Source organism: Heterocephalus glaber, unplaced genomic scaffold, assembly GCF_053883595.1.
Source record: "Heterocephalus glaber isolate CG9 unplaced genomic scaffold, H.glaber_assembly_v1.0 deba00001586, whole genome shotgun sequence".
NCBI lineage: Eukaryota > Metazoa > Chordata > Mammalia > Rodentia > Bathyergidae > Heterocephalus > Heterocephalus glaber.
This window is the reverse complement of record NW_028258364.1, coordinates 18,310,880-18,455,058: the sequence shown is the minus strand read 5'-3', so window position 1 is coordinate 18,455,058 and position 144,179 is coordinate 18,310,880. Positions and strand designations below refer to the sequence as shown.

The 144,179-nt window shown below is 36.2% G+C and overlaps 1 protein-coding gene across 1 annotated transcript; it reads left to right on the top strand.

Annotated features, from left to right (window-relative positions):
• Positions 1-56,794: 56,794 nt before the first annotated feature.
• On the top strand, positions 56,795-129,881 carry Slc7a11 (solute carrier family 7 member 11). The gene is made up of 12 exons (XM_021236499.2): positions 56,795-57,360; positions 64,491-64,617; positions 68,204-68,319; positions 76,338-76,463; positions 80,523-80,622; positions 87,585-87,629; positions 117,105-117,228; positions 119,051-119,154; positions 119,958-120,054; positions 121,560-121,709; positions 122,917-123,094; positions 128,914-129,881. Exons 1-12 carry the CDS (start codon positions 57,081-57,083, stop codon positions 128,979-128,981), a joined length of 1,515 nt encoding a protein of 504 aa, XP_021092158.1. The 5' UTR covers positions 56,795-57,080; the 3' UTR covers positions 128,982-129,881.
• Positions 129,882-144,179: the final 14,298 nt, after the last annotated feature.

The window sequence follows — 144,179 nt, the reverse complement described above, 5'->3', positions numbered from 1 at the left end:
ATTTAGCCTTCAGTCATCTCAAAACTGCCTCTTACAGCGAAACAAAGATCATTGCCTCCTGCTGCTTTTGAAATCCTTTTTCTCTTTAATTTTATGAGCCCCTATTCTATCATGTACCATGCTTGGCACAGAGAGATTGTAAAGATAAATATGGTGTTTTTACATTCCACAGAAGGAGGTTTGTATCATCTAAAGAACTATAATAGGAACCAAAAATTAGACTCATGATAATAAGCTGAAACTTTCCAATTTCTCAATGTTCCTTTTTTTGTCCAAATAAAACAACTCAGGACCCCCACCCCACAGTGGAAGGAGTTCAGTGTTGTTTCTAATGTTTCTGCTAATTCTGGCCTGGTGCTGCTTCCAACCTCCTTGTGCCTGCGTCTTCTACTCCAAACTCAATGTGGACCACATGTCGTCACTCCTCCCTCTTCCTGATTTTCAGGACTTTGTTTCAACCATGAGTTTTCCTTTTTTTTTTTTTTTAAAGAACTATTTATATAAGACTGTTGTGTTGGGCAACTGAAGCTTTAGAGACAGTGGAAGTTCATGATAGCACAGAGAATCACTAGCCCAGAGTAGTATATGTTATTCTGAAAGTCTTCATTTACTTCATCCCTGAACATGGAAGCCACTCATTCAGTGTGTTTCATTTGGTTCCAGACCCTCAGTATGTTACCTGAGTGTTCCCTCATGGTAACTGAAATCCACCTTCCATCTCTGTTTCCTGAATTTTAAGGAGAACATCTCAAGTCATCGGATGGAATCTAACATTAATGATAATTATGAAGAATAAGTTTGCTCTTTTTAATTTCAACCATACAATCCTGGGGTCAGGTCAGGGTACAATCAAATACTTTCACAAACCAAATAATGTTTAGTTTTTGGGATTAATCATAAAACACAAGGGAGGAAAAAAGAGAGAGAAGGGGACATTTTTGAAGTCAGGACTATCTTTCTTTTCTATATTCCTAGATGTTAACATCATTTCTGGCACAGAATTGTCTTTCGTTATATGCTTATAGAATGAGTAGATAATTGAAAGTTAAAAATATAACTAGCCATTAGAAGTAGGAATACAAATTGGTTAGAACATCTGTGTGGGCCCAGAAAGCTATGTGGTGGGGTGTGGCCATCCACTTAAGAAGCCAGTTAATTTTTCAAGATAATTATTTAATTGACCAGTCACCTGGTGTGAATGCATTTGAATTTGTAATCGATCTCTATTTTATTTAAAGAACTTTATACTTATACCTCCAATTCTAACAGCAGTGAGTGGCCTTGGCTTGCTAAAGGAATTTACCACTAACCACACACATGCTCACACACACACACATGCGCGCGCACACACACACACACACACACACAGAACTGGGGAAATTAAAAGACATCAAGTCAGCTACATTGGTGTTTCAGTCCCTACTGCTCAGTACATGAATTAATGAACACTGCTAATAGCTATATTTACAGAAATAGGCAGTGGGAGAATTGGCTCTGTGGGTTGTAGTTTGCCAACTTCTAGATCCCTTTATATGATTTAGATTAATGTCTTAGCAAGTCAAGAAGTCTTCTGCTTTTTGCTTTTTAGTCCTCCATAAACAACTCATTTCTCTCCTCTTCTGTCTCTAAATATATATGGTCTTTCAGTCTCAAAAAAATTGTGGTTAAAAAATACTGTTCTAACTTAAGCATCATGATTCCTACCTTCTTTCCTCCACCATCTTCTTCTCTTGTCATCTGTTAGTCCCTAATTGTTTTAGGGATTAGATGCCCAGAATCTTTTAAAGCAAAAACCCAGGCTCTATATTTGTCTTGTACCTAACACGTTAAAAATTCTTATAGTTATTTTTAATACTTAGTTTTCTATTATATAGGTAGATTGTATTCATTAACACAAAAATTAGAAATATAAAAAGTAGAAAAAAAGAAAATATTCAAGACTAAAATATTTACCAAATATTTCTTACATATTGGGTTGTAGAAATTCACAGAAAAAAATGACTCAAAAACCCCATTATTAGCTTGTAATATTCCATCACTGCTTTCCTCTGTATGCAGGTTTTAAGTATTTGTGTTCACACCACACAGGACCACTTTTTCTTGCCTTTTCAATTCAATTATATAATGAAAACATTTTCCCTGTTATTCCATACTTTTTAGAAACATACTTAATGATTGCCATCATATCTTTTATATATGTATATATATAGTGCCTTATTAAAACCATCATAATTATTGTGATAACAGCTTTTTGTGTAAAGTTAAAAAGATTATTTGAAAATAGTTAGGATGCTTTCCAGGTATGAAATTACTGAGTCAAATGGCACACGTAGTTTCGAGGCAAATGAGGCACATTGCCAAACTGCCGTTAGGAAAGATTTATCTAGTTTCTGTTTTCATAAACAGCGCTCACGATCAGAGATGGTCCAGAGTTTATTCAGACTGGCTCAAGAGGGTCTCGAATTAGTGTCTCTTCCCACCCCAGTGGTCAGTGGCATTGAATTCCTAGGACGAAATCAGCCATGGCAAGAATATTTATACCATGGACTTCAGAAAATGCTGCAAATAAGTGGCTTCCCTCTATCCCCACTGCAGAGAGCAAGTTATTAACCATTTTCCAGCCCACTGCTGCAATACAGCTTTCATATAACATTGGATAGCATAATTAAACATTTTTAATAATTAAAAAATTAAATTATACAAATAAAGGTGTTTTCCTTTTGACTGATTGCAAATATGTGAAATATTTTTATATTAACCAGCTGCTTTTTTTTTTCTTTGTTTTTAAATGATTTATATGTTTATGCCTATTTCTCATCAAAGAAGCCTGTGTTTCGTGTGTAACTATTTTTTTTCTTTCAAATCATTTTTATTTTCTTTTCTGGATGAGAATACATCTACATATGATTCTCTAGAAATGACATACTTGACTGACAGCCATGTTTTGTTGTTTAGTACTCAGTCCTATGCCCCAAAATACAGAAAGGAGTCAAAAGAGGGGAGGGCAGGGGAGAATACTTCCCTTCACAGTGCAGTACTTCCTGTAAATTACACTATATCAAAATCACAAAGTATAATCCTTTTTTATTCTTCTTTTCCAAAAGTTTTAAATATTCTAATTTCTTTACATAGCCATCTAAATTTTGATGTCAGATTCCCTGTGCCCATATACTGCTAGAGTTTTTATTGGAACAGTATTAAATCTATACATCAAATTGGGAAGGACTGACAGTTTTTATATGAACATAGTATACTTCTACATTTAGGTCTGTTTTGATTTCCTTCAGTACTATTTACATTTCAGCATACAGATCAAGTGTACATGTATGTTATATTTATACCTAAGTATCTGTTCCTTTGGAACTACTGTAAATAGTACTTATTATTCCATGAATGTTCCTATTGTACATTGCTAGACAGTGGTCTTTCAGTATCCACAAGAGAGTGGTTCCAGGAAACTCCACAAATACCAAAATCCACAGATACTCAAGTTCCTTTGAAAATGGCACAGTATTTGTATACAACCTATATACATCCTCTTGTGTATTTTAAATCATCTCCATTTTAGTTATAATACCTAAGACAATATAAACGCTATATAAATAATGGTTATATTTTATTCCCTAGGGAATATGACAACAAAGGGCTTAGTTCAGACACATGCTTAGCTCAGCCACAATTTCTTTCATATACTTTTAATCCATGGTTGGTCGAATCTGCAGACAATGAACCAGAAGAAATGGAGGGCCAAATGTATAGAGAATTAAGGCTGGGATGAGGATGGGGGTGTGTGTGTGTATCTTATATCCTGTGACCTTGCTAAACTCTAGGTTTTTGAAGATTCTTTGGGACAATCATGTTGTCCGTCAATGGAAACAGTTTTATTTCTTCTTTCCCAATCTCCTCCTCTTTTACTTCCTTTTGTTCCCATATTAATGCTGACCAGGATTTTCTAGTAAAACACTGAACTGGAGAGAGGTTAAAAGTAGACATTCTTGCTTTGTTCTTGTTCATGGAAGAAAACTTTCATTCCTTCATTAAGAATGATGTTAGCTGTAGTTTGTTTTGATTATGAGTTTCCTTTTATGAACAGTGGAATTTAATTTGCTTTTTTGTTTTTTGAGGATTTGCGCAATATGTTCCTGAGGTAAATCGGTCCATAGTTTCCTTTGTCCTTCCTTTATGGTTTACTGTTTGTCTGGTTTACATAATCAGGTTAATTCTGGCTTCATAAGGCAAGGTGGAAAGTGTTTCATCACCTTCTAAGTCCTGGTCCACTGAACCGACTGCTTCCCAGTGTCGTTGGTCTGGTTTTCCCACTATTAGCAGGTGGGGAAAACCTCGCACTGCAGTCCAGCAGACCGCGGCCGTGCGCTGTTGTTGGGGGTTCATCTTCGGCCGCTTCTCACAGGTCCAGCCTCGGGCTGCGCGCGGGCGGGCTCAGCGGCCGCCTTCCTCCGGGCGGGCTGGGGTCCCCCCACAGAACTTGTGGGTCCCCTCAGGCGGACATTTTTTTCCCTGAGGGGCCTCAGCACCGCGCTTCCTTATGTGTAACTATTACAATTCATTTTTTCCTATCCTTTGGTGTAGTTATTTCTACAAGTTTATGATCTACTACATTTATAAAACTAGACACATTATCATGTACATCTTTGGATCGTCCATATGCCTGCTATCATACTTTACATATAATAAACACTCAATAACTACTTTTAATTGATAATATATTAAATCTTAGATAATTTTTGCTTCTACTTGTTTACCCTAACATTTCTCTTATCATGAGAATATTTTTAGAAAATAGTAGCAAGTAAGTACCTTTTGTTATACAGTTAAATGGGCTGAAAAGCAAAATTGATTCCACAGAGGCAGGTCCAAATATTAGTTTTATGAGAAATTATTTCTTAAAGGGTGAACAATTTCACAAAAGATATTGTATCGGTGTCTGTGTTAAATCCTGAAGTTTGATTTATTAAAATGTAATGATGTTCAACTTCTTAAGTAGAGAGAGAACACAGACATATCTGAAGCAAAAAAAAAAAAAAAACAAACAACATAACACAAGACAAAAAAACTCACTTTGTATTTCTCATTATCTTTTCAAATCAAGACAAAATATATAGCAAATGTAATCGTGTATGTGCACATTAGAGGTAGGACTGAGGGTGAGGTGCTGGAGAAGAATGTGGATTGGGAAGAAATGATCAAAAGGTAAGTTATTGGGCATGTCTAGAATGTGAAGTTCCCATCTGACCTCATTATGGTGCGTTTGGACTCCACGTACCTTCTAAGTATAAGTTCATGGAGCCAATGCCCCATTTAGCAACTTAACCAGGTTATGTAAGTGGCAAAACTGGCTACACTAGAGTCTCCCTAGACATGTGGAATTGGTGAAATGCTCATTGTGTGTACTTAGAGGTTCATCCTTACAATAGTTTCTTTTGCAAGCCCTGCTTAGGGTAAACTCAGGACACTAATACTTGAAAATAGAGTACCAGAGAGAAGGTCTGTGAATGTTGGATCAAGTAAAGATGGAAGATAGGAAAATGAATAAGTTTAGAGAAGAAATAAACCACTGAGTTTCCAATGGAGTATCTAGAAAAAGAATCACTTGAAAGTCTAGGAGCATCTGCTACGCTGCCACCAATCACTGATAATAATTCAACATGCCTCCCTATATCATGCCCTCAGTAGGGGAGTTTTCCTTTGCTTTGCTGCTTTCTCAGGTTCGGATGACATTTAACTTTAAACTTCCGAGTACTTAGTAATTTTTTCCTCTCTGGTTTCCATTTCTGTAGACAAGACATACTCACTCTCCTCTTCAAGATCTGATCCTGCCTTGTTGGGTTTTTGGGTCTCTTTCCTGTCTAGTCAATACACACATGTGATTTCCCTTTTCAATTTTACTTTATTTTTATAAATTCTCAAAACATACATAATTATTTAACCTGCTGAACTCCAATCTGTGTCTGTACCTGGCAAAAGTTCTTTTCTGTATCTGTTCTAAGAGCCGTAACTTTTACCATTCTACAGCACTTAAGACTGCATTTTAAGTAAAATGCAGCACCTGCCAGCAGATATTGTGTAGCTCTGGTCTTCTATTGTTAGCTTAATTTAATGAGATATAAGGCAAAGGGCTTAATTATCAAATAAATGTGAACAAAGGAAAAAATACTTTGTTACTGGGGAAATAGGGTAGAAATGAGGCTTGGGGGATCTGATGGGTCCAATTATACACAGTTGGCACACTCTCTCGGCTATTTCCCAGTCTTTCTGCAAAGCAGAGTGTGTCCCCTATGTTGTGGGCCCATGTTCTAGGAATGTTCTGTTAAGAAATACTGATACAGTTTCAGGAACATATATGTTGTTTCTGAAGGAGAAAATTACAGCTGTGCAGATGCAATGGTGATAGATTTTATGTGGTGAGTGGATCCAGTGGGATTGATTTACTCTTGTCTTAATTCAGTTATACTAGGTAAGCAAACTCCTCTTACTGGGTATTACAGCAGCAATGACTTCATGAAGATACATGTTCAGCCATGCATTTTATTTATGATGTACATGATGCACTGTTTTCCTTCTTCTGTACCTTATATAGTTGGGATTAAGGTCAGCTAATATAACAGAAATGAGACAAAACAAAGCAGTAGAAGCCTCTACAAGATAGATATTTAGGTCTTTCTTGTAAACTAATAGTGGAGATATTTGCTGTATGGAAATACTATATGTGTAGAGGCTACATGATAGCACAAAGGACGGGAGCTTCTAGCTTCCTGCTCTACAAATTCATTGTGTGGTTTCTTCCATGACCAACATGGCAGCTAGAGCTCCAGGCATTTGGCTCACATTCTATGTTAATAGCGAGAGACACTCAAGGAAGACAGACATCATTTGTCGATTTTTCTTCTTCTTTTGAAGGAACTCATTGATACCATAGCCTTGCTAATGTGGCTGTACTAGGCTCATGGGAGGGAGGGGAGGAAGGAAATGTAGTGGCCAGTGCATGACTAAAATTTCTGTTAATAAGGAAGATGAGAGAATGGATTTGTGGAGATCAGAAGACTTTGTACAATCTTTATTCCACTGCTTTCCATTTTAAGTAACATATCCAGGGAGCTGTGTTAGTATGTCTTGTTATACTTTAATTTAGGAGAGGGGTACAGGAATAAGATTTTTTTTGTCTGCATTTTTAAGTTTCTTTCTTATTAGTGCATGTTTGCAATGCATAATCCTGACATTCAACTTGGGGAATTGTTACATATGCATTTCACATTAAGCTTATTTTTAAAAGCTCAGTTTAATTCAACAAGTGTCATTGAGTACCATAGTGTATAGGCCATGAGCATATAAATAAGATATTGTTCCTGCATATGGAATACTTATGGTTAAAGGTAAAACAAAGAAATACAGTAAATAGTCTTAAGATAATTAAAATATACCTAATAATAGAAGTATAAATGTATATCTAAGTACTTTCTTATTCATGGATTTACTTATATGAAAAAATCTTTCAGTAATACACATTTAAGTTTGGTTATTTTCTTGTAATTTGCACTTTGTTAGGGATAAAATTAAAAAGAATGCAGAGACATCTAGATCAGTTCTTATAACTTTACTGTTGGCATTTTCAACATTCACTTTCATTGAAGATGACAGGTATTGTTTTTCTTACACTTGGTTAAAGAATGGCTTTTCAGACCTCCCTTGGCAAGTCTTAGAGTAATGCATGCCTTAGATTACTAATTTATTTACCACCTCAATTATAAATGGTTAGGTTTCCTGACCCCAGAATTTGTTAATGAGATGCCCCTTTAGTTTTAGGGTTCATACCAATTGAGAAGAAAATTTCACACATTTGCTTTATGTTTAGCATGTTGATTTTTCTAAATTGCTAAACAGCTTCAACTATTTATTATCATGTATTTTCTTCATCTCATTAAAAATGATTTAATGTAGATATCATCAAAAAGGTGATTGTACTACAGTGATTCATCAAGCAAATAATCAAGATTGAACCTAATGAAATAATTGTTACTTTCTGTCTTAGATCCAAACCAAAATGCATATCGTGACTAGCAGTTTTCTCCTACATTTATTCATATTTAGAAGTAAGCCATGATTTTGAAAAAGTTAAAACACTCATGGGTATTTTTCATTACACAAATAATATATTGATTTTATAAATCAGAAAAATTGAAAATGAGAGAAAAAATTTGTACAAGTCACAAAGCTGTCACAAAGTTTTCATTTTTCTAAAGTAAAATACACTAATTAGACCATTGTTTAAATGATTAAAGGCTAAAATTACAGAAAATATAAAAGAGGACAGAACATTGGGTAGCTTATTTTCTTATTAGTAATAGTTGTATATTTAAAACATAAATCTTAAAATATGATTCTTAAAGAACTATATTCCAACCATAATTTTTGGTATTAATATTTTATCTCCCATAAAACGTAATTATTTACATATGTGTGTCCTATTCTAAATAGTTTCTCTGGTGTGAGAAACTTAAAGTGTAAATAAGGACCAAATGGTATAATAGATAACGTGAAATAGGAAGAAAAGGGGCAAAGGGGAAGTGGGAGGGCTAGGGGAAAGGAAAGAAGGGAATGGAATTAATATGAGAAAATAGAAAAATGTAAACAAAGTCTTTGTAAATAGGGAGGGTTGGAGGGGTTGAAGGGAGGGCAGGGGAAGGGGGAAAAATAAGAACCAAGAGAGATTATGTAAAGGTGCAAATTTCCAATGATGAATGTCATTATATTGTATACCTAAAATGTAGCAATAAAATTAATTTTTTTTGGTACTGGGGATCGAACTTGGGTACTTGTGCTTGTGAAGCAGGCAGTAGAACCACTGAGCTAAATCCCTGGCCCCAATAAAATTAATTTTTAAAAATGTAATTCTTCTTTATCTTTTGTTTTAGTGACTCTGTAAAGTGTAAAAGCATATACAAAATTAAAGAAAACATATATGCATTATTACAAAGTAAATATGCCTGGACAAGCAGCATGAGGTCAAGAAATAGAAAGTTACTAGCAACAAGAGGCCTCCTTTGTGAACCTCCAAATCAGTATCTTTTCCCTCTGTTCAAAGGGTAAGCACTATTTGATTTCTCAAATTGGAATATAATTTGTATGTCTTTGAACTTTATATTAATACAATCATATAGTGTGCACTTTTTTTTTGGTACTGGGGATTGAGCTCGGGAACTTGTGCTTGTGAGGCAGGCACCAGAACCACTGAGCTAAATCCCTAGCCCAAATGTACACTTTTGTGTTTGGCTTCCTTGAATGCCCAAGACAGAGCAAACACATAAGAACAGCTAAGCAGATAGAAGACACTTGAAGTGGTAGGTTCTTGGGACAGCTGGGCATTTTAAGGTGATGAGAGCCAAGACATTTATAGGAGCTTGGGTTGGGGTTTGAGAACACATTTATTGAAGAGGCAGTAATAAAGGAGCTGCTTGTCAAGGATCTTCTTAGAGAAGATTAAAAGTCTTCCTCTAAGGGGGAGTGTGTGCCCCTGGCCTCCTCCATTGTTCTTTCTGGACCCTGTTCCCTGTTCTCAGTGCCCTGGAGACCAGCCAGGCCCCTTGTGCTTGTGGCCCCCATCTGGGGGTCTGAGTGGCTGAATGTGGGTGTTGCAGAGAGGCAAAGAGGCCGGATCATGGCACTGGGACCTCTGAACTTCCTCAGGAGTGCAGCATGACAGGAAGCATCCTCATTGCTGGACATGAGGTCCTTAAGTGTGTCTAGGACCGAAGAGGGAGAGGGTGTGTGTCCTGCTGTCCTTTAGGGCTTGCTCAACATCCTGTTGTGGGAGGTAAATGATGAAGGGAGCCCATTGCCTGCCACAGGAGGGACCTAGAAGGAGTCCAACATATTGGAGACAAAGTGACCCTTGTCCTTTAAATTGCTCTGTAAATTGTAGCAAAGTCCCTACAATTTCCCAAGTAGTATAGCAGGGAGCACAGGAGATATACAATAATGACAGAAGTGCCAGAAAGTAGGGGAGATATGGATTCATGTACTATATATTTCGGTTATATTCCAAGTGGCATGCAGTAGAGTCTACCTGTAATCACAGCTAATTGGGAGACTGAGTCAGGAAGATCACGAGTTTGAGGCCAGCCTGAGCAACATAGTGAGAACCCATCTCATTAAAAATAAATAATTAGGGGCCAGGGATTTGGCTCAGTGGTTCCACCACCTGCCTCGCAAGTGCAAGGACCTGAGTTCGATCCCTGGTACCAAAAAAATTAAATAAAATTAAAAATCACTGCATACGCTCAATGAAGGAGCTGTTAAGCCTCTCACAATTTCCATTTGGCAAGAAATAAACAGACGGGAACTTTCTCCCTGTTCTATTTATTTCATTCATGAAATGAAAGATTGTGCTTAGATATCTATACTCTCAGAGCTCTTGGGAGTTCATTTGTATTAAACTTGGGGACAAAAGGAAGAACAAAAGGAAAGCTCTCTAAAGTGGTAGGCATTCATTGTGCTATAGGTGTCCTTATATCGCTTGCTTTGTCTTTGCTTCACTTGCCTAATTCTCCGGGGCAGAGATAGAAAAGAAATGTTCTTTTGCATCTCTGCCAATCTCTAAGCATCTCCATGTCCTATTCTAACCAGGGCTCAAAAGTTTCTTCCCTTGGAACAAGTCCAGAATTTTTTGTGCACCTTCTCGGTTTCCAAATAGGCAAACATATGTTGTCTGTGTCTTCCACTAGAGGAACCTGTTTTACTCTTCATGGAGAGACAACAAATAATAAGACTTGGGCCACTCTTATGGTGCACTTATTCTTTCTTTCTTTAAGATGCAGTTCAGTTTTTTTTAAAAAAATCAATGTCTGAGTTGGAATTTAAGCATCACTTTCTAGACATTCTTCTTTCACAAAAGTTCCCTGGAAACGATGGAGGAATCAGCATCCCCAACAAACGCTACCAAGGCTGTAGTCATGAGATTTCCACTTGAACATCTAGCCAAGCACTTTATGTCTATATAGGAGCTTTGAAAAAGAGTCTGGAGAGTCCTCATTTCCAGCAAAATCGCAGCTCCGGTGTTTCCCAAACCTGCACTGGTCTGTAAGAGCCCATGTCAAAGCTCTTGTGTCTGTCCTCGCACTGTGTCATGGTTGTTATTCATTGCATCTATTTTGAGGGATGGGTGTCAATTAGTATGTGTGTAGCAAGATACCTCCCACAGTAGAATTAATGACCATCTATGCTTGGGTTTGGGTATTGTGCTTTTAGCATTTCATTTCTTCATTGAGAAAACCTAAAATGGGGGGGGGCACAAATCATAAAATTGTTTCAATTTTCCTCTCTGTCACTACCCTTTAATGAGATTTACGATGGACTTAGAATTTCCTGTCACTTTTTCATGACAAAATGTCCAATCTGTTCTAAACTACTTTAGAAGTTCACTCCTCTTTGTGACACAGAATTCATCTCCTCTCCTTCCCTCATTGATCAGCCTGGAATTATATGTGGGGCTAAGGATCAGGGTAGAGGCAAAGTTGAGATCTTGAGACACTCCAATTTAGATGGAGCCAAAAGACAAAACAAAAATGAAAGAGCAAAAATTGACCAGCTAATTTGAATTTCAGATAAATAGCAAATTTTTAAGTATCAGTATATTCCAAATGACATACTTGGACTATTTTTTTCCTGTTTATTTGACATTCAAATGTCAATAGGGCATCTTGTATCTTATGTGACAATCCTACTTTTCTAGCCTCTGGATACTCCGGGATGTTGGAAATGAAAAAAAGGAAAAGAAAGGAGGTGAATATCTCTTGTGTAACTGAGGAGATGATTGTAAGCCATTATCTCTCAGTTGTTTTTCAGGGTTCTGAGTAGCTGTCCTAACTGTAGCAGCTCAGTAGGGCTTTCTGGGGTTGGGTTCCCTTTCTCTCGGAATGTATGACCTCTTTTGCATTGCCTCAGCTTTTTTCCTGGTGGGAAACCCCCACAGTTAGAAGGCTGTTCTGCAAATCCAATAAGCAGAAGTATAAGTACATTAAAAAGCCTTCTTTCCCATTTTGATTGGCAGCAATCTTTCTGAGTAGTTTCATTGATGACCCTCTACTCTCTTCCACCATCCCCCCATATATTATTTCATTCTTGAAGTATTGGGGCTTGAACCTAGGGATGTTCTAATCTAGAGCTATACCCCCAGTCCTTCTAATTTTTATTTTGAGACAGGGTCTCCCTAAGTGGCCCAGGCCGGCCTGGAACTCTCCCACCTTAGCCTTCATATGTCACAGGGTTTTGAAGGGTGCATTAGCCTGGGTGAAAATGAAAAACTGATATCATATTCAGAGTGAGTCAAAATGAACAGAGATTTCAAAAGTTTTAAAAGAGGACTTTCTAAAAACACATGGAAAAGATACAGCAAAATGCAAAGGGATATTGTAATATCCAGGAACACTTCTGGGCAGAGTACAGTTACTACCCTACCTTGCAGACTGAGACACTAGGAGAGGAAGTGGTCACTGGAGGTAGAGAAAGAGCTGCATGTAGAACGCAAGAGCTGTGTTCTTTATCCGGCAGGCACAGCCATCTCTTGGGAACACCAGAGCTCTCCCTTCTCCCTCCCAACCCCGACTTGTTCCCCTCAGACTGGTGCCCAGTGGAATTCAGAGGGCAAGAAAACCCACTCATGCAGCACATAGAAGCAGCCTCTCTGGGGGTGAAGAGCACATAACATTTTCTCAATAATGACATCTTCCTTCTTACATTCGCCTTGAACGTTCTACTTTGTTTTTATATAAGGCTGGAAAGTTGGGGTAGGGTATAAGGTGTTTAGGGTCTTGTGGAGATGAATTTGTTGGCATTCTCTAGAGCAGTGGTGGCAAACCTGTGGCCCATGTGCCTCAGTGGGCACATAGAGCCCTTGGCAGGTACGTAGGCCAAGTCGCCCCAGCAGCCAAGCATCAGATATTCAGGTTTAATTGCAGTGCTGGTACTTTGTGATGGACAAGTAGATTGGGGGTGGCAGTTTGGGGACTCAGTCTCTAAAAGGTTCACCATCACTGCTCTATAGTGTGGTTATACAAAATGCCCATCCCATGCAACTTTGGGAGTTTAGCAGTAATCTGGAGCTACCGGAAGAGTTCTAGTTCACATCTTCATTCAAGCATAAATGGGAGAAAATTATTACAACACCACAGAGAGGCAGATATAGATTTTTGTGGATCATGAAATTTGTACAATTTTGTAAAATTTCTTTGAGGAAAAGGGTATAAAGATATGAGTGAAAGTTTAGGTATAGAAGAGACCAGTATTATAGAAGTAGAAAAATCACAACAGATCTTAAAGCATTAACTAATACAAAGGACATCACAAAACCTCCCTAACATGAAGGTACTTTTTTCCTCCCTTTTTTGATACACATTTTTTGAACATCTCTTCCTATGGGGAAGATTTTATGATTTTCCATAAATTATAGAAAAATATTTCAGTTCTGCCCCTAAGATGGCTGACTGATATTTGTCATTATGGATATTTTCACCACTTATTAATAACATTCTATCAATTTTTAGAATTGTTATAAAATTTAGGAAATCTCTATAGTGCATTTATAATTGTATATGCACTTATCTATTAAGAATATTCTTTACCAGAGTCAGCTAGCTATTCTTTTGAACAGGTATAAATATAAATCAAATTCTCAGATTACAGTGTAATTTATCTAACAATTGGAAGTTTTCCACAATGTAGCTTTTGCTTCTGTCCATTTCATAATTTGCTTTTTTTCTACCCATTTTCTTCTGGTTTCAGGTGCTACAAAAATCATTTGCATTGTGATCTTACCATTGGACCTGTTGTGTCATGATGCTGGGGATGTCCATGTAGTAGCATGTTCCTGGAGGCCTATTCTAGCTGGGAATAATGTAATTACACAGAGAAAGAATTGGAAACCACAGAAACAAATGTTACTGAACCCAATAGAGATGTACCTCTATTCTACTTAGACTTTTCCTAACCTGCCCACTTCAGCACCAGAGCACAGATTGGTAAGAAGAATTCAATATTCTTTAGTGATTGGAGTTAAACTATCTTATGTTTGCTAATTTCTCAAAACTTCATGAACACACAAACACTACTTACCACACCAAGTGACATGAAGCTTAAGCTTCTTTGCTTCATGATAAAAGAATGTTTGTCACCCAATACTTTATCCTGGAACACACTAAGTCCTTCCTCTGTGACTGAGTACGGACAGCTTCTCCAATGCTGAGGTCTTTTGGTGAACCTCAGGGTCTTCACCTCTGACTATTGAGTTCTTTGGCTTTCCCTCTCCAATACCAGAGGCTTTAGGAATATTTAAAAAGACAGTTATGCATTTGATTTTTCTTCCAGAATACCTCTCCTCCCCAGGTAAATCAACATGCATAACCAGATCTTTGGAAGTAGGGTCACTGATACACCACAGATATTTGAGCTCCAGCCTTCTGTTTGTCAGGAGAGCCAGAGATATGATGAGCCAGAGGAAATTTCAGAGTGACTGGGACCAGGATTCCTGGACAGGCTCTCTGCTCACTTTAAAACTTTCAGAAATGTGTTAGAATAATATTGGCTGAAATTGTTCAGAAAACTATGCCTATACACGCTAATATGCATTTCATTTTTAATCATCTAGATGAAGAATTAAATCTTGAAATTACTTTTGAACTCCTGACAATTTTATTGTCAAGGCACTTGAAAGAGCTGATAGTGCTTGTAATTTTAAATGAACCCAGCGTCGGATGAACTTCAGATTAAAATTCTTGTTTTTTCATTCTGCCAAGTTATGAGTAGAATACTAAAGTCAAAAAGACTTCTTTTTGTGTATAGGAATAAAATATTCCTCATCACATTGAATTCTGTTGCTGCTTGTTTTCTACTTTTGAATTTATAATTTAAATAATGATCACATCTCTACATATATAGATGTGCAATATATGTAATGTGTACATAAAGTATTCTTATTTTTCAGGCATTTTAACAAAAATAATATCCTGTATCTGCCAGCAGTAAATGGTTTTCCTCTATAACTGACATACTAGTGTTCAGATATTTAAATTTCAGATATTTAAAATGATCAATGTTATATTGCTAATACTTCAGCTATGATTTGAGAGCCAGATGCATACAAATTAATTCTTTCTGATCTGCCTGCCAGGTTAAACTCCAGTGCTTTTTGTGGTTGTTGTTATCATGGGGAAATTGCAAAAACAATGCAAAGTTGAAAGCAGGGAGAGAGATTGGTATGCAGGGAATGCTTAAAGTGGATTATGATAACTAAGTAACCTACGCTATAGGTTTGCTGTGACAACAAAGGAAGGCAGGGTGCATTAAAACTTTTCAGAGTATGTCAAATGATGGAACCAAGTATAATTATATTGTGTTTTATAATTCCATTTATACTAAGTATAAATAGTAACCCAATAATTTGTGCATAGCAGGGGTTCCTAATTTAAAAAGTCACAAAAATTTGAGGAAAATGTCTAAAAATCATGGGAACTTTATAGTTCTAATTATGTCCATTGACTAGAATATAGTTTTCTAAAAATTACTTTCTTTGGAGTAATGCAGATTTTAGCAAGTGTATGTTTGAAGACCCATTATTTACTGGAAAAATACAAAGGAAATAAAGATACATTCCTTGTCGGCCTTGAATAAATCCAGTAAGAAGAAATGCAAGACAAACATCTACCAAACTCAGTGTTAGCGCCTGCTTTACCTTTCTTCTCCCTATTCTTTTCTTCTTGAGTGTTATAATATTGACAAGGATCACAGATGTTAGTCGTTACCACTTCTCTTTTCTCTCTAAACTCTACTTTGATGTTCTGAATCAATTCCACAGAATTAACATTGGAAAAAAAAGGGGAAGAAAGATGTCCATTTCTGGTTCTTGTATATGCCAGCTGGTCATTTGTAATCTCATAATAGGCAAACTTTATACTCATTTTACAGGCTTTGAATAAAATTTTTTAGTTGTGTGACATAGCACATGTTTAATTTTAGTAGATATATAAGTATGTAATAAATAAATCCATGCACTGTACATGAATATATTTTTTAAATATGGCCATAAAATATTACATTTTCATTTTATTTTATAATGTGATATCCCAGTGGTAGTGGGTTATAGAGTAAGTATTTAATGTATTAGTTTATTTGAAATGTGAATAATCACCCAGAGTTGTGGTCTTACTCCTGTAAATACTTTTTCAACCATAAAAAACACTCAAAGTTGCTCTGACAGTTGAAGATCAAGGGTGCACATCAAAGTAAAAAAACACACATAACATCTGATTTTTCATTCTAGCAAGTCATAGCCCATATTTCAGTTGACGTCTTTTCTAATTGATTCAGCAGACCTGACATTAAACAGCACATAACTAGTTTGATGAAGTGTGACCTGTCCTGAGCTCACTGGATAACTTTTAAAAACTTACACATGTTTTCCTAAGTCTAGGGCTTCAAAATTGAGGCAAATATATATTTTTTAAAAGTATTAAAATGCTATTCCTTGCATATCAATTTTAAGGTTTACTTTGCTGAAAAGGCTGTTTTTGAAATGAAAAGTGATATTAGCAAAAGGATCCAGGCACATTCATGGTAGGAAATACTGTGATACTCTGGTGCAGCAATGATTTTTGCAACTTTGTTAATGAAACAAAAATTCCTTTACTTTGAAATAGGGAGATGAGCTAGAGAATTGTGTAATTTCCTGTCTAGCTCTGAGGGTCTATAAGTAAAGAATAGAGAAAGATCAATATCTTAAGGAGAAAAGCAATAGAGCTAAATGTTTTTTTTTTTTTTCTTATGCACTCCATAACTTGGATCTTTGTTCTGGCTTTCCCTTTCAAATGAAGTTTTACTTCACTTGAAGTTATCAAGCTTATGCTAAGCAAAAACTTAGTGATAGGATAAACCAGGTCAAATCAAGAAAGGCTGTCGATGTGTTTATAGGAATACCATTCTTATTCATTTTCTCTGGAAAATGGAGTTATTTGTATGTTGCTAGCCAATTCTTTAGCAAGACAACCTCTGCATCTATTTTAAAGTGCTTACAAGGGAGGAGTGAAAAATAATTTTATTTGCACTCTCCCTGATATTTTCCTTTCCATTACAAAAGCCATCTCAACAAAAAATATTTAAAAGCTCTAATTGGTGACAGCCACTATAGAAACATATACCCTTTTCTACACCTACCACAGCTGTCAGGCATCAAAACCCAGGAGCATCTAATAGAATAAATCTCCATTATTACTCAAAATAAATTATTTGAAATAAGTCATTATTTTTCCTGGCATCTTGGTCTTTAGTGTTAAATGTTTCCTCTGTCTGAATATGCTTTCTACAACCATTGGTAATAAGAGTTGATGCAGACAGAGCTCATTATAAAGAAATATACCCTTCACAACTGTGGTAATGTCAGGGCTGGAAAAATGGGTGCGACTTACTAGGATGCTAAGTTTGTATTTATTTTGTGATATTTCTCTGAGTCCACTTAGCATTTCTAAACTGAAAGTAGAAAAGCAGAAGTTCAGAAGCAAAAGGAGAAGAAGAATTTGGCAGGAATATTTGCCTTTAATAAAGGAATAAAATATCCTAAAATAACATCATCCTTACTGCTGCCTTCTTGAAAATTTATTTACTTTGCACAATTACCTTAAAGAACTAGTTAATTTATTAAAAGTATTAATGGAAAAGTTATATGCAATATTTGCATGTTATCAGGTTTTGTTCTAAAGCTTCCTCATTGGAGATTTTATTTATATACAGGTTAAGAAGGTATTTATAATAAGGACATTGTGAGTGGGATAAATTGTAAAACTGTTCAGAATAGTATAGTTTATAATTCATTCACCATTATTTTTCAGTGATGAAGTATGAATGATATAGGTATTCAATATAAAATGTGTTGGCTAGATTAAATCATCCTTATAAAACCTTTAAAAACTTCATAGAATGTTTAGGATTTTTTGATAGAATTTTAAATCAAGTCAGGATTGTGTCAACCCATCCATTTTGCAGATAAGAACATGGACGCCTAGGCAAGATGAAGTATTTGCCTAACCATTTCCCAGTTGATACAGAATGAACACAGTGTACTATTCTTACCTGCCACTCACTATTGTGTAGGAATCTTTCTAGAATGTAGCATTGTCATATTAATATACATCTAATGAAAATCTAGTACCATAAAAATGGTATATGATTTCATACTGAAAACCTGTGAAACATTTCATGGTCACTCTGAGATCATAGTCAGCTGGTTCCAAGGCAGGGCAGCATGGCAGAGAGGAATTATTCATGGCATGGAGACAGGAAGCAGAGAGAGATCAAGAGAGGAGGGAAGAAGATAGACCCTCCCAGGCCTCGCCCCCAGTGACCACCTCCTCCTTTGACCAGGCTTTACCTTCCAACATCACATTTATCTATAAACTCATCAGTGGATCAGTGGACTAATCAATGCACTGATGAGAATCAAGCCCCTGTGATCCAATCACCTCCCCAAAGCCCCACCTATAAACTATAACTGAAAAATTTTACATAATTCCATACTGAAAGACCATGGAATATTTCATCATGACTCTGATGTAACATAGAATATCTTTTGATTTTAATAAATGCTTTGATTCATGGCACAATATTTTTAAAACCCAAGGTGATTTATTATTTGAAAAATGTGAACTTGTTGTATATTTGTACACTCTAGTTGTTAGACACACAAGGTATAATTAATTAATTGATACAAGTTATGTTTTTACTTTTGAACTTCAAACATGTTAAATGGAGGAAAAAGAGAATTCTGAAACTTGGAATATGCTTTGCAATTTCCAATAATTGGTATACTTAGGAATTAGAATTCTGTAATCAAATTGTTTCTATAATTTTGTTTGATAATGCCATTATTCTTTGGTACTTTTGGCACAAAGATGCAGTTTCCTTAATAAAGCAACATTAAGAGCTTAAAATTTATAATAAATAGGAACATTGTGCAGTACAACAACTGACTTCAGATAAGGTTGCTACTTCCCAAGAATCCAATAGAGATAATAGCCAATGTGTTCCTAAGCTTACTTCTCAATAAAAGGACAAAAATGAAGAATATTAAAAGGTCAGGGATTTTATAGGTAGGTTAGAGATTGAAAATAAATAAAATAAAGCCAAGACAGCTTCAGAAAGTAGGTAGACCTTGAAATAAACAACTGGACATTACATGCAATATGCTTTCTTGGAAGTTGTTCCTGAAGTTAGAAATAGCTTGCACTGATGCTCAGTGGTCCCTCTGCAGCAGGGGACCACAGTGTCAAAGAGGACGTGAAGTTTAGGTTAGTGAGAAATGAGATCAAGGAAATATGACTGACGGGAAGAGAATCAGACATTAAGCATGTGTACCCTTGCTCTTATGCACATGATTTCTAATGTCATATGTTCTAAACTAAACACAGAATTGTGGACAAGAACATGATCATGGGACCTCTAACATTTAAAGATTCTGGCTGGGCATAGTGGTGAGTGCCTGTAATCCCAGCACTTGGGAGGCTGAGGCACAAGGATTGCTGTGAGTTCCAGGCCAGGCTGGGCTACATAGTGAGTTCAAGGCCAGCTTCAACTGCATAGCAAGACTTTGTCTCAAAACACCAATAAATAAATAAATAAATAAATAACAAAATAAAATTTAAAGAGTCTACCTGCAACATGTGGGTGATTTTATTTGCCAAATGTTTAGCATTTATTAAATGCATTTTGTGTGCCAGGAACTGAGCATTTTACATATACAAACTCAGTAGACATCATCAAGCTAATCCATTGGGGGGACGTTCTAATGCTCTTGTTGTGAGGATTGCATGGACCAACAAATGTCAAGCTTTCAGGTGAACATAGCAATCATGTCAGAAATTAGCAATTAGGATTGTCTTAATGAGACGCTTTTCAAATTAAAGTGAGCATAAGTGTAATCAAGATCTAGGTATACCAAGTTGGTAACGATACCATCATTATCAAGAGAACAAATGAAAAATAGATGTTGGGGTTATTCATGAATTCAAGCCTTATTTTTAAACTGAAGATCAGAATAAAACATCATGCGATGATTTACATTTTTAAGTCAACATTTTTATTCAAGAGGTGCCTATATTTACTGCTCCCAGAAATATGGTATCGTTTAGAGGGTTCCCTAAATCCTCATTGGTGCCTAGTGGGCCACATTAGATAACCGGGCATGCGCTCTCAAAAGGATGTGTGGAATCTGGCCCCTTCTCTCTCTCTCTCTTTCTGGCCATGAGGTGACTGGGACTTAATATCACCATACACTCCTGCCACCATGTACTGCGCCACCACAGGCACAAAGCAATAGAGTCACTCAGTCATGGACTGAAACCTCCAGAATTGTAAGCCAAAACAAACTCTTCTCTTTTTAAATTGGTTTATCTCAAGTATTTGCTATTGTAATGGGAAGCTGGCTAACACAATGTGTCTTGAAAATGGGTTTTCTGATGAATATATTTTTGGTTTTGGCCATTTGGTTCTGTTAAATAAATGGAATATTAAAAAAATCCATTGATAGTCATAGCTCTCAAATTCTGGTTGAATTTAGTTGATCCTTTAAGAACTCCTATCTCTTGTCCACAGTAATTTTGAATGCTTTTGTTGTTGCATGAAAGGCTACCAAAAATGTCATCCTTATTAACAGAGCTTTGCAGACATAGGTTCTCTACATGTCGGAGCAGGTGAAGATTTTAAACTGGAAGTTAATGACTAGTAAAAACTGAAAATGTACCTCAATGTTTCCCTGGTCTGTGATATAGAGCTATTATTAAATTTAGGAAGGATTCCTATATTGACTATAGTATAACAGGCATATACTGGTCCTTGTGTCAGTTGCAGCTGCAGAAAAGAGAAAAAGATTAATGCATTCTGAATAATTATCCTAGGAATGAGAAATAGAATCATATTTTTATTAGATTTTATGGGTTTTGATTAAAGTATAACTGTTACCTTAAAATATTTACCTAATATTTAACTAAGAAAAGTTTATAAATCTTACATTTCTATATTGCAATTTAGTCAAAGGAGTTGTTAATCAACAAGAGCAATGATACATGATAAAATAATTTGCCAAATAAGCACATGATTGCCACTCTCAGGAACCTATAGGTAATTGGGGACACACTTTAAATGTATTTTTTAAAGTAGGAGACTGACACTAGTCTCCAACTACAAAATATCCCTAGAGGTCACTGGAAGTTATTTACAAAAAACATTCAACTCGACATTATTGTATTTTTTTGTTACAATTAGATGGCAAATTTTTTATGCATAATTATTAAAGATGCCTGCTAACCTGGAAAGCATATTGTAAAAGTAGAAGAGTTGAGCTCTGTTACTTTGAGAATAAATAAAAAAATAAATAGGTAGGAATAGATTTTGAAAAATATACATGAGGCTAAAATAATGATCTCAATAAAACGCAGCAATAAAATATAAGTTGTGCTCCTATAAACTGTTAAATCACCCTGGCTGGGCTCCAAGTAATGCTCTTTCTATGTGTACATTTTTTGCTTAGGAAGATGCAATATGCAAACGGATATGTCAGGAAAATGAGCCCTTCTAGGATTCACCGACAGCAATTCAACTCTAACTCTGAGAGCATTATATGCCATCTGACATTACTCTTCCAGATGACTTTTTTTTTCACTTGCACACAATATTTTCTCCATTTTTACTTTATTTTCTTTCTCAGCACAGAGAACTTATATTGAGTTAAATGTTTTGGGATTTTTTTCCCCTCTTCCTTTCGTTTTCAGTGGTTACATACTTTTGAAAGTGGTTGATTTTTCTATTACGTAGTATGCTTTATAGATCAGTTTCTTGTTGGGTCCAGTGTAAGTCTTCAATGAATATCCTGATGATTTTTAAGCCATCCTTCTATCAACAGAAGTGGTGATGGCCTTCTGCAAGTGCACAGAGGGTGTTTCACTGCAAAGCTATATTTGGAGTTTGCACACATTATAAGAAATATAAATCAAAAGCATTTGTCTATATTGGAATCTATACTGAGTAGAAATATTTTCATGTGTACTTCAACTACTAACTTTTCTCCAGGGATCCAAGAAAAGAATGTGGCTTTTAGATTTCAAGATTCTTTGAAATTGATGCCAGATCTTCCACAACTGAAGAGGCAATGTAGCTGAGTGCTGGAAACCTAGATTTTAGAAAGAAACATCTTTAAGTTCAAATCACTCCTCATGGGATTTACTTATCATATGTCATTTTCCTTAAACTTTGTGAGATTCTGTTTCTTCATCTGTAAAATAGGGATTGTAGTACATACCACATAGTGTTATCATGAGCACAAAATGGTATAACGTGTTATTAGCAGAGTAAAACATTAATAGTAGAAGATGGCTATAGTAAGGGGGAAGATGATATTATCAAATTATGATGGGGACTTCAGAGCTGTTCCCATTATAGTTATTTTCCTGTAGCATTTGCTCTTTCCCTGTGAAAATTGAGAAGTAAAGTATGAGTCAGGGATGGGTAAAAATTATTAGAAAGGAAACCTCATAAATTACATGTTTCAAACAATGGAGAAAAATAGAGGGAAGCATGCTGTTTGCAGGATGGTAGAAAAGGTTTGCAGTGAATGATGGTCCCTGGTCTGGAACTCCCTCAACAGAAATAAAGTGAAAGCATCAATTTAAACAAGGGCATCGGAATATTTTATATCTCCATGGCACTGTTCTAGGCAAAGGGAATAGGGCAATGAATAAAAGAGACAAAATGTCCGGATTTCTTAGAGTTTATATATGTGTAGGAAAGACAGATGATAGATACAATAAATAGATAATTTATAACATATAATAGAAAAGGAATAAGCATTTTGAAGAAAAATAAAGCAGAAAGTGATTGCGAATGCTCCATGGGGTAAAGAACTAATTTATCCAAGACGGTCAGTGACACTTTGTTGCTCGTGACTTAAAGAGATAGAGAGACAGCAGATGTCTGAGCTAAGGTATTGTAGACAGAGAAGAGCAGAAAGGCAGATGACATCCCCTAAGACAGCATAAAAGGCAACATGAGGAGTAGAAAAAGACAGGCAGGAGGAGCAAATGCTGTCAAGGAAGGACTGAGGAACTTTCTTGGCTTCTGTAAGGGCTTCTGCTTCTACTTAGCTGGAGGTGGTAAACCAGTGGAGAGACCCAAGAGAGCTTAGAGTTTTAAAGCAAGACACCCTCAGGCTTCCGGGTTGTGAGTTCTCAGTGATCTGCGAAGAAGACAAGAAAGATGGTTTGTTCACAATCTTCAAATGTGAAATTGAAGAGTACATGATAAGAATAGTATCTCAGTCTATTCTGCGATGTTATAACAGAATACCCGAGACTGGATAATATATAAAGAGACTTATTTCTTGAAGTTCTGAAGGTTGAGAAGTCTCAGGTTTAGGGAGTTGTAACTGGGAAGTGTTCTTGCTGAGCTGACTAACGGGAGAAGGCAGAAAGGCAAGGGTAGAAACATTCCACATAGAATATGATCAAAACATAGCCGCTTGCCTGTTATAATTGTCCTTAATCCATTCATGAGGATGGAGCTTTTATGACCTTAACTCTCCCATTAAGCCCTACCTCCCAGCACTGTTGCATTTGTAACATATGCTTTCTGGCGTGGGGTGGGGGTGCACATTCCAACCATAGCCTTCGGTCTGGGCCCCCCAAACTAAAGTCCTTATATACAAAAAGTACATGTATCATATTCCAAACAGCCCCCAAATCTTAACTCATTCCAGCACCAGTTCCACAGTCCAAGGTCTAAAGTTCATTCCAAATTAGATAATGGTGGAGACACAAGGCATGATTCGGTTTGAGCCTAACTCCTTCCATGTGTGACCTGTGAACAAAACAAGTTATCTACTTCTAAACTACAATGGTAAGACAGACATAAAATTGACATTCCCATTCCAAAAGGAAGAAATATGCAAAACAGAGTGGTAACTTTCCCCAGGTAACTTATCCTAACAGAAAACAAAATTCAGTTTTAAAGCTCCAGTACAGCCTTTTAAAAAAATTAACTTTATTGGTACATTTTAGGTATACAATATAATACATTCATCACTGGAGATTTGTACCTTTACATGATGTGTCTCGATTCTTATTTTTTCCCCATTCCCCTGCCCTCCCTTCAACCCCTCCACCCCTCTCTATTTACAAAGACTTTGTTTCCATTTTTTCATTTTCTCATATTAATTCCATTTCCTTCTTTCCTTTCCCATACTCCTCCCACTTCCCCATTGCATCTTTTCTTCCTATTTCACATTATCTATTATACATTTTGATCCTTATTTACACTTTCAGTTTCTCACACCAGGGAAACAATTCGGTATTTACACATGTGTCCTATTTATTTCACTTAAGTGTATGGCCTCAATGTGCATCCATTTAGCTATAAATGTCTCTAATTTCTCATTGTTTATGACTGAGTAGTACTCCATTTTATTTAAAAAAAACACATTTTCTTTATTCAGTCTCCAGTTGATGGGCAGTTGCGCTGTTTCCAAGTTTTAACTATTACAAACTGTGCCGCTATGAACATGGGTGCACATATATTGCTGTGGTATGATTCTTTTAATTTTTTTGGTAAGATACCCGGCAGGGGAATAGCTGGGTCAAATGGGACCTTATGGTATGTTGCTGATCTGGGAACAGAAGTTTATTTCATACCTTTACTTTTAAAAACACAAAAAGAGCAATTTAATTGGAAAAACTCAGGGTAAATGTGAACGGCTGATGTAAGCCTTAACCTCAAAAGAGTATTTTCTAATGAAAAACAATTGATAGTATGTGTAGGAAGGTTGTTTGTTCATTTCCTTGTTTTAATTAGTTGGGTTTGGCAAGAAAACATTCGGAATCCACTTAGTCTGATCGAGTAGGCAACAAAAATTGCAGGTATGGCTTCTACTATTTGTATACGATTTCACACAATCATAAAGTCAAAAACTCCTAAGTCTAACTATCATAAGTTGGGCACAATCTATATTTACAGATGTGGTTCAGAGAAAGGTCTTAAAACTGGAAGATTAACTTTGATTATTGTGGTATGTCTGCTGTATCCACAGGGAGGCACAGGATCAGACAGAGGGGAATAGGAGATACATTCTTCCATGAGTCCTCTTGCAGCAGTAGTCAGACTAGAAAAGAATGTGTGGAGAAACTGAGGTAGAAGCTTGTTCTGGTGGATTTGGCCAGGGTGCTGTGGGTTTGGAAGAGTGGTAGCAGGCTGGACGTATGAGTGATCGGGGCTTGTCTCAGATCCTGACCATAGGAGAAAGGACAAGTCTTTCTAACCTTAATTCCTGATTGACCAAGGCTGATAAATCCCTACCTATCCTCAACAGTACTCTGGCTGAGGAAATGCGAGACAACAGAGAATTGAGAGATACAGGGAAAGAAGCGCTATGGAGAAATCTAGAAATGGGGAGGAGCTCTGAGGAGTCGGGGAGAAACCACCATGGTACTATCAGAGTGATAATTTTTCAGTTTTTAGCAAGGGTTGGAAACACCAGAACATCTATTGTCGATGAATTGTGCGTAATTATTGAAAAAGTGAATGAAATAAAAGGTTCCTCTATCAGAGTAGGCAAGGTGGATTTTATATACTTTCTTATCAAAACAAGCAAACAAAAAACCTTGCTATGTATACCATCAACTGATATTCATTAGAAAATATTTCTTTGAGTTTAAGATTTACATTAGCCATTTACACTTACTGTGCATTTTTTCCAATTAAATTGGTCTTTTGTTGTTGTTAGAAATAAAGGTAAGGATGTTTTCATTGGAGAAGGAATTGCTTTGTATTACGGATACTTAGTGGATTCAGCTGGGGAAGTTGAATAGTCCAAAACATAACAAAATATTCAACTTAAAGGTGGGGGGAGGTGGCTGATGATAAAATGATGCCCAAAATACATTTTTCTGAATTTTCCATTTTCCTAAGTGGGCCATGGAAAAAATTTGTCTTTGGAAGGCTTTGCATACCGCAGATTGCCTGTATTTTATCTTTTAAAACAGCAAAAATGTTTTAGTTCTGTCAAATCCATAAAAATGAATTTTTATGGTTGGCTTTGAATTTCTTCCTCTCATGTTTAAAATGCATAATATAAACATGAGTTATTGTAATTGGATGCTTTTCTGATGGCACTCAGTTTTAGTCTGTTAAAGCTGCTGTAACAAAACACCATAGATCCAGAGACTTATGTAGCAGAAATTTATTTCTCATTCCTCTGGCAGCAGGGAATTCAAGCAAAGGAACAAGCAGATGTGGAATCTGGTGAGGGCAGCTATTGGTTCAAGAGCTTTAAGTGCTTTTTTCAGAAGGACAATAATCCCTTTCATGAGGGCTCTGCCTCCCAAAGCCCCATCTTCTAACACTGACGGTTAGGTTTTCAATCTATGAATTTTAAAGAGACACAAACATTCAGATTGTGAATTCACAATGTAAATTCAAAGGGCCATAGAACCCCTAACCAACTACATATTTTTATTTATTTATTTATTTTTGTTCTTTTTTTTAATTTTTTATTTTTTATTTATATATTAATTGGTACATTTTAGGTATACAATACATTTACATATATCATTGGGTGTTTGTACCTGAACGTAATGTATCTTAGTTCTTATTTTTTTACCCATTACCTATGAGCCCTTCACCCCCACCACCCTTCCCTATTTTACATAGACTTTGTTTCCATTTTTTTTTCTTTCTCATAAATTTTCCTTTCCTTTCTTCCCTTTCCCCTTTCCCTCCTGCCACCCCTCCATCTTTGGACCTTTTCCTATTTCAAATTATCAATAATTTGTTTTAATCATTTTCATCCTTATTTACACTTTCAGTTTCTCACACTAGAGATACTATTTGGTATTTACATATGTGTGTCCTATTTATTTCACTTAAGAGGATGGCCTCAACATGCATCCATTTAGCTATAAATGACCCTAGTTTCTCATTCTTCATGGCTGAATAGTACTCCATTTTATAAAAAACCCACATCTTCTTTATCTAGTTTCCAGTTGATGGGCACTTGGGCTGTTTCCAAACCTTAGCTCTTACAAACTGTGCCTCTATAAACATAGGTGCACATATATTGCTGTGGTATGATTCTTTTAATTCTTTTGGGAAGATATCCAGCAGGGGAATAGCTGGGTCAAATGGGACCTCTAGTCCTAGTTCTTTGAGGTATCTCCATATGGACTACCACGGTGGTTGCACCAGTTTGCACTCCCACCAAAAATGGAGAAGGGTTCCTTTCTCCCCACACCCCTGCCAGCATTTGTTATTGGTTGATTTCTTGATAGCAGCCATTCTTTGTGAGGTGAGGTGGAATCTCAGTGTTGTTTTCATCTTCATCTCTCGAATGACCAGTGATGTTGAACATTTTTTCATATATTTATTTGCTGTTTTTACTTCTTTGTCTGAGAAATATCTGTTCATTTTGGATGCCCATTTTTGAATTGGGTCTTTGAATTTGGGGGGGTCTGATTTTTTTCAATTCTTTATATATTCTAGATAGTAGACCTCTGTCTGAGGTACAGCTGCTAAAAATTTCTTCCCATATTGTAGGTTGTCTGTTAGCTCTGTTGGTAGTTTCTCTTGCAGTGCAGAAGCTTTTTAATATGATGACATTCCAGTTGTTGATTCTTTGTGTTAGTTCCTGTGCTACTGAAGTTTTGTTTATAAAGTCTTTTCCTATGCCAATGTCATTGAGAGTTCTACCTAACTTATCTTCCAGCAAGTTTACTGTTTCTGCCTTGATATTTAGCTCTTTAATCCACTTCAATCTTAGCTTACTACACGGTGATAGGTATGGGTCTAGTTTTAATCTTTGGCAGGTTGAAATACAGTTTTTCCAATACCATTTATTGAACAGGTTATCTTTTCTCCAATGAGGGCAATTGGTTCCTTTGTCAAAGATGAGGTGGCTGAGTATGTCTGGAGTTGTTTCTGCATCTTCTAATCTATTCCACTGATCTTCAGGTCTGTTTCTTTGGCAGTACCATGCTGTTTTTATCACAGTAGCTTTGTAGTATAGTTTCAAGTTGGGGATTGTGATACCCCAACCATGTCTCTGTTGCCTAGAAATGCTTTTGCTATTCTAGATTTCTTCTGCTTCCAAATGAATTTTTGGATTGTTTTCTCTAGTTCTGTGAAGTATATTGTTGGAATTTCAATTGGTATTGCATTAAATCTATATAGTAGTTTTGGAAGTATGGCCATTTTCACTATATTGATTCTTCCTACCCAGGAACAAGAGATATCTTTCCATTTTCTTATATCCTCTTCAATCTCCTTCTTCAGAGTGCTGTAGTATTCAGTGTAGAGGTCTTTTGCTTCCTTTGTTAGGATGATTCCTAGATATTTCATTTTTTTAGATGCCATTGTAAAAGGAATTATTTCCCGAATTTCTCTCTCAATGGGTCTGCTATTTGCATATAAGAAGGCTATTGTTTTTTGAGCGTTGACCTTATATCCAGCTACTCTACTGAATCTGTCAATTAGGTCTAGAAGGCTTTTGACCGAGTTTTTTGGGTCTTCTGTGTAAGGTATCATATCATCAGCAAATAATGACAGTTTCACTTCTTCCTTTCCTATCTTTATTCCTTTTATTTCTTTCTCTTGTCTAATTGCTATGGCTAATGTTTCCAGAACAATATTGAACAGGAGTGGTGATAGTGGGCATCCTTGTGTTTTTCCTCATTTTAGCGTGAAAGTTTTCAGTTTTTGACCATTTAGTATGACATTGACTGTTGGTTTTTCATAGATAGCCCTAATCAGTTTGAGATAAAGACCTTCTATTCCAATTTTCTGTAGGGTTTTTATCATGAATGGATGCTGGATTTTATCAAGTGCCTTTTCTGCATCTATTGAGATGATCACATGGTTTTTGTCTTTGACTCTGTTAATATAGTGTATTACATTTATTGATTTACATATGTTGAACCATCCTTGCATCCCTGGGATAAATATGACTTAGTCAGGGTGTATGATCTTCTTGATGACATTCTGTATTCTGTTTGCCAGTATCTTGTTGAGGATTTTTGCATCTATGTTCATTAGGGAGATTGGTCTGTAGTTCTCTTTTTGGGTTGGTCTTTCCCTGGTTTTGGAATCAAAGTCATACTTGCTTCCAGGAAGGAGTTTGGAAGCCTTGCTTCCTTTTCAATTTCCTTGATGAGTTTAAAGAGTAATGGTGATAGTTCTTCTTCAAATGTATTGTAGAATTCAGCAGTGAGCCCATCAGGACCTGGGCTTTTCTTTGTTGGTAAATTTTTTATTACATTTTCAATTTCACTCATTGTTATTGGGGTGTTTAGAATTTCTATATCTTCTTCATTTAACTTTGGCAATTTGAATGTATCTAGGAATCTGTCCATTTCTTCTGTGTTTTCCATTTTATTAGAGCACAGGTTCTCAAAGTAAGTATTGATGATCCTCTGAATTTCTGCTGGATCTGTTGTGGCTTCATCTTTCTCATTCTTAATAGCATGGATTTGAGCCTTTTCTTTCCATTTTTTTTTAGATAAGGTTGGCTAAAGGTTTCTCAATTTTATTTATTCTTTCAAAAAACCAGCTCTTCGATTCATTCATTTTTTTTTGTATCCTTCTCTTAGTCTCCATTGCACTGATTTCTGCTCCAATCTTTATAATTTCCTCTCTTGTAAGAGCTTTGTGTTTGTTATGCTCTTCTTTTTCTAGGAGATTGAGGTTCTGCATTAGGTTATTTAACTGAGTTCTCTCTGTTATCCTAATATGGGCATTCACTGCTATGAATTTCCCATGTAGAACTGCTTTCATTGTGTCCCACAGATTCCTGTATGTTGTACTGGCATTTTCATTTACTTGTAGAAACTGTCTAATTTCTTCTTTAATTTCCTCTGTGACCCATTGGTTATTCAGGAGAGTGTTATTCAATTTCCATGTGTTTGTGGGTGTTTTGCAGTTTCTTATGTTACTGATCTCCAATTTTATTGCACTATGGTCTGATAATATACAGGGATAACTTGAATTCTTTTACATTTACTTAGATTTACCCTATGAGCTAGCATGTGATCTATTTTGGAGAATGACCCGTGTGCAGCTGAAAAGAATGTGTATTCTGATTTTGTGTGGTGGAACATTATATAAACATCTATTAAGTCCATTTGTTCAATAGCTTGGTTCAGATCTAGAATTTCCTTGTTAATTTTTTTCCTAGATGATCTTTCTATTTGTGATAGAGGGGTGTTGAGTTCGCCCACTACAATTGTGCTATTTTTATTTGGTTTTTTCATGTCCATTAATATTGGTTTTATATAGTTGTGGGCATGCGTATTTGGTGCATAAGTATTTAGGATTGTCATCTCTTCCTCTTGGATTGTTCCCTTCACAAGGATGTAGTGACCATCTTTGTCTCTCTTAATTAGTTTTGGTTTGAAATCTACTTTGTCTGCAAATAAGATTGCTACCCTTGCTTTTTTCTGGGATCCTGTGGCATGGAGAACTGTTTTCCATCCTTTTACTTTCAGTCTATGAATTTCCTTTTGAGTTAAGCGTGTTTCTTGTATATAGCATATTGCTGGGTTTTGCTTCTTAATCCATTCTCTCAGTTTGTTTCTTTTGATTGGTGAATTGAGGCCATTAACATTGATAGTTATAATTGAGAGATATTGGCTCATTCTTGGCATGATGTTTTATTGTTGTTGGCTCTTTTCTTATTTTTCCCCCTTTCCTTTTAGTGCCTTACCTTGCATGATGTCTTCTCTCAGTTGGCCCTCATGGAGTTGTGACCTTCATTGTCTTTTTCTAGGATATTGCATAAAATTGTTTGGAGTGCTGGTTTGGTGTTCATGAAATTTCTCAGGTGTTCTTTGTCGTGAAAGTATCTAATTTCCCCATCAATTTTGAAAGATAATTTTGCAGAATATAACAGTCTAGGTTGGAAGTTATTTTCTTTTAGGGCTTGAAATACTTCACTCCAGGCTCTCCTTGATTTGTAGGTTTCTATTGAGAAATCTGCCATGATTCTGATGGGCTTTCCTTTGTAGGTGATTAGTTTCTTTTCTCTAACTGCCTGTAGAATTTTGTTCTTCTGTTGGGTTTCTGGGATCTTGACTATTATATGTCTAGGCGTAGATTTTTTTTTATCGTGGCTGGGTGGAGTTCTATATGCCTCACTTATCTGTGTGTCCACTTCTCTACCTCTGTCTGGGAATTTTTCTACTATTACTTCTGTGAACAGATTTTTTATGTCAATTGTACTTTCTCCTGTTTTTTCGTGGACTCCTATCAGTCTTATATTATTCTTCTTTGCATCATCTAGCAACTGTTGGATTGATTTCTCATGGTCCCTTACTATCTTTAAGAAATCTCTGCTCTCATGGTCCTTCACCGCAATCCTGTCTTCTATATCTGATATTCCATTGTCAGATTCTCTTATTCTGCTCTGCATGCTTTCAATGGAGTTTTTAATCTCCTGAATATCTGTTTGAATCTCTTTCATGGATTCCATTTCTTTCTTATGTTGCACGATCATGGTTTCCATTTCTTTCTTATGCTGGGCATTCCTGGCTTCCAGCATGTTTCTGATCTCATCTATTTTCTTATCTGTTTCTGCTCTAGAGCCTCTAATCATGTCTTTCACTCTACTCACCATCTCTGTATTTATCTGGGAGATTATTTCTGCTTTGAATTTTTCTAGAGCCTCATGTATCTGCTTTGTTACTTCCTGTCCTATCAGTTCAGGGTGTCCAGGTGGTTGATTATCAGACTTTTCCACCTCATTTCCCCCAGAATTTCCTTTTTGTGGCATGGAAGCCTGCATTTGTGCCTTGCTTAAATGTCTTCTCAGTTTTGTTTTTGGTACTGTCCTTGGTTTAATTCCTGGGTTGATATTTCAAAATTGCTTAATACAGGTATCTTTGTTGCTTGTGTTTAAAACCCTTGTGGAATGATTGCTTTGCAGAGGTGTCTACCAGATGTGGCTTGTGTTTAGGTTTTGAGGCTCTATTGACTCTGAGGGTATTTTATTTTCCTTATACCAGGAAGGAAAACTGATTAGATCAATCACAACATGTTAGGCCAAATATTACAATCTGCAATACCATAACATCAAGTGCAGCTTAGAAAATGACAATTTGTGGTAGTTATTAATCTATCACATTTAACTATGTGAAGTATAATCCCCTGTGCCTCTGTAGTGTGGGACCAGGTAGCAGAAGAGTCAGAAGATGGGGGTGGGGGGGTGGGGGTGGGTGGGGGTGGATTGGAATTGGGCCTTGCAGGCGCCTGTGTGGCTAAGCAGAGCACCAGATGAAGGTGAGGCTCCAAGCCGCTCCCAGGACCTCACCATGCCGTGGGCAGGAACTCTAACCCAACTGCATATTTTTAAAGTATGACTTATTTTCTTGATGTCTCCCTTCCTATCTCTTCTCCTTCTTTTCTTTCTTTAAGATGAAAACCAGTGTCGACTCTGATTGCTAGGAAAAAGAATGTGACACTAATAGGTATGGTAGAACCCTCATTTCACTGGCATGTTGAATACCAGGACTTCAAAGGAACTTGTCCAAGGTACTACCTTCTCATCAAGAAACCCAAGCCACAAAAATGTGGTCAATTAACAAGCTATGACAAACTCACTGCATGATCCAGCTGAGTACTTAAATGAAGTAGATGCATCCAGAGTTGAGGTTAGTAGAAGGAAAATCCCTCTGCCAGATTAAAAATTCACTTCTAAGCTACAAGTTTGCAAACTTTGAGTTATAGTCAATTATGCTGTATTTGAGTATGTTATCCCTCAGCACAGCATAACTACCTGCTACACTTCAAAATTTTAACTTTGCTGTTTAAGTCAGCTTTGCTTATCATCTTTCCCCTCCTTTTCAGCCTTCTTATGAGCAGTTGTCAAATCTTTTTTTCCTTTCATTTCTTTTTCCAAAAAAGTGTTTCCATATTCATTGACACTTTCCCAGGATATAATACATGTTGTTGGTTAGCTACAGCCTGGCTTTCCATTTTTTAGTTCTTTTACAAGCTGTTGTGCATTTGATCATTGTGACATTGTATAGGACAGACTGCTGGGTTTCAGTTTGCTCATTTGCTTGGCAGATTGATCAATTCAGAGCTTTAGTGGAAGACGGAACAAATGCACCATATTAATGTGTTTTGTCATTTGAGCAGCTCTTCCAGAGATTCTCATCTTTACCACTCACCTTCATCTTCCCTACCTTTTCAACTCAAACCTGCCTGCCCCTTCCCCAACATATGCACAGAGGTGCACAATCTACCTTCAGCATTTGTAACTATGCACTAAGCCTGGATTTTTGAAATTTCTACTCCTTCTGTTTGCCTGTTAGTCAGTGTTTATATTCTTTATCTATTGCCCTCACATTTTATTAGATTGTGAATTAGGGTTTGGTGTATATGTGTGAGTTTTATGGTTTAGATTCAAAATGCTCCCCCCAAACTCATGTGTTTAGAAGGTGATTGGATTATGGGATAAAATACTTGACTTGCCATCAGGAGATGGGCTCAGGTTGGAAGAGGTGGGTCACTGTGGATGTGACCTGGAAGGGTGTATCTCCCTTCCCAGCTCCTCCCTTTGCTACAATGTGTTCAGGGTTCCTGGTTCAGCAAATGTCAAAGAATGAAGTCACGAACCTAGAAAGGAGGTTAGCAAACGTTTATTGAAAGTAAGGAGAAGGAGAATACCCCCAGGATTTCCAGGAGGAATCCCGAATGGGGTGGCTGCATGGTCTCACAATTTGGAATTACTTATAGGCAAGTAGGGTACAGGAATTGCTTAACTGTTTAGTGGTCACCTAGCACAGGTGGCTCTGTGGATTTAAAATGACCAACTGGGACTCAGGCTCTCTAACCCAGTTCTTTCACACACTGTTTTTTGCATTATAATTTCCTTGAAATTTAGGATCTCAGCAGGGAGAGGGCTGCTTTCCATGCTGCCTGAGGAAATTCATTCTTTGTCTAAAGTCCTAGTTCACTGTGTATTATTAATTTTTCACAGTACGGTTGGTCATCCCATTGTATCTCAGGCCCTTCCATTAGCTAGCTACCTTACTCATAAACTAATTAAATAAACTATTTCCTTCATCTTGACACTGTCTGCTTGCTGACCGCCACTGAGATAGGAGACTAGGGCAGGGCTGGCTGGGAAGTAGGCAAGACCTGTGAATGGAAAGATCCTGGACACATGCGCAGAACCATTCCCAAAGCCCTGCATGTGGACTTCTGAGAACTCCAGAAGGTTTTCAATAGGATGCCCTAGACCTGAAATCAGCCTGAGACACGGATTCCAGCACCGCCTCTCAGGACCCATATGTAGATGTTCTCACAGGTTTTGTCGAGATTTGGACAGCACAAAAGGAGAAGCAAGCCATGAGAAGCTGTTTGTCTTAACTTTTCAAACTGATACCATGTACTTTTGTTTTCGCTTTTACTCTCTTTTGTTCTTTACTTGGCCCAAATTTGCTTTGCAGAGCCAGTTTCTCCCCAACTCTTCATTTTTGCTTTCACAAATAAACTTTGTCACTGTTTTTTACTCGTTGTGTCCAGTTCTTTGTTTGAGAGAAGAACCTGGAGTCTAACTCCAGAGGAAGAGGTGAGCAACCCAGAACCCAGTAATACTTAGTTAGCGAGCCACTTTTAGAAGCAGGGTACTTGATAATACCATGACATGGAAGCTGTCCTCCACCGGACCCTTCCACTATGCTGTTCTGCCTTGGGGCCGGACTATGGACTGAAATCTCTACAAACTGTGAGCCAAAATACATCTTTCCTCCTTTAAATTATAGGTGCTGATTATTATGTCTTAGCAACCAGGAAAGGGACTGATTGTGTGTGTTGCTTGTGTGTGCATGTGTGTGTGTGTGTGTGTGTGTGTGTGTGTGTGTTACTGGATTGAACCTAGGGCCTTTTCACTGAATTACACCCATAGCTCATTTCTTAATTTAATTTTTAAATTTTGAGACAGAGTCTCACCAAAGCACTAACTTGCCCAGACTAAGCTCAAACTTGTGATCTTCCTGCCTTAGACTTCCAGAGTACTGAGATTATAGGCCCAAGCCACTAGAGTTTTTTTATTACTATTTTAGAAACTGATGGATACACACACACACACATATGCACAAACTGAATAAAAGCTATTTATTGGAGAGAATTTGATTATAATAGCTTCAATAAAGTGCTGTTATTGTAAGGCACTAGTCAGGACTTTTAAACAATTTATTATAGTGCATTTTTCCTTTCAACATTATTCCTTGTAGGTTTTATTCTGCTTGCTTTTGGTTTATTTCACGATTATGCTTTCAAAATTGTAATAAAGAAGAAAAAAGAACTATTGCTCTGGAAACTAAGAGAAAGAATTCCTCTGAGATAAAACAAATGTGTTTCTTGAGGCAAGTACCATGATAGACCATTGAGTTCTTGGAAAGATGTCTCTCAGTGTAGGAAGGGTCTGGGCCAAGAGAAAGGCAAACAAATTGCTCTGAATAGTAAATAAGATTCTGAGTTTCTCTAGGATGTTTGAGAAGGAGAGCAAAGACCAAAGTAACTGAAAGAAGATGGACCTAAAACTTAGTGGTTGGTACCCATTGGAAGGAGAATGGCAGGGAAAGGTCTTCATTTTCAGAATGGATGAGAGACTTTAAAAATAGCTGCTTATGGTTGGATATGATTTGTGCCCTCAACTTCAGGAGCTGGGAGCTCAGTCCCCAGAGTGGCAGGGCTGATGCTTTAAGGGGGGGGGGGCTAATGGAGATGATTAGGTCATGGGGGCGCCACCCTCAGAACATATTCATGCTGACCTGGCAGGTATAGCTTAGCAGGGTTGTGAGTGATCCTCCTCCATTCCACTCTCTTGCTTTCTTGCTTGTGCACATGCTCCTTCTGCATGCAGTGGCTCCCTCTCTGCTTCTCCACCATGTTGGGACACAGCCCACAGGCCTCTTCAGGAGTTGGTACAATGTTGGTTGGACCCTCTAGTCATCAGAGTCATGAGCCATACAAATACATGTCTTTATTTTATTACTTATGTATACCAGCTACACAGCATGGATTAAAGCATCTAATTTTTACCTTTAAGGTGTTCCAGTGTTGTTCTGACATGTAGACACCCTCTCTCCAACTTCTATTGCACCAAAACATCACGCTTACCTTTCAGACACATGTAAATATATAACTTTGAGTGGTTGTTGTTTGAGTGATTTTGAAAAGGTTGAAGGTTATGTCCCATTGAGTGTCCAGGGGTGAGGCAAATCAAAGTATGAGCAATTAACAAAAGAAGGGAAATGATATAAAATTCAGCAAAAGTAAAAGTGCAGTGCCCATGGTGGTATGCAGAAATGTAAGTACCGTCCTCCCTTTTCTCCAAATTTGTAGCTTACATGAGAAATGTGATTTTTCAGGTTTATTTAAAATGACCTCAGTGCTTAAAATGAGATCCAGGGACCAACATATGCATTATAATATAATCTACCTTTAGAAAAGAACTCTGAGGATATTCCATGATATCAGCTTTGAATTCTGTATTTCTGTCCATTGATACCCAAGAGAGGTGATAAAGAAAGAAGAAGGAGGTGAAGGGGCAAAGAGGAAGAAGAAAAAATGAGAAGAAAAGGTGTATCAACATTCTTCTTTCTAGAGAGGATGCACCTTCTGCTGGTGCACTTTCTTCTTCCTGTCCTTCTTACGCTCTCTTTTTGCTTTCTCTTCTCTTCCTTTCTTTCATTCCTTCCTTCTTTCCTGCCCTCCTGCTCTCACTTGACTCCTAGCAATGAGGTTGCAGATTAGGGTAGGAGGGGTGTGTGAGAACCTTGGGAAGAGACAGCTTCCACTTAGCTGTGCTGCCTTCTCTTTGATTTTATCTACACTGTGCAGGGATGTGATTGTACATGTGTTCTCATGTGGGTCTGTATGTTCAGCAAGATTGAATTTTTTAACATAAATTTGGAGGCTGAGTGTGAATTCCTTATTGGCAAGCACATCAGAACATGGAGGGAAAAGGGAAAAAGAGAGAAGGCTAAATAAGGTACTGTTTTTTTAGAGAAATACAGCACTGGGTAACTTGGGCAAAACAAGGAAGAGGAATTGGTTGGAACTGGTCATATTCCTTTACTTTTTTTGGAGTACAAGCCCTGGCTTTCAGCCTATCTCTCAGCTATTTAAATTTCTATTGGTTTTATTCCTACAATATGATATAACTGTGATCAAATTATTAGTTGTAAACTTCATGAAGGCACGGACTGTATGGTGCTTCTACAATGCATATAACAAGTACTCATTATTTTTATGAGCCATGATATATTGCTACCTTATATGATGCCAGTGCATGGTGAATAGTCATTAGGTGTTTTCTACAGGAAGATGCATAGGGAGAAGATAGACTGAAGCAGTCAGTGAACTTTCCTGCCTCTTTCAAAGTGAGTGCTCCATCCACAGGCAAGTTGTCATCCAGGTAATAAAGAGGAAAAAGAACTATTAGTCTGAGAACTGGGAAAGAATGGGACTTTATGTACCATTCAAAGGTTATTCAAGTTGGGCATGCTGGTACTCACTTGTGATCCCAGCACTCTGAAAGGCTGATTGCAAGTTCGAATCCAGCCTGGGAAATTTAGCAATTTGGCAAGACCCTGTCTCAAAATAAAAATAAAAATAAAAATGAAAATAAAAAAGAAATAGGCTTGGGATGTAGCTCAGTGAGAAGGCCCTGGGCTTAATCCTCAGGGATAAGAAAAAAAGAAGTATATTCAACTGAAAGAAGAATTTGCTTAGTAAAATTAATTCAAATATTTATTAACATAAACAGATTCAAAACTAATTCAATTACAGCAAATAATTTCACCTTTCTTTTGGACTTTAGAATTTACTTATTTTGAGATACCTGCCATAGTGAGTTAGTAATTTTAATAGATGTAAGAATTCTGGCTTTGAATTTCATGTTCTGATTGTTGTATAATTCATGGCTGGATTTAACTAGGTCTGAGCTAATAGTTTATTACTTGTCTTATTCAATAGATAAAATATATTAATTTATTTATGTTAGAGACTGAAATTCCTCATCCCTACCCCTTTCAGCAATGCTTTCATTTTTTTTCTTCCAGTAAATTCTTTTCATAAGAACTTTACTGGTACAAAGTATGAAGTACAGGGTTCCTAACAAATTATTCCAGTGAATGTTAGCATTAGTCATATTGTACACATATAGTCGGTATTAATGAAGGAGTATCCTTTTCAGAGATTATAAGACTTTCTGCTTCTCAAAAGAACAAGTAGTGCAAATCCAAGTTCAGACTTGTTTGTGGTTATATCATGATGACTCAATATTGTGATTGAAATCAAGGCCTACAGTCCTTTAATAATATGAATATTTGAAATGAAAATACCTTAATAATTATGGTGCTTCAGATGTCCATATGACCTACACTTATACTTGCACTCATAATTCTTCTTACGTTACTTCTACATATTTTTATAGTTTGCATACCTCTTAAAATCATAATACAAAAAATGTAAGATTTTATTCACTGCATTTATCAAAGTGTTTTAAAATTGCTTGCTTCTGAGTGATTTTAGTTGTTTAATATGATCTTGAAAATTTTACGTTACTAACAATGTTACCGAAGAGCACCTTCTAGTATTTCCCAATGATTGACAAAAATTTGTATCACAGGGGGCTAAGTGCTTTTCTGAAAATCTCTTTTGTCTTTCGTCTCAGAATTTAGACCTCCTTGAGTGAAATAATTACAGGCAAGACTGGACAGATGTAACAAGTCCCCAAATTCCAATGATTTCCTGCTGGTGTGTGCTGCCAATCCTTTTACTGGAAGGGGTGGTGTTCCATAGGGCGATAATAAAATTTGAGATGTCAGACTAGTTTATTGCATAATTCAATTCCAATCCATTTCATTGATGAAGTTATTCCAGCTCCCCCAGGGAAAAAAAGTTAGAAAGTAATATGACACAGGATGCTCAATATTATGATTGAAATCAAGGCCTACAATCCTTTAATAGTATGAATTTGAATTTAACAGATATTATTTTGATACATTTTTGTGAGCTCATATCTTACTTTTGTTGTATCTGTTTTGTTTTTGTTTTCGACACAGGGTCTCTCTATGTAGTCCAGGCTGGCCTTGAACTCATTATGTAGCCCAAGCAGGCCTCAAAGTTACAATGATCATCCTGTCTCAGCCTCCCAAGTGCTGGAATTGCAGATGTGTGCCACTATGCCTGGCTCCTATTATTATTTTAAAGGAATAAAACTAAATATCTAACCAAAACTTTATCCCTGTAACCATTTGCTCTCTTGCTTCCTCAAAGGTAAGTACTATTCAGAAATTGGTACATCCCATGGGTGTTTTTCTTTTATTACATATGGAAAGGATTTATAAGCAATATGCAAGATTGTGCACTCTTAAACTTTACATAAATGATATAATGATGTGTGCATCCTTCTGCAAGTTGCCTTTTTCACTTAACCCAATGTTTCTGAGATGTTAATTCACACAAATTTAGTTTATGTACCTTACCAGAAGTAATAAGCCACAGTTTATCCATTCTCCTATAGTGTTTCTACATTTTTGCTGTTAGAAAAGAAAAACAACAAAACATTACTACGATGAAAAATTGTTGTGTTTTTCTCCTGAGCACCTGGATGGGAATTTCTTTAAGGGAGCCGTCTGGAGGCATTCTTAACTCATAGTGAAAGTGCAATTTTAGTTTTTCTAGATATTTCTAGGTTACTCCCTAAAGTCTTTGTATAAATTTACAATTGTGGGTCAGTATGTAGATTTCCTTTTGTCTATAGCCTTATAAACATGTGGGTACTACCTATTTTAAATATTTGTCAACCTGATAGGTGAAACTTTAATTCTTCTTTATTTTCCCAGTGTAAGATAGCTGGTTGAAATTTGCTACTATGAAACCAGCAGATACAATTATTTTTTACTTCCTTTAGGACCTCTGGTACAAGGCATTAACATTCCTTATAGTCCTAGATTCATGACATCACATCATAATTAGTCCATGTATGGCTGTAGATTTATTTATCTCTTTGCTTGTAAAAAATAACATGGATACACATGAACTCCCAAATCTTCACCCTTCACATCCCATCACCTGGACTTTTACAGTGTTTATCATTTCTTTGCCTTTTAGGGCTTTATTCTATTTAACATTATGTTAAGATTCACCCATGCTCTTGCATAAAGTTGTAGTGTCTTCATTTTAACACTGTTGTGTGAATAAAATATAGTTGTATTGGTGAGTTTTCTACTTAAAACAAATTAATGAACTCTCACAACTTATGGAAGGAAATGGTTTATTTTGCTCATGGGTTCAGAGGATTGAGTCCATGGTCAGCTGGTTCCCATGTGGGAGGAACATGGTAGAAAGGCATGGGAGAGCAAAACTGCTTAATTCATGGCAAGGAAGCAGAACAGGGGCTAGCACCTAGAAGGAGGGGCCAGGGACTAGATATAGTGTCCAAGGTCACACTTCCATGCTCCACCCAGACACACTCAGAAGTGTGTTCCACCAATCTCCTACGTAGCTCCCAAGCCAATCAAGTTGACTTTAACTAAGCTTAATCTCTACAACCCACTCAACAGTTTCCAGTTGAAAGGAATTTGAGTAGTTGGTGAGTTTTTGATCATTCCTGTCAACACCTAATGCACAAGAATAAGGATATCTCTTAATCAAATTGCTATAAATAAAATTGGTAGGTTTAGGATCTGCAAATTTCCACTGTACTGATCTTTGAAAATTTTTATAAGACTTACCAATAAAACCGTTTGGGTCCTGTGTTTATTTTGTGTTAAGATTTTAACAACTCTTCAGTTCCTATAATAGTTATGGTATTATCCAAGTGTTCTGTCATTTTAACTCAGTTTTGTTGGTTAACTTTCAACAGTTTGTTCATTTGTCATTTCATCTAGGATTTCAATCTAATTTGAAAAAAATATAGACAATATTCACTTTTCATCTTTTAAACTTCACTATATAGTTAGTATTATGCCTCCTTTATTATTCACAATATTATGTCTCTATTACTCAATGTTTATTTTCATTTTGTTGTGCTTCAAAGAACTAGAGTTGAAGTTTCTCAGTTTATCTACATTTTCTATTTTACTATTTTAATTATCTCCTTTTTAACTTTCTTTGAGTTTATTGTTTGTTTCTAACTTTTGTATATTGGACATTTACTCTTTAATTTTAGTCATTCCTATTTTCTAATGTTTACAGTTGAAGCTATAAATCTCTCTCAGTGTTGTCCAAGCTATTATTCACAAATTTGGATATAATATCATTATTTTATTTGTCTTTAAGGATTTAAAATTTTTTTATCATTTATCTTTTGGCCACTCAGTTCTTAGTGGGGATTTTAATTTTCTTATTTCCAGCTTCTATATTCTGTTGTGATTAGAGAACATGATCTCTATGGTACCTCTTCACTGAAGTATTTTGAGATTTTTTTTTTAGATTCTGGGATATGGTCCATTGTACCAACTCTTGCCTGTGTTGCTTGAGAAGAATGTGTTTTTTCCTTTTAGACCTATCTTGGATGAGGGTACATCCACCCAGAGAGACTGAAGAGGATTGATGAGAAGCTTTGTTCACATGTAGGTGTAATGTACTAGAACTTTCAATAAACTGCAGGTTTACTGAAAGTTTATTTACTCTTGAGATGAGTGAGAAAGAGCTGAGTCATAAGAGGTCCAACTGGATATACCCAGACAAGTTTACATGCAGATGGCTTCAGGCTAGATATTTATTTATGTCAGGCTAGATATGGGAGGAGAATGTCATACTAACAGAAACCTACCAGACTTTGATCATCTTTTTCATCTGTTACAGTCTACAAATGGTGAACTTGAACCACCACACATGCTGAAAGATACAGCCAAGTTCTCTGTGATGTTCCTTAGTGGCACTTGATTCCTTCTCTGTGCCACAGGGAGATTAAACCCTATTTGATTTTCACAGCATTATCGATCTTCCAATCAATGTTCATTATTGAAAAATGTCAAAATAGCTATATCCCTAGTAAGGTCATTTATAATATTTTCTGTAAATAATCTGATTTAATTTTTTTTGCCTTTTATCTCTTGAATTATTTGCTTTCCTTATATAATTAATTATGCATATATTTTATATATTCTGGACTTTACTAATTTCTCTTATTTGCAAAGTCAATGTGAACTCTTAGGTATGGCCTTTTTCTACTTTAAAATTATATTCAATGTACTGAAAAATTTTAGATTGATGTAAAACTTATGCATACTTTGCATTATAGTTTAACTTTTTAAAAAACATCTTTGGCATTTTTCAAAATATGTTCAGAGATTATTACAAGCCAAGCACTAGATCCTAGGACACAGCAACAAATACAATAAACAAAGTTGCTGTTCTATCATAGCAATGGTAATCACAGATATGAGGAAAGTGAAACAGGGTAATGCTGTTGAGTTGGATAAGCAGTAAGTATGGGACTAGTATTTTATATCTGGTGGCCAAAAGCAGTCATTCTGATTAGGTGACGTTAGAGCAGAGAACTTATTAGATGAAGGAGCCAGACAGATAGGCATCTTTATGTCAATGGGTTCTTTTCACTATTCTGATGATATCAAATATACTCCTATACATTCTTATGAAATATTTTGTTTCATATTTGGACCTTTAACATGCTTAAAGTTTTTTTTGTGTGTGTATAGTGTGAAATAAGACATAATTTCAACTTTCCTGTATGGACAGCCAGCTGTTCTAACACCATGCATTAAATAGGCCACTCTGTCTCCACTGTTTGGAAATGTTGCCTGCCACATATCATTGGTTCCATAAATAAGTGAGTCTCTTGTATAATCTTTTTGTATTATTTCATGGATGTATTTTATTCTGTAGCAGAATATCACACTAGTTTAATTCCTATGTTTTTGTAAGAAGTCTTGATTTCCAGTTGGTTAAATTCTTCTCTTAACCTGCAAGTTGTTCAGACTACTCTTAGATTTTTACCTTAAGGAATAAATTTGAGGATGAGCTTGTTGAAGTTTTATAAAATATGAAATTTTTATTTTAGCTTGATGTACTAATTTATTTAATGAGAATTGTTTTTAGATATTGAGCTTTGTTATCCAAGAAAAGCATATATATCTTATTAATTCTCCTTATAAATTGTTCAGAATAGATTATAATTTTCTTGAAAGTTTTAATTTATTTTTAGATACTCTACAATTATTAGTGATACATTAAAAAAGATTATACAAGGTGTGAATGAAAAACACAGTGAATGTTAAAATTTAAAAACATTCATTACAGGGCCGGCCGGGGATTTAGCTCAGTGGTGGCACTGCCTGTCTTGCAGGTGTAAGGTCCTGAGTATCAAAGAATCCCCAGTACCAAAATAAATAAATAAATAAAAATACTACAGTAAAAGGCACATTGCAATTAATCCCCCTCAAAATATTCCCCTTTCCTTGGAACACAGTTATCCTATCATTCTTTTCTAAAGCAATTCTTTGAGTCCTATTTTGTGAGTATTTTTAGGGTGAGTATTTTTAGGTTGTGCTGTTACGGCTGTCCCTGTGTTCTGAATCAATTCAATCTAAATCTATGTCTTAGTGACTTTAATTCACCTACATTTATTGATATCACTGCAAAATTTTTTCTTACTTTAGGTATTTTTGGTTAACTTTCTCTTTGCTCTTTTTTTCGCTCTTGATTGTATTTTACAATGATTGAGGTTTTTTATTTTCTTCTTTCTTCTGGTTTGAATTATACACCTTCCCCCCTTTCTTCTTCCTCTCCTCCTCCTCCTCCTCTTCCTCCTCCTCCTTCTCCTTCTCTTCCTCCTCCCCTCCCCCCTCTCCTCCCCTCCTCCTCCTCCTCCTCCTCTTTCTTCTTCCTTCTTCTTTCTCTCAAAAGGCTTTATTCAAGAATAGGGCAACATCTCATCTCATAAAATAGAATAAATGTTCTGATGATTTGAGATGGGAGGATTGCCATGAGTTTGAGGCCAGCCTGGGCTACATAGTGAGTTCAATTTCAGTCTGAACTATACATAGCAAAACAACAACAACACGGAGGGGTGGGGAGAGAGATGAGAGAGATCTGTTTGGGGAAATGTGTTCTTATCTTTCTTCCCTAATTTTTCAGAAGTTGCAGAAAGAACTGATTTTCAGCTTGGTAACTGGACGGTTATTGAGAGTGATTCCATTTTGACTCTTAGCCTGGATTTAGAGCAGGAGCTTAGTCTGAAACAATGGTCTTCTTTGCTCTCTGTTTTTTCCTTCCCTCCCTCCTTTTCTTCCTTACTTCTTTCCTTCCCTCCTCCCTCTGTCCCTCCCTCCTCTCTCTCTCCTTCTCTCCTCTTTTGCTCCCTCCATCCTTCCCTTCTCTCTCTTTTTCTATCTTTTCACCCTCCTTTTGTCCCCTTTCTTCTTTCCTTTATTTTTTTTGATTGCCATTAAATTGTTGACATAAATTAATAGCTTTGCATAATCTAAGTGAGTTAATGTCTATATTCTATCCCCAAATAAAAGGTTCTCATGAGACAGGCAATTAGGGCATGACAGAGCTGGTGGGGAGGTAAGTGTGATCTGTTAATTACAGAATCCCAGGACACATGGGCAGAACAGTTCCCAGTGCCCTGCATGTGGACTTCTCTTGAGAACTTGAGCAGGTTTCCCATGGGATGGCCTGGACCAGACATCGGCCGAGGAGTGGGTGACACAAGGACAGTGCACTGAGCTTTTGCCACTGTGTTCACTCTCTTGTGGTGGTTTAGCCTCATGCAGCAGCGTGTACTACTTTTCCTACTTTTGCTTGGCTGGAAGGAGACTCCAGCACTTAGAAATATTGCTTTGATTACTTTTTATTTTTATGTCATGTTCTCTAAACTTTGGGTATACTTTGCTTTATTTCAGTTTTTAGTTTTATTTTTATCAAAAAATAAGATCATATTTCCACAAAGAGCTAACATCCTTTTTAAAATATCCTTCTCTATTCCTCCAAAAACATCTTTTTGTGCTTCCTGGAGTCACTTTTCCTTCCTAACCTGGTTTTTCTCATGCTCTTTGCCACCTCCAAATCTTTAAGTGATATTTCTGTTACTCTCTAATAGCTGCTGTCTTGTATGTTAAATATCAACTTTCTTCATGAAAGATGATGAGTTCCCTCTCTTCTTCTTGCCTTTAACTTACGCCTTTCACTTTACCATGAGAGTTATAGCAGAGTTTTGTCTATATTGCTGGGAGTTAATAGTGAGAAAAAAAATTCGACACTTACTACTCTGTTGTAGACAATGAGGTAGGCATTTCAAGATGCAGAAATAAAAATGCAATCCCAGGTCAGGAAGCAAAGAAAATTAACACATATTGTTTAATAAAAGAATAGAAAGTTAACAGATACTAAATTTTTTTTCCCTTAAATTCTTTTATTGGTACATTTTAGATATACAATACATTTACATTTCGCACTGGGAACTTGTACCTTTACATGATGTATCTTGGTTCTTATTTTTTCCCCATTCCCTGCCCTCCCTTCATCCCCTCCATCCTTCCCTATTTACAAAGACTGTTTCCATTTTTTCCTTTGCTCATATTTTTTCTTTTCCCTTCTTTCCTTTCCCCTACCCCTCCCATTTTCTCTACCCCTTTGGACCTTTTCTTCCTATTTCGCATTATCGATTATTCATTCTAATCATTGGTAGATCTTAGGTATACAATATAATGACATTCATCATTGGAAATTTGCACCATTACATAATCTCTCTTGGTTCTTATTTTTCCCCTTCCCCTGCCCACCCTTCACCCCTTCAATCCCTCCCTATTTACAAAGACTTTGTTTCCATTTTTGGCAAAGGGGAAGGGGAAGTGGGAGGGGTAGGGGAAAGGAAAGAAGGGAATGGAATTAATATGAGAAAATGAAAGAATGGAAACAAAGATACTCTTTAATGTAATTTAACTCTTTAATATAATTATTAGTGTGATAATATGAGGGGAAAGAATAAAGCATATGTATCATAAGTAAATATAATTTCCAGCAGAGGGGATATCAAGAATAATGATTTCAAATGCCCAAAGACTCACTCATGCTTTTTTTTTTTTTCCTTTGGCACTTTATTAAATTCTTTTATTGGTGCATTGTAGGTACACAACACAATTACACTTCTCATTGGGAATTGTACCTTTAAATAATGCATCTTGGTTCTTATTTTTTTCCCCATTCCTAGCCCTCCCTTCACCCCCTCCACCCTTCCATATTTACAAAGACTTTATTTCCATTTTTTCCATTTCTCATCATTTTTCCTTTCCCTTCTTTCCTTTCCCCTGCCCCTCCCACTACCTCTACCCCTTTGGACCTTTTCTTCCTATTTTGCATTATTGATTATTCATTCTAATCATTGGTACATTTTGGGTATACAATATAACGACATTCATTATTAGAAATTTGCACCTTTACATAGTCTTTCTTGGTTCTTATTTTTCACCGTTGCCCAGCCCTCTCTGCAACCCCTCCATTCCTCCCTATTTACAAAGATTTTGTTCCTATTTTTCCATTTTCTCATATTAATCCCATTCCCTTTTATCCTTTCCCCTAGCCCTCCCACTTTCTTCCCCTTTGCCCCCTTTCTTCCTATTTCACACTATTATATATTTTAGTCCTTATTTACACTTTCAGTTTCTCACACCAGAGAAACTATTCAGTATTTATACATGTGTGTCCTATTTATTTCACTTAAGAGTATTGCCTCAATGTGCATCCACTTAGCTATAAATGTCTCTAATTTCTCATTTTTGATGGCTGAGTAGTACTCCATTTTATAAAAAAAACACATTTTCTTTATCCAGTCTCCAGTTGATGGGCATTTGGGCTGTTTCCAAGTTTTAGCTATCCCAAACTGTGCTGCTATGAACATGGGCGCACATATATCACTGTGGTATGATTCTTTTAATTCTTTGGGGAAGATCCCCAGCAGTGGAATAGCGGGATCAAATGGGACTTCCAGTCCTAGATCTTTGAGGTATCTCCACACTGATTTCCACAGTGGTTGCACCAGCCTACACTCCCACCAGCAGTGGAGCAGGGTTCCTCTTTCCCCACAGGCCCACCAGCATTTGTTATTGGTTGATTTCATGATAGCAGCCATTCTTTCTGGAGTGAGGTGGAATCTCAGCATTGTTTTCATTTGCATCTCTTGAATGACCAGTGATGTTGAACATTTTTTCATGTATTTATTTGCTGTTTCTACTTCTTTTTCTGAGAAATGTCTGTTCATTTCAGATGCCCATTTTTCGATTGGGTCTTTAAATTTGGGAGGTCTGATCTTTTTAAGTTCTTTATACATTTGAGATAGTAGACCTTTGTCTGAGGAAGAGCAGGTGAAGATTTTTTCCCACATTGTGGGTTAACTCTTCACACTGCTGGTGGTTTCTCTTGCTGTGCAGAAGCCATTTAATAAGAAGAGATCCCACTTGTTGATTGTTTGTGCTAGTTCATGGGCAACTGAGGTTTTTTCATAAAATCTTTTCCTACACTGATGTCTTCAAGAGTTCTACCTAACCTCTGTTCCAACTAGTTCAGAGTTTCTATTTTAATATTTAGGTCTTTAATCCATTTTGATTTTAGTTTAGTGCATGGTGAGAGATACAGGTCTAGTTTTAATCTTTGGCAAGTTGAAGCCCAAATTTTTCCAGCACCATTTATTAAAGAGGCTATCTTTCCTCCAGTGAGGGTGTTTGGCTTCTTTGTTGAAGATGACATAAGTGAATGTGTCTGGCATTGTTTCTGCATCTTCTAATCTGTTCCACTGGTCCTCAAGTCTGTTTCTTTGCCAGTACCATGCTGTTTTTATCACAGTAGCTTTGTAGTAGAGTTGCAGGTTGTGGATTGTGATACCCCCTGCCATGTCTCTGTTACCTAGAATTGCTTTTGCTATGCTGGGTCTCTTCTTGTTCCAAATGAATTTTTGGATTGTTTTCTCAAGGTCCATGAAGTATGCTGCTGGGATCTCAATTGGAATTGCATTAAATCTATATAGCAGTTTTGGGAGTATGGCCATTTTCACTCTATTAATCCTTCCTAGCCAGGAGCAGGGGATGTCTGTCCATTTTCTGATATCATCTTCCATCTCTCTTTTCAGAGTGCCATAGTTTTCAGAGAAGAGGTCTTTGATTTCTTTCATTAGGTTGATTCCAAGGTATTTCAGTTTTTTAGATGCTATTTTGAAAGGAATTATTTGCCCTATTTCTCTCTCAGAGAGTCTGTTGTTCGTGTAGAGGAAATCTATTGATTTTTGTGGGTTGACCTTGTATGCAGCTGCTTTATTGAATTTGGTTATTAAGTCTAGAAGACTTTTGGTGGAGTTCTTGGGGTCTTCTATATGGAGTATCATGTCATCTGCAAATAATGACAATTTGACTTCTTCATTTCCTATCTTTATTCCTTTTATTTCTTTCTCTTGTCTCATTGCCGTGGCTAATGTTTCCAGAACTATATTGAACAAGAGTGGTGAGAGTGGACATCCTTGTCTTGTTCCTGATTTGAGTGTGAAGGATTTCAGTTTTTGACCATTTAGTATGATATTGGCTGTTGGTTTTTCATAGATGGCTTCTATCAGTTTGAGGTAGAGACCATCTATTCCAATTTTTTGTAGGGTTTTTATCATAAATGCATGTTGGATTTTGTCAAATGCTTTTTCTGCCTCTATGGAGATAATCATATGGTTTTTGTCCTTGGCTCTATTGATATAGTGTATTACATTGATCGATTTGTGTATATTGAACCATCCCTGAATCCCTGGGATCAATCCCACTTGATCAGGGTGTATGATCTTCTTGATGATCTTCTGCATTGTTTGCCATTATCTTATTAAGGATTTTTGCACCTATGTTCATTAGTGAGATTGGCCTATAGTTCTCTTTTTGGTTGGGTCTTTCTCTGCCTTGAGGATCAAGGTGATGTTTGCTTCCAGGAAAGAATTTGAGAGTATTGCTTCCCTTTCAATTTCATTGAAGAGTTTAACCAGTAATGGCAGCAGTTCCTCTCTAAATGTCTTCTAGAATTCAGCAGTTAAGCCATCAGGGCCTGGGCTTTTCTTAGTTGATAAGTTTTTAGTTACCTTTTCAATTTCATTGGTTGATATTGGGTTGTTCAGAATTTTTAGGTCTTCTTCATTCAACTCTGGTAATTCATATGTATCTAGGAATCTGTCCATTTCTTCCGTGTTGTCCATCTTATTGGCGTATAGGTTCTGGAAGTAGGTATTGATGATCCTCTGGATTTCTGCTGGGTCTGTTGTAATTTCACCCTTTTCATTCCTAATTGCATGGATTTGGGCCTTTTCTTTCCTTTTTTTTGACAAGGTTGGCTAAGGATTTGTCAATTTTGTTGATTCTTTCGAAGAACCAACTCTTGGCTTCATTGATTTTTTGTCTCATTCTCTTAGTCTCCATTGCATTGATTTCTCCTCTGATCTTTATAATTTCCTCCCTTGTATGAGCTCTGGGGTTGTCCTGCTCTTCTTTTTCTAGAAGCTTGAGGTTCAGCATCAGGTTGTTTAATTGGGCTCTTCCTGTTTTCCTAATATGCGTATTCACTGCTATGAATTTCCCTTGTAAGACTGCTTTCATTGTGTCCCATAGATTCTGATATGTTGTATTGTCATTGTCATTTAATTGAAGGAACTGTCTGATTTCTTCTTTAATTTCCTCTGTGACCCATTGGTTATTCAGAAGTGTGTTGTTCAATTTCCACATTTATATGAAATTTTTTGAGTTTCTTTTGCTATGGATCTCCAATTTCATTGCACTATGGTCTTATAATATACAGGGGAGAACTTCAATTCCTTTGCACTTACTTAAACATGTTCTATGTGTGAGTATGTGGTCTATTTTTGAGAATGACCCATGTGCAGCTGAGAAGAATGTGTATTCTGATTTTGTGGGGTGGAAGACTCTGTAAACATCTGTGAAGTTCATTTGTTCAAGAGTTCATTTGAGTTGTAGTATTTCATTAGTTATTTTTTGTCTAGTTGATTTATCTATTTGTGACAGTGGGGTGTTGAGGTCCCCCACTACAATTGCATTAGTGTATATATGACTTTTCATGGCTGTTAGTATTTGTTTTGTATAGTTGGGTGCACTAGTGTTTGGTGCATAGATATTTATGATTGTCATCTCTTCCTCTTGGATTGTTCCTTTTACAAGGATGTAGTGTCCTTCTTCATCTCTCTTAATCAGTGTTGGTTTGAAATCTAGTTGATCTGCAAAGAGGATAGCTACTCCTGCTTTTTTTCAGGTTCCTGTCGCATGGAGTATTGTTTTCCACCCTTTCACTTTCAGTGTATGAGTTTCCTTTGGAATGAAGTGTGTTTCTTGTATGAAGCATATTGTTGGATTTTGCTTCTTGACCCATTCTGCCAGTCTATTTCTTTTGATTGGTGAATTGAGACCATTAACATTGATGGTTATAACTGAAACGTATTGACTTGTCACTGCCATGACTTTTTCTTTTTGTTGGGTTCTCCCCCTTTGCATTTAATTTCTTTCCATGCTAGATGGGTTCATTCTGCTTTGCTTCCTGGGGTTGTGATCCTCAATGTCTGTTCCTAGGATATTGTGTAAAATTCTTTGGAGTGCTGGTTTGGTATTCATGAAGTTCCTAAGGTGCTCTTTGTCATGAAAGTATCTTATTTCTCCATCCACTTTGAAAGATAGTTTTGCAGGGTACATCAATCAGGGTTGGAGGCTGTTTTCTTTTAGGGCTTGGAATATGTCACTCCAAGCTCTTCTTGCCTTGATGTTTGTGTTGAGAAGTCTGCTGTGATTCTGATGGGCTTTCCTTTGTATATGATTTGTTTCTTTTCTCTGACTGCTTGTAGAACTTTGTTCTTCTGTTGAGTTTTTGGAATCCTAACTATTATATGCCTATGTGTAGGTTTTTTTTGGTGAAGGGTAGCTGGAGTCCTATATGGCTCACTTATCTGTATGTCAAGCTCTTTTCCCCTGCTTGGGAAGTTTTCTGCCATTATTTCTGTGAAGAGATTTTTTTCTGTCATCTGCACTCTCTCCTGTTTCTTCATTGACTCCAATCAGTCTTATGTTATTCTTCTTTGAATCATCTAGCAGCTGCTGGATTGAGTTCTCATGTTCCCTTATAATTTTGAAGCAATTTTTCTTTTCCTGGTCACTAATTGCAATCTTATCTTCTATATCTGAAATTCTGTACTCACATTGGCTCATTCTGCTATGTAGATTTTCAGTGGAGTTTTTCATGTCCTGGAAATCTATTTGCATCTGTTTTATGGATTCCATTTGTTTCCTATGTTGGGATTCCATCATGTTCCTGAGCTCCTTTCTAGATTTATTAATCATGTCTTGCACTAGGGGCACAATTTCTCCTGTTATCTGAGCAATTATTTCTGATTTCCTTTTTTCCAGATCCCCTTTTGTTGCCAGTTCAGTGGGTCCAGGTGGTTGAGTATCAGAGTGTTCCATCTCATTTCCCTTTGGGATTCCTGTAGGTGATCTGGAAGTCTGGTTTTGAGAGTTGTTTACATGTTTTCTCATTTTGACTGGGGTGGGGGCTGTTGTTGCCTGCACGGATTACCTCCTCTGAGCTGGGAGAGGTGGGACGGGGGCCAGGAGCAGTGGTAGGGATGGTGGCCCAAAAGCCCTTTCCTGTTTGCTAGGAGCAGGGGGAGGGATGGTGGCTGGGAAGTCCCTTCCTCTGGTCCAAGAGCAGTGGGATGGTGGCTCAGAAGCCCCTACCTCTTGGCCAGGAGTGGTGGGACTCAGTACCATGGTCTGGTGGTTTGGTGTCCTCTGCATCTTTGTAGTGTGGATCCAGGTGGCTGTACAGAGGAGCGGGGGGCAGGTCCAGTGGATTGTTGCCGGGGCGCAGGCTGATTCAGCATGCTCCGTTAGACTCGGACCTCGGTAGGGTGTCCGCAGACCTACCTGTCTGCAGCGGCCGATTTGGTGTGTTCCATGTGACTTGCAACCTAGGTAGGGGGTGCGCAGACTGGCCTGTCTGCAGCGAGCTGACTTGGCATGCCCCACGCGACTGGGGACCTTGTTAGGACATGCGCAGACCCGCCCATCTGCAGAGGGCTGATTAGGTGTGTTCCATGCAATTCGGGACCTCCGTAGGGCGTGCGCAGACCTGCCTGTCTGCAGCGGGCTGATTCGGTGTTCCCTGAGCAACTCGGGACCTTGGCAGGGCGTTCGCAGATCTGCCTGTCCTCAGTGGGCTGACTCTCTGCAACTCCTGACCTCGGTAGGGTGTGTGCAGACCTGCCAGTCCGCAGTGGGCTCACTCATGCTTATCTTGCAGGAATCATGAGCAATTGAGCAAGAAAGGAGAGTGTTACTAAGAGAGAAATCCAAAATGGAAATGTGTTGTCAGTTCCTACATATTCTCTCCAGCTTGAGTCAGGAAACTTTTTCTTTGAAAAGACAAGTAGTAAATATTGTCCACCTTTTGGACATTCAGTCTCTCTTGTAACTACTGAATACTGATGTTGTATTGTAAAATCAGCATAGAAAATAAATGAATAAGTGGACATGGCTGTGTTCTAATAAAACTTTATTTGCAAAAATCCCTGGCATAAGTCATTGATCAATTAGCTTTGCATTACTTTACTCCAATTGTAGTCAAGATACTAATAGACAGTGAGTTGAAAAATGTGACCAGAAAGCCTACAATATTTATTGCCTATTTCTGCACTAGATTCCCCAAAATGAGTTTCCCTTTTACTGTCATTTTTTGAAATGACTTCTCTAAGAAAAGGATATCAATAATACCCTTGACTCAAAATGAATCAAAAGTAGGTCCCATGTGTTTTACAGATAAGATCTACCAAATTTTCATGAAAAAGTTTCATTCTTTTAAAAATTAAAATAAATAGCCTCTATTAAAAAAAGGAATATTGTTAAGCATCAAAACTGTACGTTATTACATTGCCTGTACAATAAGAGAAAGGTGATTGCAATACTTGTATAAGTACTTGACTCTGAAGTCATGAGTCTTAAAACCACGAAATACAAAGCAATATAATAATTACAAAGCAGAAAGTTTGTGCTAATGAGCAAAAGGCAACAGTCAAAACAATTATTATAGATGTCCTAGTATTACTATAAATGCTTGCTTAGTGTTTTCTTTGTGCTTTTAATACTTTAGAATGTAATTGAACATATTTCTTGTAAATCTGCAGAAGATGCATTTATTATCTACTATGCACACTGTCTGTTTAATATCATGGTGAGAAAGCCATCCGTAAAGCCAAGCACAACATGCTAGTGTGCTTCTGCCTTTATAATAGTACACAAAGCTAGTAAATGGTGAATCAGTTTGCCAGCAGAATTTTCATGTACCCAGGATGGCTATAAACATGTCAGTTTTGTTAGCCCTAAGGGGCTTTATTCACGAAAAAGACCTGGTGGCCTTTGAGTTTTCTTGAACTACATCTGGCTCCACGCTTGGCAAGACACATAGCACAGTGAGAAATCCCATGAGCCAGTGGGGTTTTGAAAAATCCCATTCTTAGGTAGTTATTTCACAGAGTGTCAAATTCTAGCCACATTTCAAATGCTGGTAACCATATGTGGCTAATGGGTATCATGTGGAGCAACCTGGTTCTAGAAGTTTTAATGATGGCCCATTCACATCCAGCTCTACCATCCAGGGGAAGTTGGGTGTACTATGAGGCACAGAAACTAGATAGTTTATAGAGTTAAAGGGAGATTTTCAAGATCCATGGCCAATCTGCATCTCCTGGGAACTAAAATAGGGCTTGATCACTAGGACTTTGTAAATATCCCTCCTCTCTGAGTATTCTTTTCGTTTCATGAGGATTGTGGCAAACATGGCCAGGAACAGGGCTCCAGTTGTTCTGGGATCACATCTTTACAATTTCTAACAGATAAGAAGAGATAATTCTAGTTCCATTCAGAAATATCCCAGGTTGTGTTACATTTCAATAAGAATGCAGCCAGAGAGATGATAATTTTTTCAAGGCCTGGATTATATGCCCGTATTTATAATTGTCAGATGGAAATTGTTTCTATCAAATGATAAGTATCACAATATATCTTATTTCACCCATGCGATTTGGGGCACTGGGACTGTACCTTGTGTAAAGGATTCCGTAAATAAATATTGGGGAACAGTCTTTTTAATTTGACTGGAATACTTATAGTAAGTCCAAAAGCAGGAGAAATAGAAATTCATTTGTTTTAAATTCATTTTTATGACACAAATGTTTGTAGACTAAGTATCCAAATACTTAGTTTATAAGTGTAAGACTGGTGATTATAAGTGCTTGTTAATGTTAAAGGTAACTCAATATTTTCTTTGTAACCTGTATTTTTTGCAAATTTCTATGTGATTAGAAGAGATGTATTTGTACCTTGTAGCTGTACAGTTTTGCAGACATTTTGAGTGTGACCCTTACAGGATAGTATAATCTTTTTGACCATTAGTCTAATGTGAAATTTTTTCTTTACAGATTTTTTTTTTAGATACTGCAAAGGAAGAAAGTGTTAGTTAATTTTGAAAGAACATTTTTCTTCTTTAGAATTTAGCTGACTTCATGTCTGAATGGGGTCTTAGTCTCAACTTGTTAGTCTAGTCATTTATAACAAAATTTAAAATTGAAGTGTGGCACTGTGTAGAGAGAGACAGAAAATTGCTCCCTGGGAAATGTAGGGAGTCTACTTTGAACTCATATTTCTTCAGAACAAATATGTTACCTTTTTGTGGAAACGAAAACCTTTCCTCTCCCCCTTATGGTCATTAATCAGAAGAATTGTGTGAGTGGCAGGGCATGTAGAGAGCAGGAGGACAATCTTTATTTTGCTTATTTTATTTTTTAGGAATTCCAAAATATTGAATAAAGAAAATGTCACCCACCTTTTTATTTGAAAGCCATCACTACTGAGATTATTACCTTTGGGTTTATAAAAGCTCCGACTTGGTAAATTTAAAATAAATTATGTATAATTTAGGTAGATAATGTGAAAAGAAAATTATGCAACTTTGGTCATTTGGATGGTTAAACACCGAAGTAGTATAGTTCCAGAGGTGTCAACCTAATGAAAAATGGGTTTTCCATTTTCCATGATACTTTTCTAATGGCCAGTTCTTTCTGAAGTCATCCTGATACCCCCTTTGTCCACTCCCACTCCTGCCCTGGCCTTCCTCTCACACAGGTATTTTGTTGTTTTTGTCAGAAGTTCAGAAGCATATTTAATGATGTGTGTAAATGGAGCTTCAGGATCATGAGAGCATCCAACTGTTCTCATTAAATTCAAAACCATACATAATCCCAGCCAAAAATGATATTAAGATTTCTCTTAGCATTTGATTTTTAGATACTTGGGAAAGATAGAAGTTTAAAACGTTTTGCCTTTTTAGCTATTTCAGGGTAAATAGTTTAATTTTAGCTTATATTTTGATCACATTTTATTTTTTATAATCTTAAAATTTGTTTTTCATTGATACATAGAAACATAAAATTGTACATATTAATGAGGTATCCTGTGATGTCTCAGTAAGTGTGATGTTCCAATACAATATTACATAATGTTTCAATCAGGTTAAATATGTCTTACCTTCTCAAACACTTAACATTTCTTCTTAGTAACAAATTTCAAACCCCTTTTTTTCAGCATTTTGAATTGTATAATACATCATTGTTATTTACTGCCACTTTATTGTGCAATAGCACACCAGAACTTCTTAATCCTATTTAAGTGTAACTTAGTACCCATTGATTTTAGTGCATTTAAAATTTATAATTATAACAATAGCTCATGGATCCAGAAAAAAGGTGATGCATAATATCATTACCTTCTATGACTACTTTTCTGTGAATTTTTTTAAGCTTTTGGACCACATATGCTTTTATGTAATTATAATTATTCTTAATTTTGAAATTAGAACTTTTGGTTATGTGTGGAAGAACATGCAAATGAAGAATATATATCTTCTGCTTCATTCAGGAAACCATGTAGTGCTGGTGAAAATCACAAAATGACTGTTTTCTGGAGTCACTGTGGTTTTTAAATTTGTCGCACTTAGCTGATGATTTTAAATACTGGTTGACTATGGGTTATAAGAAATAATTTTATCTTTTAGAGTTGAGCAAGATTTACAGTTATATATGTAGCAGCAGCACAGGAGTGTAAAACCTGTCTAGCTTTGTAAATCTTAGATTTGACTATGTTGCTAGGAAACTCAAACAAAAATATAAGAATAAGCATGATACAAATTACGAAATGGAAATTTTGTTGTTATAAACAATGCAGCTTTGAGTTGCTTTCTCTTGTCAAAACAGTTGTGAATAAAACATTTTTTATACATGAGTTAAATCAAAAAGTAACTCCTTAAAAAGAAATAATCATTTCCTGTTTCCCTTTTGATTTTCTTTGCACTTGAAGAGCTTTTGTCCCTCACTAGGAGTTGTTTTAAATCTCTAGGAAGGTCTGTTGCGAATTTCCCTCTTCAGGATTGGTTAAGATCCCTTTTAAGTGTATGCTGCTTTGTTCTCAGAAAGGCTGGGGTCAGTTGAGCAACATGCTGCTACTGTTAAAAAAAAAAAAAGGAGGGGGAAAAGTGCTGAGTAATGCTGGAGTCCTCTCATGTGGCTGATGCAAACCTGGAGAATTTGCATCATCATGTAGCTGGAGTAAGTTGGTGTGACAGGCAGGAGTTTAAATACGAGTCCATGAGGAAGCTGAGCTGGTTTGTAATGATAGGGCAGCAGTCGCTGCGGCAGCAGCCACAGGGACAGGACAAGGAGGTGGGAACCAGCGCACCAAGCACGCACAGGTGTTTCCGAGGCGTAATTAGAGAGCTGTGGAGGCTAAAATACACCTTTGAGTTTCTCCCTGTGAACACAGTAGCGCTGAGACACTCTGAAAGCAGCGAGGAAGAGAGACTAATCAGTCACACCAAAGAGACACTCAAGTTGAAAGTTTTGATGTTTTTTTCCTCCCTGTTTTATTTTTCCCCCGTGTGACAGGACCATGGTCAAAAAGCCTGCTGTGGCCACCATCTCCAAAGGAGGTTACCTGCAGGGAAACGTCCATGGGGGGCTGCCCTCCATGGGGGGCAGGCAGCCACCATCAGGGCAGGAGAGAGTGGTGCTGAAGAAGAAAATCACTCTGCTGAGGGGAGTCTCCATCATCATTGGCACCATCATTGGCGCGGGGATCTTCATTTCCCCGAAGGGTGTGCTCCAGAACACCGGCAGCGTGGGCATGTCTCTGACTGTCTGGACCTTCTGTGGGATCCTGTCCCTCTTCGGTGAGTACAGCTCTTCGCAGGGGTTGTGTGTGGCCGTGGAGCTGGGAAGTTTGTTTTCTGGGAAAGCAAAGGGTAAATGTTTGAGAAGTAAATGAATGGCAAAGACGACATGACATTTTTGTTTAGGTATGTGAACTACTAGCACACAGTGTCTGCTGTTGGCATGCTCCTGAATTCCCTCAGATTGTTTCCTGCAGGCTCTACTCTCTTTTCCTGACTCACATAGACTCTTTGCTGATTTTTCCCTGAAACTTTCTGGCCTGGGCAATTGTGCTAGGTTACGGGTGTCTGGGGCATTCTGGCAGCTGGCAGGCTGAGCAAGACACCTGTGAAGTGAAACTGGTGTGGCCTATTTAGGTGTGGAACTGAGTGCTCAGCAAAAGTCTCGCCGACTTTTCATTAGCAAGACAAATGGTGGCAGTCTTCTCTTTTGTGATTTCTTCAGTCCATAAGCTTGTCAGTTTCCAATAGTCTTTTAAAAGTCCTTGACTTGGAGGGATGTATAAGGGACATAACTCCACCTTAATCATAGGTGGGAACATAGCAATGGCCTAGGGATAGATCAGGCTTTTGTTTGCACTTTTTCTTAAAGCCCTATAAATATACCTTTTAAGGCAGTATACCTTTTAAAACTTCAGTTGAGTGTTAGTTTTTTGCACTTGTCCATGTTTCACTTGGTCTGCAGGGAAACATAATTTGTCCAATTGTTCACTGAGTGAGTTGGAAAAGAATTGGGAGAAGTATGATCATTATGTTTTCTTCAAAACGTACATCTCTCCCATTGATTTGAGAATTAGTAGTGAAAAGTAAATAAATGCCCTCTCATCAGGTGGGTAAGTTCCTAGAAAGATACCTGAGTTAATTCTAAAGGTCACACAAACTAGTGAATTGTCCAAAATTTTTTTTCAAATTTCATTTGTAGTATGGAGTAAATGTCTGGTATTTTTGCTCTTCTCTGGAACATAGTGTGGTTTGATTTCAAAAGATACTACCTCTGAAGTTTCTAACATCTTGTCCTAAATCTCTGATCAAGTACAGTACCTACTGTTAATCCTATGTGCATCAATCCATTCATTCTTCCTACTCAGTGTCATGATGTTTTAATTCATTGGTTGGGGCAACATCCAGAGAATTTAAATTTTAGATGTTTTAAATAAAACTTGTTACAGTGAAGTCTCAGTAGAGAAAGATCTATAGAGGAATTATTTTTAGGTTTTTAAAAACGAGTTTGCAGCCAGGTGTGATGGCACATGCCTATAAACCCAGCACTTGGGAGGCTGAGGCAGGAGGAGTTTGTAGTATGTTTTATAAAAATAGCTTGTACTTTATCAAATGTTTAGTAACAGTTGTGTGTCATTGTTCTTCTAGTGCTTCTCTCTGTCCTTGCTGTACACGTTAGAGTAATATGGTTATGAAAGACTCTGATAGAACACTCAGTCACTACTTATATCAAAATATTTTCAGCTTATGCATGTGTAGACAAAGAGAAATTTTACTGTTGCTCTTCTGAAGTGACTTTGTATACCCCCAGGCTTTAATCTTCCTACAACACTTGGTATATTTAGAAAAAAACCCAATATCTAATCAGAGTAACTACAGCGAGTTTCCTGGACTTTGCATACCTATGTAGATGTGGCTCCTACTATGTGATTCAATTTTTGCACACAAAGATGTAATAAAATAAATTGTGCACATTATTTTAGATGTAATAAAATAGATTACTATGCATACTGAACTAAAGTGATATTGACTTGTATGATGAAAACATACTTATTCATAAGTATATTATCTTATGCAGAAACCAAAAAAAGAAAAAAGAGCTAAGGGGAGTATAGCTTAGGTTGCAATGGAGTTAATGTTTTTGATTACTAATTAAAGGGAATGTGCTTGTATATTAATCAACTTATCAATAGATTTGCATGCCACTGTTCATTTAAATTACTAGTAGTTTTTTGGGTTTTTTTTGAGCTTAGAGTTTTTATTGGAAATATGGAGGAGAGCAGCTCCTGGATTTCCAGGAGAGGTCCTGTCCAGGGTAGCTGCATGGGCTCTCAATTTAGAATTATGGACAGGCAAGTTGGGTAGTTGCTTAAACATTTAGTGTTCACCTATCACAAAGGGCTCTGTGGAGTTGAAATGACCAATTGGGACTCAAGGTTTTAACCCAGCTCTTCCACATGTAGGGTTTATAGGAAACTGGAATCTCAGAAGGAACTGTGTTAATTTGCATTGTAATTTCCGCAAAATTCAGGATCTCAGTAAAGAGAGCGTGCACCTCTTTTTAGTAGGGAATGGGTTGCATTCCATGCTGCCTGAGGAAATCCATTCTTTGTCCAAAGTTCTAGGGTGCAGTCCAATTTTCCTCAGTATGGCTGGTCACTCCACTCTATCGCAGGTCCTCCCATTAGCTAGCCGCCTTATTCATAAACTAACTAAATAAACTATTTTCTACATTTCCCTGTTCTGAAGAAGTAACTTTAACTGCCACTAAGGGAGAACAACAGAGGGAGACCAAATCTAGCTGCTTCATGCTGAAAGGGGTTGATGTAGGGGAGACAGCAGTCAGGGATTGTCTCCAGAGAGCTAATTTAAGAGGCCTTGGATAGAAGTCATGTTGGGTTTTAGCAGTGATGTACTTTCTTTAGCGGACTGATCTAGCGGACCCCAGTAAAAGGAATCCAGCACATTCATGGTTGGCTCCATCTGTATGACCATTTGGAGTTTGATAGTCTTTAGGCAAGAAGAAACACATTTTACCAAGAGATTAAGAATGCATGGCCCCCCATAAGAACCAGAATGAAAAGACAAATTGGGAAAGAAGCCCAGGTTAAGACACTAGTTTTAAGGGACTGGAATAGGAATTGTAACCAGTTGGGTCCTAGACTTGCCTGTTTAATGGAAGTTATCTATATGTCTGATATCTATTTTATTGTTTTAAGATCTTTTTTTCACTTGATTGATTTATTTATCTAAAGACAGCAAGTTTTATTTATTAGTGCACAAATCTCTCTATACTTGCAAGAAGATGGAGAGCTCTATGGTTTCGAAGGACAACTTTGGCTAAGAATTTGAAGATTCTTCTTAAGCTTCTGTAGCTGTTACTGTGGCTTTTTTCTAGCCTCATTGAACAGTAATAGTGGTTAACTACAGGTGTAGTTGGAGACTGTCAGCAGGGATCAGTGTAGTGATAGGAGCCTGTTTTCCGTGTCTTTCCTATATTACTATTATTTTTATACATCTTTGGTCCTACTTTTCTGCTGGGTATTTAAGACCAAGTTAAAGTAAGACCTGTGTTAATCAATATTAACCTCCCCCTTATGTATCAAGGTCAGTTAAGGTTCTTCAGAGGTTACATATGGAACATGTACAGAGCCTCTGAGTGCCTCTGTCATTGTCATTTGCTAGGATGCGTCAAGGTCTTGGTTGACCATGTGGCTTCCCGTGGAAGCACAGGAGATGGTTCTCTCTTTAGTGACCCTCCTTTGAATACAAGGTACACAGGTTGAATTCTGTAAACCTGGGTCCAACAGTCTTCTTGCTTGAGAGATTGGGTGATTCACTAAAATGTAGAATCTTGCAGAAAGATTCTCCTTATATCTTGGGTCCTTGTTGACCTTGGTAGGCCAGGGCCAAAATATTGCCTGTCTTCTTAGCCAAGTCACCCTTTTTTTAAGCTTTTGTCTTCAAACCACAGTTCTTGATCACCCAGGAGATTAGTTACATAAATATTGCAGTAGTAGTAGTAGGTTTAACTATCTTCTCTAGATATAAAGTGCCTTGAAATATAAAATATGACCATAGAACTGTTATTTTTTACAAATCATGGTCATCTTTGAAGTCGAACTCTTGTAGAATGTCAACAGATAACAATTATAAAGTTTTACAGAGAAGATTTGAGGTCAATGACAATGTATCATTTTAGTATGACAATCATGGTGACATTATATTAGAACCATTTAGGTTTTGTTATTATGTCTGAAATACATTTAAATCTCTATTTTAGTATAAAATAACTTTTTAGTCAGTTACCTTTAATTACAAAATATTAAATGATATAAAGAAACTTTTACTTAATTTGTTATCTTTTAACCATCCTCTGTTAGCAGAGTGACATTTAAGTAGAATGTACTTGTTTATAGATGTACTTTTCTTTTTTTTCTTTTTTTGGTACTGGGGATCAAACTCAAGACCTTGTGCTTGCAAGGCAGGGAGCAGAACCACTGAGCTATCCCCAGCCCCCATAAATGTACTTTTCTCATGGGTGGCTTGTCCAGTTTTTCCCAGAATCTTATGGTACCACAGCCCAACAATTATTAAATAAATTATTATAATGTACTTGAGTTGGCTATAATTAAAAGGTTGAGCTTTTAAATGTCTAAAATAATAAGGTTTTCTTATTAAAAGATCCTCCTGGTTAAATTTACAAAGATAGATTAAAAGGCAAATGTTCTATATTTTATTAAGATAGTTTCTCATGTTCTCCATTGTTAGGCTTTTGGTTACTTAAACTGAGCTTTAAGAGTTAAAGAATATTTAAGTGTTCGCTTGTAAAATGTTTTCAATAATAAATTTATGGTTAGTTAAATTAACAACTATTATCTTAGATTATGATTCAACCCATATATCTGGAGTAGAGATACATCTGAAAACAAGATATACTGTGAGTCAAAGCTTTAAAGTTTATAAAATTAAAATGACATAAGGTTAATACATTCAAAGTAACTAATAGATGCTCTCTTTTATACAGCATACATCTAGACCTTAGACATTAAAAAAAAGATAAAAATGTAGCTTCTCTTTAAATTTGATCATTTAAAACTCGATCTATATCTGTTGGCTTTGATTAAACAAATATTTTGTTATTATCTAAAAGAATTACACTTATATATTGGGTAATAAGTCTATTCATGTCATAAACACCATTTCTTAAATGTACAAGAGCTCTGAAGATGTCCTTTAATTCTTGTTTGGATTTTTGAGACAGTCTTGCTATCTAGTTCAGGCTGGCCTTGAACTTGTGGTGATCCTCTTGCTACAGCTTCTCAAATGCTGGGATTATAGCATTCACCACCACTCCTAGCAGATGTCCATTAGGTGTCAGTGCAGTTACGTATTCACTGTAAAAACCTGTTAAAGGAGTCTAAGTTTTTCCTTAAGAGTAAAAACTAAGTAAATATGTATAAAGTTTTCTATATAGTTATGATACTAATTATTGCTAACTGCATGGTATGTTCAATGTATTTCTTTCCTAAGTGTACAGATTTTCAAAAGTGCAAAACAAAAATTTTTTTATCATACTTGTGACTTCCAGAAAGAAGAGCAAAATGTAAGGGGAAAACCTTCCGTTTTTTTTAAGGTCTGGAAATACGGGACTAAGAGTCAAAAATTTATGTACAAAATGGTCTCCAGTTTACAGTGATTTTATTTAAGATTTTTAAAGACTTTACAATAATACAAATATGCTAGGCTAGGCTATGTTATGATATTCAGCAGTTTAGATATATTAAGTGGTGAACAATATCTTCAATTTACGATGGTGTTTTTGAAATGTAGTCCCTCTGTAAGTGAAGGTGCATATTTATTTGATTATAACTTTTGTTTTTTTAGCCAGTGTCAATACATGGATTTTCATATCCTGCTTTGGACTTTTTCATCCATATAAAATGGTTATTGAGACCCTTAAATGAAAATCTCATTCCTCAGAACTTAATTTAAACCTAGAGTAGCCATCCTAAAGTTTCTGCAAATCACACTGAGGTTTGGTGTTGATTGTCTGACAATAAATTCTGAGGTACTTAAAGACTGTTTCCAATAAAATTTTATATTGGATGCTTTTCTGAACAGTCTACCAACATGGCGACTGTTTCCCAAAAGAGCATGAATTGCAACTAGTTATAATTAGTTATAAGTAGAAGAAATGTATCACTGGCCCCTATGCATCCACCTGCATACTAGTTACTTTGGAATCATCTAGGAATTTTAAAATTACAAGCCTTTTTATTCCTGTTTTAGAGCATTTGGATTCTTTTGCTTGGTGAGTCTATAGAAAGGTCTTAGAGTGTTTTTCCTTTGAATTTTTTAAAATGAAAAATCGAGGTAGCTCAAATATAATACTACTTCTGGAATAGGTAAGTGTTACTGAGATTTCCTTGAGCATCCAAGTTATGTTGAACAAATCTGTATGAAATGTTACCAACTAGTAATAACTTTCCATACACAGTGTCTTAAGTAGCTTGGGCAAAAACTGTGGCTTACATATGAGCATTTAACAGTATAGAACTTTTTACATGATTTTAAATTTAGTTTTCATCTTCTTGATATTAATTGCTCAAATTAATAAGTATAACTATATTTCATGTAGTGCTTGCTATGTATCAGGCCCAGTACTGGCTTTGGCAATCACTGTCATTCATATACACAACTCCTTTCTGAAGTAAAAATTGAAATTTTTACTTTATAGGTCTTGAAAGTTACAAAACTTGCCCAATTCCATGTGAAGTGTATTGCTACCTGTTAAAAATGTAGTTTATAATTAATTTCACTTAACATACATTATAGCATATCTTTTCAAAAAGCAGAGCATTTATTGTACCCCTTTTAGAAACAGGACAATAAATCAGAATTAATTTTCCTGACAAAGTATATCCTGCAAATTAAATGAAGTCTTTTATGGCATATAACCCATACACTCTGAACTTATTTTGATTTGCCAGACAAACATATTTTTAAGAGTTCTCAACATAATAAGTTCAGTTTGGGATAATTACTTGTCTTGGTATGAGGTTAAAAACAGGTCAGTGTTATTGGTATCCATTTTTTCTTTTTTTCCTTGCTTCCTGGTTTCTAACTCAAAATTTAGAAACATTTAATAGTGTTTTAGAAGTTTGTATTTACCATTTCAAATAAAGTGACATTGTTGAAGTAGAATGAACTCGGATTCAAATGTGAGGAAATCATGAGAGGAACTTGGTGGGTTTCAACAATAGATGACGGTAGTTTTGAAATAAGGATGCCATTCAGAAAAGAGGTAGTAGTTACATCTCACGCAACATAAATATTGTGGAGCTAAGTCAACAAGATTGTTTGATAATATGTTAGATTTATACCTTTTTATCATAACCATTTCACAGGAGCCTTGTCCTATGCTGAATTGGGAACAAGCATAAAGAAATCTGGTGGTCATTACACATATATCCTGGAAGTCTTTGGCCCATTATTAGCCTTTGTACGAGTCTGGGTGGAACTGCTCATAATACGGTAAGAACATAGAGAGAAAAACTTAATTTTATCATTCTTCTGAATCAACTTGATTATTTTTAACCAGTTAGAAATGTGCATGTCAAGTGACTCTTCTGTAAACATGCATATGTTCGGACATAAAATCTGTGATGCAGTTCTTTCCTAGATTAAATTTTTTAATGCATTTTTTTATCACTGGAAGTGGTTCAGCAACAATGCTAAACTTTTTAGAGTACTACTTTTCTTTAATCCTGTTATTCTCTTTTATATTTCTAAGAAGCATGCTTATCTAAAATTGTAACTAATTTTACTTAATGTATTTTATAACATCTTTCAAACCTTTCTAGTATATGAAACACGAAAATTACCTTTATAAATTGTTCCTTTTGACACAATTAACTGTACTAACAATTAGAGTTTTCTCTTATTGAAGATTATGTAATTAAGTCCTTTAACTTTACTCCATTTTTGTGACTAAGACATGTCTGTGTTTAACAACTTCATGTGTCATCAAGTCTACTCTACCAAAAAAATTCAAGTTTACATATCATAAGTGACTCACTTCCTCACATTAAATTAGTCACATAACTAGTTCTGAAAATCTTTTGCTTTTATTATTGTAAAACTGTGTTCCTCTTCCTGATCTTCTTGGCAGTGGATAGTGCTAAGTCACTCTGAATAGCAATTTTCTTTCAATTTTGTGGGAGAATTTATGATGTCACATGAGTGCTTTAAGAAAAGCACAGTCCCTTAAGGCTAAATGGTTTCCTGCAATGTGACTTGCACTTTCTAGTTACAGAATGTAATACAAATAACTAGGGAAACTTGGTCTTATTGTAAAGTTATCAGCTATACATAGCTGAGAACTTGGGTGAGCTTTTATTCTGTCATTTACAGGATGTGGCAAATGCAGAGTAAATAAGTATCTATTAACACTAATCATGATTTTTATAGTGTTGAGTCTCTTCACAATGAATGTGAGAATAGTATATATTGTTAAGTCTATTCTCATTTTAAACAATTCTGAGTTTCTTAGAACTTGTTATAATGAAATGACAAAGGAGTATTTTATTCCTTTTCTAAGATTTCCCTACCTGGGATGAATCTTTTGTTCCTTTTTGATTATGTGAATCTTATACGTGCTTCAAAGGTCAACATAAATCTTATCTTTTTCACAGTTAATTACCTGTTTATTCTAGCCTTTAACATTTCTTTCATCTCTAATTCTTCTGGAAAATTCATTCCCTGCTTCTCATTTGACATTGAACTTGATATCTTGGAATTTTATTTAATATTTTAGGTGCCTGTGTTCTGTTTTCCTGTTAAAACTACAAGCATTTCAATGACGTAAGATCAGATCCTACATTTCTTATAATCTTTATACTACTTAAGTTAGTGCCTTGTGTATCCTAGTTATAAATTCTTTTTTAATAAGTGATAGAAACTTTATACTATTTTGAATGCAATATATTCAGCACTCAAATAAGTGCACTACTTACATAGAGCACTGGCCTGACAGGCTGTTGAGCTTTGGTGTTGGATATAGTTGGATTTGAATCCATCTTCATGTATGTATTTGTAACCCTGACTAATTGCTTGGCATTATTATAAACATAATCATTCCATTTCCTGTTGTACATATATGGTGCTCATTGATTAGTTTATTCATTCCATAAACTGCCATCAAATAGTGAATAGCAAGATAGGGAGATCTAAATTTGAATGAGTCCCAATTCTTCCTTCCAAAGAGCTGATAATTCAGTGTTTCTCTAATTTTGAAAGAACTGCTTTATGATGTGTGTGTGTGTATTTGTGTGTGTGTGTTAATAGAAGAAACTGTCTAGATAAATTCTAGAAGATTTTAAATGTATTTATATATGCCTTTGTCTTACTGAACTCATATTGCTGGATAATCTTTCAAATATTTGAAGAGAGACAAGATACCTAAGTATTTTAATGTTTCTCTTCTATTACTTATACCCACACTACCTTAATACTTCTATTAAAATTATAGCTTCAGATTAAGTTGCTGTTGCCAGGTATAATCTGTAAAGCACATTCAAGGAAAGAAAACGCCAACAGTATATAGCAGGGATCATTAAAATGAATTCACTCATTCACCATGTATTCAATATGTATTGAGTTTCTACTTCTTGACAGACACTGTACTAAATCTGGGGATAAAATCATGATTAAGATGATCTTATGGAATTCAGTGTCTAGTTGGAGGAAAGAGTTATCAATCAGGGAATCACACAAGTGAATAGAAATTGCTACCATGATTAGAAGTATAGAAGGGAAGCTAGTGTTCAGTAACAGAATACTCTAGGACATGTGACCCAATCAGAGTCAGAGAAGCATTTCTGGACCAAGGAAGATTGAACCAAAATCTAAAGAATTAAAAACAGTGAGTTGAAGATGCTCCAGACAGAGAGAATTTTGATTATTCCAGTGGGAGGAAGTCAATTGAAGACATAGAGGGTACTCAGAAGAGGTAGAGTCTTGAATACAATGTGAAGGATATTAACATATCCAGAGCATGTTTTGAAAATGGTAAATGACATGATCAGATTTTAATTTGTACATCAAAAATGTCTATAAATGATGTAGCATAGGAAACAGTCTTATTCAGGGAAAACAGAAAAAGGCTCCTGGGAAAAAAAGAAAGGCAAGATATTTATGGTGCTGTCTAGCACCAGCAGGCCAAAGTTGGAAATACATATTGGTAGTTGGGTTTCTGATAACCTAGGGATCAGATATTAGGGGTAGGTAATCATGAGAAGGCAGAGAAGCTGAAAGGGAAGCCAGGCATCAGAAAGTAGATAATTCTGTGGACTTTCTTGTGAATGGAAAGAATGTATACATATGAAGAGATGCAATTTCCTCATAGAAGTATATGAAGAATTAGAATCAATTGATTTATTACCCTTGTTGCTATACATCTGAACTGATTTTCTTATGCATTTCTTAATTGTATAAAATCATGAGTACTCTTATTTTAAAATTTATATTTTGTATCTAAATATTTTTATAGAATGAATAAAAATTACTTGACTTTGAGTATTGGTACTGGAAAGAAAAGAACAGAACAGTGTCAGCTATTTTGGCATGTATTGGCAAGGGACATGTATTAATACTAACTTTCTAGACTGAGATTTGTGTTCCTTCTCTTCACCATGCACAGTCCATTAGATCTGTATCGTTAACAAACTTGTACTGTGGCTGGAGCTTAGTTATTAAGTTACTGAGGAAGAAGACTGCTTCCGGTAAGGCCTAGCTGGGTCAGGATCTCATTTGATAAATGAAAAATGTAAGGAATAAGAAGTCAAATATTAAGAGAGCTTGAGCTGACTTGATAGTTCTCAGACTTGCTTCCAAGGATATTTAAAAACTAGCCAACAATGTTATAGGTGATATTTCCTTTGAAATGTCCACGGCAACCTAATTAAATACATAATTTTTAAATTATAGTCTTTATGGCTACACTCATTCCACGTGCTAAGTAGTAATACTTCATGATAGAAAAATTTTTAGTGAAAATGCTATTTATTTTTCCCCTGTAGTTATTATTATTTTTGTTGTGTTTTACTTTTTTTTTCTTTAGTCCTGCAGCTACTGCTGTGATATCCCTGGCCTTTGGACGTTACATACTGGAACCATTTTTTATGCCGTGTGAAATTCCTGAACTTGCAATCAAGCTCATCACAGCTGTGGGCATAAGTGAGTATTACAGGTACAAGCATGAAAAGGAGGGAAGCAATACAAGAGTTATTGGAGACTGATTTCCTTTGGAGTTTTTGCATGGTGGTACTGCTCACCAAATAGTGTTCTTTTTCCTTACAGTTCCAAATTTGTGTTGGAAAAATATAGAAAGAATAAGATTTAGCATAGTCATTGGTATTTTAACACAAAATATTTCATTGTCAATACATATGATGGCAAATCTTTTAAAATAGACAAAAAAGTGCTGTGTTGGTAAAATATTGAGTAGATTGTATATGAAAAGAGATTCTTAAGAATGAAAATTTAACTATTTTGTGATTTTTCTAAATTGGAAATTATCCTATCTCAATGATATGTTGAATTACAACCTGTGTATAGTCATGGAATTATAACTTGTGTATGGTTATGTTGATGTGTTAGGCTTGCATATTTTGTTCATACAATTTATAGTGCTAGTATGTCACTCTGTCATAGTTTTCGCTGCCTTTTTTGGCCATGATAAGAATTTTCTTTTATGATTTGATAATTAATGACATTTCTCAGTTGGGAAATTTTCTTTATGGGCTACAAATTAGAATGTGGTTCATTTTTAATTAATGGATATAGATTTTAGAAATTGAAAAAGTGGAAATGAAAAAGAGGAACATGCATAAAATTATATGTGATACAAAGTCAAATCTCTTTCTAACTTCTTAAAAAATTCCAGAATGTCATGAAAAAGGATAACCTAATTCTACATGCTAATCAAATCACTATTTAAGAGCCAATGTTCTCACCTTTAATTAAGAATTCAGAAATAGTAAGCTACACAAGAATAACTAAATTGTGGGCTTATAGAAGAATGGTTAGGATTTTGTTCTAAAGTGTTTCAATAGAACAATAAAAAGGACAGCATATTTTTGACAACAGAGAGGTGAGTGGTTAGGTTGTAGGTAAAAGGAATTACATGTAAAAATACCTCCTATGGCACTTACATATATTTGTGCATTTATTTAAATTCATATCAGATTTCCTACTTTATCCATCAAACTTGTACATACAATTATTCTGTGAAGTCTTTGAAAAGACAAAGTTACTCACAGTAGACTTTTCCAAGTTCTAGAGAGGTAATGATGTACTTACTTAAATCATCTTGTTCTTAACACACATAGATACCAGATGTAGGGAAGATATGAGAGCAAGTTACTTAGCCATTCTGTATCTCTGTTCTTCTCAGCTAATCATTCCAGTGTTATAAAGTGTTATGAGTATTAAGTGATTTTTAAATGAGTCAGTCTGTAGAAAATGTTTTGAGTAATCTTTAATTTATACATAATACAATACAAATAGTAGCTATTTATGTTCTTGTGGGAAGACATTAGTGGGATTTCCATGAGACTAGTGCCATTTACATTATAGTCTTTCCAGTCCCTCTTATAGCTCCTAGCATGTTGTTTGTGCTCAATAATGATTTGTTACTGATTAATTTTATAAAAATGGGTCTAAGAATTTTTTCTGCAGCAGAAAGGTCTACAGTTTATGTATTTGTTAAATTTGGAGGATTGTATATCTTCTAGTTTTCTGAGCTAGCAGGGTAATTGGTGGCATAATGAAATAGAGTTTGTTTGATAAGATGTTAGGATCTAACACTGAGTTTTTGTGGGATGTTGCTCACTGGAAGCAAACAGTTTGGGTTTGGAAGTTAGTGTTCTTATGTTTTACATGCTCTTTGGCTAATAATTAAACCTCATTTAGCCTGTTTATTTATTTCTAAAATTCCTATGAACAGGTAATTTACTTTGAAGGACTATAGAAAAATGACACAATATATGTAAGTCAGATTTTTAAGAGCCTTAAAACGATGCCCTGCCCATAGAAAATTTTCAGTTAATCTGATGTCTCACTGAAGGATTGAATTAATGGCCATTTTTATATTTACCAAATTCATGTCCATTGAATAATTGAGACAAATGTCACAGATACTGTGTTAAAATTGATAAGATAACTGATTGATATTATTGATAACTCTGGAAATTAATCATATTGATTAAATGCTTTAAGTAGAGGTCTTTAAGTATATTCTATATGTAAATTTGAAATATATAAATTTTGCCTGCTTTGGACTTGAAATTAGATGGCTAATGATATTTCTGTTTTTATAAGACTAGTTTACTTTTTTTTTACAATTCATTAAACTTTTTAAAGGAAAAATTTATATTTTAGATGATTAAATGGAAACTGTTCAAAGCGAAGGTTTAAAGCAGTTATGAGAAAGGACAACAAAAAATGTTTGCAAAAAATGTTTACAAAATATGTTGTAGCAGTTGATGATAGAATTATTTGTAAAGAGCCCTGAGTAAGTCTTCCACAAACCTAGACATTTCCTAGAATAAACCTAGACATTTCCTTCTATTTTCGCCACTAATTATAATATTAGTTTATACATTTTGTTGTTCCCTTTTTAAGTTTGAGATTCTGAAAAGGAGCTGTGTTCCCACTATCAGAATCTCTTAAGGAGAAAAGGGAAATTTCTTATGACTCAATGGGAAGTAATTTAAATCAATGGCCTAATTGGGAAAGTCAAACTGTCTTTAAGAAGAATTTAGCTTTAATGGAGCAACAGGGGGTGGAGATGGAAATAGAGATAGAGAAATTTACCTAGGGGCACATCTCTCACATCCTTTAATTTTCAAAGTGACTATAGGTGATTTTCTGCCTGTAGGGTTAGAAGATTACTGGGATGTAGAAAATAGAGTTTAATTGCATGAATTGCGTCCCCGTGTTTCTTGAGGGAAACAGAGTTTAAAATTTCTAGTTAAGTGTAGAAAAAGGTCACTCCTGAAGGGTCCTGTTATACATAGAAAAAGAGTCAAATTTTGTGAAATAAAACCATTTGAGAGATGATAGTAGGGTGAGGAGGGGAGTTAACTAAATGCTAATTTACTTTAATTTTTTAAAACGTACTCTACTTCACTTCTACCAAATTAATAAATATCAAAAGTTATTGCTTAGCTGAAATCTTGTCTATTCTGGTAAGTATGTGAAACATGGAAGTTTTACCGGAGAATTTTGTATGTTCACATTTTGTTGCTCTCCTAGAGCCCAGTTGCTAACATTAATTCCCTTTATCTTCCATGAGAGACTATGAACATTGAAGTATGCTCAGTATTTTAAAATATCTAGTCTTTTGTTCTGGTCTCCTAAGTTTAGACCGTCTATAAATGTACAGGTGAATGGCAGAATATTACTGTTACTGGATACACTGCTTCTACAAATGGCTCCCCAACTAAATGTTACTGAGTGGCACGCCTCTCACTTTGGAGTTAGATCCCAGGTTCTTCTCCTCTCGAACAAAAAAACTGAACAAAACGAGGGGAAAAGAAAGAGGCACAGTTTATTCAAGAAAGTAAAAGCGAAGAGTGGGGAAGAAACTGGCTCTGCAGAATGAGCTTGGGCAGAGTAAGAGGAAAAAGCAAGATAAAATAAAACCCTAGAGAAATCAGAGTGGCCGATCCCGAGGTAAAGGCACCATAGCAAGTTTTTCTTGTGGTGTCGCTCCTTTATGCTGTCAAAATCTCGAGGAAACCCGCGAGAACTTCTACAAACGGATCCTGAGAGGCAGTGGGGAGGCCTTTGGGAGCTGTTCTGCCCATGTGTCTGGGATCTTGTAGTGCGTAGTTCATGCCTACTTCCCTAGCCAGCTTGTCATGCCCTACTCTCCTATCTCATTACCGTAGGAATACTTTACTTAAAATGTGAGGTCTAGTCCTAGGTCCATGGCTAAGGAACTTCTCTAAGGCTTAAATCCTTCCCTAAGCTATTTTATATGGATGAATTAAGAATTGCATACTACTTCTCAGACCATGTAGGTGTAGTGGGGAGGAATAAACAAAGTAAAATTTGAATTGCATTCTGAAAATCAATTGACTGGTTCTATAAACCTATTACTGTATTTTTTTTATTCAAAACTTTTCTTAGCATTAAATTCTATGAAAGAAAAATCTAGAACTGGTTCTGAGTTAGCATTTCAAACACAACGGATGGAATGCCTTTGTTTAAATTTTCTGAAGCCTGGTATAGCTACTCCTTTTCTACCATAACTACCAGCGCAACCAATTCTTAAGTAGATCTACAGTGTTAAAACATACAAATACTGCAAAACAACAACAATGGTCTTTAGGAGGATAATAAATTAAATGTGGAATTAAAGTGCCATGAGATCAAGCTAAGATAAACATAAACCTTTACTGAGAGGAAAGGCTATTAACATGTGTTTAAAAGAACTCGATCTCTATCTCTATATCTATCTATCTATCTATCTATCTATCTATCTATCTATCTATCTATCTATCTAGGTTACAATCTTATCTTCCCACTTATTGCCTATTTGAACATAGACAAGTTAAGTAATATCGAGTCTCAGCTGCTTACCTTAAAAACAAGACCAACAATAATAGTGATGTCACAGAGTTACGAGGATTAAATAACATTACCCATGTAATGTCTTTGCACACTATTTGCCATACATAATAGTTTACATTTATTTAATGGTTACCATTTCTATTTCCAATAGTGAGAGTGTAGATATAGACTAACTTTCTGCTCTTAAAAGTGCTTACTGCTACACATCCTCTCCGACATTAATGCATCCAGGAAATGAATGCTAACAAAGAGATAAAGGGAACCCAGGCAGTTATTGCAAAAAGCAGCAGAACCACTCACTTTATCTCACCATGTAGCATATATGCGTGGCATCCATATATTTTATCAGTTTGGCATGAAGCAGTTACAAGTCGTAAGCCAGAAAGAATCTGAACCTGAGTGAAAACCCAATATATCCAGACTCGTTAATCTCTCTCTTCAAAACCAAAGGCAGACTTGAATTATGGACAGTGCAGAGAAATACTTGCCTGTCTTTAAGTCAGAGCATCACTCCTTAACATTCTTCTAAGCATCCTCTTCAAATATAGCTCCCTTCAAATATATTTCTTATCTCCAATATTTATAGATATAGCTTTCATTGCTGTATTTCAGTTCTTAGGAACCTGTACCATAAATAAGTAAATAAAAATTATATGGTCCTGTATTTTCATTTTGGTAAAAATTTGAGTCAGGAAAAAAATCCAAACTGATATAATTATTTCCTTATGTGTAAAAGTAGCAATTACTCAAAGGAAGTGAAAGCAGGACCACAGAGCTGGCTAAGATCTCTTACTATTACAATGCGAGTAGATCGTATGTACAAAAAACATAGTTTCTGTTTATTTCAGAAACTCAGAAAGCTCTTGGATTCAGTGAATCCCAAATCCCTTTTCAATATTGTTGGGTAAGCAACATCCACAGTCTTAAATTCTGCTGTACAGACACGTGTTGGAGCAGCGGTTCTGGCCACCAGAGAGCCCCAGCTTCGCCTCTGCACTGCCTGCCTGTTCCTTGTTAAACTGTGCCTTGGGGTCACGAAGGTGCCCCTCAGCTGGAATGCGGTGTGCCAAATAATGAGTGCAATGTCTGGGTGCTCAGATAAAGCAGGTTTGAGAAACCTTTGAGAAAAATTGGGCCTAATCAGAATTTTTGTTTCAGGTGTCTAAGAGGAAAGCGAGATGAAGTTATCAATTCATGGTGGTTGCTTTGTCTTCCGTTTGTTTCAGAAAACTTTAGAAAATGTAAAAGAAAATCGCAAATACTCACTTTTCCCTGTTTCAATAAGCATTACATACTTTTAATGAAATAACAATTCCTCTTTTCCCCTTTCAAATATAAGGAGGGTTAGATGTTCCTGAAATAGGCTAAATCCTTCCTTTTGCTCTCCTTCCCTCCCTTTCTTTTCTTCCTTTCTTTGTCTGCTTATCTCTTTTTCTTTTTCTCATTCTTCTTACTTCTCCCAGGGGGTGGTTTCCATTGGAGTACTTTCAGTGATAGTGTTTTGGGCTTTAGACCTCTGTTTAAAAGAAAGGAATGCTCTTTTGTCACTGATGGGAGGATGACATCATTTTTTTTCCTTTTAAGTCAAAGTTGAACTTCTTTAGTTAAAAAAAAATAATCATTTTCATAAGATGACTCATTTATCACAGTCATTTGCATAGAAAAAGAAAGGAATCACAGAATGATGAAGAAGGGAACAGAGTTGCCCTAAAATATTTTCAGTACACAAATGATTTTTATTGAGGAGGGAGAAATAATTTTATATTTTTGTCATTCCTGAAAAAATAATGTACTTATGCATTGACAATGGACCTGTCTTCATGTCTTCCGTTTCAAAATAGATAACATATTTTCCCTTTTCCCTTTGGCCTCTGCTGTAGCTGATTCAGGGCTTTGGGCTTTCCAATCATTCTTATTACTCCTCCTCTGAAAAATTCTTTAGCCCTATTTCACTTTTATGTGATTGCTGGTTCCCTTATGTCCCTTACCTCTGTTTTTGTTTTGTGGTGAGAACAGTTAAACAAATTTGAAGTATACAATTTAGCACTGTCAGCTACAGTCATCCCAGAAGTATATGTTCATTATAAAATTTATTGAAATATTGCTGAAAAATAAATATCAGAAATTGGAAATTATTTGGAATTTATCATCTATAGATACTTGCTACTAATGTTTTGGCAAATATTCCTTCAGTTCTTTTCCTCTATCTATCTATCTATCTATCTATCTTTATATACCTATCCATCCATTCCTGTTGGTCAGTAAAATATCATGTAATAAATATCTAATTGCATCATGATTTTAAATAATTATATACATAAAGCCATTAAATAAGATATACCTTAATTAGTCTCCCTTTAAGGGTCTATATTTTTGTAAAAATTTCTACCAAAATATATTATGTGTTGAGAAAATAATGTAGTTGAATGTTGAAATGAGCTAGTGATTATATCAGATAATGGAAAGTGTGAGGGTTACTATTATTATTCTACAGATGGAAAACCTACAATTATAACTTGAATTATAAGAATTCTGTAATTTGTTTAATCCCCTGAAATATATTTTTATACATTTTTTTGTTGTTTGGGGATAATGCATCTCTATCAAAATAAAGCTTATAGATAATAACTGTAAATAAAGTAGCTATTTTTGTTGTCATTGTTAACTCTAAGCATAAAGTTTTGAAAAGACCACAAAGTTGAGACTCTTTGTCTAAAATACTCCTAGTCATTTCTACAGGGTAGAGGAAGAGGGTCTTAGAGAATCACTGTTCACTTGTGCCTTAGATTTTCTAACAGAGGATCCAGTTCATTCATGCATTCGAACAAAAAAATGTTAGTTATCTACCTGGGCCAGGCATGGAGCTCGATATTGTCACTACAGAGATGAGTAGCTCTTGTCTTCCTCTTGACATTGTCATGTTCCACAAGGTGGGAAAGGTACATAGCTATTACTTCTTGGGAAGCTGTGGGCAGTGTCATTAAGAATGGGAAATTCTGCTAGCTTTGGGCCTAGTTTGTGTCCTAACCCAGAGATTCTTAAGTCCCCAAACATACCTTGGAAGCTTCCACTTGTAGGGTAGGTTAAAAGTCAAACTTTCATATGCCAATTGAAAAATGAAGAAGAGATCAAAAAGAAAAATGCTGATTAAAGCTAATCCTGAGGGTGAAGAGTAAGATCCCAGCTAACTTGTCCACTTCTTGTTTCTTCTGGAGTGTGCTCCACCCTGGTAGGTGTGCTATCACTGAGGTTGGAAAAACTTGCCATGTTAAGCTAGAGTCAAGTTCAGAAATTTGCATTCTGTGATGATGTCAGCATTTTCTTAGAAGATATTTTTATATGCATACAATATATGTCCTTTCTTACTGACATATACAAAGAACAGAGAGGAATTGTAACTTTCTAAGCTTCTCAAACTATAATGCGCATAAAAATAACCAGGAGATCTTGCTGCAGTGTAGATTTGCATTCATTTGGTCTGAGGTAGAGCCTGAGATTCTGCATTTCTCAGTCTTATAGGCAATACCAACACTTGGACTTTGAGTAACAAGAACCTGAGATGTCTTGATACCCACAAGGGTTTGCCTTTCACAACTTCATCTGTTTGTTTGCAGCTCTGGTGATGGTCCTAAATAGCATGAGTGTCAGCTGGAGTGCACGGATTCAGATTTTCCTAACCTTTTGCAAGCTCATAGCGATTCTGATAATTATAGTCCCTGGAGTTATACAACTAATTAAAGGTATGCACTGAAAAGTAAATGCTTTTTAAAATACGTATCTGCTTTTGGTGTCTTCTAACACTAACTTTTGCTGGTACCAGCAGAATCCTTAATTAGTCTCTGCTTGTGGAACTTAAACTCCATACTGTCATCTAATTGATTTGAAAGGCTGGGGCATTGAGGGTGAGTTGGTATTTACAGTTGAGAGGCAGCAAGAGGATTAAGACTGGGTCAGCCAACAAAATAAGGCAGCAGTAAATTCTCCTGGTATAAATTGCTTGGAGTGAAAACTCAAAGTGGGAAAAAACTCTGCCAAGATTAGTTTTGAAAACAATCTTCCACTACAGTTAAATATGCTCTTTTATTTTTATTTTAAAGTTGTTCAATAATAGTAATAAAGTTTAAAGAGAAAAAAGATTTCTGGAAAATAATGATAGATGATTGATAATCCTATTTTTTTTGGTTATCATTTCTTTTATCTTGAGAGTGATATCTTTTGAAAATGGGAATAACATTCCCAAAAAACCAAATATTTATTTCAGAATAAAAATAGCTGCATAATCGTAGCTTTGATTGTTACATTATTTTCAATATAAAATTTGCATTTCTACCAAAATGGAACATTTTTCTGGGGTTATTTGCCTTAGAGGGTTACTATTTAATAACAAAGAAGTTCAGGGGCAATGACACTTAGAATTCTAGATGTTTTAGGAAAGATGTGTGTACAATTGCTTGTATTCCATTGAAATGGTTGGAGGAGGTCCACATGAGTTATTTAATTGGCAATGGGCACTCAGGCAGGGAATAATAGGAAAGTAAGAAATGCAAAGAAGTGACTTATAACTTGGGCATGTTAAGTATTTAATGTTTACATTGATTTTGCCTGTTGGAAGAAAGGGAATTTATAGAGAAATTTAATGACATTGCAGGAAAAGAATTACAACAAGGGAAAGGAAATGCCAAAGTTCAGCAAAATCATTGCTGCTGGTAGAGGCATTAAACAATAACAAACACTGAAAGATCGGTCACTCTGTAGCTGGGAAAGGGAGATGCTGTTGTCCATTTAATAAGCCTAGTGGGAGATCTTACAGCCCTGCTGGCAAAATGCTTTCATCAAATCCAGCAACCTCAGCCAACTCAGAATAAACACAATGAAGATTTTGAGCACCAGAGCTTACACTGAAAGGAAGATATGAGCTTGTTCTTCTAATTCACCTTGCCCAAAACAGAGCTGGTCTGCTTATCTTCCATTATATTCACTGGGAATATATGCAGAATCATCTATTATGTTAGTGCTTTCTTTTTCAGGGCTAAGACTTTAGTCTTTTGTAAAGGTCTTCTTCAGTATTCAGAAAATGTAGAAACTCTGAGTCAGTGGCTCTTCTTTAGTTCTCGTTTAGATTCCACAAATTGATATACTACCCCCTGAAACTAAGGTAAAAATTTCTTTTTCTTTCAAATATAATGTCAGATATTGTTGATAGTATTGGAATCCTTTATCAGTTCTTACCACTGATTTACATATGTCTACGAGATGATGGCCAAATGGTAAGGAACTGTATTTTAAGTCCCTCGAAATCAAAAATCTTCATTTGATATAGGTGTTGGATCCTTGGGGAGTTACAATAGAGTGATCTTTAATTCATACTTATGAGATCAGTGTGTAGTGTGAACAGGCTCCGTCTATCTCACCCAATGGAGAAATTCCCTGAGAATATTAGGACATTTAAAATAATTTTTAATATTTTGGAGAGCATTGTTAGCAGATATTTTTGTCCTCTTAGTAAAAAATGAAATAAAATTGTAGTTTTCTTTGTAACACAATCACATATTTTCTACATTAATCTGAGATGGAAGAGAAAAGCTTCACTAACCTATACTGTGCATCCATTTCTACTCTAATCAGATCCTGATAATGTTGTGTATTCACTTATGAATACGTGTTGAACTTTCCTTTGAACAGTAGACTTTCATCTTCCTGAGACCTCTGTTATATAGCCAAGATATTCTTGAAGTTTAGAAACAAAATGCTTCTCTTTTGTATTACTCTCAGAACGGCATTTTTGAAGATCTGTGCTTATGACTCAATCTTTACAAAGATTTTGTTTTCTTTTCCCTTATCAATTATCCTGTGCTGCTTTTGGAGGAATATTGCCCCTTAGGCCAAGAAGACCACAAATTATAATAAAAGAATACTCAAGAGATAGTTTTATCTGAAGACCAGTATTTATGTTTTCCTTCTATAAGGACAAAGAGCTGTTTGAATAAAACAGGCATTCACTGTATCATTTTAAAAAGTGAGCTATAGGTATTTGGAAATTGGTTACTTTAAAGGAAAAACTCAACATTCTGCAATTCTGGGTTCCTGTACTCACTGGCAATGCATTGATGGTGATGCAGGCAGCATCTGAGAGTTGACTTGGGAGAAAGAGTCCATCAGCTACCTCTTGCCCTTCTTTGGTTGACCAATTTTACAGGGAAGTCATGTTTGTTTGTTTGTTTGTTTTTCTTAAATTCTTTTATTGGTACATTGTAGGTATACAACACAATTACATTTCTCATTGGGAATTGTACCTTTACATAATGCATCTTGGTTCTTATTTTTTCCCCATTCCTAGCCCTCCCTTCACCCCCTCCACCCTTCCCTATTTACAAAGACTTTATTTCCATTTCTCATCATTTTTCCTTTCCCTTCTTTCCTTTCCCCTGCCCCTCCCACTACTCCTACCCCTTTGGACCCTTTCTTCCTATTTTACATTATTGATTATTCATTCTAATCATTGGTACATTTTAGGTATACAATATAATGACATTCATCATTGGAAATTTGCACCTTTACATAGTCTCTCTTGGTTCTTATTTTTCACCCTTGCCCAGCCCTCCCTTCAACCCCTCCAGCCCTCCCTATTTACAAAGATTTTGTTCCTATTTTTCCATTTTCTCATATTAATCCCATTCCCTTCTATCCTTTCCCCTAGCCCTCCCACTTCCTTCCCCTTGGCCCCTTTTCTTCCTATTTCACATTACCTATTATACATTTTAGTCCTTATTTACACTTTCAGTTTCTCACACTGGATAAACTATTCGGTATTTATACATGTGTGTCCTATTTATTTCATTTAAGAGTATCTCCTCAATGTGTATCCATTTAGCTATAAATGTCTCTAATTTCTCATTTTTTATGGCTGAGTAGTACTCCATTTTATTAAAAAAACACATTTTCTTTATCCAGTCTCCCATTGATGGGCATTTGGGCTGTTTCCAAGTTTTAGCTATCCCAAACTGTGCTGCTATGAACATGGATACACATATATCACTGTGGTATGATTCTTTTAATTCTTTGGGGAAGATCCCCAGCAGTGGAATAGTGGGGTCAAATGGGACTTCCAGTCCTAGTTCTTTGAGGTATCTCCATACTGATTTCCACAGTGGTTGCACCAGTCTATACTCCCACCAGCAGTGGAGCAGGGTAGGGAAGTCATGTTTTATTAGGGTAATCTTATTTACTATTTTCTTTGGGAAATAGAAATCTTTTTTTCTGCTAAAGTTTGCATATTGGCTAAGTAGATTGAATATCTAACTTTTTAAACTATCCAAAAGATATATAAGAAAAAGATCCATTGCCATACACAAAATAAAGAAAAAAAGTGAACAGAATTGTTCAATCCACATTTGATGCAAAATTTATTAAAACTCGGCCTAGAATTTAGTGTAATTTCTCTTTAATGTTTCAAGAAGAAAACTGTACCATTCCCCAAGACAGTCATTTTTAAAAAAAATCTATGAAGGACCAGCTTCTTTCATGGTCAAAATAGAGGCATGCCCCAATCAGAGACTGTTACTAAAATGTCATTTTCATCCTAGCTATAACTCTATTAAGAATAAATATGAATATATACTTTTGGAACTTTTTCTCTAGAATGAGGAGAGTATTAATATATGAAGCTGCTAATGAGCAGAGAATAAGAAATACAGACCCAAAACAGTACTGGTTCATTCCCTCACTCCTGTGTTTGTGGTTAGGGTAAATAATAACCAGTTCTTTAGAAAGCTCTGAACTTTTCTGCATTCTAATTGCAGGGCAAACGCAGCATTTTAAAGATGGCTTTTCTGGAAAAGATGCGAGTATTATGGGGTTGCCGCTGGCTTTTTATTACGGAATGTATGCCTATGCTGGTTGGTAAGTTTTGTCCAGATCTGGTGGTTTGGATGATCTAATTCCTTCAAGTATTTTGCTTTAGTGTAAAAAGCAAGGTGCTAGGGAAATATGAGTAGCTATAATCCAATGCAACATGCGGTACTTGAAATGAGAAATATGGTGTATTGCCCTCTACCAGGCCAATTGCTATGCTCTGACTTAATGCAACTCTAATGTTATAAGGTTGGAAAGATGTGATACTTTTCCTCACCCATTATAAGGGTTAGAGCTAACATTCCTATAACAAAAGATAGATTAACAAGAGAAAAGAGTAACACATTCATGTAATTAAAGATTCATGTGACAAGGGAGCCATCAGAAATGAAGACCCAGACTCCCAGGGAAAACTTCTGTTTGTGTGGACAAAAGCATGTGATGTAATGGTAATAGATGAGAGGAGAGGCCTAGCAAGTCCAGTCTGCTCAGATTTTTCTTGGATTCACTGTGTAGCATCTCTTCCTCCAGGTATGGGGCAGAAGTTCTCAGGATCAAGGCTCTTATAGGCTACTATCAAACAAGGTAGATCAGAGAATTTCTTCATGACCAGCTCCTACACAGAAAGGCAGAAAGTTGGAGTGTATTTCTAGAATTTTCGCTTGCTTTCAAGGAGAAAGGGTCCAGTTTCTAGGAAACTTTAGGAAGAAGAATTCTATTTTCTATGGCTTGCCTCAAACAGGAAGAAAGAGGAACATGAGAAATAAAAGCAGGGGAACTTGAGGTAGATCTTGCTTCTGAACCCTTTCAGTTTCCTTTAGTTCAAACTCATTTCCATTAGTTTCAAGTACTCAGTATGCCCAGGCATCAGAGTCGGGGATACCATTTTCTGAGTCCAACACAATGAAGATGACTACTAGATTTAGTTCAATATCATAAAAACAAATGCTTAGCAAGGCATGGTGCCTCATGCCTGTGCAGTAATTCCAGAACTTGGGTGGCTGAGGCAGGTGGATCGCTGTGAGTTCGAGGCCAGTCTGTGCTACATAGTGAGATCAAGGCCAGCCTAAACTACATAGGTTTTATCTCAAAACAAAAAACAAAATAAACAAATACACCCCCCAAAACAACAACAACAACAAAAATCCCAAATACAACAACAACAAAACACAAATACCGGGTCTTAAGAGCCAGTACAAATCACTTCTAATTATGTATCAGTAGCTGGGCATGGTTGTGTATACCTGCAATCCCAGCTACACAGGAGGGAGGCTGAGTCAGCATGATCACAAGTTCCAGGCCAGCCTGGGCAACATGAGTCTCTGTCTCAAATTTTAAAAAAGGTCTGGGGATGTAGCTTAGTTCTCCCTGGGTTCAATACCCAGCATCACAAAAATAAATAAATAAATGCATACATACATACACAAAATTATGTAGCAGTAAGGACAAAATCATGTCATAAGGTCCTAGAAATTAGTCCTTAGCTTGTCAAAAAGGTCTTTCAGCTAAAGCTCCAAGGATGTTTACAAATAGTGATGAGTGGTTTTTTTCCTACTTCCTGTGAGAAAGAAAGAATTCAGATACAGAAATAAATAAGGTGTTTGCAGCAGGTTAAAATAGTGCTCTAAAGGCAGGAAATAAGATAATAAAACCACCTGGACCAGGCCACATGTAACATTTTAAAAATTTCCCTGACATTTGAAAACTAAAATATGCCTCAAAGATGATCAACATAGTGATGCCATATATTTCCTGTGAAGAATGTTCATCTGTGTTAGCTACTGTTTTGGTTAAGACATTAGAATATTATAGCTAAGCCTTGCATTGTTCAGCAGCTTGAATAACAATAGTCATGAACAAGAATGGAGATTTTCCTAACTAAATTGTATTGACCTACTAAGATTTAGTTAAGATAACTGTTTCAAGAAAGCCCATTAGGTACAAAAGTATTACTTATACATCAAAACCATTATGACAAAGTTAGCTTTCAGTGGAAATTTTAAAAATATCTTTATAAAGCTGATATTGATAAGGCTTTAGCTGCGAGAATGTTCTATGAGTCAAAAAATAATACTAGGAAATACTAGCTCAAGCATTATATAAATGTCTTTCTAACACAAATTTAATTTCCTTTTGTTTCTTTAGTTTTTAAGATCTCGCCTTCAGGTAATGCAGGGACTATAAAGATATATTTCAAAAATAAATAAAGTGGTACCCTGTTAATCTCACTGAATTATGAAATTATTGCATTAGAAGAGAATTAAGAGGGTACAGCAACTTAACGTCTTAGCATGGCTTTGAAGCAAAATATGTCTGAAGGTTGTTAGAAGATTGTAGATCTAAGGAGATCAGGATAAAATATTTGTATATTCCCCAAATATTTTTACAGCCATTGTGTGTAAGCATTAGTTTTCAATCACTCACTGTTTTTGAAGTCTTTTTATTTTTGTCCAAAGCACAATATGGTGCTGGGCAGAGAAAAGAACTGAGTATGATCACAGGTTTAGAAGCAGAATCCAGCTCTTCTGTGGGTATTCAGCCTGGATCACAGCTCAGCGCCCTGGGGCAATAGCCAAGCCACCGTGAGGGTCACTGAGAGCTGCCAGAGCAAAGCAGGGAGGTAGAGAAAGCTTTCGGCTACAGCCAGGCACTGGGAGCCTCTCTGTGCTCGATCAGGAATGCGGAATGAGAAGATCCTCACAAGGGAGACTTGATTAATTCTGTTGAATGAAGTTTCTTGTGCCTGTGAGTACCATGCGTCTGTTCCCATGGAATCTTAAAATATTTCCGCCCTCCTCATTCTTTCTGCAACCAGCAGTGAATATTCAGGTCACCTGCTTGATGTAGGGCTAATTTTCTCCACTTCTGAGGCTTTGGAGAGCTGACAGATTTCTCCATGTATAAAGAATCTTTTCAGTTTTAATTATATTGTTAATATTGAATTTTATTGGTATTAAACCCAAAATGTTACTCTGTTTACTGGGTGGAAGGGGTTCAAGTGCTTTATTTCTACTTTCACCCACATAATCTTCACTTCTATTCCCCAGTTTGAGAAGCCAGAAATACGGAATTCCTTATATTCTTGAGGGTTCAAATCATAATATTGGAAAATAAGTCCAGGATTTTAAATGGGATGTTGTGTGAGTTACTTTTCTTGTTGCTGAGATAAAATACTTGACATCCAAGGTTAAAGGGGCAAGGGTTTATTTAGCTCACAGTTTGTAGAGATTTCAATCCATAATTGGCTGGCTCCAAGGCAGGGTGGGAGAGCGCAACAGTTCATGGCAGCAGAAGACAGCAAGCAGAAGCAGCAAGGAACCTTAACAGCGTCTTTCTGCCCCTTTTATCCCATCCAGACTACCAGAATTAGGATGGTCCCAAACCAGTCACTCTTGTGGTTTAGTAAACACACGCTCTTAATCCCAACATCACACACTGTAGATTCAGCCCCACTTTATGACTGCATGCGGCTTTGGGGGACATCTAGACACAAGCCATAACAGATATGATCTGATACAGGTGGTTTACATAGGGGACAGATAAATAACTGTGTTTCTACAGGTGGTTGTTAAGCTACCTGAATGCTGCTTTATGAAGAGGTGGAAAGAATCTTTACTTTCTGACCATCAGTCTTAGAAAAAGGCACCTGGGTTTAGGAAAAAGAGTCTGTTGGTTTGAAGTTCCAGAGAAAAAGTTATAATCTGGATGTAAATAGTCCAAGGTGGAAGCAAAGAGAATTCTCCAACACAGGGACATTTGTTCACTTTCCAAATGTGACCCCTGCCTGTCAGACTGCTCCATCTTTCAGGATATAATTACAAGACTGGACTGTACAGTTATAAATGGAGGACTGTAGTTGAGTCATTGCTCCCTGCATTGCTGCCAGGACTACAATGTCACACATGCACACACCTGCAAGTGGGAGCATTGCAAATGAGAAAGATGGAAGCAAAGCAGCTGTTGTCATCAGACTGACTGGCCAGCCTGTTAGCCACTCATAAAGGAGCAACACCACTGTTGTCCTGGAGACACTGCTCTGTGAGCAGTCCAAGTCCTCGAAGTTGAATAAGTAAAAGTCTCCACCTAACCTTGGAGAAACTGAATTAACTTTTTGGCTCTGGAGCATAGAACACTTACAGAATGATGATGACTCCTTCACAGAAACATGATTAAGGGAAAAGAAATCATTAACCCAGCCAGGTCACAGAGCTGGGTCAGAACAACTGTAATATATTGCCACTGTCTGCATTCAGAGAAATACATCTGCCAGTCCCCTGGCGGTCCTGGGGATCTTGTCCAATTTCAGTCCCATATCCTGATCCAAAACTAAAAATTGCTTGGTGGGATTAAAAAAAAAACCCTAAACAAAACCATGTGATAGAAAATAGTTTTTCAGTATCCTTTTTTTTCCTTTTAACTCTTATCCTCAGTGGATTCAGCCTTTTTAGAGCACCTGGTGGGATTATTTTGTACCATTGTGTCACATCTAATCTAAAGAATAAGCTTTTTAAAGGAAGAATTCATGTGTTGGGTGTTGGAATACGCTGCTAGCATTGCTTTGCCTTTTATTCATAATCACAGAAGAGCTGAAACAATGCATTTTGTGAACATTCTCCAGGGATCTTGAGGAGGTGTAAACCAAAGAGAAAGCTAGGGACTCAGTGGTGGAGACTAGGAGAGCATAAAGATGTATTTCCCACAGGATGTGCCTGTTTGGACTAAAATAAGAAGCTTTCTCCTTCCTATCCCCTACCCTGCCCCAAGCCCTTTCCGTTCCACTATTCTCTGGTGCCATGGAAAATATTTGAAGTTATGTTTCTTTTTCATAAATATTTTCCTTTTTGCTTTGATATTATTAGAAAAGACCAATTTCTAAAACAACTGTGAAGAAAGAACCGGCTGTCTTTGAATGAGCAGCCTAGCCACATTTCCTGATGTGTGTGATTTTTGACGCATATATGAAACACATCAACTTTCTCAAAGAGCATATTTCAGATGCAAGTACTGACTGTTGCTTGCTTTCCTGTTGTAACATTATAACCTCTACTTTTAGAAACTTAACTTTTGAGTCATTTTAAAACTTACCACTTAACTTTTTATATCACTTTTATTGTTACCATTCTTCCAATATTTCAAATGTATCAACTTAAAAGATAGCCCTTAAAACTGTAGCTAACTTAATCTTGAACATCAAGTATCTGTTTATGAATTTAGGTGTGGTTTTTATGAAGATGAAGCAACATAGGTTTTCTCATCTTACTTTTCGGCTGTGAGGTGCTTTTAAGCATATTACAGGCTGATGGGCCATTTTGTATTAGATTGTAGAGCATTTGTATATACAGACTTGTGCAGTAGTATACAAGAACTGTACCCATAGGAAAGGCTATTTCTTTAAACTTTCTAATGAATAATAACTGAAGAATATATTAAAATATGACCTTTTTACTTTGTAAAAATTTCTTAAGTCTATGAAATGCAGAAGTAGCAAGTTCTTTGTCTTTATATATTTTGTGCTTCCCATAATGATTCCTTAGTTTCTCCATTTTCATGATTCAGTTTTCTATTTATGCTTATTTGAGGATGGAATCTGCCTCCACTTTACATTGTAGAAACTTAAGAAACATGTTGTAGAAACTTAAGAAAGATCTGTGGAAGATTTAAATGGTCTCCAGCCTTCCCAGTAAGTTTGGAAACAGTTAGAGATGCAAAGCACTAGTGATTCCTGTATGGGATTGGGAAGGAAACACTCAGGCACTGACTGAAGGAAACAAATCTGGATTTCTCTAGGGCCCTGACATTAGGATAATATTTGCAATCCTATGGAACTTGAAAAGTGAACTATTCCGTGACCAGAACACTTCTTGTCACATAACCTCCCTAAAATGTTGTGGACTTGAGAAATATTTAAAATTTCCTGTGCTTTAGATGTTGATTTGTAGTGTAATGACTAACAGTATGCCTAAGATTAACTGCCTAAATATATAAAACTGAGAAATGGAAACTTCCTAATCTTAATTTGAGGTCATTTGGCTGGTGGGAATTCTACCACTGAACCACCAATGAGTCTATTTGGGATACACATTAAAAAAAAGTGATCTAAAAGAAACAAGTGTGAATTGAGGGTTTATCATCTTTTCATTTTTAAGTTATAGGCTGACAAATTATAGTTGTATATATTTACAGGGTACAAAGTGATGCTATGACTTATGAATCTAGAAGAAGGAAATCAAACTAACATATCCATTACTTCAAATTTTTTTGCAGTAGGAGATTTTAAATGTACTCTCTTAGTAAATTTCAAAAGTACATTATTATTTATACCATTATTGCTTCCTACTGGTACACTATGTTTCTCTGTGGGAAACCAGCAACTGTTCCTTAAACTGAGAAATGCTGCCGTCAATATAGCACTCTAAGTTTTGATTCGCTTGTCTCCACTTCTAAAATTTGGACTCACAGGAGGCAAAGATCATCTTGTGCTTAATTCTCTTGCTACTTCCTGTGCCTCGCTCCTAAGATAGAATGCCGCACAGGTTCTCTGATCCTGTGCATCTCTCCCCCTTACTTCTGTGATTATGTGCTGTAGTCAGCCTGGGTGAACTCACAGCACCCAACCAGAGCTAAGTGTTATCTATTCTTGGAAGCTTAAGATGGGAGATGACCCCTCTAGAAATCCCCATTGATCCTCACCAGGCCAAGCTATCTCGACTCTGGGTTTCCCATGTGCTTGCTCCAACAGTTCCCCCTGAACTCTGAGCTCCTTGTGCAGAGAGACTATGGGTTTCCCCACTCATATACTTAGCGCCTGACACATCATAAACCCTCCACAAATATGATTTAATAGGAAAATGATTTGTGGGAGTTTTCAATTATTGTTTATTTTCATCTTACAATTCGTATTTTTATGAAGTTTTCATAATTTGAATTCAATTGTAAATATTTAAAATGTAAGACTTTGAATTGCAGTGCTAAAATATATTAATGCTTAATATTCATTTATATATTTTTAGGTTTTACCTCAATTTTGTTACTGAAGAAGTAGAAAACCCTGAAAAGTAAGTAGCCCTATTTACTCTGAACCTTTATGAGGAATAAAGTTTAAAATTATGTAGTTAAAAAAGTAAATCTGGAGAAGGAATTCCATGTGAGTCAGTAAACTTTATCATCATCATATTGTTTTCATCATTGTTGTTATTGTCTTACACAGATAAAGTTTACTTGATTTTTTAGGGGGTTAATGATATGTAAGTAACTTATCTATATATTCTATACTTAAGGCTAAATTGTCTTTTATTAAAAAGCAGAAAAGAATAAATTTGTATTTTATGTACCCTATCTCACATGAACATGTAACTACATGGACTCTCAGCTACTCACAAGTGTAGCCTGAACTCAAAAGATTGACTGTTTTGGGCCAGGGATTTAGCTCAGTGGTTCTAGTGCCTGCCTCGCAAGTGCAAGGTCCTGAGTTCAACCCCCGGTACCAAAAAAAAAAAAGATTGGCTGTTTCTATAATATAAGTATTTTTCTTGCAAGTGTCCAATTAAAGAAAATAATATAATTAATGGAAAATTAGTTATGAAAATAACTGCAGAATGTTAGAAGAGGTTGTAAATTTGGGCAGCTGAATGATTATTATTTTTACATTTTCTTCCTCTCTTCCTTATCTCTCTTTCTCTCCCTTTCTCACTCTCTCTCTTCTCTCTTTCTCTTTTTTTTCCTGTAAAGCATGTTGAATCCAAGGTCTCATATATGCTAGACAAGTGCTCTACAACTGAATTACATCCCCAGTCCTATTTTTATGTATTCTTTCTAAATAATAATGTGATAATTAGATGATTATATATATAATATTTATATGGTTTCTAAAACAAACTAGGAAAAATGATTTTTATAATTTTTTTCTTAGTACATACTATGATTTGTATATAACATTTCAGTTTGTACAGAAAAATGACATAAAATATGTGAGCTAAAGAGGAAAAACTTAAGCATAATGTAAAGTACAAACTATAAAGTTATTTAATTCACATCACTTTTATTCAACATCTCTATGTTCCAATTATTTTGTTAGGCATATTGTACATAAGTAGGCTTGTCTTCAAGTACTTGTTTTATTGTTTATTTGATGAATCAAATGTATAGACAATGTTAAGAGTATGATCGATACCACAATTGGTTATTGACTCAATTTGTCAGAGAAGAAAGATTTTATCTAGGTAGATGTTCCTTATATAGATTCCTAAATGAATAAGTTAATAATTTTTCTCCAAATAAATATATATGTATACATATATATAATATATACGTGTATATAATATATATTTATATATGTTATATTATATATACACATATATGTATATATTATATATACACATATATGTATATATTATATATACATATATATATTATATATACATATATATGTATATATTATATATATATATATGACAGAAAGAGAGAGAGAGACAAACAGACAAACAGGCTTGACTTCTAAGAAAAGGAACAACAGGTACAAAGGTGAGTCAGTGTGAATAGCCTGTACATCAGAGCGTATGCCTATGGGTTGACAGCTTGAATTAAGATGGACTAAGAAATTCTAGCACCACATGTATTGGGAGACAGTAAACTGATTAGGTCTGGGTGAGGGTATGAGGGGTGTCAGAGTATAGAACACACAAGCCAGCAATGGATGTCAAAATGATGTTTCATAGTATCTGATTCAACTGCTATGCAAATCAATATGTAATTTCAACACGGAGAAAGCTATTCTATTAAGAAATATGACTAACTTGTAACACTATTGTCGTATTTGCAACTGGGATTGGAAGCAGAGATCACATATTTACCAGGAACTAGTTCTAATAATACTTGGAAATGATGAGCTACCTTATAACTGCAAACTCATATGTAGAGATAAATAGGTTGCCCTGTCTTGTTAGTTTTTGAGAATAGTTAGTATATAAGTGGCAATGCAGAGAAAAAAACAGCGCTTACTAGATGTTATATAAAACATTTATTGGGCCAGGGATTTAGCTCAGTGGTTTCACCGCCTGCTTCGCAAGCACAAGGACCCGAGTTCAATCCCTGGTACCAAAAAAAAAAAATTTATTGAATTTCCATTATGTGAAAGAAATAACTACAGTCTGTGACTATGACTTCTACATCTAAAAATATTTTAAAGAGACCAATTACTAAAATCACGTGCAATTGTAGATTTGTTGATAGGCCTACAATATAATATTTATTATGTGATATATCAGTGGTGTACATATAATTCTCAGCTTATATCATTCATTTCTTTTAATGTTATTTAAGTTTAAACCTAGTTTTGTTTCCCATGTATTCATTAATGTAGTATATATTAAATGTATCTTTAAGCTATTTATGCCATGGTTACTCCAACCTGAATTTCTAATGTATTCCACCAGAATGGCTTGCTACTCAGAGTTTCTCTTTCTCCCTCCTCTTTTCCTTAATTTAATTTCTTAGTTTCACAAACTAATAATGTCTGTGAGTCAGTGTATATACCAATACCAAGAAATAGTAATGCAGTGTGGTTGTTTTGGTTTGTTTTTCTATGGCAAAGAAATTTTCTCATCTCAAAACCCAGAAATGACAACAGCATGTACCTCACAGGACCATGTTGAGTTAATATGTATGAGGTACTTAGATTCCTGGCTGTCGCTTTTTAATCTCTACATAGGTGTTGGTGGTTGGAACTACTATTATAGTTATTTCCTTGTTTTAGAGCAAGGTAAGCTGTTATTCACATAATAGTGTTTTCTAGGTTTTCATATCTCAAGCAATTATTTTTCTTCAGTGCTTTTGAAAGAAATATGAAAACTCATTGCACATCATGGAAATCTCTGTCATGATTTAGATATAGATGTTCCCCAAATGGCCCGTGCATTCAGAGGTGGGCTTTGGAAGGTGATCGGATTTTGAGGGCACTACATCTGGCTTGTTTTCAGGAGAATGGGGCCTGGTTAGAGGCAGTTTACTGAGGGTGTGACCTGGAAGGGGATATCTCATGCCAGGTTCTAACCTTGGCTCTCTCCAGTCCCTGACCACCACAATGAAGGAAGCTTTCCTCCACACCACGCCCTTCCACCATGCTTTTTCTGTATTTGAACCTGACGGCCATGGACCGTTAACTTCAGAAACTGTGAGCCAAAATAAACTCCTCCTTTAAGATGTGGCTGTCAAGTATTGTGTCTCAGCCATTAGGAAAGTAATTAAAACACCTATACTCTAAATTTTCAGTGCTGAAGAAACTTTTGATACCATTTTGTTCCCTCACATTGGATGCCTAGATATTCAATTGTTACATGGAAATTTCTATGTAAAATTTAACTGACATATTTATTTTCTCAAAAGTAAAATATGAGAGGTCCATAAGGCATTCTTTTTAGTATACAATAAAGGCTAATATTGTACTACATATTTATCAACCAAAGTAACTCAGGGTTTTGTGCAATTTGGGGCTTTTATTTTTGAGATGATATCTCCTGGTAATGTTAATAATCAGTTTAGGTCCTCAAATCTGAATTTTATCTTTAAAAGTCAGAGAATTCTTTGGGAAATACTTAGGGGTGAATACCAAGAACAGATGGTAAAATCATAAGAATCTAGTCCAGATGTGTAATTTGTATTATTTTATAGGTGGACACAGTTCCAAAATACTTTCAGTTACAAGGGAGGATAATTATGATTGCATCCCCTTTGTGACGTGCCAAGATAAATGCGTTTTGCAATCACCAAGGTATGTGTGCCCAGGTGTGCCGCAACACACAGCTTTCTGGCAGTAGGTGAAATGACTCATCAGTCAAAGCTACAACACCTTTTACTATCCTCCTCCACTTAGGCAATAAAATTTTCCTGAAATTGTGACCTAATGAGAAAGGTGGTAATTAATTTGCCTCATTGAAAATAGCAGTGTGCTTTAAAATACGTAGAATGCAGAGTAAAGTTTCAAAACCTTTCATTTTGAGAAATCTTTCAAGTTACCTCATATTATTCTGTGAAATAATTTCACAGCTGCTTCTATAGATATGCCTTATAGAATATTTCCTTAAGTGTTGCAGCAAGTGTGAGGGAAACTTGGACAAAATCTCTGTTTATATAATTGTATTCATCATATTGAGGTATTTTGGCATGGCTTGTCTTGTAATGGTTTCCTCTTTATGAGTAGCTTTGAGTTTATGGAAGTAAGAATCTTTCAAATATAATAATTTCTATTGTAATAACATAAAGGTATTGCTTTTAATAATTACTGCATGCTGACTGGCTCCACAAATGAATCTGTTAGAATAAGAATAGTATTTTGAGGGATATGAATGTCTACAGTTTGAACCATGAAGGTCATAGAATTCCAAGGAATACCTGATTTTTAAAATGTTACTGTCCCATAACATGACATGCAAAATAATAATGGCTAATAATACATACATAAAAATCAAAGTGTTTTCACAAATATAATGAATTTCACCTTATGTCATTACTTGTGTGGGGAATATATAATCTGTCATTGTTCAAAAAGTTACACAATGCAGCAAACATATCACTGAGATGTATAACGTTTGTAATCCTATTCTTAGATTGATAAATCATGTCTTGTGTTGATGAAAGCTAAAAAATGAATTGCTTTGCTTTGACCTTGGGGTCTGACATTAGTCAGTTTGTCTATTAGACTTGTTCCCATGTTCTTCTCACTCCATTTATTCCTTCTGTTCTGAAGAGTTGGAAATAGTAGACTTAGAGGAAGTCAGGAAACCTTGCTATCATTAGTCATTTCTGAAGAACAGGTTATCAACATGCTCTGAATAATCAACTTTAATAGAAGGTTTAAATAATCAGAGTGTCATGTTTAATTAATACTTTACCTGCTTCCAATTTATATTAATTGATGCCTCAAAGTCATCACATCTTGTACAATGATAACTTAGAAGAAGAGAAACTTGGTTTGGGAAAAATGTCCAGACATCTTTAAGGCAATGTGATCCATCAGATTGGTTTACAAGGGCCCCCAAACAATCAAGTTGTTTGCATTCATTTGCGATGTCATAGTCCTGCATTTTTAGTAAATGTGTCTTAGTTCCTTATTGACTGTTTAAATCCTTATTATGCTACTTGCATGGTCTATTATTTACAGGCCTTAGAAAACTATTAGCCTGATTAAAACACAGCAAGACAAAACAAAAAAAACCAAAACAAAATCTTTCCTAAATGTATCCTAGGCAGGTTGTATGACAAAAGATTAAAGGTCGATTGTAAGTCTTCTTGTTTTGCATTTTGGCATTTTAAGAATGCAGCTTTTTATAGCAGACAGATATTCTTCATATGTTTTGTTGATTTCTAATTTACTAGAAAAGAGCATACACAATGTTTCTGCTATGTATATGTAGATTATAGCAAAATTTTGTGTCTTTTTAGTATAAGGAAATGTAGTATACATTCTTAGAATATTTACAAAGTTTCTTTTATGAATACCCAAGTGATAAATGTTCTTATCATGTAAAATAATTTTTATAGAAAGTTACCTTACTGTAAATGAATGCATATAGAAACATCTCTATTTTTAAACAGATTTCATTTATAAAAATATTTATCAAATTACTCTTTAAAAATGAGGTCTCCTGATGGAGGATTTTAAAGTTTTCAACCCATTATGAGGCAAATTGCTTCTGAATCTTTGTTTACTACTTTCAAATGGATGGTAATAATCCCTATATTACAGTTCTCCTGAGGTTGTGAGGATAAAATATATGAAATTGAAAAATGTTAATGAGCTCTTCAAGTAATATAAATTGTAAAATTAAATTTTATTCAAGTTCACAAAGATCTTCCCTGTAGCAAGATGAAACCTCTCTTTATTCATGAAATCAGGCATTGCTAGAAGTGTCTTTAATGTGCCGCTTTTATTCTTCAATTGCTAAAATAACTGATACCCAAATTAAAATAGTTTGCTTTTGCGCTTTTTCTTCAGAAATGTACATAAATTTGGTGAATTCACTTTAGAATGTGTTCCATAACAGGAGTATAATTATACTGGTAGGGGCACCAGGACAGATAAAGGCCATTATCTGGCCAGGTGTCACGGAGAAGAGATGACTCTGTGTTCAGAAAACAAGGTCACCAAGCTGCTCTTCGTTGCTTTTGTTTAGTCTAAAAGTTTCTCCTGATGGAACATGTGGTTGAGGTACCTTGAGATCAAAATTCTTGGATTTCTCAGCTTTGCATATGCATAAAAAATACATTTGGTTCCAAGACAATTTGTTCATATAAGGCTGAAGTGTCATATAATTGGTGCAGAAATTATAGAATTATAATATTTTATAGTGATGTAATCAAAGAAGATGGATATCAATCCACGATGTGTTTTGTGGGAGCCATTTAGCGTTTTTTAAATTTAAATTTAAATTTTAAGTATCTCAACCCCATCATGAGCTAAAATTTGAAGGGCAATGCTTTGCATTGTTTTTGACTTCCCTTTATACTGTTTCTTTCTAAGTTTAAATTTTAATCTTACTGGAGCCTAGAATAATAAACTCATGTTTTAGGAGCAGTTTCTGTTCCCATTAGCCAACAGCAAGTGGTACTACAAGTAGAGTGATAGACCACAGAATTTCAGGATGGGGAGGATTTGGAGATCATCTTGTCGTTTTTAACCAGATGCACAATTTTCCTCTCTGTTATCTTTAAACAGCAGTAATTCATGTAAGATAAGATTGAAAAAAAAACTGGCTATAACTACCTTGAACTTGGCTGCCTATATGTTTCTCTTGCTTATGGTGATCTGCAACCTTGTAACTTCTTTGACCATTTCTACCTTAGATAAATTATTGGCTGAGTGGCATAAACAGGGTGGACAATGGCTTTACTGCAGTAGGTATGACCCAAATAGGAATCACATCAGAGGTATATCTCTGGCATCTATCAGACTGTGCTGTTGTCACATTCAAACATCAACTCACCTATTTTTATCTGTTCTTATTTGGAAGGCAATATCTTCTGTAATCAAAAGTATTAAGTCAGGTGAGATTATCTTTTGCTTTTAAATTTATATTTTTGTAGCACCCGCTTATCCATATTCTCATGTATGCAGATAAGCTACCTTGCACTCTTCTCTATTTGTGTATCTGAAAGTCAGGTGATTGTGCCCAAAATGTGGTTCAGACGTACAGTTTACATTCTGGGTCCTGCTTAGTGAAAAATACCTTAAACAGCTAAAATGTAGTCTATGGCCTGCTGCTCTTTGGACAGTCATGCAGACTCAATGTTGTTTAAAGATTCATTTTGAAATAGAATAATGTCACATGGTGCTCTTTGAGAGCAGAGACAAAATACATCCAGGTCACTATATCCACACATTCCATGCCTGAAATCATTTTAATCATTTCTTTCATGTCATTTTTTACATTGCCTCAGTTTATCCGTCTACTCAAGAAAATGAGTGAGTTTTGAATTTTTATACACATAAGTTAAAACTTTATTACCAGTTAACCCATCTAAATTAACCAAGTAAAGTTGAGAGTATAGTGAAGAAAAATTTTCTTTACTCTTTTTTTTTTTTTTTTTTTGGTACTGGGGATTGAACTCGGGTCCTTGTGCTTGCACAGCAGGCAATGAAACCACTAAGCTAAATCCCTGTCCTAGTTTCTTTACTCTTGTGAACTATATATATTTACTTACGACTCTTTGAAAATAGCACTGGCTCAGGAAATCAAAATTCTAATTCTGTCTCCTCTTAACTAACTGTTTGACCTTGGATAGACCTCTGAATACCTTCTGAATCTTTGTTTATCACTTTTAAAAGGAAGGTAATAATCTTTTTGTTATGGTTCTCTTCGGGTTGTGAGGATAAAATACAGGAAATTCAAATATGTTAATGAACTTGACAAGTAATGTACAAACAACATCTGCAACCCAAACCTATATTCTTCAAAGATTATAATATTTTATAATTTTGGAAAAAAATTAGCAGATTAGGGCAGTTGTTTTATGAATAAGGGATTTATTAATCAGCTTGAAAAGCTGTACATCATCTTCAGAGTATCCAATTATTTAGTGGTTAAAAGGTTTCAGAATATAATGAGAGATCCTTTTTATTTCATAGCCACTAACCTCCCTCAGGTGACATATACTCACACATCATAATGACAACAAATTTCTTTGGCAGATTTTTTTTCTCTCTTCTGAACCAAATATTTGTATGTCCACACCGATGTTGTCATTGTCACACTGTTGGCCAATTGTGCCGATACAATGGATGGATTGTTTGCATTTCTACTACCGCCACCTACTTTCAGGTTCACTATCTTACCAGAAATGCTATCATGAAGTCTGAGAAACGAGGTCAGATCTGAGTGGCTGGTCTTACGTATTTACCTTTTCCAGAACAGAAGCGATTGACTTGGTACAAAACAGGAGAATACAGCACAAGTTTACTCCCAGTGAGCTTTTGTGAAATTTTGCCTACTTTAAAATAAATGCTTTTATTAAAATAAGAATAAATAGTATTTTTTAATGTGACTCATAAATGGATTATAGGGTAAAGGTTATGCATCAGATTATTTTTAACAGCATAATGTGTTTTATCTCCATTCTGCAGGACAGAAAGCTGAAATTTAGAGAGGTAAAGTAACTTCTGGCCGTATAGTTCACCAGTGGGAAGCTTAGGATCGGACTCCATGTTTGACTGGCTCCAGAGCTTGTACTCTTTCTAACATGCCACTTGGTCTCCTGGGAGGTAAAGGAGAAGTGGTCCATGAGTGTACCAAGTGGTTTAATGGCTAATTAAGGAAGTAACATTGCTGTAGATGAAGAAGTTAGAGGAAGTGTGGGACCTAGAAAAGCAGAACAGAGAAATAAAGATATCAGACAGGGTGTGGCATGTCCGAAGCCACAGAAGCATTGATAGTTGTAAGGAATAATGTGTAGACTGCTTCTGCTAATGCAAGGGTCTGTGAAGATGAGCTCTTAAAGACAAGATGGAAGTAGAATGAGGATGTTAGCATATGGTGAGCCTTAGCCTCCAGTAGAAAAATTTTGGTCTTACCAAGTGTTCAGGGAGACTGTGTGGGAGAGTCCTCTAACAAGTTTTTGTTGTATTGAAGTCAGTATGTGGGGAAGATTAATGTGATGGCAGGTTCAGGGGCTTTTCTTGTAATGCATATATAGTGAGACAGTTGTAGTCCGTTAAGACATTTCAGTCTTCTCTTGAATGTTTATTTTTTAACAAACCAAGTATTTTTAAGAAGTTAATTGCTTGCTATACTTGCCCCATTGCTAAAGACAGACAAGGTGACTCAGCGTGTGGCAGAAATGCTGGTAAAGAGCACCCTAATTGTGACACTGTCCCAGCCCAGAGCTATGGCTTAAACTGCTCAGAAAAAATTGAATCAACATTGTGTTCACATTTTCTCTTTGAAAATGTAGAGTTGTCTTTTTTATTAAATGAAAAAGATGATCACCTGTTTTCCATGCCCAGTGGAAGAGCAAATTAGATTGATGAGAAGATTATTTTAAAATAAAATTTATATTTCAGAAGTATTCAAACGAGAATTTGGTTAGGCACTGGAATTCTCAAAATAGAAAGGATTATTATTTAGTAGCAATTCCTGAGATATTTAATTTGAAAAAAATGAGACATGCTATTATCTAATCTTGCTTCTAGTAATATTATGATTCTATTTTCAGATTAACAAGTCTATGGAAACCATTACAAGCAAATACTACATTTAAGGCTTGTGCTGTGGGTGTGTACTAGTGAGATTAAAGAAACCCTAGGTTAGATTTTTAAGGTCAAATAGAAATTCTAGGTCAGAGTGTGTAAATATTTCAAACAAAATATGCTGAAGATTTGCCTTTTGGTCATTTGGTATTGTAGGTGAAGGGTAGGTTAAAATGCTAGCACAGGACAAGAGCCAGGCTGGGGGAAGTTGGCACTGCTAGGCCCAGTGCTGGTCCCACTGGTGGTCTGGCAATAGCTCTGAAAGTGGATGCAACTGGTGAAGGTTCTACATTTAGTTCTGAAATAATTAATTTTGTGACCTTAGCTGTGACCTTTTGATTCTCCTGCTTATGAGCTACCAAAAAGGAATGGTACGTAGCAAATTCTGAGTTTCTTTTCAACTCTGGAAGGTCCTAGGATTCTTGTCAGTGACACACAAATACCAAGTGTGACAAGGAGAGTACATCATCATGGCAGTGAAGCCCAGGGCAGAAATGTGAACAGGAGATCTTCTTAAGAGAAGTTGGAGGGACACATGAAGGAAAGATAAGGGGAAAGGGATTCTGTGGTCATGTCTCCAGCTTGTGATGATTAGGAGAGCAAGCAGGACCAAAGCTTCCTGGGTTAATTTTAAAAATGGAAAATAGTTTAGAAGGGCGGATGGAGGAAATGAGTTCAGGTTTGCTCATGGTGAGAACTTAGTTATTAGATATGAAGAGCTAGGGTCAGATCTAGGGCATGGGATCTGATTAGGGTCACCTTAAGTACAGGGTGTTGGGGTCTATGGAATGCATCAGGAATAGCACAGGTGTTAATAGTGCTTGTTGAGGGGTTATTAATGTATGACCATGAATTCATTTTATTTACTAGTTTTTGATCACATATGCCCATAAAAGGTATAGAGTGGTCTGTAAACCTCTGAGGTCCAGAGGATTTATTTTACTCTTTTGCTCTGTGGTTTATTATTTTTCTCAAGAGCATAGCCACATGCAGAGAGTAATCTTTGTGGACAGTTCTGCTACATTTAAGAATTAGATATTCTCAGGCAGGCCTACTTCATGGTGGCCCACTTTTCTAATCACAGCACTTTGTGAGGCTGAGTCAGGAGGATCACAAGTTCAAGACAAGCCTGGGCATTAAAAGAATTTATCGAGACCCTGTCTCAAAATAAAAATGAAGCAAAGGGCTGGGGATGTAGTTTAGTGTAAAGGCTCTGAGTTCATCCCCCAGGACTGCGAAATAAATAAATAAATAGGAATTAAGGAATTCAACATTCCCAACCATACAAGGATTACATTTTATGCTGGCTACCTAAAGATAAGAGAAGAGAGAAGAGATCTTTGTTATAGCTTACAAAAGTATATATTCATTCCATTTCCCAGCTGTTAGAAGAGTATCCTAATGCTTACTTTACAGAGGTGCATTGAGAATTAGAGATAATAAACTGATGTGTCTGGAAATACCATGATTATATGAAAATGGCATGATTATGGTAGACACTTATTCAATGAGAGACTATCTACTTTGAATTTTTGTTGTTAAGCATCATGTTGCCAGCTCATTTGTAAACTCCTGGGAAGTACTAGATCATGATTAGTATACCTGGGTAAACTATTTATTTTCTGCATTACTTGAGGGTTGGGTTTGATAGACATTATCACAAGGTAAAAGTTACCTTTGTTTGAAACATCTACATTGGAGGTTGTTTTACAACACATGCACTGTTTCTGTAATTGGTTTTCTAAAATCACATGGTTTTCCTGACTCTTTACAATTGCATCATTCTCTTTCTGTTTCTTGTATGTTCTTTCCCTTGTTTAAAATGATAGAAATGGACCAGGTAGCTCTATCTGTGACAAAAGCTTACCAGTGATCCATACTAGTGCACATTAATTGAGAATGCCAAGATCAGATATAAAGGGCACTGTTTTACATAGTAAGCTGTGGAGTACTACATAGAAAATTGTGAAATTAAGTACATGGTACAGTACTGAAATATGTCACAATATGTAAATAACTGAAGCTTGTCATATGTGGTCTTATCATTCAACATGAGAGAGTAGGGAGTAGAATACAAGACTTTAGGAGCCAAGTTGTTTCCGGGCCTTGGTCAACACCCCATCGCAAATGCTTTTCATAGAACTACCAAGTCCTACTCCCTCTTTCAAAGTGCCAGATCTGGTGGGTTTTCATGACGCCATGTGTCCTTCCTCCCTCACAGTCTACTTGGAATGACATGGTCATTTTCTTAGAGTTAGCTAGCAGAGTGGGTGTAAATGTCTCTAAGTCTCAAAATATGTTCCAGTTTTCACAGTACCTGTGTCCAAAAATAGTTCTGTACATATTTACCTTTTTCCATTTGCATATTGGCATGACTGTGTTTGTTAATCCAACTTATTGTCCTGGTTAAAACCACAATAAACTTAACTTTGACCGAATAAATCACAAAGATCTGCAATGTTAATTTGGAAGGGAGAGCAGCCATTAAATTTCTCAACACTTTCATTGTAAAGACAGAAGAAATTGAAGCCATAGAAATTGATTAATTTGTCTGTATTTACAAGTAAAATCTTGATCCCTTTTGCGGGGTGCTTTCCAAACACTTAGGAGTATTGAATACAAATCTAAGAGAAATGGCCACAGCAAGATTTTAGCCTTGAAATTAGCCACAGGGGGAATATAATCATTAGGAGTGACCTGCATGTCATTTGAGAATAGACTAAAACTGCTTTTAAAAATGTGTAAAAGCATTAACATTTGCTTATATTCAACTTTCTAAAGCTGTTATTTAAACAGATAATGAAAGAAGGTCTTGGGCTAGTGGATGTAAGGAATCTATTCCAGGTCGTTTACTGAAGGTCATTTGGTTATAAGATTAAAACAGTAAATTTAAATGCTGATATGTTAGAATATTTTAAGGAAATAGCTGCCTTTTATTGTCTCTAATATCTTTACAGATACCTTGGCTCTTCAAATAGGTTTGACATCTCTTTGGGGGGCAGTATTTAATTTTTCTGCTATTGATATTGTCAAACAGTCAAACCTCCACTTCCTATATCCTGGCTTGAGGCAAGAAAAGAGAGATTGATATAGAAAACAGGATTAACTTTTGTTTTCAGCCAGAAAGTGACAAAAGAAGTGAGTCGGATAGATAGCGAGTGGAGGTCAGGATTCTAGGCACTGTTTTACAGCTGCTCGGGGTCTTGGGTATGAAAGGTTAAATATGTTTTAAATCTATGTAAGTATTTAGCTATTTGATCTTCATGGGGCAATGTCCTCTTGCTGATTAGTCATGACCATGTGGCAAATGTTAGGAGGAAGCAGCTGCAGGTTGAACTCAGTGATATTGCTTTCTGAACCCTGGAGCTGTTTGCCTTTATGCCAAACCACAGCCTGAACGGCTAACTTCAGCAAGGGGGGAGGCTTCAGTTTGGATATGTAGGTGCTTTCTAAACCTCCAGTTTATGATGCTAGCCTGTCATTAGGCAGAGTAGGTATTTCCTGTTCTCCAAGGAGGTTGTTAATACTTCTCCTGTTGTTGCCATTTCTAGAGGGACTCATGGGTGGAATTTCCTGACCTCTTGACTTTGCCTTCCCTTCTCCATTCCTCTGTTGCAGGGACCTGAGCTGCTCAACATACCCCGATTGTCCTTTTTCCATGTTTTCCCGATGCACACAAAATATTCCTTCCAGTTTTGAATTGGGGAGACTCAAGTTTCCTTGTAGTAGTTCTGATCCAATGATTCATTTAGTCATGTGACTGGAAGAAAAATTCCTATGCACTCTTTACCCTACTACGAGACATTAAAGTAACATTTTCAATCACTGGAAATGGTTTTTGTAGGATTTTCAATATTACACAATATCGCCATCCCTGTTAAAAGATGGCCAGAATTTAAAATGCTAAAAGAGTTAAGCATAAGAAATTTAAAACATCTGTAATTTCCAAATCACATCAAATGAAAGTACTGATTGTTATAACGTTGACGTTTTGACTGCACTCCCATGAGTGGATGGATGTGTACACAAATATGTATTGTATTATATTATCCCGGTGATGTATTTAGTTATAAATACATCATCGGGCTAATCCACTGATGAGTACCATGGCCCAGGAGCCAGTTGTCTTCTCAAACCCCCACCTATGAGTGCATGAGGGTTGGGAACATCTAGATATAAACCGTAACAAGTGGTATATTTCTTGGTAGATTTACCAATATTTACTCATTTCCAATTTTATAGGTGTTGAAAAATTTTCCAATTTTTTCTTAATGCAGTAATGCTGGATTATACATCTCTGACATAAATCTTTACATATCCAATTATTTTCCTACAATACATATCCAGGAGGGAATTTTTAAAAGGCAATGCATTTTCAAAAGCCTCTTTTTCTGTTGCCAAATTACTTTTCAAAGTGGGTATTTCAATTTCCTCTCCCAATACCAGTGGTTAAGAATATTTATTAGCACTGATACAAAAGTCTTCACTAATTGAAAAGCAAAAACTATATTGTTTTAATTTGCGTTTATTTGACCACTTGAGGTCAACATTTACTCCATATTCCCTTTGTAGTTACACATGACCCCATTTTGGAGCATTAAATATTGGTGGTTCCATAGAATTCTGTGTGTATTGAGTATTAATTCTTTATTATATTGTTTACAAAACATTTGTTCCAGGTCTTCATGTTACTTAAGTTTCTTTGAATTTGTAGTTAATACAGTAATATTGTGTTTATGATCACAGATTTTTTCTGCATCCCTAGATCACTTAAATTTCATTTATATTTTCTATGTATGTTTTCTAGTTTCTTTTTTACATTCAACACTTTATCTGTAATGGATTTTTTTAGCCTGATACTATGTAGGTTCCTGATTTTTCCTCAGATATCCCAATGTCTTCATATGGAATCATCATATTACCTCTTTTTAATAATATTTAAAAATAATTACTTAATAAATTATTAAATAACATTACTTATTTTATACTTGTATTATAAATGATGATCATTGTTATGATGTTATATATTAAGTTTTTATGTTATGTACAAAGTTGTATTTCATGGTAACACATTCTTCACTTATTAATTTATCAGTCAATTACTACATAGTTTTATTATTTTAAATTTATAAAACCTTTTTATTATTATAAGTTTATAATACTCTTTTTCTGGAGGGAAAGGTGACCTGAATTATTAGTTTTTATTTCTGAATAAATTGACACTCAATATAATTGAGTATCGGCAGTTTTTACTCTTAGATTACTATGTTTATAAAAGTAATCTATACAGTGCTTTGAAATTTAAAGCTCATTGCTTTTTTAAATTATGTTGGTAGTGTAATCTCTAATTATAAAACCTGAGCTATGTAAAGATATACTTTATGTGTGTGGCCGATATCTTTAAAGTCTAGAAATTTTTCTGTGTGTGGTAGTTAATTACTATCTTGGCTTCCTTTTCTTCTTTCAGATTTAAAAAGCTGTTAACTAATTAAAGTAACCTCCAAGTATTTGCCAATAACATTAATTTTTCTCTTTTTTTCCTTTTAGTCTTTTTGCTCCCTGAACCTTTTTAATAGAGCAACCTTTAAAGATGATTATCTATTTCTCAGAATATTTTAAACAAAGTAACAAATGCCCAAACATTAACACAAGTATCAGTAGAAACTTGCAAAAACTTTACGATCCTTGTAATTGTTAAAATTGCCCTTATACAGAATTACACACGAATACATTTAATTTTATATGACTCCAACCACGTTGGTTTATAATAATGAGAAATAATCCTTTGCCATATATATTATAAAAATAATAGAAAACATAGTTCCTCTGTAATTAGAAACTCAGATTCTAATAGCATTAGAAAGAATAAGATACATACACTTTCCTCTTTGACATCTTTCTTATCTTTGATCCAAATAGCTATAGAAAAATATATAAATCATATTTGCTTCTCTTGGATATTTGCAACTTTTGTTACTAAACAAGAATAGCCATGTAAGCTTCTTTCATCACTAGCTTTTGCTTTCTCATAGTGGCTCCACATTAATTGTCATATTCTAAATCACGCTTAAAATTTCAACACAAGCACAGATATGTTGCACTTTCAAATCTAGCAGTCACAAAGGAAGTGCGGTAGCTGACAGGGAGGATGGCCTGGCTGCTGGAAGGTGTTTAGAGATGAGCCTTCCCTGTGGTCCTTCTCCTTCCTAGTGCTGACATGGTTCAGCCTGTGGTTCTTTTTCATTGGCTTCTTTCTGGAGGTTTGCAAGGCCTGATCTTTTTCAGGGCTCTGCTACCCTGTTTGTTTGTAGCCTGGCTCCCCACTGGTGGTTCCAGCCGTGCACACCATGCTGTTTTCGTGTTTTATGGAGGGATGTTCTTGTGTGGCTGCTGTGTTTGATATTAAATCTGAGATGAACTTTAGGAGGTTTCCTCCTTTTTATTAAAAGTGATTTTGGCTAGGGGCAGTGTTACCCTGCTCATAAATCAGGTGTTCTTAGAGATTTAATAATTTAGAATTCACATGAGAGTTTGGTGGAACAAACATTTCTTTTCTCTGTTAAAGCTGTCTCTTTAACTTTCCTCCTCCCTCTTATTCACTGCTTCCATTTATTTTGTCTTAAAGTATTCTTTCAAGAGATTTGTACAGATTTATCTAATGGCTGTGAAAATAATGTAAAAGAAAAAGTCACAGTGATAGCTTAGTTTGATTAAAGTCACTTAAATTTGACCCATTTTGTGTCTTACCATCACCACTGCAAATTTTTTTTAATTGATTTAAAAAAATTTAAATTACATCTTCCAAAGAAATTATCACCTCTTCCTTCTTTAAGGAGCTGCTTCTTTTAGACATCCTAGAAAGAAAAAGTTGATAAAAATTAGCAGAGGGCAAGGAGGCCAAAAACTCTTTCCATGTGTGATTAGTAGCTACATAGAAAGCAGAGTTATCCTCGAGGGTGACAAACAGTCCTGACAACTCCTCTCAGAAACGTTTGCACTAGAGACTTAGAGGAACTATTTTGGGAGTGCTTTAGAATGTTTGGCGAAGATTCTTAATTTCCTTGTAGAACTTGATGGGTGTTAATGTATAAATAAGGCTATTTGCAAAAGATGGTTCAGAGTCTAAGGATGTTTCATTTTTCCTCATAGTAAAAACAGTATAGAATGGAGAGTCCTGGGCGGGGAGACCTACTTACTACTTAGGAAGTGGGGGAAGATTTCTCCTTTTCTTGGAATAAGAGACTCTGATCTGAGACAGACAAGACTAGAGAAGGTCTGGGGCAAGCAGCATTCCAGGAAGAGGGACTCCAAGCCTTGTCTGTTTGAATTTTAGATCCCATAAGAGGAGGAATTTCATGTGCACTTAGCACTGTCCCCCTTTACTTATAATAATATCTAGGATATAGAAGGTATTTGACAAAATTGCCTCAATGAATGAACTCTATGTAAATGAAGATAGATATGATTGACAATAACCTTCGTAATATTACTACAGATGCCCTCCTGAAGCTTAGGTTAGAAGAGAAATTTACAGTAAACCTTTGATAAGAGCCAAAGAGATAAAATATAGTGACTTATAAAGACATTCCTTGAGTGCCTGTGATAGTGTGGTCAATGTGGCCTCGCAGAGTTCTGACCTGATCACAGAAAGCCTGTTTAAAATGCTGAAGAGTGAACAAATCACTTATCCTTTAAATTATCTTCTGTAATGATCTCTCTTTTTTTTCAGCCAGGCTGACACTTTGAAGTTGTAATGATGGAAGGTGCTTTGATGTGCTGTATTCCTGGCTAAGGACAGAATCACATCTTCAGAGGATGGGAGAAGAGACTGAAATTAGTACACTCTCCTTGCCTCTGAAAGACAGAGCAAAGCAAAAGGCAGGAATATCCCTAGGATGCTTTGGTTTATGAACAAGTACTTACTAGAGTTTTTAGAGAATTCTGTTAAAAATCTTCATCAATTAACTTTATGTCTTGGTTTTCTCATGGCTGAAACAAAATACTTGACACCCAAAGCCAAAGGAGGAAAGGTTTATTTAGCTCACAGTTTGTAGAGATTTCAGTCCCTAATCGGTTGGCTCCAAGGCAGGGTGGCATCGCAGAGGAGTTGATGGTGGGCAGAAGCTAGCAAAGCAACAAGAGGCGACCATGGATTTTTGTATCCCTTGTATCTTATCCAGGCTACTTAGGGCAGGTAGCACTCACACCCTTAATCCTAGTGCCCTTGAGCCTAGCATTGCCCCATGAATTAGTCCGAGCATCTCACCCTCTAGATCCAGCCACCTCTGAAAAAGCCCCACCTATGACTGCATGAGGCTTTGGGGGGACATCTAGACACAGCTGTAACTCTATATTTGCTAAAATTGTTTAGAAAAGAACTTTGCAGGAAATGGACTTTGAATTCCATTAATTCAACACCCTCTTCAGCTGCTAAGAAAATGTAACCCTAGAAAGATCCAGGGATCTCTTGCATTTCAACTAGTTATGGGGATGTGACTAGATGCAGTTTTCAAACTGGGGTCCACAGACTTTTTCAGGATTCTGTGGAATCAAGTTAGAACAAGCATCGAAGGCAAAGCTTCAGAGAAAAGATGTCACTCAAAGATAATTTACATTTGGGATGATACATATAGAAATTTTTTGGTGATAGGAATTTGCATAGTGGGGCCAAGGGAAAATGTGGAAGAAGAGGAGGGAATGTAAGGGATGGATGAATGAGTGCACTCCTCCGGTTTCCCTTGGACAGATATTCCTGGAGCCATGGGACAGGGCACTTGACTTGAGAAAAATGTTCCTAGAGAGAGGTTTGCCCGTGAACCTTTGTAGTCTAAGAAAAGACATTAGTAAATATAAAATGGATGGACAAAAGCTTATTTTTCAAAAGATTGTACTTTTTGGCTGAAAGATAAAAGATCACAACATTTTCATTTCTGCTGGGAATATGAATCTTTATAAATGGACAGCCTGAGGAGAGAAGAGGGAGGGCTTGCAGGAGGCCCTGCCATTCTATGGGCCTTCATGACCTTTTCAGGGAGCTGTCAACTTTTCCAACCAGGAGTTTTCATCATGACTTTCTTGACAATGACATATTCTCTCTCTGAACCGGCAGGGTGTTTAGCCCATCAGCTCTATTTTTTCTCTTCCCCACCTTTCCCTCTGCACCAGTGCTGCCATGTCATGTCCACGGTGGCCCCGTCAGGTGCGCCTTTACCACTTTTACTAAAGCCAAGCCCTAACTATTGGCTCCACTACCAACTTTATATTTTTCCTGCTAAAATTAGCTTTATTTGTAAAATTATTTTTTCCTCTATTGCCATAGGTTTTTAATTTTTTAGTGAAAAACTGCTTGCAACTTTAGAGCATCACAGAGGTACATGCACACCCATATCCTCATTCATAGAAGTGCTTTAGAAAACCAATTTATATGTTTTTAATGTCAGCATCTGGAAGCCAGGATTGGGTCCAAAATGTGACCTAAAGATACAACTTGATTTGTAATATTTAGAGCAGTAATTCAAAAATTATCTGAAAACAATGGAACACATAGAGTAGTTTGTATTGAAACTAATAAAACAGGACTTTCCTGGCTGGAATAAAGGAGACCAGGGTAGACAGTAACCATTGTCCACCTTCTATTTTGATTCTCAGAGAACCCAATTTAAAAAGCAGTTATTTATTTGAATGTAAAATTAATTCTATCTGCTATTGTTGGTCTGAAATGTTGGAGACAAATTTTTGGTGGTAAAATCCTTGGTACATTTGTTGTAATTGAATATCTCCATGTTTATCAGTTCCAATTCTTCTTGTATATATGCCAGAAATGTGGCTAGAGCAGGTCAACATGTGTGTAGTATGTTATCAGTTCCTTCTAAGATTTATGTTTATAGCCTGAGGGAGTTTTGACTGTAATTCTCGTGTACGATACCAAAATGGATATATTTACTTTATGTTGCTTTGTTGTTAGTGCAAGATTCTGTTTATTTAACACTCTCTGTTTTATTATGTGTCCTTGCGGGGAAGGGGACAAATATATTTTGATCTTTATTGATTGGTGCTAATTTTCAGAAATAGAAGAAATTTTGTATTTCGAAACAGTAAAGAATGAAATCCATCTTTGTTCTGTTTCTGAGATATTTAAATAATATATTTTTTCTCTATATTAGATTTTTTGAGTGAAAGTTCATTTTTATTTGATATTATCACTTTGGGCATTGTTTTAAGAATTTTATATCATATACTGCTCTCTTATAAAACAAATTACTGTATTTAATGAAGATGCACTTTTAGTCATTTATAGACCAATTAATAACAAGCTATGTTTTTAAAAAAAGTTCTATAGTGAGAGCCCTTCATTCTTTTATTATTTATGCTTGTTTACTGCTGTTGCAACAAGCAAACCACAAAATTTCAATAGCTTAAACAATCAAAAGTATGTATGTCAAATCATATAACAATCCATTGTTGGTGTCGTGCTTGCTGGTAGGCTTTCTTCCTTCCACATGTTGATTCTGTGACTCAAACTTTTTCCGTGGTGTAGTTTTATGGCTTCAGGTGCAGTTGTAGTCAGAGTGTTAAATTGTCCCCAAAGACCCATGTGTTAAAGGTCTGGTCCCCAAGGTGGTGCTGTTGGCAATTAGTGGGACTTAGAGAGGTAGAGCCTCGGCAGAAGTCTTTAGGTTTCTGGGAATTTGCAGCTGAAAAAGATTTTAGGGCCTTGTCTCCTTTCTCTCTTCCTTGTTCCCTGGCCATGAAGTGAATGATTTTTCTCTACCACACACTTCTGCCATGATGTGCGATCTCACCACAGGCTCAAAGCAACCACACCAGTCTGTTATGAACTGGAACTGCCAAAAGTGTAAGCCAAAATAAACCAGTCTTTATAATTGATTATCTTGGGTATTTTGTTAAAGCAAAAGAATATATTTAATACAAGTCTTTGCAACTAGATCCCAGTAAATGCAGGAAAAATAAGGTACCCCACTTCTTACCCCTATGGACTTTCATTGGATGCATCTACTTACATTCTGTTGGCAAGAATGAATAACATTCCTCACCTTGCTACAAGGGAATTTGGGAAATATGGTCTCTGTCTATGTAACGACCTCTCAGGAATAACTTGTGATTGAGAAACAATATGACACATTTTTGGTAGGTAGTTACATAAGTCACAAGTCTGAATCTCACGGATACTGTTATAAAATATTTGAATGAGATGTTGTGTTATCTTAGTGTATCTTAGGACAAATCCTGAGGAAAACTATAAAAAATTTAAGAGGAAAATTATAAGAACAACATAACAAAATGAGAACTGAACATTAATGTGAAATTTATTTATTACTATTAAAATAGTAAATCTCATTTAATTGCTAGCATTTTATTTGAAATGAATTTTGTCTTGGTATACTAGAACTTGCCTACAAATATGTTTTTGTTTATCCATGATAAGTATAGATAACTATAATACATCTGGAAGACACACACTAAATATTCAGGAAATGAGAAAAAATGAGATGCAGACAATGCAAATTTGGGATATTGTACGAAATGCAAGCAAATGAAAATTTACACTCAAGCTACATTTTGCTGAATAATTTTATTTAGTCAAGAATTTATTCTAGTAGTAGGATAAAAAAGTATTTGAGAGATAAAAGTGCTTATATTTAAGTTTCTGATTGCTCATTGCCCTGTGCTTCTGTGTTGTAAGTTTCTGTGTTAGCTCATTTTCCTATGTGGTTTTGCCTAAAAGTAACTCAATCATTTTTCTGTGTGATTTTGCTTCACATTTTCCCTTCTTCATGTATCCCTGCACTTATTTCTCATAATTTTCTTTCAGCCTTGAAGCCTTTTAATCTGTGTCTGTTTATTTCTTACATCTCCTTACAGGTCTCTCTGTCTTCTCTCTTCTATTTGTGGACTTCTGCATCTGTGGACAGTGGAGAACGGTGAGATCTAGATTAGATATCAGTGATACTGAAATTTAAAATGCTTCCCTGAAAACACCCATAGCCTTGTGGTTTAGCGGGAAGCAGAGGGCAGGTGTTTAGTGCGAGCTAAAATCAATGAGTTCACTGTGTATGCTTACGTGAAAATATGCATTTCACATCTCACTGTGTTCAGCCTTGGCCCAGAATTGTCATTAAGCAAGAGCATGAACCAGGAACTTTTAAGAATGTTCATAAATAGGTTTAGTGGGTGTTTTCTTCCTGTTACTACATTATTTTCCTTTCAGTAACATCCAACACCTTCCTTCAATTATGAAGATTTGCCATGTCTCCTCAAACATGTTTCTTTTATAATTTTTAATAGCCTAATTCCCACTCAGAGGGGATAACCAGAGACAGAGTCATAATTCTAAATGACAGTGAGGCAAAAATCACTGAAAACACACAAAGAAATTTGTATGTGTACAGTCATTTGTAGTCTAATGTTTTTTCAAGTTTGAAAAACAGTGAATAGCACTTACCTGCAATTCAGTTCCTGGTAGAAATGTCAGAAATCAAATAGTCAGAGGGGACAGTTCCATGTGCTGGGGTCACTAGAGAGTTTGGCATAAGTAAGGGTCCAGCAAAGGGTGTAAAACTATTGAGGAAAATCATGCAAATGAAAAACACTGATAGTTTTTCTTTGAAATATACTCATTTTTGTCTACAACACAAAGCTGAAATTTGAAGGGTAGAATAGAGTTAACAGTGGTAATAAAATAAATAGTAATTATGGAAAAAAATAAATTGGTGGATCAAAAAGGAGAGAAGAGATATTTGAGTCATTTCTGGGTTAGATTTATAAAACATTTTCAAAGTCTCTATAGGGTCACTATAAAGAAGATGCAAAACAAGCATGATTCTAAAATTCCAGGAATCAAAAATACTTAATATAATTATAAATACTTCATGTTGAGATGAATCATAGTTTCATTTCAATTATATATAAGCAAAATAGTCCCCAGTTTACCAACAGAATTTTAAAAATCTTTGAAAAAGCCCTGGGTTTTCTTTTTATATTTGCACCTTGCATATTAAGAAGTTTGCCATTTTCCTGCTTCTCTTAACCCTTTCTCCCCCTGCTTTCTTTCTGAACGCCAAATACTTGTGTTAAAATGTTAATGCTTTTTAAATAGAAGAGGGAAGCAGTAAGTATGTAGAAAGTTTCAGAGCATTCAAGAGTACGTTTCAACAGAACCAACTGACACCTTGCCCAGGCTTGTGGAGCAAAGATCAGTGTAGGCACCCTGGTGCCAGGGTCCCCAGGAATTCTGTGGCTCACACTGTGGGTATCCACACAAGGGACTGTATGAGAACTATTTTGGTTCACACCAATCTTCTCAAAAGATTTTGCTCATGTTATAAAACAATCTTGGAATATCTTACATTCAAGTGATTAGAAAATTACTCTTGTGTTCAGAATATCAGAGATCCTTCTAACCTTCAGGTTTTCTTGACTGTCATGCTTTATATTCGGATCCCCCCCACCCCCAAGTCTTATGTACTCATAGGTGGGGCTTCTGGGGTCATGGGGTTTGGATACTCATCAGTGGATTAATTCACTGGGAGGAGTTGAGTTGTAGCCTGGAAAAGTGGATCTCCCTCCCTCCTTCTTTAATTTCTACCTGCTTTCTACTGCCAAGCAGAGAATTGCCAGGCTTCTTTGCCACGCTGCCCTGCCTTGGAGCCAGCTGACTATTGACTGAAACCTCTGCAAACTGTGAGCCAAAGTAAACCTCACCTCTTGGCAGCTGTGGGTGTTAAGTATTGTGCCTTAGCAACAAGAAAGTAACTAAGACATGGACTATCTGGAGGATCAAGCTAGGTTTATTCATTCCATGTTCATAACTTCAGCCATGCTGGGCTTGGTGGTGCACGCCTGTAATTCCAGAACTCGGGAGGCTGAGGCAGGAAGATTGCTGTGAGTCTGAGGCCAGCCTGGGCTACATAGTGACATCAAGGCCAGCCTGAACTACATAAAAAGACCCTGTCTCACCCCTGCCCCCCCCCCAAATCCCATTAGTCACCTCAGCCAAAATAAAACACCACAAGCAACAGTCATTTCCCATGCTGTAATGTACAGGAGGAAAGAATTTTAGAAAATATATTGTATACTGCTTTATTTGCAAGTTTATTTGAAGAGATTATTAGGTGCATAGAAAAGTATAACTGACTTAATATGTGTTACACTGTAAAAGTTGGCTGTCTGCTATTTGGTAATTCATACATTCAAAATATAATACATATTTGTCAGCCTTTTAGGTTCCGAGGGATCTTGTACCTAGGGTTAAAATAGGCAAAAACTAAACATGATTATCATAAGATGTGCCATGTTGCGGAACTAAGAGCTAGAAGATTTGGGATCCTCTTCCAGCCCTGTCACTTACTACTTTTGTGATCTTGGTCATGTCACTTAACCTCTCTGATTTTTGCCTTCCTTGCTTAAAAAAAGGGGTTATTACCTCCTTCTTTCAGTGGGTTTTGTGAATTTTTACTTTATATTTGTTCATACTATACCTCATCCTACAAAGATTTGAAATAATGTGCATATACGGATGTATTTTCCAGGGCTTTGTGGATTTTTACAAGTACTAGCCACTGGCCGTCACTAGTGAGCCTATTTCTGGGGAGGTCTATCCTTTGTTATCAAAGTATTTCTAGGCAGATATTTTACAGACTTGCATGTAATAGTTTCACATAAAGCAAATATTTATTCATTTCCAACACAGACTGATTATTGGTGCCAAATTAAAATAAGCCTGTAAGATGATTGTCCAAGACCCTTTTGGCTGAGGACAATTTGCAACTAATGAAAGTACCAGACTCACTCACTTAACGCTTGTTAATATAATGACAAAAATCTCCTAAGGGTTAAGTGATTTTTCAATAAACTTATGTCTTGCTAATCGTAGGAAACATGTACAGGCATTTGAGACCAAGTAGAACTCAGGTGTGAGTCATTTTTATTCAATTTAAAGATGATGCTTTTGTTGTCATTAAGATTGGAGGGTACCGGGCTGGGGATTTAGCTCAGGTGATTCCAGCACCTGCCTTATAAGCACAAGGTCCCGAGTTTGATCCCCGGTACCGACAAAAAACCAAAACCTACCTTTCTTCTCTTTGGGCCGAGGATTTAGCTCAGTGGTTCCGCTGCCTGCCTCACAAGCGCAAGGACCCAAGTTCGATCCCAGGTACCAAAAAAAAAAAAAAAAAGATTGGAGGGTACCTTACAATGACAGAGAAGCTTTGAGACATCAGTGGTCTGCTGGCTCCTTCCTCTAATTCCTTTTGTTATCCTGTGCTATTTGCCTTAATCTTGTGTTACTAACCATGCTTATCTGCCCTCTGCATCTAAAGCCTCCAGAGAGATTGGTCTAGCATGGCCTAATAGCTTTTATCAGCTCACCCAGTGGCTCTTATACTTTGATGCTGGAAACCCAGGAGTTAGCCACATGATCCCAGGCCCTTCTGAACACTCCTTTTTAGATACTGTTTATGCCTGGGCTGCCTAGAGAGCTGCCCCACCTCTGCCACTTCCTCAGTGAAGTGGGCCCTAAGGACAGAAGATAGTGGCTCTTTCGCTGCACTTTCTCTGATTTTCATAGCTTCACTTTATCCGATTCAAGAGAACCACTAGGTATATTGTACGTTCCAACAAGATAAATCTCAATCTCTCTCTCTCTTCGCCTCCTTTTAAACTCCCATGATTTCTCTTCCCAATATCTACATAGAATATTTGGCTGAGAATAAAATTATTAATAATCTATTTCAGCTTATTTGATAAACATTCTTATTTTCCTCCTTTTTGTATGAAAACCTGTCTAGGAAATTTATTAGGTGAAGCTCTGTTTTATTTTAAATATTAAATAATAATATTAACCTATTTCTGAAACAGCGAAATTTGTTGAAAAAACATTCACTTAATATTATAGTTCATGTTATACAGAAAAGAAGCAGTATAGAGTAAGGTTTTCCCCCTTTACAATAGATTAAACTATATTTTCAGTGAATCTATGAGAAATATAGTCTTGATTATACCTTTGCAATAAACTTTACATTCAATAACTGTGACTTTCCTGAAAAGTAATCAAGTTCAGGGAACGACAGATGTGACAGAAAGCAAATCCACTTTGTGGTTAAAATCCCATAGTTTCAAAGCAGGGCCAGCGAAGCAACTGAATTCTGGGTTTCCACCTACTGGTTGTATATTTTTGGATAGTTAAACTCTCAAAGACTCCATTTCCTATTAAATACAATGGTACTGATGTTCCTAACTTACAGCAATTTCCCAGGAAAAACATGAGTCAAATATGTCAAATGCCTAAAAAATACTGAATATAAAACAGCCCAGTGGCAGCAACTATTGATGCTACTTTCATTAATAGAAAACTGAGGAAGAAGGGTTACTAATCTAGAAGACTGGATTTTCTAGGATGTCTTTTGCTAAGTCAGCTTAGAAAACCACCTCAGAGAGAACATCATGTCTAGGTTGGAAACAGGCAGGGAGGCTGGCTTCGACGAACTGGGATGGGAGGATGGATTCTATGCTGACAGGATCACAGTTCCAAATATCAAACTTACTTCTCTCTTATTTTTTGATAGCCTTGCTATGCTAGTACTTCCTGTCCTGGACAGGCTCCTTTATTTTTCTGCATTTAAGAATGTCAGTTTACTTTTAAATTATTAGAACCTTTACATATTTTAATTATATGCTTACAAGGAATAGAAAGACTTTTCCTCTCTTGCCCTCTCTCTGTCTCTCTTCTTTATAGAATATATTAACTCCCATGCAGGTCTATTGTAAAACCTAGAAGGATTCAAGCTTAAAATAATATAGCAAGTGGTTGAAAAGTGGTGTGTATGCCTTCCTTCATGTTCTCCTATCCTTGTGCATTTACATTTAGCCTTCCTTTCAAAAAAACAGAATTCGTCTTGAATTATTTCATGACATTTGCCTCCCTGTATTTCATTGCTCCAGTCATTTTCTTTGCTTAACTTTAGCATTTATCAATCACAAATAGCAAGACATATTGTGGTGTTAATGCAAAATTCCACAGGATCCTCTTTGCACTGGGGAAGGGGAACATCTGCTACTTTCATGTCAGGATGCCAGGATGTAGAGGTCAGTGTGCTTCCCCATCAAGACTGAAGGCTTTGGGGATCAGGGGAAGCATCAGGCTGCAAACAGCATAATGAATGGCAGTTGCTGACTGGCTGGATTTGCCTGTTCTCAACAGGGGATGCTGGTGTTCCACATAATGAGCTGGTACTGGTGTGCTCAACACACCCAGCTTGGCTATCATATCAAGGCAGGCTCTGTCTTTTTCTCCCCGGGTTCTGAACCACATTTTCATCTTGGAAGAAATTATATTGAGGTCTTCATTAGTGGCACCCAGCCGGATGAAGGCTTCATGAGGGCTGATAAGCACTATAGTTAAAAAACGATCACACGTTGTGCCTGGAGTTGAAGGTTTAAGTTGCCTGAACCAGAAAGAGTATGAAGAGGCAATTATATTAAGCAAGTAATGTGTATCAGTAACACGGAATCAAATTATTAGGGTCAGTAGCTTCCTGGCTTTTTCAGTGGATTAAATGAAGACATAAGATTGCATTGGTGCCGTGTACCTTTTGATGCCACACGGTGTCAGCGATGTCTGGTCGTCCATACCTCACAACATGTCACCTCTAATTTCATGGGATTATCTGCACTGTTGGTTTATTAGATACTCTTGCTCTCGAGCTTTCTTTGAACTCTCGCAGGGCAGTGTGAAGTCATTATTGTGGACACTTCTGAGCTTTTTTGCATTACATACAAAAATATTATTGCCATCATTTAAAAAGGTAGATGTGTCTCGCTATCATGCTTCCAAAAGTCTGCACTTACTTGTTGGCAGGAGAAGCCACTGAAGGGGATAACACTGAATGTGAAGAAGTTTTGGAAGACTTATTTTATTTTGTACATATGGGCCATACATAATTATTGTGTTCCTCATGGGGAGTGTATATACCGTACCTCAATTCTTTTTTCATCCAGTTTCCCTCCCCTCCCTCCTTCCTCCCTCCACCTCTTGGTCCCCTTCCTTTTTGCAAAGACTGTCTCCCTATTTCCTATTATCTATCTTTCTATTTATATTTTGGGTTTGTCATTTAAGAGAAACCATGCAATATTTAACCTCTGCATCTGATTTATTTCACTTAATATTATGATCTCAAGGTGCATCCATTTTCCTACAAATAACCCAAGTTTATCTTCTTTTATGGCAGAATAGTAGTCTATTGTATATAAATGTCACATTATTACTTTGTTTGTTGATAGATACATAGGCCATTTCCAAGATTTAGCTATTATGAATTGTGCATGGGTATGCATATAAGCATGGCTATGCATATATCCTTGTAATATGATGTCTTTGACTCTTTTGAGAAGATACCTAGAATGGGAATACCTGGGTTGAATGGAATTTCTTTCTTTTCTTTTTCTTTTCACACTCGGAATCAAACTCAGGATAGCAGGCATGGTGCCACTGAGCTACATCCCGGGCCCCTGGAATTTCTACTTTTAGTTTTCTGAGAAATCTCCATGCTGATTTCCATAGTGGTTGTATTAGTTTACATTCCCACCACCAATGGAAGAATAGTTCCTTTTTCCTTGCAGCTTCTCCAGCATTTGCTATTAATTTGATTTCTTGATGGTAGCCATTCTTTCTGGAGGAAAGGTGGAATCTCAGTGCAGTTTTAATTTGCATTTCTCTAGTGGCCAAAAATGGTAAATATATTTTTAGGTAATGATTGGCCATTTATATTTTGTCTTCTGAGAAGTGAGTTCATTTCAGTTAACCATCTTTAGACTGACTCTTTAATGGGGTGTGTGTTAGGTGTTTTGAGATCTTTATTGATCCTTAACTAATATTTTAATGTAAAAACCCCTTTCAAATTCTGTACGTTGTCTTTTCACTCTCTTGGTTGTTTCCTTTGCTGTGCAGAAGCTTTATTAATTTGATATGATCTGTTTATTGATTCTTGCTTCCATTTCTTGTATAATTGGGGTTCTGTTCAGAAAATCCTTGCCTATGCTTATGTCTTCAGGAGTTTTACCTGTTTTATCTTCCAGCAAATTAAGTATTTCTGTTCTAACATTTAGATCTTTGATTCCTTTTGATTTTAGCTTAGTGCCTGGTGAGAGATATGGCTCTAGTTTCAATCTTCTGCATGTGGAGAGCTAGTTTTCCCAGCACCATTTGTTAAAGGGACTATCTTTCCTCCAGTGTATTTGACTCCTTTATCAAAGATTAGATTCCTGAATGGTCTGGACTTGCTGCTGTAGCCTCTTTTCTGTTATTGAGGACTTATTTTAGAAAGATGTCAAGGTGGTGAATTAGTATTAAAAAGTATGTAGTACAGTGGCTTTCAAAGTGCAGTTCGTTAGGTCCACTGCATCAGCCTCACTTACAAACTTTGTGAGAAATGTTAAACATAAGGAATCAGAAACTCTAGGCTGGGGCTGTGTTTTAACAAGTCTTCCAGGTGATTCCGACACATGCTCAAGTTTGCCCCGCTACAGCATTTATGGAGTGCATGTTCCCGGGTGGAGCAGTAGACAAATCAGGTGAAATATCTGCCCTTGTGGAATTTATTAAATTACAAAGGAAGATCTGGTACTTTGTTGTGATGAAATGTTTATTGCTGCCCTAGCAGAGCCTGTAATTATCATAGATATCATTATATTCTTTATTTGAATGAGCCTGCTGTCCTCTTTGGTATCAGAAGATAACTAACAGCAGACAACTAATAAGTGATCCTTTTTTGCATTTCAGAACTGTCCCCCTTGCAATATGTATATCGATGGCTATTGTCACTGTTGGCTACGTGCTAACAAATGTGGCCTACTTTACAACCATTAGTGCTGAGGAACTGTTGCTTTCAAACGCAGTGGCAGTGGTAAGTCCAAGTTGAAAAACTGCCAATTTGAATTTAGGTTAATGAGTTGATGCAATTTTATAGTAGTTCCCTCCAGGAGAAAGTGTTTTGGAATTCAGTTATCTTTTATTGACCTGAATGATAATGACTATTTAAAAAATTTAGAGCACACCTTAGCATATCCCATTTAACGGGTACAGGTAAAATCCTCAATGATTTATCTTCTTTATTCTTAATATCTTTCAAAACATTTCCACCTCTACCTGCTTGAAAGTATGTCAAAGACTTTTAAGTAAAAGGGATTATTTTTCAATATATTTTTAAGTAGAGATGGACTGAATCTAAATAAATATGGTTTTTTGATATGCAAATTATAGTTCATTCTGTACCATTTCCTGTTTATAAACTTTCTAAATGCTGACTTAAAATCCTTTCCCCAAAGCATCCTTTAAGAATTTTCAGGTGAACCATTTATATTTGTTTTTTCTACTATATCCTTTGAATACTAGTCTCGGGATATTCATAAATTTGGGAAATTCTAGGTGATTAAATGTGAAACAGATGTTGTTGCTGTAGTTCTTCTCAGAGTATTAAAGATACTTGTGTGTATTTTACCTCTCTGACAAGTGGATATACACAATTTCACAACATTTTTCCAAAGTTTGAAATCAGGACTGTCTTTGTCCCCAAAGATCATGGTATAGGACTGTTATTCTGTGACAAATACTTTTATTTTGCATAAAAATTTAGCTGGTAAGAGCACATTCACTCATGACCTCCTAACAATGAAAGGGGAAAAATTAACTTCCCATCATTGAATGTCAGGTCCTTTTAAAATAGCCTGTATTACCTCAGATAGCAACATCCACAGGGAATAAATTATCTCATGTTGGGTGAACCCATGTATGAGTTCACTGTAATAAAAAGGCTTTGTCCACTGCCGTACATCCAATCACAAAATCAAATGTGCAAAGCTTATTGATGTCGGGTCAGTCCTCCCATCTTTCTAGACAAAGGGCAGCACTAATTTCGGGGACATAATGTTGTCCATTAATTACACAGTACCAACTGCATCAAGGACAACTGAAGAATCCCACATATTTTTTGGGGAAAATACATCCTTCACGGAAATTCGCAATGTTACATAAAAAAGGAGATTTCAGAATTTTGTTTATCTTGTATATTTTCTCTGAGTTTTTGGATTTGTGTTGGTGTTTTAGCCTTTTTATAGGAAAGCACAAAGGAAGTAGTAGATACCCAAGAGTGAAACAGTGACTCCATAAACAGCTTCAGCTTGTGTTATTCTTCCAGGGAATAGAAATCTCAAAACTATTCGTGTATACATGATATACACGATCAAGTCATCCATTGTTTTATTTATCCCCTAGTTGTGGGATTGGTATATGAAACAAATGTGTGTAATAATTCTCAATGTATTTCTCAACCTCACTATAAAAATAGGGCTTTCCAGGCTCAAGAGAAGGTATTGTGCAGGATTTCTGTTTTCAAAAGTTGAATGTCTGAATTGAGCTTTTTGCACTTATCAGAGTCTAAGATGATGTATCATGGCTGATAAAGATTCAGTAAATGGATCATTGCTCTTTAAAGGTGGAGAGAAGGTGCTTGTTGAGACCTTTGGCCATAGTTTTGCAACAAGAAATGCCATGGTACCTGCTTCTGATTATTATCTGTGGAGTGAGTCTGACCCTAACCAAACAGAAGGATTATAAAACATACACGTATCACCAGGCTAATAGAAAGTCATAGAGCAAGTTTGACCTAAATTGTTTCATTTTCTTCTTTCTGGAAAAGCATTAATTTGCTTCGTTTGTTCTTTCACTAGACGTTTTCTGAGCGGCTACTGGGAAATTTCTCATTAGCAGTTCCGATCTTTGTTGCCCTCTCCTGCTTTGGCTCCATGAATGGTGGTGTGTTTGCTGTCTCCAGGTGAGTGAGTTCACATATTTCCAGAAACACATTTCTGTTTTTGAGATTGGATGTGATAAGGATAACTTTAAAATGAAAAGCAATAGTGCCTTGAAACCTGTTGTTTTTAAAGGGACAGCTGAGTTCTTAGTTGGGGCGACCATCAAAAGCATGTCTTCCTCTGCCCATTAGAGGGCACTGCTTGTCTGCTCAGAGCTCATTCTGAAGACAGGCAAGAGGCATTTTTTATAGTATGTCTACAGAGCCTAACAACAGCATTTTATTTCTGGTGATAAAATCTTTTGTGTTTCTAAAGGTTTCATGAAAAAAAAAAGTAAAGTAAGAGACACCAGAAATCACCATCCCACCGTCTGTATCCTTTTTCTTTTGCTCAGTGCAGGAGTCCTTTTAGTTTCAACATGATACAGTTAAAAGCTGATCAGATAGGTATGATCTGGTCACGTTATGTGCGTGTGTGTCTCTTGGGTTGTACCGACAACACACATACAACACCCATCCGTGCTAGGGCCCTAGAACTAAGTTCTCATTCAGCTATTTACAGTGGAGGGAGAACCATGCTGAGTCACACGCTGCTATGTTTCTCCTCTGAGAATAATGTAAGATGTTGGCAGGTTTTGTAAATCTTGAATTCAGGGTCCTTAGGATGTTCTCTACCTTGCGTGAAAAGTGAAACCTAAATATTCAGTTAAGACATGCCAATTCGTTTGGTATGAGAAAGATACAAGTGTTCTTGGGATTTCTGGCTTTTCCCTGTGAAATGATCAATGATACAGTCAACTCCACCCGCATTTCTCTCCCATCAGGTTATTCTATGTTGCGTCTCGAGAGGGTCATCTTCCAGAAATCCTCTCCATGATTCATGTCCGCAAGCACACTCCTCTACCAGCTGTTATTGTTTTGGTAATGCATATTAACAAGTTTATCTAGCTAAAGCCTCAAATAACAAGTTAGCAAAGAGAAAGTCAAACAGACTTTAGATGGCTCTTTACTTTCTCACTGGCTCTATGTATGTCGTGGTGGAGTTGGGGAGGCAGGATATTTTCCATTGCTTCCCTTTACTTAGCTCTTCTTGTGGATTTTTGAAGCTTTAGGGCATTAACCACATCACTTCTATTTTACCTTTGTAGAAATTCTTGAGGTCTAAGGAAAATAATTAGTGTGGCTCCTCTTATTGACAGGGAACCTCAAAGGCAAGGGTATAGAGTAAAAAGTCCTAACTACTTACAGCAGATACAGCTAAAATCCACTGTCAAAAGAAACCTAGATGTCTCATCAAGAATCCCCTATAATGAAATGCACACAAAATTATTCAAAGAATTGAAGAAATCCTAGACGGTGCCGTGATTCTTTGATTAAAAGCAAGGCATTTGAGAGTAACCTTACAGGAAAGAAAGAAAAGCCCCAGCACTTACATTTAAGTTGTAGAATTCTCTATGCAGAGAAAAGTGTTTGTGAAATGTGGGATACAAAAGACTGTAAAAGGTGTTAAAGTCCTCAGATACCCATTGGCAATGTTATAGTCATTTTTACCTATAATTTTGTAACATTTTTCTCAACTAGAATCTGCTGCCAGAGGTACCACAGAATACATTGAACATCACTCCCCCCACCCCTCATACATTTAATTTATTTCACAGTGTTTCCTTGAAATTTCTTTTAAAAGTACTGCATACTCTCTGTGAGGAATCTGGAAGTCAGCATCACTAGTGGGAACAGAAGGTATTATTCCACGAAGAGGGCTTTCATTTTAAGCGTCTGCTATCAGTCATGCTGTCCTTGGCATGTGCAGCTGTGGAGCCTTACTCCGCTGTTCTCAGCACTTCATTCTTTTCCAAGGTCTCGAGGGTCACACATGGCAAGCACACAGGGACAGTAAATGTGGAGGAAGAAAAGGTCAACGTTTTGCATTCAAGAGCCAGCAGCTTCACCTAGAAGTGGCTGCGTTCATGTGTGTGGAGAGCCAAGAGCTCATCAGAGAGCATTCACAGAGCTTTTCTTCTGAGTTTTACAGTTAGGCTCACACTTAATGTTTATTATTGGTTATTTCTTAATCATCCCAATCTCTGAGTCTTTGCATTTTCAATGATTGATTACCTTGCCTTTTACCCTTTGAAAACACACTCTCTTCTCCTAAACATAAAAGGAACTGAAAGCAAAATATCCATTTAAAATTCCACTCTAATAAAGGATAATGATAATGACACTGGTGTAAAGGGATTATAAGAGCAAATTGTAGAAAAGAAGCTAGTGAATCTGGGCTTTGATCATGATAATAGCTTATCCATACAAGTAATCATTTGAAAACGATAACAATAATAATTATAATGTGCAGTGATGCCACTGTTGGTTATCATCTATATTCTTGTTTAAATTCACCAAACTTGTTTTTCTCCCTTTTCCCCTAGCACCCTTTGACAATGATAATGCTCTTCTCCGGAGATCTCTACAGTCTTTTGAATTTCCTCAGTTTTGTCAGGTGGTTTTTTATTGGGCTGGCAGTTGCTGGGCTGATTTATCTTCGATACAAACACCCAGATATGCATCGTCCTTTCAAGGTAACCTCAGCAGTCTTGATGGGTTTACATAAATCTTTCTTCTAATACCTAGTCCTCTGTTTGTCATAACTTGATGATGGGGAGGTTGGCAGGGGCAGTGTCCTGTGGAATAAAATGTTTAACTCTTGAGCATAGTGCCTTCATAGGAGTTTATTTTAATTTGGGAAAAAATCATTTGTCCATTTTTTTAATGTGATGTACTGAACTTTGTATGACACATTTTCAAAAAGAGGTATATTTGTTATGTTGATTTTTCACAAATGGGTTCAATGACCTGAGATGTTCAAAAGATGGGCTACTTCTGTCTTCATGCTGAATAGTCATGCGTAGGCCATGGTGAGAAAGAGCGAGCCAGATACTTTACTAATTGAAACACCAGAAAGGATGCTGCTTCACAGAATAGACATTTTAAGTACTTACATATTGTGAGTTGTTACATTGCTGTCTATCTACATTATGCACCCTAAAGAAATGCAAATGAAAAATACACAGGGTAAGAGGAGATCTATGAATTTACCAGTTAATAGAATATCCATTTACTATAACTAACGTTTTCTTTTGGAAGGGCTTGTCATCTTCTTCAGCCTTGTACATTCACAGATTGATTTAACCTCACTGTTTATTTGCTTTTAAGAAATAGTACAGATAATGTTGTCAGTCATGTTGTCAGAATTTGTTTCTAATTATATTCATTGCCTAATGCTGGCAGCATCTTTATTAGTGGTTGAATAGGAGTTGGCCTGTTTTATTCCTGTCAGTTCTTATTGTGAGTCTCAACAGAAAATCAATATGCCCTGAAAGGCTCAAACATATAACAAGCTGCTAGTGCTCTTGATGCCACCTTAAAGTGGATTCTAATCATGATTATCAAAGAGCCAATCTTTTAAAATCAAAAACATAAATCATAATGGTACTTAAGTAGCAAAATAATTCAAATAGATCATCTCTAATGAAACACCCCCTTATAAGCCTCAGACTATCCATCTAAAGATTTAAAATCAAGTTAAAACAAATATATTCAGGGAGTCACATTGAATATATCCTATGTGCCCTGCACAGGAGATTTTGCTACAAAGTGGGTTGTGCCTGTCACGTGGCTGAAGTGTATGTGTCACTAAAGCTCCTTATGTGACAGACACACCCATCTGGAACCCACCCCTGCCTCCTGAACTCTTTCTGAAGTGAATGTTTTCTGTGTTGTGTCCAGGTGCCCCTCTTCATTCCAGCGCTGTTTTCCTTCACATGCTTCTTCATGGTGGCCCTTTCCCTCTATTCCGACCCGTTCAGTACTGGAATTGGCTTTGTCATCACTCTGACTGGTGTCCCTGCATACTATCTCTTTGTTATATGGGACAAGAAACCCAACTGGTTTAGAAGAATGTCAGGTAAGACTTTCCGATACCCTGTGAGAGACCCTGTTTTGGAAAACCGAGGTAGGTGTGTATATGTAACATGCATATCTCACAGTTAAAAAATGTAAGTGGCACAATCTCTAGCTGGAATATATTATTGCGTTTTAATTAGGACTGAGAGCAGAAGAAGCAGAAAGGACATTGAGGGCACAGCCACTGAATCCTTTCAGGAGGCTTAGTCTGGGTTGCTCTAATCACCTCTTTAAAAGAAAAGCTTTTTTAGATAGAATTCTATCAGAAATTCTGTATATGACCCAATTGTTCTTTTGAATCCCTTAGTAACCTAATTATCTTTCTGGATTGAATGCAGTTTTGTGTTTTTATATCATAACATATAACTTCATGAGTGAAGTGAGGTTTGTTGGGGAATTATACAGAAGCCTCCAAATGTCTTAAATATCACAATTATAAACACTATGTTGCTAGACACGGGGTCAAAATAACAGCAACAAGAAACAAGGGAGAATAGCAGTTCTTTTTATAGTGCTGTTTCTATGTGTTTGTACACGCATGACCAGATTTAGTCACTGTGGAGGTTGTCCCCTTAGGTAGAAAAGTCATCCCCATTTCATAGGTTGAGTCACAGCATGGGAGCGTTCCTGTCACTTTCCCCAGGTCATACAGTTTTAAAGTAGGTGAGCTGCAATTCAAACTCAAGCAGTTTCATATTTCAGAGCAGTCACCCTGGGAGCTGTGAGGGTGGACTAGAAAGGGCCGAGGCTGAAGATGGAGAACTGAATGGTGGTTTGAGTCTGAACACATGTGAGCAGGCTCTGAGAGAAGGGGAAAGAGACTCAGGAGCAAACCCAGTAGAGTTTGGTGAGGAGGAGAAGCTACAGTAGACCAATAGGTGGGAGGGTGGTGAGAACCTGTGTGCTTGTCAGTGGCTCTTCCAAGGCCTTCTCTTGCATCACCTTCAGCATCTCAGTTCTCAATAAGACCTGTGGTGTCACTCCCACCTGGTGAGATGGGGAATTTATTTCTGATTGTACCTATTTTTATGTGTACGGCTAGGATTTGAACCCATGCCTGGTGGACTTCAAAGTCCATGGTCTTTCTGAGTTGGGTGCTTAATATTAGAGAGAGTTAGGGATTGGAGATCACAAAATATAGACAGAGGGGCACCTATGTCCTTGCTGGTAAGTCTGGCGACTTTGGAATACACCTTCCCTTTGGTTTTATAGTTCTTTGTTTTAATTTACTTAGGTTATAATAATTAATTTTTAAGTCCCAGTTTAAAATCTAGGGAAATTTCCGGTAAAATTATTAATAAATAATATGAGTGCTGAAACAAAAAAAACCCAAAAAAGAAAACCTGGGTGAGTCCATGACAAATGAGAGGTACCCAAGCAGATTAGTGCTCACCACTGTGATATGGGTACTTTGAATCTCTAATGTGTTACACACACTCATTTAGAAGCCAATCACTTACAACACAGCTTTGTTACTATTCTTTATTAGTTTTTAATTGCCATTTGTTATCTTTAGACCACTAAACTCTCTGAGTTTTGCAATCCAGCTTGCAAAACTGTTCTCCAAAGCAATGTCACTGTGCAAGTTAGAGTTTTTCACAGCTAACACAAGCACACTGATTGCTTTAAGTGAGTGTTTAATCTCTCTTTCTTGTTAAATCATCTTAGTTCTCTGTAGAAGAATATTTTTAGCTCAGTTTTCTCTGTTGCAGACACTCAGTATACAGCCTATTTTGAAGGGAGGGAGGAACTTGTCAAACAACATTTACCAGTAGGATTACTTGACTTATTACTAATAACTAGGATAGATTGGTGCTTATCTCTGTGAGATCCATGTCTAAGGCGATGAAAACACCTGAGTACCATGGAAAACCAAGAGCATTTAGGAAGAATGAGCTGTATCCCTTAAGTTGAAAGAAAAGCCAGGGGAGCAACATGAAAGAGCAAATTTCTTGTTCAATTCCTCTTAGTAGGTACTTTGTCCTCCCTGTTTGTAGTCAGCCAACTTTGGAGTTCTTTCCTTTGTGTGTTCTGTACCAACTCTGTGACATTTATACACCAACGAACGAGTCTTCACCCTTGATCATTTTTTGTTGATTTGTTATCTTTCCATGCTCATGTAATTTGCGATGTTTTGTTTTTGTTTTGCTATTTTTCTGTCTCTAATGATATTTTGAACATCTCCAAGGCCCCTGAATTTAGTGTTAGCCATTTGTGAAACTTGCAGCAATGGAGTAGTCCCAGAATGGTTATTTGGTTCTCAAAAATGCCATTAAGTCTTACCAGGGAGCATGGTCATCCTGCCTTTAAACTGTGATTATTGTAACTCTTTATCTTTATAGCTGCCTTGAAAGAGAGTAGCAAAAAGCAACAATCCTCTGTAATTTTGTTTGATTTCCCTCTTAGGCAGCATTCTTGTAGTAAAATAAAGAAAATTCATAATATTTATTGCTTGCAATAGCAAGTATTTTCTTAGCCTCTGGCCAAAACAAAATACACAGACACACAAAACAATAGAGTCCTAAACTGCTGCCTGATCCTTTCCCCAAAGATGTACATTTTGTTAGAGAGAAACTGCAGTGAACTTAGAGGCTGAGAGAGTCTTTGCTTGGAGCAGTGCATTCAGTGATTTAATATTACATTGTTTTGTTTGGTAAAATCTTTAGCTCTTATGTTATCATTTTTGTTTCACTCTAATATAAGTGAGTAGATTAGCCTTGAGAGCATGATAGTTCATCAAAATACATCTAACCAGGCTATTTCCATGAAGGATGGTAGGGAACCAAGCAGCATTCAGAAAATAGTGAAAGGCTGCTAGGTACAGACAGCCAAGGATCTTCAGAACCCTAGCATCTGAGATTTTCAGAAATTTGATGAATCTCTCTGGCCACAGGATGCCAGTATTGAACCACTTTTTGTGTGAGAGCATTTCCAGGGTGAGAAGAAAATGCGCTCTTAAGGGTATAGTCAGATAAACAGAAAGCTTTTTCTTTCCATGTAGGGCAGAGTGGTTAATTCTTCTGGTTGACTGTTGATATTATTTACTTATTTATAGATACACGAGCTTCTCACACAAGGAAAAAGGGGCAGGTACCCCAAAGACAGATGCAAATACACAGAGGTAGTGAGACCTGGAAAACCCCCAGCCAGGGACTGCATTATGGTTTCACTTGGCTGCCTCTATTTATCAGCCAAAGCCTGTCACCACTGAGAGTGTGTGGGTGACTGGAAATTGTCCACTCTTGCATGGGGAGAGATATGGAGGACAGCCTTATTTATACAGAATCACTGGTGATAAAAAATCATTCTGGACAATACCAGCAAAATGACTATAATCCATCTCTGTGGACTATGACTTTGCAACTCCAGAGTTCTAGATGCATAAGCTGCCCACGTTGTGTCAAGATAGCTTCACTTCTGACACATCACTGGAAGTCCATTAATGCGATTGCAGACTTTCCACGAAGACTGCAGTGCAACCTTTTAAGTGAACTAAGCTTGCCTGCATTCTCAGGGACCCAAATAATCCTGATTGTAGTCATAAAAGGAGATCATATAAAAGAATTTGGAAGGCTTTAAAAACACTATTATTCTTAACATAACTTCTGGGACATGTTGGCCTTGTGCTAATTCACAGACTTAATTTTGGCTGTAGCTTCCATGCTGGTACCAGGTGCGGTTCAGTAAATCAGATTTTGCCAAGTTGGTTGTGTTTCAAATTATTTCAAGAAAAACAACTGAAGATGAAAGGTAAAGCTAAAAATACCACAACTTCTATTGGGCTCTGCAGATTGCAATTACTAAAAGCTGCAAATGTAGACTCCTTGTCTCTCCTTAAAGAAGCGGTAACATGGGACTGATTATTCCAAAGCTACAGACCTTATTGTGAGCAGGAGTGCAGACATGGCACCAGAAAGCCACATGCTCTGTGGCTTTGCTGGGCAAGAAGGAAGCTTCCCTAGAGGCTTACTTGGCTCTGTTGAGCACTCTTGTCTGACCCCACTGCTATAAGAAAACTCAGAAAGAAAAGTTGTTGGACTCAGGCAGGTACCACAAGGTCAAAATCAATCATTCTGCATCATGCTCCATTATGATGATAATTATTCAACTTCTGAAATCCCAAGAGACAATGTAGAAAGAGGCAGGGGTGAATGTGAACAGAGCTGATTGAACGTGAAGGATGCGCAGGAAGAGAAAAGACTAGGTGAGCAGAATCAGAAGGGACTTTTTGGCCTTCTATGTGCTGCTGCGCCGAATACAGAATCCAAGTTGTGCTTTCGGGGAAGGAGAATGACACACTAGCAGAAAGGCTGGGTCCAAGTTGCTTCCTGTTTGCCTGGGACAGATGCAGTGTTCTGATGTGGGAAGCAAGATGCCTAAGAAGCAAAGGGCTGTGGGTCCCAGAATGCGGGAAACCTCTTTTGGAAAAGATTTGATGTTGGGTGTGGAAGAACAGAGGTTGAGTTAGAAAGGCAGCCGTGTGGGGATTAACTCAGGAGACTATGGCAGGACCTCCCCAGGGAGCAGGCTCAGAAAATGTCTCTGTATCCCCCCTGCTCTTTGCCCATTGTAAATGCCTAAGAAATCTTGCTTCTTAAAAAACCTACTATCAGAGAGCTTAGCCCCTCGTCTGCCTACAAAAGCTTACTATTGATGAATATTTACTTTTCCCACAAAAGTCTATATTTGTAGAATAAATGTACCATTTCCCTTTTCTGTGAATATGGGGTTTAATTTCTCTTGAGTGTTGTCTTATGCTCTCTAGGTTAAGAATGGGCTGTGACAAAATGCAATTTACTTAAGAAACATTTTCATAGAGTTTATAATTTTCCAGCATTGCATTAGACCATGTACAATTAATGTAGACTAAAAATTAATACATTGAATAAAACAATTTTAGGGAACAGAGTTTTAAAGCAAAGGAAAGAAATACCTTTCTTAGTGTCCTTAAGTATTGTTTGCAAGGGGCTGTTACAAGTAACAAGGCATAAATGAGGAGAAAGACAGTATATCCAGGTGAGAGAGAACATGGGTGTGAAACCATCAAAAGAATAGACGCAAGACTGTTCCCGGCTTATGAGAAATATGAAGAGGTTCTACAGGGAATTGAGAACAAAGAGGAAAACAAGAAAGATCTCTTGAAATTGGAGTCACAAGTTTCTAGGGTTGTTGAGATGAGGTTCTTACATTCTGGCCTGTATCAGAATTGCTAGGCCTGACCCTCAGTTTCGGATTCAGTAAGTTGAGGATAGAAGTCCATCTCTATTGATGTTGCTCACTGCTGCTGGTCGGTGTGGGGCACACCTGGAGAACCAGAGACTTAGTCCTGTTATCTTGTTCTACCTCTGAGACAAATTATGTTCTGGGAGGTGAGGTGATTTGCTCAATGTACACTCCAAGTTAGAGACTGGAAAATATATTCTGATTCTTCTGATTTTTCCGAGGAATGGGTTGTGATCTCACAGGTGCAAAAAGAACAATCCAATTTTCAATTGAATATAAAGCATGCTTTTGAACTTTTATTTATATCTTCATCTGATTGTCTCACGGTATTTTCAGCCTCCTGGCTCATGACTGAAAGTTCTTATTTGAATACAAAATATTAATGCATTCTTGCTGAGAGACTACCATGGGAAGTTACAGAAATGACAAGTAAATTAATTGAGCGTGATAGGATTCTAATGAAGTAAATAATTCTTGAAAGTGCTGTATGAAATAGGCAGTTGTGTGTTTTTAGTATTCAACTCAATTCCTATTTTGGTGTGTTGTGCATTTCTGATTTCTCTGCAGTTTTAATTTTGCTTCTTTATTTCTTTGTAGACACGATAACCAGAACATTACAGATAATACTGGAAGTTGTACCAGAAGAAGATTGTCATAAATTATAAGCAATAGATTGAGTTTTGGCAATCTGTTCAAGCACAGAAATACAACATGGATTGCCACTTCATTTTCTGCAAATCCGGAGAATTGCAACTTTGGTGATGGACTAAAGGAATCACTTATTTCTGTTCACATCTCTAGTGTAGTCACACTAATATCTGAGAAATTTAGTGATAATATTATGTCTTTGTAGAAAGCTGATTGGCAAATTGTACCATAAATTTACATGGCTCTTGACTCTCTGATACTTACTTGTTGAGTTTAGAGAAAAAACTAACAAGGTAGGCTGTTGAGTGGTCATTCTGTACAGCATATCTTATGACAAATAACCTTCAGATCAATGGCTAAGGTGTTTTCTGTATATATGGGTTTTGTAAACATGTTTTGGATACTGTAGATGATTAAACTGTGAAAAGGGTTTTCTATTCTTCTGAAAAAATAACGTGTCATTAATTATGACAAAAAGGAAAGAAATTTTACATTGGTTTTGTTGGTATTGCATTGCTTCCCCTTGGGTATCATTGTTTAATGCATTATACAAAGAGCATTTGAACAAAAGGTAAAGTCTATACATAATTCTCTTGAATACATAAAAGGAGAACTTCTAGGGGCTATTATTTACAAAGTAAATCCAGAAAGTATGTCATTAAAATCCTTGACGATTTACATTAGAGATTTTTCTCACTCATTATTGGACAGTTCCACTGTTAATATGCCATGCTGTTTTCATGCCAGTTCGTTTTATTAGGTAGTTCTGTCCAACTTGGTATTAAAACTAAGAACCAACATCTCTTTCACTAATAACTTACCTCTTGGGAAATATGTCTATAAAGGTACCCATTTTAAATTTTCAAATTCCAATATTGAGATGAGAGAAATCACCAATAAAGAAAAAACTCAAAATATCTAGCCCATCCTTAGATGTCTTTATGCAATGTGAATAATTCTGAATATTTAAAAAAGTTCCATGGTTATTTTCACATGATAATGAATTTCAACAGTTTGTGAATTTCCTTCGTACATTTTTATTCTGTGAAAATATCTCTCCAGATAAAACTGTCCAGATCAATTAGGAAAAGGCATATATTTATGCAGAAATTGAGCAAGAAATGTCACTGCTAAATAAGATTTGAAACTGATATTCCTAAAAAAATTCTACTTCTAAATCTAGGCTTTGTCAGTTATTTCTTTTCTTTAATTATCATTCAACTTGCAAAAGAGTTAACTGATAACAAGTTTATTGAAAAAAAGAGAAACTGAATGAGTGTGTGTCAGACAGGTGTTATTATGCCAGAATTTGGAAATATTGTAGAATTTTCAAATGAGAGTAATATGATGGACAATTTTAATTATTATTTATATACCTCCAAGATTAAATGGTCAGTCATGTCTAGAATGTGTTTCATCCCTTAATTTTTGTCCATTTTAAAATAAGATTTCGAAGAATTACACTGATTGAAACCATTAAGAACAGACTTAGAGTTCATCGACAATTGGCCAAAGTAGAAATGATGATTTATAATTTTGGAGTATTTCCAATTCATTAATAACATTTAATATACATGCAAGATTGATTTTTTTGGCCAAACTGACTGCTTACGTCTCTTAAGTAAATTCATTACAATACTTAGTGTTTATTCATGACATAACATTTTCAAATTTTGATCTGTAGTACCTATTTCTGACTTATTTTGTCAATTTGTCCACATCTCTCCTTATTATCTCTTTCTAGAAGTAAAAGTCTTGTACACATTTTTTTTTTTTTTTGCAGTACCAGGGATCAAACTCAGGACCTTGCACTTGTGAGGCAGGTGCTGTGCTGCTGAGCTAAATCCCTGGGCCCTTATTTTTATACTATCTAGGCCTCTAAGATCTAAACAAGCAGATTCTTCTTGAATTTTTTCTTGCCTGGTGAAAGATACGGTAATTCATGGAGAGGTTTGTGCAGCTCTTAGTTATCCCTAACATTGATGTGCTTACACTGAAAGCAGATTGGTCTCAGCATTTATGTTATTTGTTTTCAAATTTAATACATCTTTAAGGTATCACTGTACAGGCTAAGTAGAATATACACTCATTACTCTTTCTCTTATTTTTAAAAGTGAGTTTTGGCATATTAAATTTCTAATGGCACTGAAATTTTAACCAGGAAGACAAACAGCAAGTAGATGATGATGATGATGATGATGATGATGATGATGATGATGATGATGATACTCATGAGCATGATGATTTGATTTCTTGAGACAAGTTCTTGCTATGTAGTTCAGGCTGGCCTTGAACTCACTATGAAGCCCAGGAGAGCCTTGGACTCAAAGCAATCCTCCTGCCTCAGCCTCTGAATGCTAGGATTATAGGCGGGTGCTACCACTCCCAGAGCCAGTAGATTTTTTTAAAGCGATGAAGATTTAACTTATATTTTAGTTTATTTTAGGACACATCATGAGAAGACAAGGGTTTCTTTAATCAGTTAATTAATATTCATAATTCTTATTCAAAATGGCAGCAAAGCAGATTCTAGTTCAGAAACTTTCTTGTACACTTGTACTTGTATATTTTCATATAAAGTAAAGTCTTCTACTTTTGGATTGATATATGTGCATCTACTCACATATATATCCTATTGCAATTGTTATATTTGTACCAGTTTACATATGCAGATGTTTATATAAACATTATGACTTTATTATAATATAAAAAGCACAAATGGCCATACATTATAAGATAATTAATGCACTATTTTCAAAAATTCTTTTTCAGTACATAAGTCACAAATATTTGATTATGATTTTAAAAGATCAAGTAAAGACTTCTAAATCCAAAGCACAGTTTATTCACATAAAGAGTGATTCTCCTTAAACAATCATAAATACTCACAGTAAATATTTTTCTTACAGTGCAATTTTGACTCTGGTGTTAAAGTAGTAGGTTTGTTTTCCTTTGGTTAAGTGAAGAAAATTGAACTATTATAAATGATGATTTGTTTAGCTGTAAGTAAACCTTATTCTTAGCGTAAAGATTTGTCCTAGAAAAGATGGGGGCTCTTGTTCCAAACATAAAAATTAAGGATGTGCATTCACACACCTATCCACTTATAATAACACTCCTCCTGCCCCGGTGGCACAAAATCAGGACAATTTATTAGGTTACACTAGCAATGAACGGCAGTTCCTCTAAAACTAAAATATGTATGTTGAAACAGATTTCCAGATTGTCTGGTGGGTCTAGTGAAATTGTTTCCTCCATTGTTATTTGATATATCAACAGATGGTTAACACATGTATGATCACATAACAGAATTCTTTGTGATCTGTGATCAGCCTTCAAGAAACTCATTATTTTATCTCAATTTGCAGATGACTGTAATGCTAAAAAAGGGAGAACTTTGACCTTTGTTAATACTGATCTCTTCTAGTTCAGGTGTAAGTTATGAAAGGATAGAAAACTGAAGGTCAGAATACTAGAAAATGAAAGGTAGTATGTGATTAGAGTTGCATTTTGATGTTATACAATACATTATGCAATGTAGTTGGAGAAGTATTAAAAATGATTTGTCTGCTGTGTATAAGCAGATACCTTAAGAAGTAATTAAACATAAGTTTCAGTGCCTCTCACTTAGACAAGATCCTTCCAATATCTTGTATCTAACTTTACATTAGGAATTTTACATTAATTTTCCTGAAGAAGACCAGGAAAATTATATATATTTCTGGCCACATAAAATCCGCATCTGTCTTTATAAGGTAAAATAACTCCCCTATGGGATATTTAATATATATGTTAAGTATTAAAGCTATCCTTTAACTGATGTATTTACATCTACTTTTTAATGGCTTTCTTGTGAGATATGTGACATATAAGAAAATAGTTTCACCTTTGTCAGATTTTATGTGTTGGTTTTGAAGGAAAGAAACACAATGAGTGGGATTAAAATGGTAGGTATTTTTCTTAGTTTAGAAAAAAACAGAGATTTGGGATTTGAATACAGATGACTCAAGAAATTTGATTTTACTTGAATATAGTGTTGCTTCATTTTCCTCTACATGATATACAGTATGTTGGTGCTGATAGTGTTTACAGGGTTATTTTTTGTTTTCCTAACTATTTGAAATCAGCAATTAAGTCATGCTATTGTGGAACTGGCAAGAAGATAGTAGTAGATATAAATTAAAATTGATAATGTGTCATTTTCATGGTTTTTGTTTATATTACTTATATGTAGATAAAAGAATTATTACCTATATGCATATTTTAGCTTAATTTCCCCATAAACAGTATTTGTAAAATCTATCTCAATATATGAAATATCTAAAACTGTGACCTGTGTATAGGCCATAATTTGTTAGTACTGTACTTAAACACATAATTTAACAGTAAATTTTTGAAAGTAAACCTTTCCTCTTTTCATTGCATTTTCAAATTAGTTTGGATCTAAAACTAAGTATTTTATATATTTTTAGCATAAATACGGATTCAAAAAACATGAATCATGGTCTTACAGAAAGCACCAAATTTCCTTATGATGTGAGCTGTCTTCCTTACAACCTCATATCAATATTAACTTGGTCCTTTTGAAGCATTTTTGTTTTATTTGAATAAATTAATGACATCCTTTATTTCATTTTTGACATTATACTCTTAAGATAGGAAGTGAATTTTAATTTATATTTGCACAATTATCTAGATTTTCTTAGTTTGAATCTACCACATAGGTTTACTTTCTTGGGAAGTTTTTTTCCCCTCTCATCTATGTTACCTTTGGGTTAAAATGCACAGAGTATTGTTTCAGACTCCAAATAGCTGTCTTGTATATGTGCATATGTCAGCTTATTTGGATCAAAGTACATTTATTATATCAATAACTGCCTATGCAATTTTATAGATAAAGATTCTCTCAAGAAACTGTGGTGCATTAGGCACCTGAGAGACAATGCAGACAGCTGCAGTGATTGAAACAGAACATATTTTTTTAACCCTCTCTCTCTCTCTCTCTCTCTCTCTCTCTCTCTCTCTCTATATATATATATATACACTACTGACTTTTTTAAGGCATGCTTTTCAAGTGAATTACTTTATTGGTTAGAAAACCTGCTTGCTAAGACCTTTTTACCTCTCGTCGAAGCCTCTAGAAGACCATGATGAAAGGCAGAGGGGAAGAGAAAAGAGATTAAGGCAGTTATTTCTTTTGTAGCAGTGATGATATTTTGAGTACCTTTTCTGACAGGGTGTTTTGCACAGCATCTTGTGGGGAAATATGTTAGGTCTTTGGATGTTACAGCTGCATAATTGGATAGCAAGTGGTCTGACTGTAATGTGACTATGAAGTTAGACCTCACATATTCCTACTAATGAACCTTATTAGAAGCATGGTAGGAAATACCCTCATATCACACTGGGATACAATGCAGTGTCGTTCCCTCATCCTAGGTTTGAACTGTCTTATTTCAAAGGATTTCTAAATTAATTTGTGCTAGAATTTCTCCTTCATTGCAAATTCTGCTTACTAATATAATGTGAAAATATATTAAAGTAGAAAAATACTTCGGAGAAATTAAACATATTGTTCGAAATGATTATATGGTTCTAAAAGAGAAAAAGTTCTTGAATGGAAACAACAACAATGTGCGGGTGCACACATACACACACACACACACACACAGTTGTTACAAAACCCACCAGAATTCAACAATTCTAAGTAATCTGATCCTTTCCTTGAAAAATTTATTCGATAGTTTTTCCTTGTGAATCTTACTACTACTGCTACAAATCTAGAACTAAATTTTTAAAACTTAATCTTGAAAACTGGGCCTTTTCTCCTCCTCCTCCTCCTCCTCTTTCTCTTCCTCCTTCCCCTCTTCCTTCTTTTCGCCTTTCTTCTTTTTTGTACTGGGGATTAAACCCAAGGAGTGCTGAGCTCTTTTGTTAATTTTTACTTTGGGGACAGAGTCTCATAAGTTGCCCAAGCTGAGCTTGAACTTGTGATCCTCCTGTGTCAGCATCCTAATGTCTGGGGTCACATGCATGCGCCACTGTTCCCTGGTAGGTTCTTTTTTGGACGTTATCCATGTTCACTATTTAAGAGTTCCTAAACTATTTACAAAGACTTTGCTAAAATGTACCAATAAACTTAATGAGAAAAAAAATAGTTCCTAGAATCCATAGCAATATTAGGATATACTTTGCTTTAAAATGTTGCTTATTTAGGGCACAAACATCGGCCCCAAATTTCTCCCTCTCTGGAGATGGAATGCAGTACAATAGTAATGTTTTCAGCATATAATACTTAACAACATTTGGGAACTTTGCAAATATAAGCATCAGATGTGTTTTTTCCCTGTGCCAAACAGGTGAACAAACATGTGTTTTACAGATGCTAAGTATTGGCTGCCTGTGGTTTTATAATAAGCATGTGCCAGAAGAGGCAAGACAAATGGCCTCTTGTACTGAATGCTTGGTGACCTTCATCTGTCTTACTTTTCTGACAAGGATTTAAATCTAAATTTCATAGAGCTTGGCTCTCACTTATCATAGAGTGGATTACCTGGTAGTAATGCACTGGTAGATGGTTTTTAGTTATTAATTCAGAGTTCATCTCACGATGAATCTTTTATGTATTTTTATTGTAAGTATATCCGGATTTACTTTATAAAAAATGTGTCTTTGTTTTTAGCTTTTTCTAAAATATGACCCAGTAATAATGGCATTTTTCATTTGTCAAGGGATAGAAAAATTTGTTTTTGTGTTGGTATGTTTATATTAACATTATTAGGTACTATACATAAATATATTTAAATACCTTTTATGTTCTATGGCAATAATTTGCATTAATGGAATCAATTTAACTAAATGACAAAGTGATAGGTTATTCTTAAAGTTTATTTATGCTGGAAGTCTTCCCTTTGATCTGTACTTACGCTAGCTATAATTAACAGAACAGCTAGATCCTGAAGTTTGATCTGGAATGTGTTTGTGATGACCTTGTGCCATTCCCCAAATGGTGAGAGCCTGATGAGTTTGGTCTGGTGATCTAAAATACAGAACTAGGAAGATCCAGCAAAGACAGAGTGGTCCTCATCTCTGGCATCATTTCTTCGCTCTGGTAGTGTAGCTATGAAACCTGATAGAGATGATAGTGTGCACTTTGTAAAAATTTAACCCAGTGTCTTAAATTGTCTGATAAACTCTTAAAGAGAAAAATTGCTTTTCTGCATCTATGTTCCAACCACCTTAGGAATACAGAGGTATTAAACTATGAGAAGATAAATGGTACAGGGGGACTTTCCTGTGTGGGTTGTGTTGTTTGTCTTAGGGTTCTTTGGCACTGGGGCCTGTACCAACATGTGATCTGTGAAATGAAATAGATTCTTCTACAGTTAAATGATTTCCCTCTGGGGAGAGTTCTGGTGCAGCAGTCACACTGCCAGATGGTGTTTATGGGCTATTTATGAAAGTGGTAAGAGACTATGAAACAAGTGTGCTTTCATCTGATGGGAACTCTACGCATGTGGTTTTGTATGGAATGAATGTTGGTGCAATAGGATTCCATTCAAAATTGCATTGAATTTAATTTTAGTTTTGTGTATATGTATACCTGTTATGCTTCTAGTGGCTTCAGTTTTATATTGGTTTTTGTACATACTTTTTCTTGAAATGTTTTAAAAAGACATTTAAATAAACATTTGATAGCTTAAATATAAGTGTAGTGTTTTGTTGTCTTTTAAAACAGTGTATATTCCTTTAAATTGAAGGCCTTGGTTTTAATAGTTGGATTTATCTATCACTGATTCTGTAAATTCGTTGGAGCATCCCTCTTAACATCAATTTTATGCACTGAAAACTGAAAGTGATGGTAAATTCAGTGTCCTGCAAACTCTCCTCTTCCTTACAGCCCACACTGATCTCATCTGAGATACCCAAGTTCATTTCTCTTTTCACCTGTGCTATTACAGAATTTACATTGTTGATCTTTAATAGGAGTCTTGTCTCCTGTAATTCAGCCTTCACGTGCTTTCCTAGGGTGACCATCCTGACACAAATGAGATAAAAACATTTGCAGCAGTCTCACATTTATTTATTCCCTTTTTATTTTGACATGAAATCCTTATTCTTTCATCTAAGAATTGTCTCTTTTCTCTCTTCAGCATCTCACATTTTCTGTAGCCAAATTAAATGTCTTTTTAATAGTTCAATGAAGAAAAGATGCCATTATTATTAGCACTTACGCACTGAAAATTCTTATAGGCATCCTATTTTCCTTCCTACTCCCATCTCCTCACACCTAAACACATAGACTTGTACCCATGATTCATCTGAGTCCAAAAGGTTACTGCGTCTAGAACCTTTCCCCAGCTTGGCTCAAGATCTGACCCCTGACCTCCTTCACCATCTGGGGCTCGTCATTTTACAACTCAGCGTACAATGCTGTATTTGATTTAGTGCTTTCAATTTTGTACCTGTTTTGCAGATTTTGTCTTTCACAGACAGAAAAATAGTAGATATTCAGTGTTGATCACGTTTGTAAATTCAATAAATGAATTTGTGACTTCCAAATTTAAGCCACCTGTCTTAGTCATTTTCCCATCACTGGAACGCAATACTTGACATCTGCAACTTCAATGAGGAGAGGTTTATTTTGACTTATAGTTTCAGAGGATTCAGTTCATAATCAGCTGGCTCCAAAGTAGGGAGGGCATGGTGGAAATGGTCTGGTGGAGGAAACCCACTCACGTCATGGTGACCAGAAAGAAAGAGTGAAGGGAGGATCTGGGGAACAAGATATGCCCTTCTGGTTTATGGCCCCAGTGATTCATCTATCGATAGTACATGTGACTACTGAATTCACTAGGAGATGAATACACTGAAGAGTATAATGCTCCCATGATCCAATCATCCATCAAAAGTCCCACCTTTGAGCACAGGAGAGTTTGGGGGGACTTTGTAGGTCTGATTAATAACACTACCCATTAGACTCTGTGGAAAGAAAATTTCTATGATACCTCTTCAGAACAAAAGTGAACAGACTGGGAAGTCCCCCTCCACCCCGCCGCCTTCCCTTCATCCCTCTCCTTCCATAGGTAGACATAAACTCTCAGTCAAATAACTTATTATGGGTTCTTTCTGTAAATAAGACATTTAGGGTTCTCTATTCATGATAATATATATTTTATAATAATATCTTGGAAAAACCTTATAGTCTGGAATTCAGAGCAGGAGAAGACCTAAATTTTTGGTGATCAAATCTCACTTTGAAACAGAAATGGGAGAATAAGTAGCCCTTTTTTTCTTGTCCGTATTTTGGGTAAATAATGATAGCAGAAATTAATATCTTTTGGCACCTATAAAGTTTGCACAATTTTGAAAAGAAATATAAATGATGTGCACTGTAGCTATGCTTATTTTAAAACTGATGAATATGACTGAACCTGTGTTTAATGAAAGTATCTAGACATTTACTTTGGAACTGTCATTAGGCTTTTAAATGTGCAGGTTCAGATTCACAGACTTTTGCTATTGGAACACAAATGGTGACTTTCTACTTGAAGTTTTGGGCCGTGTCGAAGTGGTTGCACTGTGCGATGATAATATATCCTGTGATGGGATGGGGCAGCCAGGGGTCGAGTGGATAGATCAACTTTTGATTTTTCCTCCGCATATCCTAAAAATTATATTTGCAGACTCATTAAAGATCTGACTTTCAAGCTCAGGCCTTCACCACCTTGTTACTGTTTGTACGGTCTTAAGTTTAAGAACACCTGGTCACCAGTGAGCATTGGCTGAAACCATGAGCTAAGAATTCAGAAACAAAAAAATAATTAAGACTCAATGTCCTTTAAAATTTTAGCTTCTAAGATTTATTAATCTCTTGAAAGGCATGAAACAGGATTTGTTAATGCAGGCTAAACTTCGCGAAGATCGAAATTCCCTCCAGCTATAATAAAATAACTTAAATATAATTGCATATAAACTTAAGAAATATGTGGGAAGCCAGCTATTTTCCTCTCATTGAAATTTGTTCTTAAAAATGAAAGATATTAATTTTACTTCTGCCATACTAATTTACTGTAATTATATGGCATACCATTATTATCTTATGTTCCATTTTTTAAAATCTAGAGGCTATGTAACATTTCTTTTATATTCTGAAGTCTGCTTTAAACTCAGTTATGTTTATTTCTTCTTCTTTCATTGCCATACTCCTTTCATAACTTAGCTATTCACTTATTGATTCAACAAGAATCACTAAGCCCCTCCCCTGTGTCATTCAATACACTGGGTGCTCGAAATAAGTGGTTAACAATTTATGTGTAGTTTCTATTTCATGAACTTACCAAATAGTTGGGAGATATTTTTGCTAAATCACTGAAGTATTTTTGCAAATTAGGGTAAGTCTTAGGTGCCATAAAGCAGCAATGTCACCAAGTGGATATGATTTGTCCTGGGGTTTGGGGAAGGCTTTCCCAAGGATGTAGTTTGAGTTGATATTAAAGAGTGGGTGCTAGTTACCCAGGTAAAGAAGAGGAGGATATGGAATGTTAGAAGAAGCATGAGCTGTGTGACAAAGGCCCCAAGCCAGAAAAAGCAAGGCTCATCTACAGAAATAAGTGAGAAGACCATGCAGCCAGAGCACTGGGACAAAGTACAGATCACATCACTTCAGAGGAGCAGGGGTAAGGACTCAAGAGGCAACAGTCTAGAGCCTTGATCTATATCCAGGGTAACAGAAATAATGCAGGCAAATGAAATCCACATGCAATATAACACTGAGCTTCAGCAAAATTTCAGATTGCTCCCTCTCCTGACATCCCTACATGCAATTCTTTTTTTTTTTTTTTTGGTACTGGGGATCGAACTTGGGTCCTTGTACTTGTGCAGCAGGCGGCAAAACCACTGAGCTAAATCCCTGGCCCTCCTACATACAATTCTTTCAAGTAGTAAAACAAGATTCTTTTTTTTTATTATTATTCCTGTATTTTACCTAATTAGTTCACACTACTAAAAGTGTTTGTAAAATGCATGAGGCTTTAAAATCTATATCCTGAAAAGGGAAAGTAATTGGAAGAATTACATAACCAAAAATGTGGGAAATCTTGTTTCTGGGCATTTTACAGTTGTCTGTTAGCCTGTTTCCCTTCTTCCTTGCAAGTTAGACTATATTTCATCTACATTGTTGAACAGTCACCAACTGTCATCTCTAGGATGGTTTGTGATTTTTTTCAGAAATCTTCTGGTACCTAATTATTCAATCTTAAAATTTATTTTCAAAATTTATTTTTTGGGCCCACTCAAAAGTACTAGACAATCCTACCTCACATGGTATGTTATCACAAGAAAAGATTGTTTATTTGACTCTGATGTTCCATTATGAGCATTTTCAATACAATAAAATTATTTCAAGTTTTTTGTGCTTCCTTAGACATATGGAGAAGGATTTTTTAGTTTTTTCACTCCATAATTTACAGTGAAAGAAAATTAACTCTTTTAGTAAGATAGGAATTTTGCCTAAGGAATTAGAGAAATAAAGAAGATATTACCTGAAGGTACCTAGTGCTATTCCATAGAAAACAGGATTCCCTGATACAATATTTTCATACCCAAATTTTCCATACCTGAGATCCTATCATCAGATGTTTTTCTATGCACTTATAGTGATCTATCAGTTTCTTCCGAAGAATAAACGGATATCATCCAAGTGTATCTAATGATAAAAAATGTTAATGTATGAAGTCTGTAATTATTAGTAAAGCACTTTCTCAAATTAAAGTTTTCAGATTTCTGTGAAAGAATACTGAATCAAAAGATGAAAGGGCAGAAGAAATTGAACGGTGGTTCAAATTCATGAGATGTTATTTATCTTTTTTATTAAGCTGTATATTAACCATGTGCTTTAAGTTGACTAGGACACTCTTCACAACTCTCTATGAATAAGACAAATGGCAAGCCTTCCTTCCATTTTTGGATTAAGAAAATGTGTCCCAAATCACTAAAATGACTTGCCTGGAGCAATAGAGAAAGTCAAAGAGGTCAGAATAGAAATTCTGATGATCAAATCACTCTTAAATTTCAGACTACTGAATCAAATTGAATTGAATCTCTTAGGTGAAGACAATTACTTTTTTTTATTTACAAGTCGATCATTCATTATATTTTTGGTATTTACTATATGATTAATAATGAATCTTACGAGACGAGATATGTATCACAGTTCTTCAGCTGTAAGAATTCACAGTTCTTCAGTTGGTCAAGATAAATCTATAATAAACCACAGAAACATACAATACAATATGTAATTAATTGTGAAATTTAATATTCAAGAATATTAAAAGATAGGAGATTTTGGCCTTCTCAGGATCCCTTAAGAATCTGGAGGAGTTAGAAGAATAGAATCTGATTTTGGATGATGGTGATGTGTATGTTTCCAATCTGAGTATGTTTTTGGTTGATAAAATAATTTGGTGTGCATAAAATGGAAGATAACACACATAGAGAAGTTGGTCCACTCATGGCAGAGGCATTATATTAGCAAAAAGAGTTTTGATCTGAAGATAGGTACCACTGCAGTGGTTTCTGAAGGAGATGATGAGGTAAAAGTGGGATTGAACAGTTATTACATCAACTCCGCCAGGAGGCTTATAAAGAAATTCTGCAATTTGCAAAATCTAGCCGATGAGCCTTTACAAAGAAAAAAAGGGATGAAGAAGTCTAACTTGGGATAAAAAAATAAAAGATCAGGTAGATGAAAAATTCTGGAAAACAACAGAGTTTGTGCCTGGCTTACCATAGAGGATGAAGTTAAAGTTGTCGTTGGTGATTCGGGGGTTTCAAGCCTTAAGGGGCTGAACCAGGGAGTATGTAGCTGAAAGGGACATATTTGTGGTAGCATCTGACTTTCCTTATGTGATAATTATGCATTGGAGCACATTTTTGTTTCTGCAGTGATGAGTTTAGGATGGTGAAAATTCCATCTGGATACTTTCCCTGATTACTAGATCACAGGGCAAGGGCTCAGGTGAGAGCACTGAATTTGAAATACACATTGTTAATGCTCTTAAGCAGGCTTTGAACTAAAAATCAATTATTAGATATGTCAAAATTGTAAGACAGGTAGAGGAACAAAGTAACACACATTGCTGATAACAGCTAACATAAAAGAATGTGAGTCATAGCTCTGGATAAGCAGCCTTTCTAATACTAAACTGCAGAGTTAGAAAGATTTGGCCATCCTATCATAGGCAGCCCTGTAATTAAGTATTTAAGCCTTTTTCCACAGATGCCTGACCCTGTAAAACACAGCACATGGAGCAGTCAGGCTGGCTTCAGGGAGAAAAGGCGGGCAACGGTGGTTTTGCTTTATTTCGTTGTTCTCCCTCCCAAACTCATCAGTGTGATACTGCTTTTCTTGAAATAGGTCAAGAGTGTTTCCCTGACATAGTTCTTTCTATAGGGAAGTAAACAGCAAGGACAGGAAAAAACCATCTCCTTCTCTCCCCATCTCATCCCATCCCATCCCATCCCATGCCATTTGGAATATCCTGCATGGAGATGACCCTTGGGTTCAGAAACCATTTTAGTACTTTGTATCCACAATCTAACTTCAACATGGTGCCTGGAAAATATTAGATACTGAACACATAGTTTTTTCATTACTTGGGTAAATGAAATTGACAGTTAAAACATATGTGAATGGAATGGATGGCTTTCCATTGGAAACAGTATTAAAAAAATAACAGTATTAAAAGGGCATGGCCATAGAGTAAGCTCCGAGAAGCCGGGTTGGAAATGGACAAGGTAGAAAAGTTAAAAGGGGAAAGAGCTTCTCTACTGAGAATCTTTGGTTCTGAGATCAATGTCTATTTTAGATGGTGGCAAAGTTTATTGCAGTTTCAGAATATTTCCACTGATGTCGTCTTTCTTCCTCATATTTTGTTCAAGTTGGATGGATGGCAGACATCTGGGGATTGTGGGTCAAGTTTGTGCTAAGTGAAAAGATGTCAAATAATAATTACTGCACTATCTTCTGATCCCAGAAGCAGTTAAAGACACAATTTTGAGTCTTAACAAGCCTGTGGTTTAATTCAATGCAAACAACAGAAACAAACCCAAGTAATTGAAGCAAAAGAGGAGGTATGATAAGGATATAGTCAGATCTTGAAAAACTGTCAGAAATGCAGCCTGGCTTTAGAAGAGATCCTGAAGCTAGAAATGAAAAGTGATAGAAAACTAGACAACATTCTCTCTCAATTTCTTAACTCTATGTCTCTGTGACTCTATTATGCTTCTATTCTTCCACGTTCTGGGTTCTCTATACAATTCCTGAGGCTGTAAATGTCCCCCAGTCAAGAGAAGGATCTAAAGTCTCAAATCATGCAGCCATAATTTTAGGCGCTAAATTACAACCCCAAATAGAGTCCAATAGTGGCCCAAAGGTCACTGCACAAGAAGATAGGTGAATTATTTTGACTAAGTAAGAAACTATAAAAGGTTTTCTCTATGCATACATACCACATGAACAGTTGCACATGTATATAAAACATAAAGAAATCAAGAATTTGGAAAGCGTACAAAAAGTGTAATGCAGCCAGCAATGAAATTAATAGTTGACATTTATCAAATGCATAATATGTGCTTTTAGCATCATTCTAAACACTATATTCTAATTTGGTATATAATTAAATATTAAAACCTCATTTACTCCTTACATCACTTTACGAGGTATGTCCTATTATGAAGAAACCTCAGTTTAAGATGTAGTTAAACCTCAGCTAAGATGTAGTTAGGTTGTCCAAAGGCACCCAGTGTCTGAAACATCTTAAATGTCTTTGAATGAAAACGTCTGAAAATTATTCCTTTTCTCTGACCACCAAATGTTTTATAGCCAGTCTCTTCATAAATGTTGAATTTTTAAAAATATTTATTTATTGACTTGCTGAAGCAGAAGGAATTTTTATCAGTGGAGGATTAATGATGAATATTTCCTTGGTCACAGGGGAGAGTTTATGAGGAGAGTGCTCTACTTAGCTGTGGAGGGCTGTTAAGGATAGAATTGTAAAATGAGAGGTTTTCTCACTACTGGAAAATTGAGTAGACAGTAAAGTAGTTCAAGTAAAATTATAGGCTTCATTTCTACAATCCTGCCACGAGGCCATAGCTTGTAAAAATGATTTTACTTCTAATTAACAATTAATTTGATTAATTCAATACTCCCT

Coding starts and splice junctions, on each gene's coding strand:
- Slc7a11 (XM_021236499.2), top strand. CDS start 57,081: ATGGTCAAAAAGCCTGCTGTGGCCACCATCTCCAAAGGAGGTTACCTG. Junction 64,618..68,203: donor GTGGAACTGCTCATAATACG/GTAAGAACATAG, acceptor TTTTTTCTTTAG/TCCTGCAGCTACTGCTGTGA. Junction 120,055..121,559: donor TACCAGCTGTTATTGTTTTG/GTAATGCATATT, acceptor CTTTTCCCCTAG/CACCCTTTGACAATGATAAT.